The 139,558-nt window shown below is 39.1% G+C and overlaps 13 protein-coding genes, 1 long non-coding RNA gene and 3 pseudogenes across 15 annotated transcripts in view; 9 read left to right on the top strand and 8 right to left on the bottom strand.

Annotated features, from left to right (window-relative positions):
* Positions 1 to 1,737, top strand: part of atp7a (ATPase copper transporting alpha) — a 15,673-nt gene extending 13,936 nt beyond the window's left edge. The window contains exons 22-23 of the mRNA XM_055033987.1: positions 1 to 44; positions 136 to 1,737. The exon at positions 1 to 44 is cut by the window's left edge and continues 59 nt beyond it. Coding sequence (XP_054889962.1) covers positions 1 to 44; positions 136 to 409 — 318 coding nt within the window. The 3' untranslated portion in view covers positions 410 to 1,737. The remainder of the gene's footprint in view (positions 45 to 135) is intronic.
* A 636-nt stretch (positions 1,738 to 2,373) lies between these two features.
* On the bottom strand, positions 2,374 to 13,306 carry sfxn1 (sideroflexin 1). The gene is made up of 11 exons (XM_055033988.1): positions 13,200 to 13,306; positions 9,679 to 9,848; positions 9,440 to 9,610; positions 8,476 to 8,574; positions 8,291 to 8,366; positions 8,045 to 8,130; positions 7,542 to 7,669; positions 7,405 to 7,454; positions 7,171 to 7,220; positions 6,139 to 6,186; positions 2,374 to 6,046 (listed from the first exon to the last, which is right to left on the bottom strand). Exons 2-11 carry the CDS (start codon positions 9,840 to 9,842, stop codon positions 5,950 to 5,952), a joined length of 969 nt encoding a protein of 322 aa, XP_054889963.1. The 5' UTR covers positions 9,843 to 9,848; positions 13,200 to 13,306; the 3' UTR covers positions 2,374 to 5,949.
* Positions 13,307 to 14,722: 1,416 nt separating this feature from the next.
* LOC129362883 (serine/threonine-protein phosphatase 2A catalytic subunit beta isoform-like) lies at positions 14,723 to 18,503 on the bottom strand. Of its 2 annotated transcripts, none has more exons than XM_055034687.1 (8): positions 18,431 to 18,503; positions 18,109 to 18,342; positions 17,289 to 17,498; positions 16,924 to 17,097; positions 16,736 to 16,825; positions 15,943 to 16,104; positions 15,516 to 15,634; positions 14,723 to 15,409 (listed from the first exon to the last, which is right to left on the bottom strand). In XM_055034687.1, exons 2-8 carry the CDS (start codon positions 18,208 to 18,210, stop codon positions 15,337 to 15,339), a joined length of 930 nt encoding a protein of 309 aa, XP_054890662.1. In that variant the 5' UTR covers positions 18,211 to 18,342; positions 18,431 to 18,503; the 3' UTR covers positions 14,723 to 15,336. The 2 variants fall into 2 exon arrangements, with proteins under 2 accessions (XP_054890662.1, XP_054890661.1); XM_055034686.1 differs by having other exon boundaries at positions 18,109 to 18,345; positions 18,431 to 18,493.
* A 595-nt stretch (positions 18,504 to 19,098) lies between these two features.
* On the top strand, positions 19,099 to 22,879 carry atp5po (ATP synthase peripheral stalk subunit OSCP). Its single transcript, XM_055034388.1, has 7 exons — positions 19,099 to 19,183; positions 19,477 to 19,527; positions 19,629 to 19,739; positions 20,782 to 20,911; positions 22,218 to 22,330; positions 22,435 to 22,521; positions 22,640 to 22,879. Exons 1-7 carry the CDS (start codon positions 19,157 to 19,159, stop codon positions 22,748 to 22,750), a joined length of 630 nt encoding a protein of 209 aa, XP_054890363.1. The 5' UTR covers positions 19,099 to 19,156; the 3' UTR covers positions 22,751 to 22,879.
* Positions 22,880 to 24,148: 1,269 nt separating this feature from the next.
* On the top strand, positions 24,149 to 25,514 carry si:ch1073-44g3.1 (uncharacterized protein LOC797133 homolog). Its single transcript, XM_055033891.1, has 2 exons — positions 24,149 to 24,377; positions 24,624 to 25,514. Exons 1-2 carry the CDS (start codon positions 24,373 to 24,375, stop codon positions 25,294 to 25,296), a joined length of 678 nt encoding a protein of 225 aa, XP_054889866.1. The 5' UTR covers positions 24,149 to 24,372; the 3' UTR covers positions 25,297 to 25,514.
* Positions 25,515 to 27,547: 2,033 nt separating this feature from the next.
* nsd1a (nuclear receptor binding SET domain protein 1a) lies at positions 27,548 to 47,182 on the top strand. The gene is made up of 23 exons (XM_055034298.1): positions 27,548 to 28,235; positions 28,673 to 29,685; positions 30,360 to 30,501; positions 31,280 to 31,452; positions 34,789 to 36,601; positions 36,698 to 36,822; positions 37,392 to 37,611; positions 38,881 to 38,984; positions 39,613 to 39,672; positions 39,753 to 39,944; positions 40,047 to 40,139; positions 40,236 to 40,359; positions 40,473 to 40,673; positions 41,732 to 41,911; positions 42,527 to 42,683; positions 42,762 to 42,967; positions 43,046 to 43,158; positions 43,242 to 43,511; positions 43,594 to 43,710; positions 43,816 to 43,957; positions 44,743 to 44,849; positions 44,975 to 45,179; positions 45,936 to 47,182. Exons 2-23 carry the CDS (start codon positions 28,690 to 28,692, stop codon positions 46,682 to 46,684), a joined length of 6,489 nt encoding a protein of 2,162 aa, XP_054890273.1. The 5' UTR covers positions 27,548 to 28,235; positions 28,673 to 28,689; the 3' UTR covers positions 46,685 to 47,182.
* Positions 47,183 to 61,604: 14,422 nt separating this feature from the next.
* irg1l (immunoresponsive gene 1, like) lies at positions 61,605 to 65,064 on the bottom strand. The gene is made up of 6 exons (XM_055034495.1): positions 64,976 to 65,064; positions 64,533 to 64,587; positions 64,219 to 64,406; positions 63,951 to 64,043; positions 63,405 to 63,610; positions 61,605 to 62,938 (listed from the first exon to the last, which is right to left on the bottom strand). Exons 1-6 carry the CDS (start codon positions 64,991 to 64,993, stop codon positions 62,014 to 62,016), a joined length of 1,485 nt encoding a protein of 494 aa, XP_054890470.1. The 5' UTR covers positions 64,994 to 65,064; the 3' UTR covers positions 61,605 to 62,013.
* Positions 65,065 to 65,411: 347 nt separating this feature from the next.
* si:ch211-153b23.3 (uncharacterized) lies at positions 65,412 to 69,963 on the top strand. Its single transcript, XM_055034478.1, has 11 exons — positions 65,412 to 65,435; positions 66,220 to 66,390; positions 66,479 to 67,978; positions 68,063 to 68,155; positions 68,242 to 68,346; positions 68,459 to 68,568; positions 68,657 to 68,848; positions 68,947 to 69,109; positions 69,226 to 69,391; positions 69,515 to 69,609; positions 69,697 to 69,963. Exons 2-11 carry the CDS (start codon positions 66,234 to 66,236, stop codon positions 69,780 to 69,782), a joined length of 2,667 nt encoding a protein of 888 aa, XP_054890453.1. The 5' UTR covers positions 65,412 to 65,435; positions 66,220 to 66,233; the 3' UTR covers positions 69,783 to 69,963.
* Positions 69,964 to 74,534: 4,571 nt separating this feature from the next.
* Positions 74,535 to 79,243, bottom strand: LOC129362760 (uncharacterized; annotated as a pseudogene).
* Positions 79,244 to 79,778: 535 nt separating this feature from the next.
* On the top strand, positions 79,779 to 82,597 carry si:ch211-153b23.5 (uncharacterized protein LOC321177 homolog). The gene is made up of 5 exons (XM_055034460.1): positions 79,779 to 79,855; positions 81,502 to 81,614; positions 81,722 to 81,893; positions 81,988 to 82,189; positions 82,272 to 82,597. The coding sequence occupies exons 2-5, from the start codon at positions 81,507 to 81,509 to the stop codon at positions 82,462 to 82,464; spliced, it is 675 nt and encodes a 224-aa protein (XP_054890435.1). The 5' UTR covers positions 79,779 to 79,855; positions 81,502 to 81,506; the 3' UTR covers positions 82,465 to 82,597.
* Positions 82,598 to 84,053: 1,456 nt separating this feature from the next.
* Positions 84,054 to 87,002, bottom strand: zgc:174917 (uncharacterized protein LOC565650 homolog). The gene is made up of 7 exons (XM_055034479.1): positions 86,975 to 87,002; positions 86,376 to 86,550; positions 84,963 to 85,215; positions 84,787 to 84,878; positions 84,552 to 84,691; positions 84,356 to 84,460; positions 84,054 to 84,260 (listed from the first exon to the last, which is right to left on the bottom strand). Exons 2-7 carry the CDS (start codon positions 86,503 to 86,505, stop codon positions 84,174 to 84,176), a joined length of 807 nt encoding a protein of 268 aa, XP_054890454.1. The 5' UTR covers positions 86,506 to 86,550; positions 86,975 to 87,002; the 3' UTR covers positions 84,054 to 84,173.
* Positions 87,003 to 90,886: 3,884 nt separating this feature from the next.
* On the bottom strand, positions 90,887 to 94,556 carry LOC129362774 (cis-aconitate decarboxylase-like; annotated as a pseudogene).
* Positions 94,557 to 94,790: 234 nt separating this feature from the next.
* Positions 94,791 to 95,781, top strand: LOC129362937 (uncharacterized). The gene is made up of 3 exons (XR_008606282.1): positions 94,791 to 94,845; positions 95,488 to 95,670; positions 95,758 to 95,781. It is a non-coding gene; the product is annotated as an uncharacterized LOC129362937 (long non-coding RNA).
* Positions 95,782 to 96,553: 772 nt separating this feature from the next.
* On the top strand, positions 96,554 to 99,271 carry LOC129362788 (threonylcarbamoyl-AMP synthase-like). The gene is made up of 9 exons (XM_055034519.1): positions 96,554 to 97,247; positions 97,332 to 97,424; positions 97,511 to 97,615; positions 97,728 to 97,837; positions 97,926 to 98,117; positions 98,216 to 98,378; positions 98,497 to 98,662; positions 98,853 to 98,947; positions 99,032 to 99,271. The coding sequence occupies exons 1-9, from the start codon at positions 97,148 to 97,150 to the stop codon at positions 99,115 to 99,117; spliced, it is 1,110 nt and encodes a 369-aa protein (XP_054890494.1). The 5' UTR covers positions 96,554 to 97,147; the 3' UTR covers positions 99,118 to 99,271.
* A 9,755-nt stretch (positions 99,272 to 109,026) lies between these two features.
* On the bottom strand, positions 109,027 to 114,133 carry LOC129362429 (uncharacterized). The gene is made up of 9 exons (XM_055033931.1): positions 114,079 to 114,133; positions 112,837 to 112,950; positions 111,089 to 112,765; positions 110,894 to 110,993; positions 110,663 to 110,811; positions 110,462 to 110,574; positions 110,297 to 110,386; positions 110,086 to 110,208; positions 109,027 to 109,992 (listed from the first exon to the last, which is right to left on the bottom strand). Exons 1-9 carry the CDS (start codon positions 114,131 to 114,133, stop codon positions 109,789 to 109,791), a joined length of 2,625 nt encoding a protein of 874 aa, XP_054889906.1. The 3' UTR covers positions 109,027 to 109,788.
* A 481-nt stretch (positions 114,134 to 114,614) lies between these two features.
* Positions 114,615 to 116,240, top strand: LOC129362757 (glutamine amidotransferase-like class 1 domain-containing protein 3, mitochondrial; annotated as a pseudogene).
* A 1,907-nt stretch (positions 116,241 to 118,147) lies between these two features.
* Positions 118,148 to 123,571, bottom strand: si:ch211-153b23.7 (TNFAIP3-interacting protein 3). The gene is made up of 7 exons (XM_055034483.1): positions 123,294 to 123,571; positions 120,364 to 120,514; positions 119,883 to 120,026; positions 119,588 to 119,716; positions 118,991 to 119,191; positions 118,660 to 118,785; positions 118,148 to 118,435 (listed from the first exon to the last, which is right to left on the bottom strand). Exons 1-7 carry the CDS (start codon positions 123,455 to 123,457, stop codon positions 118,208 to 118,210), a joined length of 1,143 nt encoding a protein of 380 aa, XP_054890458.1. The 5' UTR covers positions 123,458 to 123,571; the 3' UTR covers positions 118,148 to 118,207.
* Positions 123,572 to 139,558: the final 15,987 nt, after the last annotated feature.

The raw sequence follows: 139,558 nt of genomic DNA, 5'->3' as shown, positions 1-139,558 counted from the left end.
CTGTCTTCCGTCTCTGTGGTTTTGTCCTCCCTTCTGCTGAAATGGTAATGAGATGTTTGGATTGTGTTCTCCCGTTTGTTTCGTTGTTGCTGCTTTTTTGTCCCTCACCGCTCTCTTCCGTGTGTCGTCGCTCAGTTACACGAAGCCCAGCGCCGAGAAGCTGGAAGCCAAACTCGGCGGCGGCAGGCAGCAGGACAGCCTGTCTGACGTCAGCGTTCACATCGGCATGGGCGAGCTGCGCCGTCCCTCCCCCAAACTCAGCCTGCTGGACCGCATCGTGAACTACAGCCGAGCCTCCATCAACTCGCTGCGCTCCGACAAGCACTCGCTCAACAGCTTGGTGCTGAGCGAGCCCGACAAACACTCGCTGCTGGTGGGGGGGCCGCTGTGCGAGGAGGAGATCTGCTGAGCGCAGGCATGCATCCCAGGCGACACTGCAGTTATTTTTAAGGCTGAACTGCGTCGAGATCAAGCGGTTTGAAAACCGGTCCAGCCATACTTGAAGTTAGCTTTTTGTTCTTCTTAGCTCAACCAGCTGATCCCATATTCTCTGAGAGACCGTCTGTGGCGGGCCAGAAAGATGATCTTCCTTTTCCTTTACAACCTTCAAGATCGACCCATAGACATGTAAACTGTGGTGCCCCTTGTTCTTGAGTGGACACTACAAAAGGGGAAAATTTGAATTCTGTTGTATGATTATTCTTCTATTTATATTATTTATCAACTTTTTGTCATTGTATCCTCTTATGTGAAGAATGAAGTTGTTGAATCCAAATGCCAATAATCACATGCGTAATGATAACTCTAACTAAACAGCCTTGAAACAAGCAGAGAGTCGATTGTAGTGGAGTGAGCTGTAAATGTTACCCAAGTGCCAGCTGAAACGCTACCTTTGCAAAGTCCAACACATTCCAAAGATAGCAACCTTCACCCGTTTTCTTGGACTTTAGGTCCACGATGTGTGAGCAAAGGTTACATGTTCACAGGCGGCAAGCTGAAGGGTCTGGGATTTTGCACCTTTTCGTCAATGTGAAAGTGAATGTGTTTATACTCGTTTAGAACTGAGCAGAAGTTGTTACACGAGTCGCTTGGATTGCTTTAGTTGCCTGCTGCAGACATGCCTGGCCTCACAAAAGGCCAAACACTAAATGTGTTCACGTCCTGCTTCTGGTTACAACTCATAAAGTACAGTGTTAACTGTTTTCTACTGACTTATGTAATGCCAGTCTGTCACTTTGCTTTTATGATGGATTCATGTTAGTGCACTTGATGAACGACTTGACGTTCGTCCTCCAGCATCAGTGGTTTGCAATCGATTCGGCCAAACAGGTGCTGCTAAATTCACTAAGTAGCTTGTTTTACTGAACCACGTTGTACAATCAAATGAGATTAGAAGGGTCTAAATTTTACAGACCATAAAACTGTCATTGTGTGTTTTTACAGTATTTTATGTGCAGTTATCTGATAAAATCTGTAGAAAGTTGCTCAGCTATACTTTATTTTGTATTGCTTTCTTCCTTCCTAAGCTAAAGATCCACCAGGTTCAAACAGTAATGCTGTTTTCTTCTGCAGACCACTCTTGAATTTATTTGTGGCTCTATTTATGCCAATATGTAGTATTTGTGCAATCTTTTTGTGAAAATGTTCATAAAGTTTGGGTTTTTTTTGAGGTCTGCCCATTATCCTCTGTGGTTCTTCCGAACATTGTGCCTTTGAATAAAACGCTTTTGTAACGCAGCCTTGTTGTGTATCTCAATAAAATAATGATAGAAAAGTTGAGCTATGAAAGTAATTCAAAATAATAGTTTAAAGTTATGTTGTATAAATTTATTACTCTGTGAGAAGTTTATTTCAGTTAGTTTTGACAAAAACAAGGCAAAATCTAGTTTTTCAACATTGTAAAATATTACTTAAGACTAATAAAAGCTGTACGAAAGCATAAATGTACAGAATGTGTATAAACCTAGTGCTTAGTCTAGGTTTTTTTTCCCCATCCACTGACTTTCCTTCATTAAGCAGGAATCACTGCTTGACCAACCAGCTTTTTTACTTTCCAGGACATCAATAGTCTTCCCCTTGACAGTCCAGGACAACACATGATCATAATGTAACATTTCTGCAATTCAAAAATAACATCTTAACTGGTTTAATGAAAGATGCATCTTTCAGGAAATACATTTGGTTTTCAGAATTTTTCAAAAAAGAAACAGAAATAAACTATGCTTCACCAAGTGTAATGTGGATTTTTTTTTTGTTTTTAAGAATTTCTGAAATAAATCAACTTTTTCAGAATATTCCTGCTTTTTTATTATGCTCCTGTGCCTGTGACCAAAAGGTGGAGCCATCTGCTTAAAATGGACAAAACGACACAAAACAGATTAAATTACCTTTATTTCACCCAGATACTGTTAACATCACATCACCCCATGTTACTGCAGAACAATCACAGTTTTTGTCACATGAAACAGAAAATGACTTTTTACCCTCATGTCCATTTGAATCACTTTGGTTGTGATGCTTATTTTGGCTGAAATTTAAGGGTTAAACTTCCAAAACTTAAAAAAAGAGCCATCTGATGAAATGCAGCTTCAATCCATTTCAAATAAAGAAAGTTGTTGTTTCTTTGTTGTTGTTGTTTTTTTTTTTTTAAACTTTGTCATTCATTAATCAAAGATGAACAAGTTTTAAAGAGGTGCTGCATTTTGTTGCTTGTTTGTGCTTTTTTGAACCAACACAGCTGGGACTACATTCAGTTACCTCGGAGAAAAGAATAACCCTCACTTCATGTCAGCCAAGAACAGCTCCTAAAAACACCCACAGTCTAAAGTGAAGTTACTCACACCACAACCTACGCGAGGAGATCACAGAAAACATTAAAACACCATGAAGGGGAAGGGCTGCACAAGGATTGAATCGACGGTCATTTAGGAATGTAAACGTCTGTGGTAAATGGAGCACAATCTCACTGCATGCCTGGTCCTCAGAAATGTAGTTAAAGGTTTATTTTAAAGATTTGTTTGGGTAAATATTGCATGTAAGTTTCCTGGCGTCAAGTTAATCGTATATTCGTCTCTTATCCCTGATTTTAATAATGCTTAGGAATAGATCGCTGATGACAATAGTATTTTTGGGGGAAAAAAAGGAAAGAGAGGTCAAACACCCGGCAGTGTCCAAACACAGCTGTCGACTGAAAACAGGAGAAAAAAATAAATTACAAGACCAGCGAAAAACTGCTTGATCTGACTGAGGTTTGAAGTCAGATATACTATGAGCTCAAGCAACTGTAGAGTTGGTGTTTTATCTGTTAGTCTGGACAAAAGACAAAACGCTGAGCAGGAGACTGCTGCTGCTGCAGAGTTTTCACATTCCTCAGACTCGGCAGGATAAAATGATAAGTTAAAATGTCCACAAAGTCTTGAAAAGAAATCTCAGATTTCATTAATCCTTCTCTCGTGCATCTTTTCTCCAGTTTTATGCCTGAAAGCAGGAGGTATAAGCTCCCGAATGCATGTGCGAAAAGTCACAAGTTTTCAATGAGCTTCAATGTCTTTGATTGAGATTCTGATAGAGCAGCACTGAGTAGAACATAAACATGAAGTGGAAGGAAAGCGATGCACGGCCTTGAACATTTTTAATGAACAAAAACCCTATTTAGCCCTCTTTATTCCGATACCCCTGAATAAAATCTGAAGGAGTCACTTAATTACAAAATAAAGTCCCAATGTTTACCAACAGCATCAGAAGGAACAAAATCACAGCAGACAAGCCACATTTTGGAGATGCTGAAATAAACTTTAAGTTAGAAAACGTCTCCTAAATCCACCATCTGAAAATGAAAATAATATGGGACAACAACAGATCGAGCAGGGACAGCATCAATCACAGAAGAAATTTAATAGGCCAGTTTTTGGAGGAGCTGCGGATCCATAACTGTCGTCAAGGCAACTGTTGAAAGTTCACGTCACTAATCTGGCCTTTAAGAAAAAAATGATAAGAAGAAAGACATAAGAAGTTCTCTGTTGCTTCTTCAATGACACCAAGTGAGACAAGAAACTAGCACTTCTCTCATAGTTGAAGCATAGTGGTGGCAGCATCATGCAGTAGGTAAAGCCTGCATGATGCTGGATTACCCACTGCATCATGGGCAAGCCAGGGAATCTGCTTGCAGGGAATCTGCTTGCAGGGAATCTGCTGCAAGTTCACAGGTGGACAGAGCCTCAAGTCTAGAAAAAAAGATTGAGATGATGTTTTTCTGAGCGTTAAACATTCAGCCAGAGCGACAAAGAAACGATCTGAATCAAAGCCCATTCATTGCGACACAACGGTCCAGTCAAAGTCCAGACCTGTAGCGAACTGAGAATCTATGGCAAGGCTTGAAAATTGATGCTTAGAAAAGTCTCGACCTAATCTGAGTGAGCATGAGCTTTTCAGACTTTCATTTGCAAACGAATTTTAAAAAGCATGCATCATTTCTTTTCTTCCACTTCTCAATCATGTGCTACTTAGAATGAAACACACCAAAAGTTTGTGAGAAGAAACGTTTATCTAACCATCTCTATGCAATTGTTTCGTTTGACTAAGCATCCCCAGATTTGCAGAAAATTCAACAGAAATTATGCAACCCTCAAGAAATGTTAGGATGTGGCTGAGTAGAACCAAAAGATCATCTTCAGGATTTCCACCTGAGCAGTCAGTGGTTTGTTCGTGTGTGTCTGGCAAGCAGAATAAACAATATATTAAACATGAATTATTAAGACAGCAAATAGCACCATGTTGGCCCGTCATTGGCAGCAACCATCGCTACATCACGATTCTACGGGGCAAATCCCTTGAGAATCAGCTTAAGATAAACGATTAGATGTCGAGAGGCTCGTTTCAACGTATCCACTTTCCTAAAGGAACTCAGGTCAAGAGGCTGCAACTGCAGATAGATTTTTAAAAAAGCATCAGTACCAATTTGGCAAAAACAAAAAAAAAAACCTGCATGGTTTGAACCAGTGACAATGTAAGTGGGTTAAAAACGGTCTGCCAACCTGACATACAGCGATTCCTGGGATCAAACGAGCAACGAGTCACCAAACTAAACACTGCACAGAAGAAATGTTCACTTCAAACAAGTTCACACAGGTCACAACAAACCCGCTGGGAGGAACATTAAAGGGGCAGTACTAAGTAAAGTCGGCATGTTCTAGTGTCATTCCCTTCTCTCTCAACAACATACTTTTGAGTGTTCCCTTGATTCTTTCATGCATGTTTGAGAAATCCTTTAATTTCACAAACAGCGGTACAAAACACTTGCTCTCACAGTGATGTCTTTTCCACAAAGCTCCTCCAGCTGCAGTCTGCAAACCGAGCTTCCGGGGTACAAAGTACCCCTTCTCCACGACTTCCACACTCATCCCTTCAGACTAGCAGCAGCAGCAATTAGAAGACACCTGGTGGAACTGTGCATCTACTAAGCTCAACATAAGACCTACTTCTTCAGTGCAATTTTGGTAAGAAATGTTACGAAAGGCTTAATGGGAAAATGTAATGACTTCCTGAAGGCGGAGCAAGAGCAGGAGCTTCTTAAAGAGACACAGGCATGTTGTTGTCATGTCAAATTTCCTTCAAGTCACGTTGGATATAAACAGCATTTCTATAACAATGTAAGGTGACAGTTGCTTGATTATTCTTTGAAATGGCATAATACTGCCCCTTTAAATCATTTTATCAAGAACCTTTTTGCAAAAAAAAAAGAAAAAAAATCACATTGATAAAAGCAAATATTTGGCCCTGATTTATTTATTCTTTTAACAGAGACTGACTGTGACAGTGAGAGCTAAGATCTGGATGTGAATGTTGTAAATAAGACAAGAAAACCTAACGTTGGCACACTGAATGAGGAGAGTAGTCAGAGTGGCGAGGCCCGAGTCTGCAGCTGACCTATGGCAGTGTTTGGATGTGCGCTCATAGCCCTTTGTTGAAGAAGACCCGCTCCACTCCTGGGTGGCTGGCCCGGATTTTCTCCTGCAGCTCTGGCTCCAAGCGGCTGACGGACATGGAGCTGGATCGGACGGGGAGGGAAGAGTTAACGTGGCTCAGATTGAGTTTCGGCGGCGGCGACGCTTATCGGAGCACAGTTATAAACTCACTCACCTCTTCTGGGGGAACAATGCGCAGCACAAAGGAGTGGCAAACACCAGGCTGAACAGGAAACAACAAGACAATAAATGTGGTTGTGCTATCAGAGTGAGCTGTTACACAAGTGTACCATATAGGGCACAAAAGATTTGCCCTTGCAGTCCTGATAAAAAGAAAGTACACCCTCTTTCAATTTAAAAGATTTACAGAAAGATTTATAGTGATGATTTGGTCCAAAACATTCAACTGATTCTACTAAAAATGAAACGAAAAATAAAAAGCGCTGTCAAAAAGTAAGAAGGCCCTTACTGCTTCCATGGGATTTATGAGGAAAGGTAGTGGCCATCATTCTACGGTGAGAAAGATTACTCTCAAGAGGGAAAACAGGTGAGAGTGTCCCCAGGAGTGGCCATCTTAGCACAGGCTCCTTAGATTCTTGTTTCATAGTTTCAAGATGGCGACACAACTTATGATTGCAAAGCTGCATCTGAATGAACCGCAGGACTTCTGGAACAATGTCCTTTGAACAGAGCTTTTGAGCTCTGTTCCGTATTCCGTGCCCCGTATTTACCATATCAATTTTTTGATATGGTAAATATGTTTGACCATAACAATGCCAAACAAAAATGGAAACCTCTGTTCACGCTAACTGTCAAGCACGGTGGTGTCATGATTCGCGTTTGTTTTGAGGTCTGCTGTCTCACAGCGGATGCTTAGAAGAAAGCTCACTTATGTATTTAGTTATTGATACACAGGTTCTCCAGTTTTGTTGTACGTTTTTGTAATTTTTATGTCTTATACTTAAACCCTGGTGCTTAAAATGGGGCGTGCTGGCCGTAGTTTTGACTTGAACCTCTGAAGAGATGTGCAGATGAATAATTTTTCAAAAGAGGAATCAAAGCATTTTATCTAAACTCCTTCTGGTCTCAGTTTACTGCTTCAATCCTGGGATTATGGTGATCCAATGTCTCTGCTGCAAGAAATTAGGTTGATGTTTGAGAGGACTCTGATGAGAGCTTATCAGGTGGGCCATCTCTGACCACTCACCAGAAGCCCACCAGGCCGACTTGAATGGGTGCACTCATCCATGGAAACCTCTGAAAAGACAAGGCAGAAAAATGACCGAGGCACACAAAGGCAGCGGGGAACTCCCATACAAGAGCGGTCTCCGCTCTTTTCATTCCTCTGCCGGGTCGAGGCTGAAAGGGGGCCAACTTCAACCGACTGTTTAGCTTCACGGGAGCGCCGCCGTTTATCTTGAAGAGTGCAGCTCGTGCTTACCTTCAGGAAAGCCTTCTTTTCCAGGTGATTCATTAAAAATGGAGGGATGGCTGGGAAGAGACCAACGAAGCGTGACTTCACAGAGCGTGCAGCTCAGATTGTTAATATAAAATCTGACCAAACAGAGAGGTTCATACCCATTCCTGGAGACGCCATGAGGATCCTGGAGACCACGACCTGAGAGATAGCCTGCTGAGCAGCTTTTGTCGACTCTCCTAACCTGTTGTCATTTTCGTCTGTTATGGGAATCCCATGTTGAAGTTCTCTGCAGACAAATCAACCAATCAAGCTTCGTTTATGCAGCACCTCTCATTAAATGCTGTGATAGAAAATGACTGTCAAGTTGATTAGCTTCTAGACACTTTGATTTCATGTCTGTCTGGTCAGAAATAAATCTGACCAAACACACACAGTGAGGAGGATGGCATCAGACCAATAGAAACATCTTACTTCAGAAATTAGAGCCTTATGTCTACTGAGACATTGTCATTTTCAAAAGCTACTTTAAAGCTACTTTTCAAAAGCCTCATCAGGACACATGCTTCTTCTTTATTGAATACATCCGAACCAGGAGCTCGGAAGTGATGCTGTTCTACAACAAGGCTAAGTCAGCACATTTCCGTTCACCACCCATCCTTACCTTTGTCTCATCAGTGGGATGTTGATGCAGTTAGCAGCTGCAACAGCAGCAAACGGAACGAACCGTCCGATCAGCGGAGACACGTGCTGCAGGAGAGCAAAAAACAGGAGACAGATTCATCCCACCGCTTCGTCTCTGAGGCTGGACTTGAAGCTTTCCCCATCACACAGCAGCATGTCCATCAAAGAGTCAACACAAGAGCTGCCATTATAAAGGGATGTGTTACGGGGTTAGATAAAGTGGTACCTTTGTTAGTGCGTTTAGTCCTAGAGCGGTGGCGACTGCCCCTGTGGTAGCAGAGACATAAGCTGTGCCAAGCTGACTGCAAACAGAAAAGTCGCATTAAAACCAAAGCGGTCCGCACAGGAGCGTCTAAATTAAAGGGTTAATCCATACGTGGCTGAGTCCGAGCTGCAGCTGCTGCCTCCTACCTGACTGTGATTGGAGCGTCACCGCTCCTGTTGGTGTAGTTCACTATTGCATTGAAGGACTGATTGATCCACTGCCAGAACAGCACAGCAGGAGTTGTCCTGTGAGAAGAAGAACACAAGTTGTCAGCGTTTAACTTCAACATAAAATCAGCACTCACTGATGTTCTTGTTGGAAAGTGTTTTGGGGTGTGTTTTTACCAGTTCAAAAAACGATTTTTTAAATTTTTTTTGCAAATACCTCATTTTCAGTCAGAGTGAATGCAGCAGACTCTCAAATGGATTTTGGTCTAAACTTTGACTGGGCCATTCTTAAACAATTAATACGCTTTGATGTAAGGCATGTTATTGTATTTCTGGCTGTACGTTGAGGGCTGTTACCTTGCATGTGCAAGGGGTCAACCTCCACCCTGGCTAGTGGCAAACTCCAAAAGCTCCTTTATAGCTACTTTTCAAAAGCCTCATCAGGACACATGCTTCTTCTTTATTGAATACATCCAAACCAGGAGCTTCTGTCCTCCTTTCAAGAACTGCTTTCTTCATGCCACTCTTCCATGAAAGCCAGACTTGTAGAGAGCACAGAGGATGTTTCTCTTGGTTATCCTACCTGAGTTGTGGATCCATGCTGCTCTTTCAGTCAGTGGACCACTGGTCTACTGTCTGGATTTCTAATCAATGATCTCCTTAGCGTAGATTTTAAGTGTTGCCATAATCTTCTCATATGTAGAAAGTATTCAGAACAGTCCTTACCTAGGTGTTTTATAACTTCTTTATTTATCTCTGATCTGTCTGCTGTATTCCTCTGTCTTTACGATGCTGTTTGTTCACCAAAGTTTTGTAATGTAGCAAAATGTGGGAAAAAAAAAGATAAAGTGGTATGAATAGCTCTGCAAGGCACTGAATAAGCAACAGATCAGAAAACGTCCCAACAATGTTCACCAAGTCATGAGGTGTGTGCAGGTCTTACTTATAAAACGTCATCATACACCCAGTGATCGTCATGTTCATGGGAACCTGAGCCGACATGCGGCCAATCAGAATCATCTTCTCCTCGGTGTCGGGATGAAAGGCCGAGTCGAAAACATATTTGGCCCTCCACAGTTCATCCTCCGTCAGACCCGGCGAGGCGATGCCTTTTCTGCGAGATCGAGAACATGTGAGCAAATCTTCCCAGAGTCGCTCCTTGTTCCTGCTGAACTGCTCTACCTGTAGTCAGTGATGATTGAATGCGCATGTGAGAGTTGTTCGTTGGTCAGGAGAATGTTCCTCGGGTCTGTGACGGTGAAGAAATGTTTGGCTCGACCAATGAACGTGCTCTGGTCCCACCGGGGCTCCTTGATGTTTATGGAGGTTGATAGCTCGGCTGCCATGTTTATCTACAGAGAGAAATGGGGAAAACGATGAAAGGTGTTAGCGGGTGCCGGGCCTCCCTCCAGCAAAAACGACTTCTATTTGGGGGAAAGAAGTCAGGGAAGTAGTACTAGGGAGATACAATGCTCCTTTCAGTTCAGCATAATGTTGCCATGCCAATGGCCAGACTTGGCACAAGGATTGTTAGGCATCCAGCCATGAGTGCAACAAAAGGGCAAATCTCAAACCGACACTCACCAGCAGTTTGCAGAAAGTCTTAAAGGGATTGGAGGATTTACATCAGCAAATCAGACCCTGCTGAGTGTAGAAAGTGTGCTTCTAGTCACGTAACTTTGCATTTTATGAAAGAAAAAGTTCTTTCACAATATGACAGCAAATAAGACTGCAAAGTCAAACAGAGAAGAGAGAATTGTTAGAGATGTGCAAGGCAGGAGGCTCATTATTCCGAGTAAAGGTTGTTATAATCACTAGCGTGATGATTGGGGCCAAAGCGACGACGAGAAACTTTCAAACTCTTCGTAAGCAAAGATACTGAGTAATTCTGATGATGCTGCTGCTTTGCAACACAGCTAGTTGCTACAGGAAGTGAGAAAAGTGTCGGTTTGAAACACCATAGAAGTTTGATTGAGGTGTGCTCTAGATTTGGCAACCAACTAGGCAGAAAGAGTCGCAGGAAAACAAAATGCATCTTTGCTGCTTCCAAGGAACTTAAAGCCAAAATAAGCAGGCAGACATTGACCCATCTGAGTAATATGGATCTATAAAAGCGGGAGGTCGGGAGAACAAAGTGTCACAATGACCAAGTCAAAGCCCAGTCTTGACTGGTGGGACCTTAAGGGAGTTTTGGATAAAACAACATGACGATCTCATTAAATGGACATGATGTTGTAAAGTGACTTAAAGTTCCTACTGCTAAAGATGGTGGTAGTACGAGTCATGAATGACAGGGTGCATTCAGGCATTTCACCACTAGCGTTAGTGCAGTGTCAGCAGTTTTTAGTTTTATATTTGTTGTTAGGTTTCGTGGTGACACACACTGCCAGTGTTAAAATAGCAAAGTTCTAATGATTTGGTATATTTCCCTGCCATTTCTGGGCATTAGTGTGTTTTTTTATTCTTTTCTTTTTTGCTGGTGCATGCTGGTCATGCACCAGCATGAAACCCCGGTGAGATGTTGCATCATTTGGACAAAAGAGGGGAAGAAGCCAGCATCGTGACAGCCAGCTGCAAGAACTTAAGCATTTAACTGCTTCATGAAGTTGCTCCTGTGTGCCATGCTGTGTTGTACAGAAGGAATGCCGACTCTTCATATTGAATTAAAGGTTCAGGACATTAAATAACTGTTCTGGACAGCCGGTTGCAGGACACTTCACTTAAATGTAGAACAAACATTGACTGATATGTTGATGGCATTAATCTGATGCTGAGAGTGACATATTAATGTGACATGAGAGCACTGAACTTTGTTCACCGTTGGTCTTTTAATCTGCAGACCCTGAGCTGCTTCTGCCCTCCCTCTCAGCCAATCACAGGGAGCCTTCGTGGCTACACATTAACCTGAAGTTCACAGCGACTCGAGACGCATTAATCACATAATGAACACAAGCAGCATCACAGGGGATACACAGCATGACAAGTGGCTTTCTGCTGTTTATATGCTGCAGCTTTCTGTCAGTGGTCGCAAGGTGAACAAGTTGGATACACTCATTGCCCAACGATGCTGAAGTTGGCGTCTGATTAGAAGTGTTGGCTTCTACTCGTCGTTAAAGGGCTATTCCGCTACATATAACCTGTCCAGACTGCATTAAACTCATGATAGTTAGAAATATTACATATTGGTGACTTTATTGTGTGTTTATGATGTTTTTATGTTTTTCTGATCTAAAGCACTTTGAACTACACTGTTGCTGAAGTGATATATAAATAACAATTGATTGATCGATTGATTGATTGATCGATTGGTTGATTGATCGATCGATCGATTGATTGATTGATTGAACTTGAATTGCATGGGTCTATAAAACCTACTTTATATTTGATGAAAATCTGTTATTGTTTTTGCAAGTTGCTGTTTTTTTTAATCATTATTATCAAGAATTGTTATATGGAATCTGTTATGTGTGAAACAACTTTTTGTCATTTCCCAATTTGAGTTGGAGTTCTTTTCAAACTTTGCAAAGTGGTCTCAGGACCAAAATGTTACCTCGCAATTTTCTAGAGGGCGATTATGCTAATAACTTTGTCTGGATTTGACCTGGTAAGATTCTGTCAAACTGGACCAATCGTGACATGATCCTGAGATGAATAAGTCATAACTCAAATTGAAGAGTTTTACAAACACAAGCTACATGCTCCTGAATCTGCAATCACTACAAAAGTAATTCTGTGAAATGTCTGATCGAATGTAGTACTTTTAAAACAGCATACCTCAAAATGTGATTAAGAAACAAGAAAGCAAAACAACACTTCCTTGATTCATTACAATTTGAATAAAGGTTGCACAAACTGTACTTTATAGAATTTGTCATTAGTGTAGAAGGTGGTGTACCTTTCAAGCTAGACTTTAAATAAGATAAACTTTTATAGGCACAAAAAAGCCATAACTTTTCTCTTTTGGAGTTTTCATTAATCGAATAACGATTTCCAAAATCAGAAACTATTTTACAAACTCTGCATAGTTTTGATCTCTGTATTTTGTAACTTGTATGACAGAAGATTAACTCCATAAAATCCCGTGAAGACCAAAAAAAAAAAAAAAATCATGAAACTGCTCCTTCTTGAGTATTCACAAATCGAATAACGATTCCAAAAGAATAACAAATGTTTTATAGAATATTTAAAGAGTGCAAAATATTCTATAAAACATTTGTTATTCTTTTGGAATCGTTATTCGATTTGTGAATCCAAATAAATTCAGGTTAAAGTTGACCATTCTGAATAATTCAGATTTAAAACTAGGACCGGACAGGTTAAATTAGCAGAATTGCCCTTTAGTCAAAGTGCCGTATCCGACAGCTGCGAATCGGATGCCTACTTCAGCGTCTTAACCAACCAGACATGGACCAGTCAGATCTGGACTGCAGCTGGAGCTGAGAGAACATCTGGAAGAACAACAAGCACAAAGCCTCTTCTAGTCCACCAGACCCAGAGCGTCCACGTTCCAAGCAAAAAAAAAACAATAAGGAACCACATCTGTCAGAAGCCAGCCATCATCCAGCTGTGAGACGCTCCAGATTCAACTAGTAACCAGCAGGCATGAATGAGGAGCCACGACGTCTGATTTGAGTCCCCTCCGGTCGGAGGAAGCGGGGATCCTCTCTGCGGATCCAAATCAGAGAAATGCACAGGTTACTTACTGCACTGTGGGCTCCGGGAGTCTTTGCGTATCTGTGCGTGTGTGTGTTTGTGTGAGGGAAAGAGAGGGTGGCCCTAACTGGCTGCAGCCAGCTAATTTTACACGCAGCAGCGTCAGTACAGCAGAGAACACGGAAACACTCCACGGGAAAATAAACGTGGAAAACACGCTTTTATATGCTTTCAAAAATAAATAAATAAAACAGGCGTTGAACCTTCCTTTCTTTTAAATGAAATGCGATATTTAGAGAAAACATTATGCGACCGAGAATGCCTCGGATCACTTCGTTTTTGACACCGAGGCTTTTACTTTGTAGACATCAACTTCCGCTAAATCTGTAGCTTCGCTGCGAAATTTATTTTCAAGGCAGCGAATCATTAATGCGTTAAAACTTTACGAAATCCACACACCTGTGCGATTTTATTTTATGGCAGCAATACGCGAACACCAATGCTGAGGTGACAAATCCTAGAATAAAAGCCATTTTAGCTCATAACATAAATAACAGTTGAATTAAAATATATAATGGAAACAGTAAAAGTAATGGCAATAAAAATATCCATGTGGTTTTGTGCAAAGTACAAGAGACAGACAAGATATGTTGTAAAAATCAATTAAATCAACTAGTTTGACTCACTCTGGCCATCACCGCGACGGTGATCAGCGAAATACAATAGGAGCTCTGTCTCCATCTAGTGGTGACTTTGAGATGGTGACTCTAATTTCGACCGAGATTTATCTGGGCCTACGTCAAGAACAACGAGTACAAACAGCAGGTCCACTAACAAATGTAAATATTTTCCTCATTTCGCATATGTCTGATTGCAAATAAACAGTTGTAAAATTTGTTTTGGGATATTTTTGATGTATCATCTTTTATGTAAACGTAAATTAGGAAAAGAATGTCTCAGTTGAATACATTCAACTGGACAGGAGAAAGAACCCAACATCGCAATTTTCCTCTGGCTAAAAAATATTGTTACAAAAATAAGAGCTTGGGAAGAGGAGGATAGTGATGTCTGGATGTTTTTTATAGTTATTACCCTCAAGAAAAATCTACAAACTCTACAATTCTGAAATATTTAGGTATACTTATCAGTCCACACCAACTATACTTGTAGATCAGAGTACCAGAATTAAAATGTTTCCTTAACAAGCATAAAACATCAACATTACACAAAGCTGTACAGGTTCCAATTGCAAGTGGGAAAGCCAGTGAAATTTGCGCCAAGTTGTAGTAAGAAGTTAGGAATATAAAACAATGATTCGTTTATCTCCTTTTCATGTGTTCAAACATCAAAAGAACATGTTCATATTTGGGTGTCGTAAAGTTATATGTCTGTTTTGTCAAGTGGAAAAACATTTTTTGGAAGTCTTCAGAAATCATTACATGTGCAACTTTTATTACATTTTTTACTGTATGTCCAGCAGCTATACTTGATACTGAGACCTCTGTTGTTGAATTTTCCAACTCTGAACTTGAAAAATCTGATCTCCAAGCAGAAAGCGAATGCACCGTCACTGTTGAGGGAGAGAGGGGTTTGCCAAACTCTTTATTTTAGATAGCTTTGGCTGAAAAACATTAAGTTGCACTACACAAGTAAGATTGTTTGCAGCAGTAATGCAGGTTTAAATAAATACATTGTGATAACAGAAGCAAAGCTACTTGAAACAGTATAAAAAGAACATTCTTCCAATGCAATGCAGCAAAAAGAAAAAAAAAAAAAGAAGAAAGAAAGCAAATACAAAAGTGTAAATAGGTCATACACAATTCTGGCTTTTAGCCTTATTATTCTACTTCCAGAATACGCTGTTGTACTTTGGCAACAAAATAATACCCATAATGCTCTCACTGCTTTCTTGTATATGAGGTCATGCCAAATACAGGATGCAGTTTAAAGACCTTATTTGGTCAAACAGTCTAACTCGTCATCAGTAATATTTTTTATTTCCGGATATACCAGCAGGTAGTGTAACAGTACAGTAAAGAGTAGCAATCATTCCAAGCACTTAATTCATGCACAGACAGGTAAAAATCAAGAAGAAGTTGTGTGTGAAAGTCAATATCATGGCACAAGGCCTGTGTACCCCCACAGTCTCCTTTTCTTCCGCCTCTGTGCAGCCTCCCCTCGTGTTGCTTACAGGAAGTAGTCTGGTGTGCGCCTCGTCACATGGGGCTCTCCTCTGCGAGGCGCAGGGTCAAACTGGAGGCTAAAGGATGCATCAGACCTAATCATTATTTATTCATGTATTTTGCATTTGCAAAACAGCAGAGTTCCACTAGAATATTTGGATTTAGAAGAGAAACTGCACTTACAAGGAGTATTTCAGGGTATCATCGAGCTCCATGATTGCTGCCTGGTTTCCACAACGATAACAGTAATTTGGTGCACTGAAAATTGTCACTACGTTGCGGTCGTGGCACCAATTAAAACCCTGGATCAAGAGATAAGCTCAGTGTTACTAACTGCTGGGGCCATAAATGGTGTTTAAGATGCAATCCTGTTTCCATGGCTGTTTAGACATGGGCATGGTTATCTGTAAGAATCTGGAACATGACTAGGAGCTAAGAACTATTCAAACATATTTATGTTTCCCAATAAACTGAATGCAAAGGCCTGCTTAACCAGTTGGGGTTGAATCTCAGATCAATGCGCGTGTTGTTTGAAGAGAATCTCATGGTCTTTATGTCTAAATTTAGGACATGTTTCTTATTGTTCAGTGAGCAGTGAAAGTCACAGTACCTCCATCACCAGCTGGTGGGCTCTTGAAACTAAAGTTAAGCCGTTTGCATGGTTGAAAGTCTCAGATATATCCTGGCCAAATGTGTAGCCGGCACCACGAGGTGAGATTCCCCAGCCACCGCGGTCATCTGGGTCAGACCATAACAGGTCACACATAGGACCCTAAGACATGGAGCAAAGTGTCGATGTTGGTGGAACATCCCTGACTTTATACATCACTCTCTACTCTTTAATAATAGTTTTGAACCTACAGAAACATTACTCCTCTCTACATACTCTGCCCAGCCTCTTTTTGGATGTTTCACGACTTGAATACATTTGATTCAAATTAATTGTTCTTTTATGAAATCTTTGTAGACGTTGATGACATGCTAACAATGTAATTCATCCATTTCAATTTGAAAAACAAGGACTATTAACAACTGGAAGTGGATTTTAGAGCTTCAGATGGACCAGAATGCTGGGTTCTCTCTTTTGCTTTTTCTCCTTCAACTCCTCAGGATTTCTTTGGGATTTAAGTCTGAGGACTGAAATAGCCAAGGAAGACTGATTAGTGGTTGGCAAGGTTTTCCTCTGAGATAACTCAGAGGTAATATGTGTCCAATGCGTACTCCAAAACGAAGTCTAGGATAATTCTGGATCAGCAGAGACGGCCATATCAACATGGCCAAGTGCCAATGCTACATGCACATCTGAATTTGTTTATTTCCTGCCATGTGTCTTTGCAAATACGGCTGATATAGAAAATATGTAATGCCAGCCATTGGTTTAAATTGCTATGGGGTGAGTGTACCTCATGAGGAACCTCCTGTAACCGATCCAGTGCTCTGATGTGCTCCAGAGTGTCTATAGAAGGGGACAATCCTCCATGAAGGCAGAAAATCTTAAAGAGAGGAACGTAAAAATACATGAGTCTTTATTTTTGGTTTTTACTTAACTCTAAGTACTCTCCTCTACAGTACTCCATGTTCACAGCCTTACCTGGTTATCTACTAGTGCAGTGAGGGGCAGATAGTCAAAAAGGTCTGTGAAGTACTTCCAAACATTAGCGTTTCCATACTTCCTCAGGCACTCATCATAGAAACCATACACTTGCGTGATCTGTCTACTCTCATGGTTCCCTCTGAGAATTGTGATTCTTTCAGGAAATCGCACCTTTTCAAACAGAAAACAATGCACTTTCAAAGGGTTCATAGACATTTTTTTTATGACAAGATTAAGTTGCAGACTCATCTTCCCAGCGTTCAGAAACAGTTTCTCCAATAACATTAAGAAAATTGAAGAAGAAAAAAAACAATTTTTATAGCAATTAGGCTTTAAATATGCATTAATGTTAGAAGTTTAACCTTTAAAGAAACCAGCAGTGTTACTGTCTCCACAGAGTAGTAGCCTCTGTCAACATAGTCCCCCATGAAGAGGTAGTTGGTGTCTGGAGACTTCCCTCCGATCTTGAACAGCTCCATGAGGTCATGAAACTGCCCGTGGACATCTCCACAGACAGTCACCGGACATCTCACCTCCTGTACATTGGACTCCCTTGTAAGAATTTCTTTGGCCTGGAACAAAGAGCCGAGAGAAACCCAAGATCGTACTGGTACCTCCACAGAAACCAGTGATCCACTTCACATGCGGAAAGCAAGTAGTGACAAAGAGCAAAAGACATGTAACCGTACTTGAAACATAAGATAAAAGAGAAAGAGAAAATTGGCAGTTTATGCACAGCAGTACCATCTCCCCGCTCATGTATATAAAAGCAATAGAAAACTTGTTCAAGGTGCAACTGATTTCTTATTTTTATTTCTCATCATTTGTTTTCGTCCTCATGCTTCCCCATCTAATGCTGACCTGGGCAATTGTCACGTCAAAAATCCACTGATGGTGGAATCATAGGCGCTATGAACAAGACATGGAGAAACCAATAGCTGTGCTCATCTTCCAGATCGTGCAGCAGGTCATTCCTGAGACTGCCAGAGGCGTTTAGTGAAGGTACCAGCATGCAAAACAAACTGAAGGCACTTCTCCACGTTCGAGTGGCATCGCTCGAACATGGAGGCTGCAGTCAAGTGGTTTTTGTTGTTGCGGAAAAATAAGCCAGATATTGAAGAGACGTGCCAGCTAGCTGCCCGCTAGCCGTCAAGTCAGCCTATAAACATTGGCGCTATTTACCTTCTCGCACAGGAGCTTAACCTGGTTCTCTGTTAGCTGCTTGCACTCGTTCAGCTGTTCGATCCAGCCATCCACCTCCTTGGTGAACGATTTGTCGTCCATGCTTGTCAGCCTGCAAGCCGGCCAGCCTTAAGGAGACCCGGTGGGTGTGTTGTGACCGCTCTGCGTCTCCCAGCAGGTGGTGGAGGAGACGGAGGAGAATCGGGATGGGAGTGGTTCCCCCGGTCCCTGCAGCTGCTTAATACAGATGTTAATACAGACTAATAGTGCTGTTCGTTGTTATCCGAAAAAAATAAAAAATAATAACAACCAAGAAGCTCACCTTTGCTTGCCTTGATCTGAAAGCGACACTGCAGATCGACGCGTGTTGTTTTTTTTAATGATGTCACCGCGCCCAGCGTGGATCGAATCAGCGTCTTAGTTTAATAATAATAATAATAATAATAATAATAATAATAATAATAATAATAATAATAATAATAATAATAATAATAATAATAATAATAATGTTTGGGGAGTGGCATTTCCAGTCTGTCAAAAACTATTTCCCATTGAAATAGTTCAATGGGAAACTATTTTCCGAATGGCAAAATATAGTAAATATACTATAATATATACTGAAGCGATTCAGTATATATATTTTTTTTTTGTAAAACTATTGCTTATAAATCAAAAAGAAGAATGAAAATGAAATTTAAATTTACAACGGATACAATTTCTGGTCTTGACCTCAATAAAATAATAAAGACTTAATTAGACCTTTCGTCACACTACGAAAAGTCTAATGAAGTTATTTTTGAAAAAATACAAACTTAATATAGATTATTTAGTTTATTAATATGAAGTTGAATTATTAAGTTGATTTCACTATTAGTTTTTCTTCCTGTTTATTGCTTGTCCACATTCCGGTTCAGTTGGTGGCGGTAATGCATCATTGACAGTTTCTCTGCCAGCCGCCATAAAACAAAACAAGAAGAAGAAGAAGACAGCTCCTTCTCAGCTACACATGCGCAGTCGCTCGTTCGACTCTGGACAGCAGTAGGAGAAAATGGCAGCACACATACTAGGACAGCAGGTAAGACATTGACACTTTTTTCGTCATCTGCAGGATTTTATCTCAGTCCCAAGCGATATTAACCGAGCTTAACTGTATGACATGTACATTATATATGTTTTGGTTGTTAGAAGGGGTCGCTAAATACTCACTAAATGTTTAGGAGTTTGTGCACTTGAATGACTGCTAATGTGTTAGCTTTGCAGCTAACTGTCTGTAACGTATACGGTGTAAAAAGCTTCAAAATAAGATTCAGCTTGCTTTGTGGTCATTTCATTTTGTTGACGGCTCAGTGATTATTCTTTCCCCACCAGGCTCGCCGGTTCAGCACGTCTGTTATCAGACCTACAGCTAAACTGGTTAAGGTAAGGAGTTGGCGTCGATCGATCCTTGACAAAACTGCCATCATTGTTGTCATCGACGGTCAGCTGCACATTGGATTATCTTATTGTATCGTTATTTCTAGCCTCCCATCCAAGTCTATGGAGTGGAGGGCCGTTATGCCACAGCTCTGTTCTCTGCTGCCAGTAAGCAGAACCAACTGGACCAAGTGGAGCAGGAGCTGGGGAAAGTTTCTGTAAGTTGTGCAGTGCTCATTTCATTCTTTGCTAGAATTAGTTCTAAGCTCAGTTCAAATAGATAAATTATATTTAAACCATATTACTAGTTCACTGCCTAAAATATTCTGATTTAAATTCTGGAATTTAACCTATATTTTTTATTGCCCATAAACAACAAAAACTAGAAGGTGTGCATTTCTTGCGAAAGTGCAAGTGTGAATGCTTTTGTGAAAAATGCCAACACGTTTGAAGTCAACTGCTGAAGACTTGCAGAAATGCAAGAAATAGGCAGAAGCACCAGAACAAGTTATACTCCTGCAAAATGCCTAAATGGGATTATTATAACAGAAAAACTGTTGAAGAGGAGTAACAGCTTTTGAACAATGCAAAAATTCCACCCAAACAGTATTAGAAGCTATATATTCTATGCAATGTAAAAACAAAACAAACAAAAAAAAAAAAAACATCAGGTGAAACCTAAAATTGGAAAAGGACAGAAAAAATTTCACTATTTCTTCTGATGAAGACTGTGGGTGAGTGAAATCTATACCTTTTATGGTTCTATAGATAACAATATAAATAAAAAGGATAAAGACAAACAGGAAAACAAGAGTGTGAATGCCTGTAGCATTCACACTAATTACATCAAAATGAGACAAGTTCTCCCCATGTTCCTGCTTTATAAAGATGTTAAGAATCCTTATAAAGCAGGATTCTTAAAATCACAGCTCTCATAAATGATGTATTTGCTGGTGAGTGCATCTTAATTTATTCATGCCCAAAACCAGAGAGTTTTGTAGTTTTTTTTTTTCTTCTGTTTTTCTGTATGTAAGCAGCAGTAGGTAAAGGTAGCATTACTTCTTAACAATTTCTTTTAAAAATCTGATCAAGTTTTTCTTTTCTTTAAATAGGACCAAAATTACAAAACTTTTGCATAATATCAGTGATTTAGTGTGAAATCACAAAATATAGTACTGCCTGTTTATAATTATTAACTATCTAATATACCGTAACTTAATTTAATTCAACATTATTCTTCTTTCTGCCTGGTTTCCTTAGAACCTGATCAAGGACCCTAAGATGTCTGGTATTGTAATGAATCCTCATGTCAAGCGCAGCATCAAGCAGAAGGCTTTCCACGATGCCCTTGCAAAGGCCAATGTTTCCCCAATCACTGTCAACCTCATCAGTGAGTGCAGAACTCTTGTTTCAATTTCAACCACCATGTTGTCACTGTATTAGTTTAAGTTTTCTCATTAGACCACAGTGATCATTAAAACGTTTAACTGAGCTGCAAGAGAATAAATTTGACAATTGAGAAGAATGTTAGATGTGCAAATGCAAACTTGAGGTTCAGATGATGGCTGCTACTTAACACTGTTTTTTTTTTTAATATAAAAAAAAAGTTCTGTAATTTTTTTTTATATAAAAAAAAGTTCTGTAATTTTATATACATAAATACACACTTGCGCTCGGCAACTTGGAGAAGCACAGTTGCACCCTACCTTAAAAAGTTTAACAAATTTAAATTGAAAAAAATTTGTGCAAACAAAAAAATTGTCATTTATAATTACAGTTTATGTATGTCATCAATGACTTTTAAGAGTCTGTGCAATTTTTTTATCCAACACTTTAATTAGACTAAACAGTAATATGAAAAACCCATGTGCACCTTTAGTAAATGGTATACCAGAAAGGGGTCTTCAAATCCAGGCCTCGACAGCTGGGGTCCTGGTCAGGTCATTAGCAGGACTGTAGGGAACTTGACTGCAAACTGAGGAAATTCAGGTGTGTTGGACCATGGATGCATCTAAAAGTTGCAGAACACCGTCCTATAGGACATTCATTTGAAGACCCTGTGTCTCCTCTGTTGGAGATCAAAAGAGAGGAAAATGTGAAGAACCTACTCTTCAGCATGCAGACTAAATAGATCTCTGCATGCCCATAAAGATTTAGTTTACCAGTATATGCAGTGTCATAGTTAACAGTTAAAAATATATTTATATTGTTTTTTTTATCTTTTGTCTTGAATTGTTGACCTTACAGTTTTTACTTGATGAGAGAAGATGAAAACATTTAACCTCGGACGTCATAACTGATTCAAAATGCTCTTGAAAATCATTTAAGATACATTTGAATCCTCCTCTGTTGTCAATCAGAGGATGAATGTGTTCATTTCGAACCATATAGTGACACCAGTTATTTCTGTGGGTACTTTTTATTGCCTTGCCTGTATTTTTTGTCTTGTGTGTTGAAACATGTTAATGGAATACATGATGGATTTCTTTTGTTAGTCTCCGCATCATATTTTCCGTTGCCTTATCACTCAACCTTTTCTGTTATTAACATAAGAGAACTATAACTGGCTCTTGAACTAAAATACAGAGATGGTTATAAAACATAATAAGCTTAAACTACATGTAATATTGTATGGATTCTATGCATTTTGTTTCTGAGTAAACTTTGAACTTGCATGTTTTGTTTATTTCTTGTAGATGTCCTGGCTGATAATGGTCGTCTCACTCTAACTGGTGACGTTATCGCTGCATTTGGGAAAATGATGAGTGCACACCGTGGAGAGGTCATCTGCTCCGTCACCACTGCTCAGGTAGGAAATGTGTTGTTTCTACAGAGACTTTATTAATCACTGGTACTGTTAGTGTTGTACATGTGGTCTTTGATTAATGATACCATAACTCATTTTTGTTTCAGCCTTTGGATAAATCTAGTCTTGCTGAACTGAAAGTGGCCCTAAATGGCTTTATTCAGAAGGGGGAAACTATCAAGCTGGAAACAAAGGTACAGATTTTCTTATTAAATTTACATTGAAGCAATTAGCCGGGGTGGAAAAAAACATATCGGGCTGCATCAATATTTTTCAGTTGTCTGTAATTTTTAACTCATTTTCTCTTTGCAGTCAGATCCTTCGATCCTGGGTGGCATGATTGTCAGCATTGGAGACAAATATGTGGACATGTCAACTAAGACAAAGATCCAAAAACTGACCCAGGTCATCAGGGAGGCTTAAGTCCTGTGGACTTAATTTTGCAAACCCAGACATAAATATTGCTATTTGTCCTAGCACTGTGGTTACTCCTTAAATCCAGTGTCTGTGCTTAAATTCTTATAGATGTTAATAAAAACTACAAAAAACTGACTTTTGTCTTTGCCTTACTTGGATGGACAGTACCTTGCGAAAGTATTCACCTCGCCTCAGACTTGAAATTTGTTAGAACCATAAACATTAATGTATTTTGATTTTATGTGACAGAAAAATACAGAACAATGCTTGATTATGAGAGTTTTCTAATGGAAATCTGAAAATTGTCTGGCATATTTAATCAATGTCTCTTCAGTCTGAAACAAAAATGTAATACATCAGTAGATACATCCATGTGTAATAAAAATCTACATGTGAATCCAACTTTTCTGTGAACAGGTCAGGGTTAAAGTGACGTTTAACTCACAGTTGAGGAATAAAACAATTTCTCCAAGGTTTTAATATGGCACTGTTCAACCCAAAGACGGTATCATGTCTAAACTGTCGTCAGAGAGGCAAACTAGGGGCTTATGTAACTATGGAGGAGCACTTTTTAGTGAGAGTATGAACACAAACAACTATTAGTTGTGCATTCCACAAATCAGGTTTTGATGAAGTAATATCAAGGAGGGGAAGAGGTCTTTCTTGGGCAAGGGGCACGTCTCCCTGAACACATCGTCCCCATTGTAGAACCTGGTGGTGGCAATGTCATGCTGTGGGGTTGCTGGAGCAACAACAGGAAAGCTGATCAGACTAAAGCGAAAGATGGATTAAGCTAAATGTAGGATAATCTTGAAATATGGTCAATTAGAGTTTTCAAAAGCCTGAATGACTCAGAAGAAGTTCATCTGCCAGCGCAAAACAAGAAACCAGAGCTATCAGAGTGGAGATAAAAGTTATATAAAAGTATTGTTCATAGATGCTTGTCATAAACCTGAACTAGTTTGAAAGAAGCATCGCCCAAAGTTTCTGTCATCACATGTTCAATTTAGTTAATATCAGAACACCAATTATATATATATATATATATATATATATATATATATATATATATATATATATATATATATATATATATATATATATATATATATATATATATATATATGATTTCCGAATATAAACATTTTGGAAACTGTTTAAATTTGCAATAAAATACACCTAACTTTTTTGTTAATATGATGAAATATGAAAATGGCCATGAGTTTAATATCATTTAGACAAAAGCTTCAGAGTAATAGTGATGTAGTTGCTCTGCAACAATTTGAAAGCTTTGTTATATGTGATCTGAGCCTCACTACGTCACTCGGTTCCTCTCGACGTCTTGTAGACCCGCCTTTGCGCATGCGTGCTCGGTTAATGCCGTTTTATTAATTTTTTTTTTTTTTTGGGTCAAAAATGGCTGCCGGTCCCATCTAACCCTCCTCAGCAAGGAATAACCAGGCCGTAAATAAACTGCAGAAAGCGGATTGTTTCCGGTCGGAGCTCTGGTCAGAGCACAGGGGGCGCAGGGGGCGCAGCGCCCGCACAAAGATGATGCTGCTGCTTCCAGAGGGGACAAACCTTTACGAGACACAATCAACGCGTTCCAACACAACACCCAACAATAAATGAGGTACGAGCTGACCCGTTTATGTGTTATGAGTGGCTAAGCTTTGATTGCAATGGTTATCTGGTTTGCAACAAGTTACAGTTTTACAAACTCTGGCTTTGCTTTTTTGTTTTTTTTATCCTTAATGTTTTGTGCTGCAACCTGACAAAAAAAAAAAAAAAAAGGGCCTGTGTGCTTCATCAAAGTAAGCTGCTTCAGTTTGTACTTGCCACATGTTCTCCTTATTTCCACTCCTCTTCACCCCAACAGAAAAATGATGCACCGATTGAGCAGCAGCACCAGTGACTTCTGTATCGGTGGGCTGGCAGAGGACTGCCACCCGGCCAGCCACTTTGATTTATGCAGCACCCACTCCAACAAGTTTTATGCCTCTCCGACAAATCCCAGTTTGCAGCTGTCCCTCGCCACTCTTACCCCCTTGCCACAGGGAATACACAAAGCCATGACATGCCAGCTGCAGGAGACCCAAGGTGACTTCCAACCTCAGGCTGTGAGAATCGGGGCCGGCGAGGCCCTGGCGCCCGATGGCCCCAAGAAAAAGAAAGGTACTGTTAAATCAGGGCGTAGAGGGAGGCCTTCGGGGACTACAAAGTTGGCTGGGTACCGCACAAGTACTGGACGCCCACTTGGGACGACCAGAGCGGCCGGATTCAAAACCAGCCCAGGGAGACCCCTAGGGACCACCAAGGCAGCGGGATATAAAGTCAGCCCAGGCAGGCCGCCCGGCAGCATCAAGAGTCTAGCTCGTCTCAAAAAGCTAGAGTTTGGCTGTGACGCAGCAAAAACACTTGACTTGAGCAACTGCAGCATTCCCAAGAAACTGGACTTCCCTGGCACTGATGTTCCGCCTTTTCCGTACGCCATCATGGAAAGTAGAGATCTCTGTGATGCCAGCAGCAAAGTGGATGAACCCGGCGAATAGCTCAACAGACATCTCTTGTTATTTGGTTGCATGAGCATGCGTCAGAAAACTTTTTAAAAAAAATAAAGAAGCTGTATCACCTTTCACTCACATCTAATAAGTGAATTAAAGTGTAATTACCAATGCATTAATTCATGCATGCAAAAAAAAACAGAAAAAAAAAAAAAACATTATCAGAAAAAGCAAAAAAAGTCATAAGTAGCAATTCAAACTTTATGTCAGAGTTGTTTGTTCCTTCAGTCTGGGCCAGCTCAAGGTATAAATCAAAATTGAATCTTCTTAGGAACCCAAATTAAATTTACACAACTTGGTGACCATGTTAAATTTAAAATTATTTTTTATTTTTTTTAAATGAGCACTCTGTCTGTGTTACAATTTATTTAGTAACGTAAAGTGACTTTTGAAAATGCATGATGTTATAGTCAAACGAATTAATGTTCATTCACTAGTCGACCGAAATACAAGCTAGTTGAAGGCAGAAGGTAAAAACTGTCCAAGCAGCCAAGCATGAACATTATGATGAATTAAAGGTGGGCCCCCAAATTAAATTCTGCTCCAGGCCTCAAGAATCCTTGAGCCGGCCCTGGCTCCAGAACATTTTTTATGTCTTATGTTTTTGTTCTAGTTTTACTTTCTGAAACAGATCAACCAGCTCACTTCCTTGACAGAAAATGTTTTCAAACTAGTCTACTTGTACAGTATGTGTTTTATTTTGTTTTGCAACCCAGCACCAAAGTTAAGCAGTGAGGTTTGACCTACCAGTTTCAGTTTTGACTGATTCTTGCTGAAGACACATTAATCAAGGCAAAAATGGCTCCAGTTTATTTTATAGACAGATTGTCACCTTTTCAGTATCAAAGCATTTGTCCCTAAATGTGTATAATTTTCGTTTAGGCTAAATATTGCATACATGCAGTTGTTTAATACATTTAGAGGCGGAAAATGGTGGGAGTTATTATTTTTGGTTCTACAACAACGGAAAAGAAAATTACCGTCTGTGGCGAATCTCTTTAAACAATTAAATTTTTAACTAGCTTCATCTACTATAACTTACTACGTTTTGAGCACAGTGTTTATTCTTTCTGCAGTTTGTAAATATAGACATCTTTCCTACTTGTTATTGAACTCATCATAAGCACTTCCATTTTTATGTAGTTATACTTGTCACTATTGAAAATCAGAAATGTGCATTGTGGATTATATAATAAATCCTAATGTGCTGTATGTGAAACCATAATAAAAATCTTTTCAAGTATGTGGCTCAAGCTCAGTTCACCCCTTTGCCAATTTGCTGTGCCTTTTGGAACCTATTCGAATTTCGACCACTCTGACCACCATATAGTACTGATCAGTAGTTAGCTCTGTTACCTTGCAGCTTTGCAGCGTGTCCATGTGCATGCATAGCCTTTCTCCATGTGCTTCAGCCTCCTTCTTTAGCCCAAAAACATGCAAGTTAGGCTTATGGTGCTATTGAAACAATCTCATACACAGTTGTGTGTTGTTGTTTTGTCATCCTTAAGGGAATGAAGATTTATTTTCTGACCTAAATTTAAAGTCCTGCTACAGCAATATACTTCAACTCATAAAATTCTAGTTCGGCTTTTATTTATTTTGGTCTGCAACTCCAAGGACATAAAAAAGCCTCTTCTAAGCACCCATTACAAAACATTTAATGCTCCTATGTCGCCACTAGGGGTCTTTTCCCTTCCTGACAATTGCTATTACTTTGTAATAAATCCTCATATTTACAGTTAGTCAAGTTAAATCACGGATGCCATTATGACACTATTAGAGTGCGTTTTTACAGGGATGTATAAAGGAGGAGCCGGTTCATAATAAAACTGGGCCGTGTTGTTATGTGAATCGTGTTTAAATTGATAGATATCAGCCCCTGTAATCTACCGGATATTCCCAGAAACATTTCGGACCTTTAAATGGGGTAAGATATCAAATAAATGCGTGGGTCAGCTGTATGAAGCAATCACGAGGTTTTTGTGTGATCCTTTAAAGAGGACAAGAGCCCACTGTGCGCTCTTTTACATACAGTTGCGCTTTTGAATCCGAATAATTTCAGTCTGCGTAACTACAGGACATGCTTGTGTGACAAATCGCTGCTCGAAAGTCAACAGAAGACAATAACTTTTCACGGCGCAGCGGCTCTCGCCGCTCGTCTCTGTCTTTTTTGTATTTCCCTTTGCGCCTGCCTGCCGGGCCTGCTTCCTCCTGCCAGTCCTCTGTGCGGGAAGACAACATGGCGCACAGAGTGAGGTCTGACCGGGGAGGCCGTGTGTGCGGCTCTGAAAGTGGCGTGGAAACCGCGCAGCTCGGTCGCAAAACAACACACCCGGAGTCTGCTGTCAAACACGCCGAGGCGCCTCGTTCTTTTGCGAACTCCTGGGAGTTTGTCGCTGCTGCTGTTTTGCAGTTTTAGTAACTTCACCTGGATGTCCTGACGCGCGCGCTTTGCGCTTTCGCCCGTATTTACATGAGTGTGTGCGGCAGCGCGCGAGTGTCACGGCCCTCTGCGGAGACGGGGGGTTGGGTAGCTGGGTAGCCGATTGGCTGCTGCTCACCAACACAGTCAGCCTGGGCTTGTTTTAACATAACCGAGGGCACTTCGGCTAGCACGAAGAGAAAACATGTAGTGAATAATCTGCCGTGGCAGAGGGAGACACCGGTTGTGGCTCTCGAGGTGGAGCGGCAGATTTAGTCCTGTTCTTCCCTGTAAAGCTGACAGTTTCTAAAGAGGAGGGCCGTCGCTGCTGCCGTCGCCGCTGCTGCTGATGAGGCGATGAAGTGCCGAGAATGAGAGCTGTGCCTGGGCCTACTATCAGAGCTGCTGCAGCTGGGATTGTGCAGGCAGAGCCGAGGAAAGCAGTCGCTTTGTGTCACTCCAACAAAGATCCGCTGTTGGTTTGACGGTGGCCGACCTACAAATGGTGGGTTTTTCGCCCTTTTTTCCACGTGTTGACAATGTGTGAGTTAATAGTAGCTTCCTCTGATCGGTCGTAGCTTGTTTGTGTTTTTTTTTTTTTTTTTTTTTTTCCTGTGATGGCTCAGTGTCACCACCTTCACCACTGTCTCGGTGATCGCCATGACCCACAATTAGCAGACAAAGCGGCGCTATTTTTTCTAATAACTCGCAGACAGGAACGTGTGGACCGGAGCTCACCGGTGGACGTGTTTAGGGTTTTGTCTTGAGCTGGCCCTTCACAATGGAGGCCATGCTATCACGGTGTGTGTGCGCGCACAGCCTTCGCTTTACAAGTTTCTTTGCAGACTGGATAGGTTGTTGTTTGTCTCGGATTTGTGTTTGTTATGCTGGCATTAAACGTCCCACCTCCCGTGTCTAACAGTGTCTGTTTCTGTTTAACAGGATATAAGGATGACAACATGAATCAGTCATACAGACCGGGTCCTAGGGTCGAATCGGTGTTTGGCCCCAGCCAGCCAGATCTGAGGGCCCGAAACGGCCCTCTGAGCACTTCTTATAGGAACCAGTGTGGCACTGTGACTCGTGGACTGGGCCAGCTGCCACAGCCTGCTTTCCTGGGATACAATCAGCTGGAGCGTTTCCACTGCTACAGTCCACACAGGAGACCACAGCGCCTGAATGCTGACCTCCAGGACAGGAGCAGCTTACGCTGTGCAAGTCCAATCACCGATGATGACGATGATGAGTTTCAGCCGCCAGCAGTCCAACTGCCTCCATCGCCTGGCACTGACAACATGGAGCCATTCGAGACTCTGCATGCGGGTTACAGCCCACAGAGGAGACCACAGCGCATGAACGCCTCACTCAACAGCAAAGACTTTCACTCCAGGAGCAGCTTGCACTGTGCCCGTTCGATCACCGATGAAGATGAGGGGTTTGAGCCACCGCCCATCCAGCTACCTTCATCCCCTGGCACAGACGACATGGACCCCTTTGAAAGTCTGCAGAATGGGAGCAGGAACGGCTTCTCCCCTCGTAGCCCAGACAGCTTCGAGCGCATCCCAGATGCTCCCATCGGGTTTTGGGAGCATCGGGGCTTGCATTTTGGGTCCATGCTGTTTGACAGCGGTGACATCAAGGAAGAGGAGGAGGGGCACGGCGGTGTTCAGGACCTCAAACCTTTTCAGCTCCCCTCAAACACGACCCAGGATAGAAATGTCACTGGGAGCAAAAGCACATGCAACTCAGTGGTAGAGAGACGAGCATACAAACCCACAGTCTTTAATCTGATGTCCAAAACTATTTCTGAACTTAACCCCACACTAAGCCCCAGTGCACTGCCAGAAATCACTATGAGAGACGGGTGGAATGTGGGCGAGGAGTCGGACAGCGAAGTCGAACTCACCTCTCCTGTTGACCCTGGGTTTGTCTCACCAGCTGGCACAAGCTCTAATGTGAGTTGGACACACGTGGGGAATTTCTTTTGCATTGTTTGTGCAATCAAATGAACATTTGCTTGTCTTGGCTATGTATTGGAGTGGAGAAATCTAATCCACGGGGGAAGATTCTGTTAAAAGTATCACTTGAAATATATCTTATAGAGATGCACCAATCAGTCAGCCAAAGATGAGAATCTGCTCTGATTAGTTAATGAATACAGACAAATATGAAGCATTTACCCTTTTAGTAAAACTTAGTAAAACTCAGATACAGTTTAGTGGCATATGTAATGTAAAAATGTAAAAATGTAATGTAAAAATGAGAATAGTCTTATTATTTCTTTGTTTTCTGTTTGAATCAGAAGCTATCTAAGAGCTGTAGTTCTTTCTCTTTTGTAATGTCTAGAATCTTAATCGTAATCGCTCAAAATGAGACTCTAGGTCTTCAAAGAAAATCAGAAGTTGCTTTTGACCAGAAAGAAACTGGATTTTTTTTTCAAATTGGTGAAAATATATGTTGAAATATACACTTTTAGATTAAACATATCTTGATGAAATCTAACACCAGAAGAGGAGCTGCACTTGCTTTCCTATACCGTTCTGTCACTGTTTTGATTTGATTTGAAATAACATGACCTGCCATTTTAGCCTTTGTCTCACATTAAATTGTTTTCCTTGTGCTGATTTAGTCCAACAGCCCAAAGAAAAAACTTCTCCCTGTTGTGAAGTACTTAGAAGGAGACCTGGTGTGGGCAAAATTCAACAGACGACCTTGGTGGCCCTGCCAGGTCGTCTGTGACCCAAAACATGGGAGCCACACAAAGATGAAAGGTGAGTTCTGATGAAGCTTTGATGACTTTTTGTATTTTTATGTTCTGTGGACAGATATGCCGTCAAAATAAAATGTAACAAGTAGTTAATAACCAATCAAGTCTGAAAAGCATCACAAAGTTAACTATAACCATTTTAAGATATAGTTAACTTAAATGGTTAAGGGTTATAGCTGTGTTTGTGCTCCCTTTTACCACATTTATCCTTCTAGTTAACTTTCTATTAATATGTTTGTCTGCAGAAATAACCTTTTGAGGCTTGCCTTCCTTGTGGAGGGAATGAGTGTATCTTTTTAAAAAACAGTCTTCCCTGTGATTGTGTTGGCCACACATGATCATATTTCTGCAATAAAAGTATATATTTTTTACTGGTGTAGTATTATATACATATATGTATATATATATATATATATATATACATATATGTATATATATTTTGACAAACCAAATAAGGAGTTTTTCTTACCTGCAAGTCCTTTTTATAAGGATTAACGCAGGCCGATTCACACAACAGGGAACTATTTATTTATTCTTATTTATTCTACTTTATTTTAAATTTAATACTGTTGGTAGTAATCGATATGATGGAGAGATTTCATTTTTTTCACAAAAGTAAAATCTGATATTCATATTTAATGATATGCAACTTTAACTCTCTATGAAACATTTGATCTCACTGGCTAATTGGCACTCAATCAAATTTATTGTCTGTGTGTAACACAACTAATAACTAATCTGCTGTTCATTTCTCTATCTTTTTTTTTTTTTTACCCCTTCAGTACCAAGTAATCGTCCTTGTCGGATGTATTTCCTGGAGACGGTCGGCGAGGTCACTGAACGCACCTGGGTCCCAGGGAGCGTCATTCTACCATTTGAAGGGGGACATCAGTTCGAGGAGCTGCCTGTTCTTAGACGGAGGGGAAAGCAGAAAGAGAAGGACTACAAGTATACGGTAAATAAGTACATTTACATTCACGGTCAAAAGAAAGTACAACATCTTTGAATTCTAGATTTTTACCTGTCAGGACCTTAAAAAACGAATCTGATCTTTACATGGACGTAGAAGTATTTACGTTTTTAAACTGCTGTGTACAAAAACCCATAACAGATTCCACAGAGTAATGATGTATTGAACAAATCCAAAGCTAACATGGAATAGCGGTGTGTGAAAGGCCCACAGTGACTAAATATGTCTCTGCTATGGACCCACGTGGGGAGAAACAGAGACTTTAGAGCCTGTCTGCCAGGACACAAAGGGAACGTGAAAATGTACAGAGCTTTTCAAAAGTGCTAATAGCTCTTTTTCACATTTGTTAGCTCACAGCCACAAATTCCAACGTAAATGATTTGAATATTAAGCGAGCAGCACAGTAACTCATGGCTGTGAAGTAGAAGAAGAATCCATGGTTTCAAAAATTCTCTACAAAGCAAAATTTAAAAAGTGTGCTATGCATTTGTGTTCAGTCAGTACCTTATAGAATCATTTTACAGCAGCAATTCTGTGATTGACCTCGACCAGCTTCGTACATCTGACTTCTGCAAAATCGATCAATCTTAGTCAAAAAGAGGGCATCTGTGAAAGTCTTTTTTTTTTTTTTTTCAAATCTCACCTCAGAATCTCAATTAAGCTGGTCATTCTAACACCTGAATATGCTTTGATCTCACTATTGCAACATTGCTCTTGTTCAGGTTTGTTGTCCTGCTGGTAGTTGAACCCACTCTCTAGTCTTTTGCAATCTCCAATAGGTTCTTACCCAAGTTTCCACCTGTTTCGAGCTTCATCCATCTACCATCAACTCTGACCAGTTTGCTTGTACATACTGAAAAAGTACATAATTTCCGTATGATCGCCTTGCTTCAACTGGGGAGGGCATATTCACAGTGATGTGCTGTGTTTCAGCCACTGTGCATTATATGACTTCCAAAAAGATAAGATAATTACATTTTTAGACCAGCTACTTAATAGTGGTGGCCCAAATTGCCCTGGTTTCAGCAGCAGCGACTCCTCCCTCTTCTTACAAGTGATGTTCAATACCTTCGATTTTCTTTTCGATCCAATACTTATGTGCAAAACACCTAATTTATTTGGTAAATCTAGAAAAAGTGTATTGATTATAATCTTTGCTTCATAAAGAACGCCAGGCATCACTCTTAATTTATTTATTTTAAATTCCAAACTACATTTAGGTAGGAGCCGTGTTTATTATAGCCAAGCTTTTTTAATCATGCAACATATGTGAAAATAAATAAAAAAGACAAGTAGAAAAGTAATTACCCTACAGAAATAAATCCTTGTTTAATTCATAAATATGAAATGAAAGCTGGTATCCTAATTGACATTACCACAACATGTTCATTTGAAAATCCTGGCGATGTGAATGAAACAGCAACAAAAGCATCCATCTTTGAAACTTTCCCATTCACATGTTTTTGTTTAGGAGCAGAGGCATTTTTACAGTTTTCTCTTTTAGTCTGTTTGGGTTTTTGGTCAGAATTTGTTCTGCCTTCGAAATGACTTTCTCTGCAGACTTATTTTACGATCCGCCATTGTGTCTGTGTCTGAGTGAGTGAGTTAGTGAGAGAGTGAGTTAGTGAGTGAATGAGTGATTGAGCAGGCGCATGCTGCGTTTGAGCATTATGTCTATACACAGCAAGTATCAAGTATTTTTCTTAGTGGTTTTTTGGGTGCTTTCTTTAATCCAACACTATATATTTTACACAACCATTGTTAACTCTGCTTTCTGATCTCAACTTGACTGGAGGAGAAAACGGACTGTAAAAGGCTCCATCAAATGTTTTTTTTTTTTCTTTAAATTATTGTAGAAATATGAGGGGCTGATTCAACACGATCAGAACATTTGAGATTGTTGATTGATCACATAATCAGTCGGTCTTTTTCTTCACTGAAAACAGAAAAAATGTCTGTCATGCATTTTTTTTTTTGTATTTCATTAATTGTCCTGATGCATATTATGACAGCTCTATATGCAGTGATGGCATAGTTACTTTGAAAAAGTAAATTTAATCTGATTACTGATTACTCCTTGAAAAAGTAACATAGTTAGATTACTGATTACTTGATTTGGAAAGAGACTAAGTTACATTAAAAGTAACTTTTTCAGTTACATTCAGCTGCTGCTAAGAACAACGCTTGTGAAAATTATATTGGTCTTTGCCAATACTTAATTACATGTCATTGTAATTAACAATGTATCTCCACTTATAAGGATGAATTCCAGGGGAGATTGTTTAATGGTTATGACAGTACAGAATAAGCTTTAGTAATTTGTGCGTTTTTGTGTGTCTCACTATTGTCTCGAAAACTATAAATGTGATTTTCCAGCAACAAAATGCGCATGTCTCTCTTCCCTCCATTGTTTATGTTTCTGTCGCTCCTGATACTGTCACAGAAACGGTGGCCACCACGCGTAGAGGAAATAGAATTAAATTACAAAAGAAAATAGTAATAATGCACAGTAAGAGAAAGTGATTTCGATAAGCAACTAAAAACTGACCACGACACTAAAGAACGACATCACTGTCTATACATTTAGCAAAGTATTAACACAACTAATGCTGTTGATGCTACCATTTCATTTTAGAGAAAAAAAACTTTCTCATGGCAAATTTTCTTTCATTAACTTTCTCATTTATTATTCTCATGCCTGAATAAAGCTTGAGATGCAATTTCTCTGAGCCCTCTTTGGTCTGAAATTAATGGAATATTCTTTTCTAAAAGACTGGAAAATGTCTGACATTTTCCACTACTTGCTTGGAATAGACATAATAACTCTTCCAGGATTGATTGGCATCAACAGTTGATTGTTTCATGTCATTGCTGAGGTGTTTTTTCGTCTCTGCTTTGTGTAACCTTCACCTGTATGCACCAGGTGAGCTAATTTGTAGACTAGTAACCACAAGTTAGATAAGTAAATCAAGTTCATTTAACTTTCAAAACCTGGCTGCTCCCTTCCCTCTTAAATCTGTTTTTAAGCTGGAGGGGTTGCACTTAGTTTCTCAGACAGTGCTTTTCCAGTTTTGGTTCACATTTGTGTAACCAAAGCAAATGTGAATACAAATGTGCAATCTATTCTATGTTTCAGTACAAATACAGTAAATTTAAATAATATTAAAAGTTGTTAAACCTCCTCCCCCTAATAAAGTCTTTCCTGACTCCAGGTATGTGAAACTTTAGAATTCAAAGAACTGTGTTTCTTTTTCTCAGTGACTGTACCTATTATTCCCTTATTGTGTAAACTTATCTAAGCATAAATTATGATCTGAGCAGATTCCAAAAAGTTTGCTGACTGCGTGGAAAGTCAGTGTGGCTGAAGCTGAGTATCTGCTCCCGGGTCGACAGAGGAACAGTGAGAGTTCACTTTCACTACCTGTCAATGGAGACGAACATCTGACCAGCCTTCCTCCATCTGAAGAGCCGTTGGAGGCCCCCTCCGTCTCCATTGCCCCAAATCGACCCAACTCACCTGGTCCGGCGACCAATGGAAATGGCCACCATCTCTTCAAAAACTCCACAGCACACGGCAATAGGAGCAAAGCTTTGAAAAAGAAGAAGAAATGTTTGTCGGACATATTTGGTCATATTGTTAGTGGAAAGGAAACTGCCAACAAAGCTGGTCAGCTTCATGCAACAACGCGTGCATTGACAGAGGAGCCGAAGGACTCGCCTTATGCCGACTTAGATTCAGTTCCGATGTTGAATCGACCTAAACGCACAGCTCTTTCTCCAATATATGACGCCGATACCACGGACAGAAAAGAGCATGCTTCAGTAAAAGTGAAAAAGACATCTAAAAAACTAAACCTTTGTTTAGATCCGTCTGATTCATCCTGCATATTTCAAAACAAAGCGACCTCTAAAGACCCTGGACACAGGCCAGGCAAATTGTCCCAGGGTTCAAGTGAAAAGCACTCTGGGACTCTTTCTGCCAGCAACCATCTGATGACAAAGGCTCTGAAAGCAGCAGAAGAGACCAATCACAAAGATGGACCAGCCACAAGCCGAATCCCACCTGAAGCTCCTCCTGAAGGCTGCTTCGGCAAAACTCCTACTGATGCTGCCTTCAAAGCTGAACTGTCTCCAAATCGGAAATACCCCAGCAAAACATGTTCGTTTGTTAACCACAGCTCTCCGAAACGTCGCGTAAGGAAGCTGAATAAGAAACCAGTTCACAACGGCTCGGTGGTGAGGTCAAAGTGCGAGGGGATAACTCGGCCTGCGCAGCAGCCGGTTAGGATCAAGGCAGAAAACAGTCCATCAGATCTATCTACCTCCTCCTCTTTGTCTCTGTCTCCAATGGACACCTTTCAGGATAGTAAAGAATTAAGGTTCAAATCACTAGCGATGGAGGACAGCAGTGACTCTGAGCTGAGTGTCTTTCGACCGGACTCCAATTACAAATTTAGTACTATTCTGATGCTGTTAAAGGACATGCATGACACTCGAGAAAAAGAAGGCACACCGCTGGTGCTGCCGCCGTCGGCTACCTTAATAAAGGAGGAACCCCTGGTGATCCCCACCGCAGCAGAAGGTGGTCTGCTGAGAGGCTCCTGCGAAGGTCTACCTCTTCAGATCAAATTAGAAAATGGGCAGTCGGAGAAACCCATGCTGAGCCAAAGCACACCGGTGAAAACCAAGCTCTGCTCTAAAGCGGGCGCCTCAGCCGACACCCATCACTGTGAAGGCTTTCCTCCTCACGCTGAGGTCGGGAGTTCGGAGAAGCAGCGCAGAAAACAAAGGCTTCCATCTAAACTGAAGCTCACGACGCCTGAGCTGTGCTTGGATGTACCTGAGAGAGACTTAATCAGCATCCAGTCTGGCTCGACGGAGCCTGTAGCAGACTCATTTGGCCCCGATTCTTCCGCCAGCTACCTGGAGAAGTCCTCAGAAATCGCTGTGGCTCCAAAGAAGCGCTGGCAGCTGGTCGAGGAAGCTGCTGAGACTGAAGCAGCTGGGAGTGAGAGGTCCGCTGAGACCGAGGCACCTGCCGAGATGAAGGGTTCTCCGACAACGAGAGCATCTCTAGATCTGGAGGCGCACACTGAGAATGACTCACACTCTTCAGATGCTAGCAGCACAGCCGGTAAGACTCGAGCAAAGTGCTTTATAGGTTTTTTGTTCTTTTTTTACTGAGACAAAACTTTTTGAAATATGAAAGTGTTTGTTTTTTTGCACACAGGACAATCTGAGAACAAACGCCTCCGGAAACCAACCAAGAGGCTCTTGGAGTCCACCGAGGGGTATGAACAAATATTTTCCACAAAAAAGAGGTCAAAGAAACACCCGGCAGATTGTTCCAAAATGGTGAGGAACGTTTTTAGGGTTGTGGTTTCCTACAGTACAGATTATAAAAAAGAAACAAAAGTTTGGGGATTTTTCAATAAATAATTAGTTACAGCTATCAAAGAAAAACCCAAAACCATAAAAATAATTATAAAACTGTACAAGACTTGTACAAATATGTAGACGTTTTTCACACTTTGTCCCATTATGATCACAATCTTCAGTGTATGTTATGAGAGACACAGGTAATTGTGAAATAGAATGAAAAGATTACATGGTTTGTAACTTTCGTTTTTTTGAACAAATGAAAACTAAAATGTGAGTAGTGTATTTTATTTTATGTAGCCACACTGGGTTTTGCACTTCATTTCATTTATGTCCGCTCAGAATAATGAGTTTAATTCTGATTTTTTAAGTAAGGCTCCTTACCTGTGAGACTTCGTTTCAGAATTCGGCATTACTTTGTTTTGATCTGTCACATAAAATCACAGCAAGTTTGCTGTTGTACGGTGACTGAATGTGCCAGAGGTGTGAATACCTTTACTACCTTTACTATCCACTTATGGATTGCGTCTTATGTTTCTGCGTAGGAGACTTCAGGGATTATGGCACTCCATGAGCTCAATGCTACAGAAACCATAGATACCTCAACGTCATCTTTTGCGGAGCTAAGAGAGGCTCAGGAAAAGGTGGATCCGAGTCCGTCTCAGGAAGAGTTTTCTCCTCCAGCACCACCTTTATCTCCTGTCACGGCACCACCCCGCTCTGACACAGACGCAGCAGAGGAAACGGATCTGTCTTTTGAGTGTGGTGAGTCTTACTCTCCATCTGCTCTCATCAGAGAGCATCTCCATCTGCTCTCCATCTGCTCTCATCAGGTTTTCACCACTCATCCACATGCAACTCAAGTTTTCTTATCTTTGTATAAGATCTGTTTGGGGCGTTCCCATTTGAACTGGATATCAGGAGATTAGTAGAATCAGAGGTGATCCTGCCCATATGATCATTGAAGCTTTTTGAGCTCAAATCCACAACAGTGGGACCATTTTTATGTTTTTTTCCCACTTTTTTCAATTAACTTTCCAATTTAGAGGAAAAGGTAAACAGTTAAAAAATAAAATGATTATTGAGGAAATTTGATGTTATTGCCACCTACTGGCTTGATTTAGGTATTGCAGTGTTTTTCACTAAATTGACAGAGTATATAGAAACAAATTTTCTAAAATGTCCAAAGAACATAAAGTGGGTATAAAAAAGTCTGCAAAACTCCCTTTTAAAATGCCATTTAATGTAAAACAAATTATCTGATATCCAGTTCCAATGTCCAACCAGCATTTGATTTTCTTGTGCTGCTCACTTACATATTTTAAATAAAGTCAGAGTGGTACAAATAACAACCCAGCTTTTAAAATGTACACAGTTAACCCAGTCATCAACAATTTGAGTAAAAATATAAGCAACAATATTGACACTTCTAAATCTAGATAGTTCTCCACAATTGATGAAAAGACTGAACAAATGCCAGTCATGTTGGCTTCCAAGGAAATGATTTGGAAGAGCTGCAGGAATTTCTAGTTAGGACTGGTCATCTTCTGCGTGTTGCAGTAATTTTCTGTAATCACCAGATATCTAGACTAAGGAGTATAACTGAAGAAAAGTTCCAAATCTGGGAACAATCTGCTAAAGTCTTTTAGCGAGCATGTTGTGGTCGAATGAGATGCAATTCCAAAAGTAAAGTTTGTTACTAAAATGAGACTGCACATCACCAAAAGAACATCATACCAATAGGGAAACATGGTGGTGGAAGCGTCATGAGCTGGGATTACTTTGTATTCTGATGGACCTAGACTTAACAAATAGGATCATGAACAGTTTTAAATGTAAGTCAGTTATTACCCAAAACCTTCAGCTGTCCTTTATCATCATATATGGGACTTAGAAAAAAAATTCAGAAATTATTTATACGATAGTCTCATGTTTTTACACCTCAAAAGCCCATTATTGCCATGTTGTGTCTTTGAATGTCAATTTCTGCATGTGAATCCTTGAGACTTACCTTGATGTTTTTTCCAATGTCAGACTCGGGAACATCTCTTCAAGAAAGAAAGAGGCCCAGGAAGCTCTCACACAAGGCGAAGGAGTGTACCATAGAAGAAGTGTCAGCAGGTTCCTCGAAGAAAAAGGTATGTTTACGAAATCTAAAACTACACTGCCTTGCAAAGGTATTCACACTCTGAACTTCTTCTCTTGTCACTTTAACAACCATAAACCTCAGTATATTTTCCTGGGTTTTTGCATGTGTGCTTAAAATGATTCTTATCACTGGCAGATTTAGGTTTGTGAAGTGAAGAAAGCTAAAGATTAGGGTGATGGCAAGGAGCCCTCAGTAGGCTTGGAGCTCATTGCAAACGATTGTCAAAATACCAGTGAAAACCCAAGAAGGGTTTGATTGCTTAATGCCGATATATTTTTCTTTGGTCATTGAGAAGATTATACATTTCGATTAGATCTTTGATCCTGTTTTTAAAGTGTTTTAGTATCTTTCCAAATAAACAAAAGCTTCTCATTTGAAGAAACATTATTTGTTAGGTGTATGAATAATTTTGGGCCTAACTGGAGTTGTAATTAGGGAAAGATAGGAGCTGAATACAAATGCCAACTTTTTTTTATGTTAATTTTTAAAAAGCCTTTTGATACTTGTGTATAATTTTGTTTCCATTTAAAAATTTTGCACAATTATATGGTGGCTTTTATCATAAAACCCTAATAACTACATTGAGATTTACTGTAACTTCACCAAATTTGTTACAGGAATCTAAGCGGCAACTCGGCATTTCGCCAGACGTAAAAGTGTCAGTCAAGAAAACACAGGTATTCATCAAGGCACCAAATATTTACTATAACTTGCTGAAGTTCTGTTTAGTTATTCTCATCGTTGTTTTGCGGGATAGGTCGCATCCGTGACGAAAGAGAAATCTGCCCCCTGCTCATCATCCGTCCCTGCTGAAGCCGCCAAGCGTCCAGAGAGCAGGTCACCCAGCCCTCAGCGGTGTATGACCCCGAAGCAGGAGGCTGAGACAGAGCCCTGCAGCGCTGAGGAGAAACAGGAGGAGCACACTGGAACACTAACTCCCAAACCTGAGGTGCTCCTGCTGTGTTTTCTCCAACCAAAATGTAGAATAATCTCTAAGTTTCTATCTGTTCTGAGGGCTTCAGTAACATTAGATGGTATTCATCTCCTTTAGGTTATGCCGGTGGGTTTGAATGACAGTCTCTCGTCCCCGGGTGATGTTAAGGGAAAAATAGGAGCTCCATCTTTGAAGGAGAGCGTCTGTCAGGTGAAATGACCTTCACACTGACTGTGATGTGACTATTTTCACCTTCCGTGTTAATGACAGGCCAGTGTGCCTCTTGCTGCGTGTGCGTTTTTATAGGTGTGTGAGAAGACAGGAGACCTTTTGGTATGCGACGGTCCGTGTTTTGGTGCCTTTCACCTGCAGTGCATCAGCCTGTCTGCGGCCCCCAAAGGAAAATTCCTCTGTCAGGAATGTAAAACTGGTGTGTCTCGCTTTGTGACTCACAAAGGACCTAAAACCCAGCGACTGACCGTCAACGGTTTGTCCTAAAACACAACAAGTCTTCAGATTCTCATTGACTTCGTTTTGTTTCAGGTGTTCATAACTGCTTTGTGTGTAAGAAGTCTGATAATGGAGTGAAGCGCTGTATCATCCCCCTTTGCGGGAAGTTTTACCACTCGGACTGCATCATGGCGTATTCGCCCACCCAGCCGCATAACAAGGGCTTCCGCTGCCCTCTGCATGTCTGCCTGTCATGCCACATCACCAACCCTCTCAACGCCTGCAGCACCAAAGGTAGACCCCCCATCATTTCAATCAAACCACATCTGTAGAGGAGCTTTTATTACAGTGGGAATACAACATGGTTAGCCTGCAGAACACTGAAGCACGTGGTTGGCTGGCTGCTTTCACTCAGATAAGACAGAAGCTCTTATTTTTGGCACTAACATCATATTTGATGAATTATCAGGTTTTATGGTTAAAATAGTAAATTAGTTTTATTTTAGATATCTTTCTTAACAGTACAGAGTTGGCTCTAGACATCTGAGCTAGAATAATTCAAAGATTTAAGTTCCTGGCTTGAGAAGTGTTGAAACTGAACAAGTTGTGAAGAGGCTCTTTGACTCTGCTGCCACCTTCTGGTAAACCAACGAATTGCAGGTTTTACATACTAATTATAGACATCTCTAAATTAAAAAATCATCCAAAAAGAAAATACATTTTTTCACCAATTTGAGTAATAAACTGAACTTGACCAGATTGTTTCAGAAATAATGTCAATTAATGAGTTTGGATTTTTCTGCATGACCGGATTGAATTGCAGTGTGTTGTGAATTGGCACTATAAAAATAAGGTTGAGTAAAATTCAATAATTAAAGTTGGGTAAAGGTAGAGACTGCATAATCTTTAAGGTCTTAAATGCATAGTTTTAAAATTCTTCCGATTTTTAAATAAAGTCCTAAAGTATTTGATAACTTTTCTCACTTACCAATAATCACCTTGAGGAAGTACTAGAATTTTTTTTCTTTCTTCTTACAAATTTAACACCCTTTGGGGGAAAAATAAGTGCATAAATAGAGTTCTACAGTGTTTTAGGCAATTTTAGATAATTATGATTTATTAAAAAAAAACAATTTTGTGTCTAAACATCTGTGGTTCTTTTTCAGTTACTTATTCAGTACTTGTTGCTATTATGTCTCCGTGTCCTGACAAATTAATGTCTCTGTAAAATAGTGAATTCACTTAAAGTATTTAATCCCATACAATAGTGTCAACTGTATTAAACTTGAACTTGGGTTATGGTGGCAGTTTCTGCACGTGGATGAAGCTGTTCTGTGTGTTTTGTTTCTCAGGTCGGCTGGCTCGATGCATCCGCTGTCCCGTAGCCTATCACCCCAATGACAACTGCATGGCAGCAGGCAGCCTGGTGTTGTCCAACAACAGCTTCCTGTGTCCCAACCACTTCACTCCTCGCAAAGGCTGCAAGAACCACGAACACATAAACGTTAGCTGGTGCTTTGTCTGCTCTGAAGGTCAGTCTGGGCTTGGGTCTGCCTTATAGCTTTCAGTCATGGTAAACAGAAACTATAAACTCAGTTGTGGGGTTTTATGTGTAACCAGGTCCTAAATTTAAGCTAAATGAAGTCAAATGGAAAATCAACCCTTGTTGTTTCTGTAGCGTTTAAGAGAGCAAGTAGTTGATTTTGTAGCCGTACTGTTTAGGGGATTTCATACTGATCAGCCAACAAATCTTACTGGCTAGGGAAATATTTTAGACCTACTTCGATAAGTGATGATTTAAAGTGATTGTCTTGTTTATACTTACAGTTTTCCCGTAAGAATAAATGTACCAGAACAGGCATCACAACCAGGGTTAACAAGTAATCAACAAGCAGAGGTTTTAACAGTTCTCTGGTCTGGATAGTGTAATGCTTTATTGTTTTGTAAGTTTGCAAAGTTTCATCTAAATCAGCTGCAGATCTTCTGTAAAGATAAGGTGTATATAATTGGGCGTATATACTTTAGCATTTCAGAACAAACAGCTGTTAAGTATGCGGGCAGCGGGGTGATGATTGATGCTGCATCCAAAGGACTTGGACAACATCTCCTGTTTATACTGAAGAACTTGTATTTTCCTGACTGTGCAGGGGGCAGTCTGCTGTGCTGTGAATCCTGTCCTGCTGCTTTCCATCGGGAATGTTTGAACATAGAGATGCCTCAGGGTAGCTGGTTCTGCAACGACTGCAAAGCCGGAAAGAAACCTCGCATGAAGGACATCCTCTGGGTCAAATGGGGGCGATACAGGTAAGGGCGCAACATTTCATCACCACGCAACAGCTCAATGCAACAGGAAAGGTATCTGAAACTCGGCCTTTGCTTCAGGTGGTGGCCCGCTGAAGTGTGTCTGACCAAAGACGTCCCAAACAACATCTTGAGGATGAAACATGAAGTGGGGGAGTTTCCAGTGCAATTCTTTGGCTCCAAAGATTTCGTGTGGACGTACCAAGCCAGAGTCTTCCCCTACATGGAGGGTGACACTCACAACATCGATAAAATGGGAAAAGGTTCTGACGCAGTGTACAAGAAAGGTATGTGTTTTTGCCATTTATCTGTTATTTATCTGCAAATAAACGACATCGGCTGAGATTGTATTTGTGTCCTTAAAGCCTTGTCCGAGGCCGCAGAGCGTTTCAAAGAGCTACAGACCGAGCGAGAAATGAAGCAGCTTCAGGAGGACAGAAAGAACGACAAGAAACCACCTCCATACAAACACATCAAGGTACGCTGAACTGACCCAACGGGACGTAAAACCAGCTGACTGCGATAAACTGAAAACATGGTGAATGGTACTTTGTTTCCTAGGTGAACCGACCCATTGGGAAGGTGCAGATAATCACTGCCGACCTGTCTGAAATCCCCCGCTGCAACTGCAAGGCGTACGATGAAAACCCATGCAGCATGGATTCAGAGTGCATAAATCGCATGCTGATGTATGAGTGCCACCCGCAAGTGTGTGCAGCCGGGGAGCGATGTCAGAACCAGACTTTTACAAAGCGACAGTACACCACTGTGGAGATTTTCAGGACGCTATCCTGTGGATGGGGTTTACGCGCAGTTTCTGATATCAAGAAGGTAAATTGGGAAAAATACACATTGAAAAAGTTTTGAGAGATTTTACCCATTTCTCATTTTGTTCTTTGATTTTTACCTCTAGGGTGCTTTTGTGAGTGAATATGTTGGGGAGGTGATCGACGAGGAAGAATGTCGCGCCAGAATCAGACACGCTCAGGAGAACGACATCTGTAACTTCTACATGCTGACCCTGGACAAGGTGATTCTGAGGCGAATAGCTGTCAGTGGAGCATGGAGACGGGATAAATGATCAAACACACTGAAACAGATCAGAGGACTAAACTTGTTACTTTTGTTCATTTAGGATCGGGTCATTGATGCTGGACCCAAAGGGAACCAGGCACGTTTCATGAACCATAGCTGCCAACCAAACTGTGAGACTCAGAAGTGGACTGTGAACGGAGACACCAGGGTTGGGCTGTTCGCTCTGCAGGACATCCCAAAAGGTTTCGCTGATCGAATGGATTTCTAATTTTTTTATTTTTTGCCTTCTTAAAGTTGATAGTTTTTACAACCTTTCAATTGTGGTTTGACTTGCCGCTCCAAATAATTACATTTATTTAATGCTAAAGATTTGTATGATGATTTGTTCAGTTAAGAGGAGGAAGTCATAAGAAATGTTTCCCTGAAAGTTTATTTCAGGGAAACTTTTGGGTCTTTTGAAAGACCCAACAGATTGGCACCCCAGCCATGGATGTTAATAGTGCTCCATTATGAATTCAGCCTGCCTGTAAAATAAACAATTGTGGCAAAAATGTTAGTCCTGCGAACTAAAATAAAGACAATTTATTATAATTTATTCTTCTTCAGTGAAAGGAAGCAGCTGAAAATCTCAACGTTCTACACATTTTTAGATAGAAGCTTTAGCTTCACTATTAAAATGTTTTGAAAACGGCATTTTCTTAAATTACATGCCCCTTTTCTCTAGAATCAGAGTTTCCTAACTCCAGTCTTTCATGGCTATCGTCCTTAAGTGTTTGTATCTGAATCGAACGTATAAATTGACTTGTCAGAGTCAGGTAATACAGAGACCTGCTGCTGGCCTGGATATTTTATTTAGCTGTGCTGAAACAGAGATCTAAAAGTTCACCGTTACGCTAGGGCATAACGGGTGAAGAATGTTTCATTCTTAGAAGATTTCTAAGTTTTCTGACTGTGATATGTAAATTTTGCTCTTTATGTGTAGAAATTGTTTTTGACAATTAAAGCATCGGCATGATTTTCACTTTAGGGGTTGAGCTGACCTTCAACTACAATCTGGAGTGTCGTGGTAACGGGAAGACTGCTTGTAAATGTGGAGCTCCCAACTGTAGCGGTTTTCTTGGGGTTCGACCAAAGGTAAAACTGTATATTCAATCCGTGGTGCCTCTGATCACAATGTTAGTCAAAAATAACGCTCACCATTGATTAACCTTCACCTGGTTCCTGCTTTGCAAACCGCTCCATTTCCCATCTTTACTTAGAACCAGCCACCAGCTGAGAAAATGAAACTGAAGGAAGGGAGAAGGAAGGGCAACATGAAGAAGAAGACCAAGCAACAAGTAACGAAGGAGAGGGAAGACGAATGCTTCAGCTGTGGCGACGGAGGCCAGATAGTGTCCTGTAAAAAGCCGGGATGTCCCAAAGTCTATCACGCTGACTGCCTCAACTTGGCAAAGCGACCTGCAGGTTAGTAGATCTACAGATGATTACCATTTCAAACTAAAATTTATACTCAAAGTAAGGATGTGTTTCAAACTGAATGTTTGTAAAGGTAAACATGAGAAAAAGACAAAAGGGTAAGAAAAGCTACTAACTGAAGTGGGAAGATCCAAAGTGCTGCCAGAAGATAAAAATTAAAATTTTGTAAACTTAATGTGGTTGAAGATGAGTTTCATTTCATATTTCACTGATCTTTATATTATGATTTAAGAAATAATCTGTTAGTGAAGATGTAACAGAAAAATCCTGATTTGTTTTTGCTGTCTGAAGCACATATGTTAAGTTGGCTATTTAATGAAGAGACTGTTGTAATAACAACATTTATTGTCTTTGTTGTTTGGCAACAAAGACACCTGGCTTGGTATCCATTATAATCAATTTTTTGTTTGGGAATTTGTGTTCATGTTTCATCATGTTTGGGAAGCTTGTTTGGTGGCCATCTTGACATCCTTCTAGACTGATTTGATGTGTTTGTGTCTTGTGAGTCAATGCAGGCTTAACACTCAAATCACATAAAGAATTCAATATTTTTGGAAAACCATGTAGAATTTTCTTTGTATTTCATAATTTTACCCTACATGACATTAAATCCCAAAACAAAACGCTGAAGTTTGTGGTTGTAACATAACGAAATGTAGAAAAGTTAAATATTTAAAACACTTATTGTTTCAGTATTTTTCCATATTTCAACATGGCTGAAGCAATGCATGATCTTGTCTCCAGGGCGATGGGAATGTCCATGGCATCAGTGTGACGTTTGCGGTAAAGAGGCAGCTTCGTTCTGCGTGATGTGCCCCAACTCGTACTGTAAAGAGCACCGAGAAGGCAAGCTCTTCATCTCCAAGCTGGACGGAAAGTTGTCCTGCAGCGACCACGACCCATGTGGACCCGAGCCACTGGAACCTGGGGAGGTACGGGAATACATGCCCAACATGGCCTCCATGAGGCCCGGGAACATGGCCGTGCCCGTCCTTCCCGACACGCTTCCAGCCGCCACCGGAGCAACTCCTCCTTCGTCTTCTTCTCCTGCTTCCCTCTCCTCCACTCCCTCCCAGGCTGCTCCATCCGGCCGAGAGCCTCCTCCTCGCCTCTACATCAACACAAAGACTGCTACTTCCAGCTTCGTCCCCTCCAGCACCTCCTACCTCACTGACAGAACTGAACTGGAAACCGGCTCCGGCCGCGAAGGAGAGGATGGAGAAGTGGAAGACGGTGATGTGTACGGGTTAGACACGGAGGAGGACGACGACGAGGAGGAGGACGACGACGAAGAGGACAATGAGACCGAGGAAATGGAGGTTGTGGAGGAGGAGGAGGAAGAAGAGCCGCTATATGGTAGCGACGCACTAGAAGATGAGGAGGACGACGAAGAAGGAGGGGACGTGTGCGGGACGTGGGGCGGCTACGTGGACGACGATGCTGATGATGAAGAGATGGAGGAATGGGGGAGGCTGGAGGACAATGAGAAGTGACCCCCTCTGTAACGCTGAGCAGGAGCTACCTCCACACGCTGACAGGACTGAAGGAGTTCCATGTTTTGGTACCTACTTGAACGCAGCACTGCCTTCACTGTGGTACAGCATTGCCTTCTCATCTCCAGACTGACAGCGGGGATGTGTCCTGGTGCTAAGGCTGAACTGTTGTCTCACTCAGTCTCTTTATATTCCTGTCCAGACTCTTATTTGTGTTTGGTGCTCTCTTGATTTGTTCTGTCTTTTCACACTGTTTACATAGTTCAACCTTTTTCTTTTTTTTTTCTTTTTTTTAAATGTTTGTAATATAAGAAATGAGTGAGAAGTTTGACCAAACCGTCATCATGAGGCCGCCTTGTCTCGTCGTCCCTGTCTTAACGTCCTCTTTCTGTTTCCAGGAGTCGTTGAATCCCTGTTACAGTTAGGCAGAAACAGTACCTTCTCTGTTTGTGAGGAGTGAAAAATAAACCCACTGGAGTCATTCATTTCAGATAAACATTTTGGGTTTCTCTGTATGACAACAGTTTGAAGAAATGAGAAAAACAGCTACCAGGCAGATGGAGTTACAGGAAGCTCCTGGTGTAATGGCACATCAGACAGGCAGTCTTCTTATTTATTGAAACAAGACATGAAAAAGGGTTTTTGACGGAAAAATAAGAAATTCCATGGTGAGAAACAGTGCTGACCAAAAAGACGATAAAAAAATATGATGATGTTTAAATCTCCCTTATCCTTGCATTTTGTCTGATATTAAGAGTAGCTTTTGACACCTCTTGAAATTTTTAATTCGACATAAAAACATGCATTTCTGAGCAGCAGAAATACCAGAAGGGCATTTTGGGGCATTTTCTGCTCCCAGCTTTGTGGGGTCAGTTTATGGATGGCTCCTTCCTGTCACAATGTAAGTTTGCAGCAGTGTACAAAGCAATCAATGATTATTTTAGTAATTGATTATTTTATCTTGATAATCTGAAAAAGTATCGGCCCATTCCACAATTCTTCATTTAACCATTCGTTTTTATATAACATTAGTCATACATTAAAAAATTAACATTAGCAAGTGATTCCTTTTCTAAATAAGAAAATAAAAACGTTCTTGTGTAAAATGCAATAACAGCATTTCTTTAGTAAATTTGCACCTGGTGATTCTGAAACTCACTTGAGGAGTTTTGGGTAGAAAATATTGATAACAAAGGTCTTATTTCAAGTGCAACATTTTTTGTACGGTTGTGGCTTAATTACTGCTCCAAATAAGTTTTTTTTTTTTCAGCAAATGGCCTTTTTTTGAATCTGTATGCTCCTTTAACGATTAATCGATTACTAAATTAGTTGACAATTATTTCAGTAATCAGTTTGTCACGACTGATCGTGTGAGCCCTACAAGCTTGGTGTAGAAGATCTTCAGTGGTCTAGGCTTCACTCAACCCGTGAGACACGCTCCACATCCAGCTCAGGAGGACACAGTCACAGCCAGTTTTGGGCTGTTCATCAGTGAAATCAAGCCCCAGCATTTGTCCCCGGTTGTCCTCCAGCGCAGTAAAAGGATGGTGCTGGACAACATGGGGGTCGGCCTCATTGGAAACACAACAGATGTCTTTGATCTGGCCCTGCAGCACTGCCAGGTAAATCAAAGACTCTATTAACAATGTCCAAATCGGTAACCCTGTAGAAATACAGAGTCAGGGGAGATTCAGTGTGGGGACAAATGATCAAAGGAGTAAAAGATCTCTGGTTATTACAAATGTTTTGGTCAGAACTAAAATCAATAGATCATTTACTAAAATTTTTTCATTTCAGCATATGTATGCGCCTGATTTCATCAGCTCTGTGTATGGCCGCAGCAACGTCCGGCTTGCTGGCTGCTTTCGTCAATGGAGTGGCGGTAAGTATGAGGAACTGGACCAAGTTTGGTCTCTGGTACAGGAACTGCTTCAACTCACCTGTTTCTGCAGTCTGGCTCCTGAAACAACACAGTTGGTTTACAAAATTCAAAACAAGCCACCTGGCCCTAAATATTTCCATGAGTACATCTGCTGCTGAACATCAAGCTTGTTTCTTTGGGAAGCAGTTTAAGTAATTTTCCTTTTCATTTTATACACACCAGGTACAGACAAACGCGCACTTTACTAAGACTGAAAACAGGTGATCTGAGTCAACTGAGCTATAAATTGCTTTCATATTTACTCTGACTCATCAGCATCTAATGAATAAAGTCTTTTTGCTTCCAGTCTCACTCCTTGAACTTTGATGAACCCTGGCATCCAGCAACGCACCAATCAGGAGCCATTCCTCCTCCATTAGCGCTCAGTGACACGCTGCTATATTCCTGAAATGCCAGTTCCTCAGTTGGAGTCAAGTTACACCAAGATTAAACATCTTTAACAGAACTCTTCTTGTGTGCAGCTTGTTTTGGTTGTAACCTCAAGAGTTTATAGACTTACTGTGCTGATTTTTTAAGTTTTATCATCATGCTCTTATGCTCAGAACGGAACATAGTGGTGTTAATGTGAGAGGCAGTATTAGCACAGTAAGCCATGTGTAGCTGAACGTCTCAAGAAGGGTGTGTGTTTTGTGAACAAACTGCGCTTGTTTTATTTTTAAAAAAGTGAACACTTTCAAAATCAGCTATAGATTTTGTTTTATTGCTTGTTCTGTTATAACCATGAGCATAACACACCAGATATAAAAATATCAAATTAGTCACCGGGACGAACAGATATTGTCTAAAGTGTCAGTGCAAATTTCACTTCTAGCCATTTGTCTATAGAGGCCATATTTGTAAATTTTGCTGCCTGTAGATGTTCTGTAAACAGATTCATCCACCTGAGCTGCGGATCCCTACAGCTCCTCTGTACAGCAATAGTTTTAGTGTCTTGCCACACACACTACCAGTTTCTGTAATCACTGCGGACAGATGAGGGACATTTTTAATTTAACGTGTCAGTGACATGGACAAACAATACGTTTACCATATAACATTCTAACTGACAAAATGCAAACTTAACGTATGACCTAGAACATCAGAAGCACTTGACTGGAAAGCTTAAGTTGTATGTTCTCTGTTGTTCTGCGTTTCATCGATCAAACTATCACTTTAATGTGAGAAGCCTATCAGTGCCAGAAATCTCAGTTGAACCTGGAGGTTATGCCACTCAGATATTTGTGAGTGAAATGTGTCTTGATGTTTTCAGTTGTTTTATTTTAGTCAGCTGAAAAAAAACAAACTTTTAAATTGCTAATATTTACTACAAATGAACTCCCTCTAGTAAAGTATTCTTAGATTTTTATTATGCTTATTTTCTAGGTATCTCCTGCAGACTGGAAGCAGGGAAATCATCCACTAGAGGGCAGGCGTGGATTCTCATTCAACTCACAGCTTCTTTTCGTATCCTGAGGTGTTTTTGGCTCCTGCATGTGAGCTGTAACATCGAGCCTGGATCAATGCTTAACACTTATTTAGCAGAGCCAAGCTTGTCTAATCTCTCTTAAGCAGGTTAGGGTGGCTGAAATTCAAGAGGAACCAGCCAGACTCTTAATTGACTTGGCATGCCATCAAGAAATGACAAATTCCAAGATACATTTCAGAAATGTTAGAAATGTACATTTCATAAACGTTCTTCATTGAAGCATTGCTTACAGCAGGTTTTAATTTCCACTCAGAATAAACACAGCTTATCATAAAATAATTGTTTGAAATGCTGATATTTAAATGTCTACACACTGATCCATGGACTTACATTTTTCCCATACCTTGAGTGAATTTGTTTGTGTACCAATTTATGACAATATTTCCTAATATCAGGTGACATGATGCATATTTTCTCAAAGGCAAATCTTTTCAAGGTGATGCTAGCAATATCTTCCACCAGTAAAACATGATACTTGCTCATTGTGTGTTGTTCTCAGTTTTTAGGCTTTAGACAGACAATAAAAACAAAACAATAATCTGTTGTTGTTTTGTGGAAACTCCAGTGATGCCACAGCTATAGATGCAGAGAGGCTAATATCTGCTTCCCTTTGACAACAAGTCATTTAGTTAAGAAGGAAATTAAACCAGTCATGTCCCTCTTGGTTATTGTTTAGCAGAATAATAGTGGCATCGAGTTCTTGCTATATGGGTTTTTTTTCCCCTTTTCATCAGAAAACTGACTTCCTTATTATAAAACACCAACATTAAAGGAATAGTCAACAGAAAAGTTGTTTAAAATGCATCCTTGTGTTGGATCTTTATGCTAATCTGTGGATAAAACCAATTTCCTTAGCTGTGTGTGAACTTTATTTCATAGATTCCATCTATAGATATCAAAGTCTATAGACTGAAGTTGGTTTTCTCTTGAAGATCATAAAGTAAGACTAGCTCCTACAATATCAGTCTTTACAAAGGTAGATTGAGTCTCACATTCTCATTAAATGTTTTATTGTTAGATACAAAACCACTGGCAGTCACCCAAAACCATCATTCAAAATTACTGGCAGTCACCCAAAACCATTATTTATTCAGGACTTTTTTTCAAGATACTGTAAGAAAAGAAACTAATGAAACTTCCGTCTCATTGTTTTCTAGGAGTTTTCACCCACTCAGAGCCACCCAAAACAGGTGTTTTGTTCATCTGTCAGAATCGAGTCACTTCTTCTTATTCCACCCACTCAGATGCCAAAAGATAATGTTCTTGTTCAGAAATACTAGGGCTCAGGTTTCTGTCTCTCCAAAAGGGAAACCTGTTTCCTGTGACAAGGAAAACCTGTGCAGGTATTGACACATAAAAACCACTTCTGTGTGTCAGAGCGATACAAAGAGACCGGGTGATGTCACTGCGTCACTGCTTTATTGACTGTGTTAAAGAAACTTTTGTTGTGTTAAATGCTTCCTGGTTTGCTGCAATGGGAAATAACACAGATTCACTGAAACTGTTTTATTGTATTGGTGAATTCTTAGCTCAGCATTATTCCATTCTGATGACACTGAAGGAAAATCCAACTTTAAATGTGTGTAAGGTCTCAACCCTCATGCCCAACAGGATGACATTCGGTCTGTCTTTCTTTTATGTTTAAGAGTTGTTATCTCGAGGAGTTGCTCTGTTTTTTGAAGGAGGGATTTATTGTGGCGTTTCACTGTGCCACTGTTTCCTTATCAAATATTTCCTTGAGACTCGGCTCTCCTTTTTACTTGGTAATGTCTCTCCAAAAGGGAAACCAGAATCGAGTCACTTCTTCTTATTCCACCCACTCAGATGCCAATATTAAGCAACACTGATTGTTTCTGGAGAAGTTTATTAAAGTTCCATTGCCAATTCTTTGACTGTTTTTTGTTTAAAATAGTATTAATAGTTAAGATTAAATTCTAATTCTAATTCTAATAATAATAATAATTATTATTATTATTATTTACAAATGTGAATCTGATCAAGTTATGCAAATTCAAACACATCAACAAACATTTAGGATTCAGAGAATGGTGCTACATTTCACTGTTACTAAATTTGAATGTTCTATGATTAACCAAAAGTTAGAAATCTGTTTTTTATTTTTATTATTTATTTATTTTTTTACAATTTTCTTCTTTAAAAAATAAATAAAATCAAAGACAAATAATAAATACAGCATAAAACCAAAGACTTTCCCACTCAGTTGTTGTTGAGTAAGTCTATTTTAAATTAAACTTGTTGCTTAAAATGTTCTGAGTTAAAAAACTGAATAGAGTGAAGCTGAATGAATAAAATGTGATACTTCCTTGATCTAACCTATTGTTTACCCCACTCTGAAACGTGAGTGTCACACAATGCTGTTCCCGGTTTTCTGGCTTCAGACAGAAAATGAAGACAACTTGATATGCCATTGTTTTGTGGAAACTCCATTGCTGTGGAGAAACATACTGTAGATACTAATACATGTTTCTCAGCACATTGGGGGGCGAAGGACAAAATGAGATCATTCATGTCTATGTTATTGTTTAACAAAAATAACAGTTGCTTCAGGTTCTACTATCATTTAAGACATGGTATTTCCTGCTACTCTGTTTTTTTTCTTTTTAGACTTTTTTGTGATAAATCCCCTCATTAAAGGGACAATCAACTGAAAACCTGCTTGAAATAAAGCCTTTATGTTAATCTTTATCAGTCCCATATTAATCTGTGGATAAAACTAATTTCTGTACCACTGTGTGAGCATTTTAAATAAGTTTATTAATTTGCAACCTTTTAGTCCAACAAAATGGCATTCAGTCTATTACACCGGTTTCTCTGTTGAGGAATTAAGCAAAGCTCTTCCCAGATGTTTTCCTAAATGGTGGTGCAGAGTGGTGCCTATTGCACAGGTCTGTTCAGTGTTTAGCTGTGTTCAGCTTTAGTTAAGCATAAGCACGATGTTGCCTAATATTAAGCAACACTGAGTGTTTCTTCTTCAGGCCTCTCTTTGATCTCATTGTATAGTTTGGTGTCAGAACTGGTTGTGAAACGCTGTTCTCTCATTTTAATGCAGTTTTAATGATAAATCTATTTGATGGTGTCTTTTTACATCTATTTTTTACCATGCTGACACACAAACACATGGATAGTAGTGGCCAACGAAGGCCTCAGTAATAAGCCTGCCAGTAACTTTATCTGGACTTGTTTCATTTCCTGATAAATGTCAGGGTAATCTTGAGGGTGTGTTTTATGTTTCAGAGTTGGTATCTAAAGGAGTTGTTCGGTTTTCTAAAGGAGGGATTTGTTGGAGGGCTTCACTTTGTCACAGATTTCTTATTACTTTTCTTTTATTAGTCACATGGGTCATTATTTTCATGACCTCATGGCCATCAATGCTTTCAATTTTGATCCTGTAAGAAGTAAAAACACAGGTTTGCCTGGATGTTGCAGGAAGAAACAACCCTTTCATCGTTAGTGCCCACTGACTCTGTTGGTTTTCCACCCACACAGAAAAAAATGTAAGTAAGAAGTTGTAAAGAAACGCACAGGGGAGGATTTCTGCCTGTGAATGACAAAGACTTTTCTTTAAGTGTTTCAACATAAAACCAATTCCACAGAGGTTTCCAGTCACTTGACAAAGCAAACCTGATCAGGTATTGTTTGGCATATTCAATATTTAGATCAAGCTTATGTTGCACCACTGCTGGATTGTCACGTGTGAGAGAAGCATTAATGAAGTAACTGTTCAGCCCTGTAATGCGCCTTCATGCAATAATGGTACAAAATGAAATAAAACACCAATAAACACATGAAACGTCCACTAGATGGCAGACTTTCATTTGAACTCCGCCGATTAGTTTCTCTCCTTGCACTTGCATGGATGCAGCTGTGGGAAAGGTTTTTCTTCTTCGACTTCTCATTTTTTCTTTTTTTTTTATGTCATCAATGATTTAATTGTTTAACTTTCTGCTTTTTCATTAGAAAATTTATTGATTTTGCAAACCTAAATCAAAGCAAAACACTAATCTGTCAACAGAGGAATCATGAGCAGCTCCAGTAGATGTAGGGTAGATTTTTAAAAAAAAATTTTCACCAGGCTTACACTTTGCACTGTTTAGCCGTTTTTCTTTTCTTTTTGCTGGATGAAAATGAGGCGCAAACTCATTTATTGGAGCACATTTGGATATCCTCGGACTCAGAGGCAACCCATTGGCTATGGTTTCGTTATTTATTCTGCTGTAATGTAAGATAATACCCATTTACATGTAAAGGCTCATCATTCTTAGATGTGGCTATAAGAAATTAGATAAGTCCACACTGATTACACGCTGAATAACAAAACAATTTCACAAATGTTTGTAGAGGTGAGAACCATCATAACCATCAGGAGAATGATCTATCAAGGAAGTCATTGGGGTTATCCACTCCAGTATTTCTAACATTTTAATTTGCACATTAAATGTTTTCATATTTTATATTTTTATTTTAAACCAAACTTTTGCATTCAGATTAAGTTCAAAATGGGCAATAGCTAAACAGCATTTCCCCTCCATTTGAGCATACATCTGATTTAATCATTTATGGTTTCCCTCTGTTAGTCATTTTGACAGACAAATTACTTACAGGCTTTGCCTTGTTCTCTCCTGTAAGCATTTAATAGAATACATTGTTCTGCTTTGCCATTCTTTTCTTTACTTTATGTTCTTTAGCTAAAACACTCAACCTGTTTGACACGTCAATATTCAGGGTACTATACGACAGACTTCCTGTAAAATTCACAGTGAACTACTGGCAACAGGAGTGTCGGCCACTTACTGTAATACTCGCAGTAGCCTTATTGCTGTGTTACCGGTAAAGCTCAAGTTGTTAAGGATTTACTGATGGTTACTGATACGTAAAACTGGATGATGTCAGTTACCAGTTTTTTTGATAACCAACACACCCTTGTACATACGTAGAAGACAAATACCTTTCCTGCCCTTGCCTATCAATAAACAAGTCTGCCGGCATGAGAAGAAAGCTGAATTGGAGCAATCTGTCCACCGTATCTCAGATTTTGGTCTGAGATTAACATTATTTGCTTCCTTACAAGTATAGCACACTTTTGTCTTTATTGTCACAACAACATGCTTCAGATCAATTTTTATTGTCAGACAAAGATGACCTAAACCATTTACAGAAACTCATTTATTTAAATGGTGATTGTTTTCCATTGCAAAAGCTTTGCAAAGCTTTTGTAGGGATATATATCTGAGAATATTTGAAAGAAATAATGAATCTCCTTTCTAAGCAAATTATTACATGTTATCAGCCATTATGCATAATTAATGCTTTGAATAGAATGGAAACATTATAGATAAAGAAAATGTAATAAAATCTAGACATTAAAGAACCAATTTCAGTAAACGTGGAAGACATGGGACAGCGGTGAACCTTTGCAGGAGTGGCCAATATAACAAACATATTTCAAGAGTGTGCCAGTGACTTCTCCATAATATCCCCAAAGAGATATTATGGAGAACCACATCGAAAGCATTGCATTAGTGTTTTATTCACAAAGGGTTAAAGGTCACTACCTCTTACCCAAAGACACCTTGAGTAAGATTTGTGTCACAGCTTCAGGTAAATGGTATATCTAACATGCTGAACAGAAACTCGGGTGTTTGGAAATCTGATGTTATAACATCAGATTTCAACATTATGTTGAGTGGGCGAAACATTTGCATTAACTATGTCACAGTGATGCTCCTGGACTCCCCCTGGGTGAGTGAAATAAAAGTTGCCTTTAGGGCAAAAAAATTGATATTTTTAGAACGTTTAATGATGCTGAAAATGTGCATTAAAGAATTTTTAATCAGTGACACAGAAGAAACTGTTAATGATCAAATTTCTTCCAGGGCTAAAGTAGCAAACAGATCTCCACTTTCCCGTTGTTTCCAAAAAAATGTCTCCAGATTCTGTGAAAGGGAAACATTAAGAAGTTCTCGGTTACAGGGGTTTTTACTGAGTCAATAAAATACTTCCTCATGATCCAAATATCCATTGAAGTGAAGCCTTGTGCAGTCAACAGAACGTTTAGTCAACATACCGATCCTTAGATCAACAGCACTAGCCCAGCGATTTGTGGATTTATTTGATCTATTGAATCTTTTTTTCTTTTTCTACAATTTCTCACCATTAGCCATTTTGTAGCTAGTTTTCTTTCAAAGACAAGTAACTGATTTCCCTGTGGGATTCTGGAAGTGTTTTATAAAGTCCTTGATTTTAGTTAATATGACTTGTCTCAATGTGAATTAGTCTGAAAGATCTCAAAAAGCAGCACATTGTGCTCTAAAGTAAAGATATACAATGGCAAATGAGAAGTAAAGGGTTAGAAACCTACTGCAAAGATGTTGCCACTTGCAAGAATAGTGAACTTCCTTAGCAAAATTTCACTAAGAGCACATTGAAGACTCATCTATTGGGTCATACATTTCTTGATGAAAAGATCTTGATGTGATCAGAAACTCTGGGGAAAATAATCTGTGGTCAGAGGAGACAAAAGTAGAACGAGTTGCAAGATGTGAGCAATGTTCTATGTCCACTTTTGCAGGATTCTCTTAAACAAAAATGAATATTTCAGTGTCCTAGTCAAATTCTGGACTTAAATCTGATGTGACATTATCATTTTAGTATTTATTTATTTATTTATTTGTTTTTTTTAAAGCAGTGACCCTAATCAAGAAGGGTTTATGGTTGGGTATGACAGTGTAAATTGTGCAGATTCATTGGGTATTACAAAAAAAAAGGTGATCCATCAATAGTCGTATTTTAAAAATGTCTTCTTTTTTGTCATTTGACGTCTTAAGGAGTCAGCTTAAGGTGACTGTATGGGTGAGTTCACTTCCCTTATTCTGATTTCTGACTTCTATTGGGTGTTGCAGCAGAAATCCTAAAGGAAACATCACTCTCATTATTAGTAAGAGTTTTCACCCATGTGGAGTGGATCCTCTTTCTTTTTTGATAGTTTTGTTGTTAGTTCTGAGTCATGTTTCAATAATAGACCTGACAAAAGGAATATTATCCATGCTGGATCTTTTTACAGTTATTCTGTGGTAACATCATGAATGTGCCATGTATGCTTTATGTATTAAAGAACCTACATCGAAAGGAGGGTAAAGATATGCCAGGTGAAACCTCTTAATGATAAACCCACTCAGAAACTCCATCTCCAACAAAGAAAAGCAACTTTTTCAGCCTTTGTCGAAAGCTCCGTCTACGTCTGAGATTTAGTTGCAAGGGCATCCACGTTTTTGGTATGTAATTTCACGTTTTCAATTAATTTCTCGTGTTGTGTGTGGGTGAAAAAAACCCCAACAAAATGACAAAAAACCCAACAAGAACCATTCACGTGCGACTCATTACTATCAGGTAATCAATATCGCTCCTTTCCTTTTGTCCCAACAAAAATGGCTCCAGGTTTTGTTACATTAGAACACAGCATATTTCTTACTGGGTTTTCTTTTTTCCATCAAGTATAAATACATCCTCATATTAAAACACTATATTTGAGAACATGGGCACAGCTACTGATAAGCAGCTTTGTGTTAATATTCCAAAGCCTGGCCTCCTGGGCCTCCTGGGCCTCCTGACTAGTGTTTCCATGTTATTGTGTGTGTGCTCCTCATTTTCCTCCATACCCTCTGCCTGTCGTCACGTGATAACTCACACCCAGCCTGGTTCTGCTGGAGGTTTCTTACTGTTAGAAGAAGATGATTTCTTCTTTCAATAGGTGAAATGAATCATTGGGTCATTTTCTAATCGCTGTAATAATCTAAACTTCACGTGTATGATGATGCACTTGAATAGGAAGAAACCCTGTTAGAGATCAGACTGTATTCCATTTTCCTCAATTAAATGATCTGGAAAAAATAAAGGAAAAATTTGTTTCATTTTCTAATCAACATAAGGGAACACAGTGGCAATTCTCCTTCTAGACTACGTTTCATTTGTCTTTGTCTGCCTTTACGCTATTTTACATATTTTATCGCATTTGCAGATGTATGCTACTGCTGACTCTGATTTCTCCAACAGTTAATTGTTATAGACCACATTATACTCTCCCAGCATAGTCAACTCTTCATTCACATAAATTCAGATTATTAAGATGTTTCTCTTCTTTTCTGTCCCACTGTGAGGTTTTTGCAGGTATTTCTGGTTCTGGAAACAGGCTTCTCTGATCACTTCTGTCATTTTAGAAATTCTGCTCATGAAATTGTTCAGGAGTTATAGACGTGCCCCTTACGTTTTTATTTGTATGGATTGTACATTTTTTAATGTCACTTTTTTGCGCTCTCTTGTCTTCCCATATAAGCTCAACGGAACAGAAATCTTCTGTTTCTGTTTTGACACAATTTTACTGTGTAAAATATCTTCCACAGAAAAACCATAACATGAAATGAATCATAGTTTCAGCTGTATAATTTGATAAAATTGATAACATTGATAACACAAACTAAAAATATAAAATGTAGCTAAATGTTTTGCTCACTTTAGAGTTTCTTTCTTTAATCAATAACACCCAAAAGTTAATATTTTCTTCCTTCTTAGTTTTCTTGTTGGTTCTTTTTTTTCCAGAAAACCATGGAGAGGCTTACTTACGTATGTTTGTTCAATAGCGGCCTTTGCAAGGCTAAACTTGGCAAGTGAACGATAAGGACATTAACTACAAAACTCATTAACTTGAGTTTATCACAGACAGGAATTGGGAAGTCCCTTGATTTCTCACAAACACCACTGAAGCCCTTTGTGGGCATTCAAAATGTACACGTTAACAAGTCGGTCAATTCATCGGGCGGCCTGGTGATAAAACCCCAACAAGCTTCTTTTGAAATGATTTACAATAAGTAATTAACCTGCTTGACAGATCAAGGTGGTGCAATTACAAATATCTACGGGAAAATCCGCGCTCTTTGACTTCAACAGGGAAGCTTTTTCTGTATTTACTCAAGTTATCGAAACTTTAAAATGTGTTTGATGATCTGAAACATTTATATGGGCAAAGGGTAGTGAAGAAATAAAACTGAAAGGAGGACATACTTTCCTCACAGCACTTTATCTCATAAAGAATATATTACACATCACTTTTATATTTTGGGTCAACTAAATCCTTTTCTTATATTTTTGGGGAAAATATCTTTAATATTTTTGAAGATTTTAGAGGACACACAACATCAAAGTCTATTTATTCAGTCATGGTCTTTTGACTAAAATAAGACTTTCCAAGCACTAAAATAAAGTCTTTGAGTCATCACTTGTCATTTTTCTTTTGCAGACTAAATTTAGTAGCTGAATGTCATAGAGGAAAATTCTTTTGAGGTAATATTACGTCTTTCAGGAAAATGACTCCCTTATCCTTAGGCAAACTAATGGAGTTAAATTAATGCTTTGACAAACAAATTAAGTTGATTACTTCCAGTTCAGTCTGACACTGCTTACTTCCTTGGAACTGGTGTGGGTTTCTGCTCTGGGTCCAGTCAGCTCTTTTTGCTAGAAGAAGCATCATTAGCCTCAGTTCAATGCTACTCACTCTGAACATGAAGGGGTTGCTAGATGTTTGCATGGACATTCTCCTCTTTGGGATTAAACTGGAAGAGGGTGAATCAAGCTGGTACTATTGAATTTCAAGCAAGCCGATCAAAAATGTTGACTTTACTAGACCCATGTTTTGGTTCTGAATGTCGGCTGGTCTGCCAGTCATTATTTTTAAGCAGAAATCTCACACAGAGGTAGAACAGCATTTTAGGAACTTATCATACAAAGGGAAATTGTTATACCTTCAATAAAATTTTTGTTTTTTTTTCTGGGTGGGGCAATGTTTTAATGTCATATTACGAAAAAGCTATTTCAAAATTCTAGGTCATAGATGAACATCTGTTTAGGTTTATGTGTATTACAGGTGAGAATTTTAGTAACATTTTATTTGACAGGTGTGCATAAGACTCAGATGACACTGTCATAAATAGGGCCGACCCAAGGCATAGCAAAGAAAGCAGCCACTTGGGGGCCCAGGCCCACAAATGGGCCCCCAAGTGGAGTTGATTTTTTCATTTGTCTTTTTTTTTAGTAATAATTTCTGTCATCATAATATCAAAAAAACACACAATTTCACTATAAAGTGATTTGTTTTTACAAATGTAGATATAATTATTTTATGGATAAAAAGAAAAAAAAAAAAAAAGCTCTTGGGGGGCCTCTAGTGGCCATGGTAGGTACCACACGCTTCGCCTGTAACGAGTTGCTGTGGAACCAAACGTCCAAAGCTCAGGTCAGAGGTTAAATTAGCAAAACAATGTCTCAAAAAGGACTTATACTTCAGTGAGGGAGAAAAGAAAGAGAGAATAGAAAAATTATGATATGAATTATTTTTTTTGTCTGAAATGTCACTTCTTTTACCAAGAAAGTCACTGAGTTGGCAACAGTTGGGTGAATATTGTTCACTGCAAATGTGCAGACCTGATGGGCTGGTCTGTCAGTCAAACCTCTCACTGTAGAGCAGAAGAAGTCAGAGACTGATTTATAAATCTTTGCTTACGAAGATAAGATTAGGGGATAAGACGGGCTTCACGTCTAAGTATTGACCGATCACGATCCCCCAAAATGAAGGAAACCGGCGCCCAGAAATCAACTGGCCAATAAATGTATCCTATATTATACATGTATATAATGTAAACAGCACTGCCAGAGATGCAATAATTGTATAGCAGGTGTGTGAATGACCTAATGATTGGACTGCTCAATACAGCCAGTCCATAATGTTAGCAGAACTAGAGGGCCCCAAAATCAAAATGAAGGCTTGGGCCATCCTTGATCATAAACATGACATAACACCTGTTTATTCAGGAGTCCTTATGAATGTCTATGACTGTCATAAAGTATCATTTGGTAAATAAAGACACTTTTAATGCAAAATTACTCTAAAAGTTGCATTGCAAGTCCATTAAAAATGCCAACTTTGCATTCAATTGTCATTATTTACAAAATTATTTACAGAATGGTTTTTATTTCTTGTACAATAGCTTAGGTTTAGTTAACTCAACTATGTTGTGCTGAGAGAAAAACAGTTCAGTGTTTTGCTGAGAAATATTTCACTTTAGTATACGGCAAGATCGCACACCACTCTTTGCCTTCTCATTCCACTCATTCTCATTCTGCATGGAGAAGTATGAGAGGAAGATGAAGTTCCTCACACTGCTCTTATCATCTTCTGCTCTTATCATCTTCATCCGTCCTTCTACCCAGCTGATCATTTTAATCAGATAATCTGTCTGGGATTAACAGGCTAAACATTTTTGAAGCAGACCTTCGACTATTATTGATAAAATGATGAATGAAAGATGTAGCAAAGCGATCACGGGAAAATACACGACTGGAAAGAAGATGAAGTTAATTCTTTACTGAAAAATCACACACCCAAACAGCAGTTTAGGAATTCAGCATGTTTATTAGAATGGAAATACACATACAAATATGCCACTTTTGCCAAGTACAATATGTGAGGCTTTGCCTGAAACAAGTATTTCAATAAACAACTGATTTAGCCATACAGCATATATACATATTAAATAGTTGCACTATGTAACACTAACTAAACACATCCTATTTTGACCCAGTCTGTTCTCCTCTAATGATTTAATTACATTCTTTTTTCAGTCACATTATAGATTTTTTTTCTAGACTAAATATTTTCCCTGTGTTGATTCGAGAAACTCAACCTTACTCAGCAGCAAGCATTTAATGTTCTTTTTAGGTAAAGGAAACTCTTTGTGATGATAAAATATCTTTAATATAAATATAAAGTTCAGTATATTTTTTTTGTCGCATTTTGAGGTTACTTTGCACTAAATAGTCAGACTCTGTTATTTTCAAGTGTAGATTTGAAAATCTTCATTGCAGCTGTGAGAGTAAGTCGTGGCAGTCGTCAAGTCTGTCCAGCCCGTCCACCGCCTCAATTAGCCGCTCAATCTTCGCTGATGGAAGCACCACTTCTGCATTGTTCCTGAACTTCTTCCTCAGGCTCTCGTTGGTCAGCGGGTTGCGCCAGTGGCCGTAGAAGGTATCACAGCGTCCCTTCAGAACGTCTCCTCCCACAAGCGTCACCTGGACCTCCCCGTACATCAAGTTGAAGTTTGCGGGGTTGTCGTGGGGATGCTCCAGCCGAACGCGGCTCAACAGAGCGTGGAGCTCGGGGCGGCTAATGGCGCCTGGCGTGAAGGACTGGACGGTCACCTCACCATCCAGGAGAGCGCTGCAGGCGTTAAACTGGAAGGAGTGGCGAGCTTCATGCTCTGACTCAGGAAAAGGCCTGTTGATGTACTTAGAGAGCGGGACTCTGAGCAAGATGTCCTGGACTTGATCTGGAGAGACCTTTCCAGGACCAACGCCCACTAGAAGCTTATGGACAGAAGCTGCAGCATCTGCCACCCAGTGCATCCCCAGATGGGCGGGGAAGCGCTTGAAGCCCATGTCCTGCTCCTCTAACAGGAATGCATGACCATCATGGGGTGAATCTAAGGGCTGTGGCATGTAATCTTCATAAAAAGCACTAAAGCCTGCTACTCCTGCAACAGCATCCAACACCAGAGGACTGGCCTCGAGGCCTCTGGATGCCAGAAGTGCAGCTTCAAGCCCAAGGCGGGAGGCGTTGCCGATGTGGAGGGGTTTAGACTGAGTGGCAGCGTTAGCCATGGGAGCTCCAGCCAAGGAAGCAGCTATCGCCAAGGCATGACCGCACTGAGAGGAATCCAGAGACAGGAGGCGAGCACAGGCTGCTGCACTTCCCATAGGACCGACCACAGTGGGAGGATGAAACCTGACAAAGGACACACACAGACCTTTTTGTAAATAAACATTCTTGTGACGAAATGAATATTTTTAGATTACATGTGTTAAAAACATTAACAACACAATCAGACCTCTTGCTAATGGATAAGGTGTTTTGTTTATTTGACTTTCTGGTATTTTATGAAGAAAACAAGTGCAGGGTGTGAAGTCATATGAGTGTGCAAATCACACAGTATTTTTCCTAGTCTTGGCTTACTGTGCTAATGCTTCAGAGTCCACGTTGTTCCTGAGATTAAGATCATGATGTTCCATTCTGAGCATAACTACAACTGCATATAGCACCTCAGTGACCATTAGTGCTCTTCTTGTGCTGAGATCAGCACAGGAAGTCCATAAACTCATATGGATAAAAGTAGAATAAGCTACATATAAGGAGGTCTGTGCTGAGTAAGTTTTATCTTGATGTAACTTGACTGCAAGTCTGAGGAACAGACCTTTTAGGAATATTGCGGGCCTCATTGGAAAACCTCATCAGGCGGCCCTGGATCTCAATGCCCACATTAAACGCGAGTAAGAAGTCCAGACCGCTGGGTTTCTTGCTGGCTGGCATCATGTCACTGAGCGCTAACACAGCAGGAAGGACGGCCCCTGATGGGTGCGTTGCTGGATGCCAGGTGTCGTCAAAGTCCATGGAGTGAGTCTGGAAGCAAAAAGACTTTATTCATTAGATGCTGATGAATCAGAGTAAATATGAAAGCAATTTATAGCTCAGTTGACTCAGATCACCTGTTTACACTTGGTAAAGTGTGTATTTGTCTGGACTTGGCGTATTTAGAAAGGTAAAATTACTTAAACTGCTTCCCGAAGAAACAAGCTCGATGTTCAGTAACAGATGTACTCATGGAAATATTTAGGGCCAGGTGGGTTGTTTTGATTTTAGTAAACCAACTGTGTTGTTTCAGGAGCTAGACTGCAGAAACAGGTGAGTTGAAGCAGTTCCTGTACCAGAGACCAAACTTGGTCCAGTTCCTCATACTTACCGCCACTCCATTGACGAAAGCAGCCAGGGTTGGGGAAAGCCGGACGTTGCTGCGGCCGTACACAGAGCTGATGAAATCAGGCGCATACATATGCTGAAATGAAAAGATTTTAGTAAATGATCTATTGATTTTAGTTCTGACCAAAACATTTGTAATAACCAGAGATCTTTTACTCCTTTGATCATTTGTCCCCACACTGAATCTCCCCTGCCTCTGTATTTCTACAGGGTTACCGATTTGCACATTGTTAATAGAGACTTTGATTTACCTGGCAGTGCTGCAGGGCCAGATCAAAGACATCTGTTGTACTTCCAATGAGGCCGACCCCAATGCTGTCCAGCACCATCCTTTTACTGCGCTGGAGGACAACCGGGGACAAATGCTGGGGCTTGATTTCACTGATGAACTGCCCAAAACTGGCTGTGACTGTGTCCTCCTGAGCTGGATGCTTCAGGACTGTAGCAAAGAGGAGGAAAAACAAATGTTGGTTTGCGTGAGCTCAAGAATGTGGTGGAACACCAGCCATATTATTATTATTATAATTTTGCAGCAGAAAATTAGAAAAAAAGCAGAAATTCTTACTCTTCACCGCAGATTGATGTGCTCCTCTGGCAGCCTGAACTGGCCGGATGGTTTTCTGCAGGTGAAAGACAAAACACTTAGTTACACCTGTGTTTTTTTGTTTCTGACATTTAAAGTCTTAAACAAGAAACCGAGACCACTGCTGTCTCTTTTTTTGACCCTATGTGTCTCAGAGTGGACTTCATTCAGGTTGCAACTGTAATGGACATCAATCTGGACCTTTTCCTCCTCAAAGAGCTGCTCTCTCTCAGAGTTGTAACAGGTGTGGGTTAACAAGAACACCTTAAAATACCTTCTTTACCATTTACTCTCACTACAAAGACTTCAAACAATATTATGGCTAAACATGAGACAAGTTTTATCATTTAGTAGATTCATAATCTAAACCAGAAGGTAAAAAAAGTTTCTACACTTCACAAATGTAGAAACAGCTTAATTCTTACCTGTAGCACTGAGAACATGTCTTCAACTTGCTTCTGTCACAGAGATTTCCTTTCTTTTTTTCTTCCAGCAGCTTTTTTCCAAAGGATGCTGATGCTTCTCTGGTGGTAGGTAAACCTGCCTGCCTTATATAGTCCAGGACACACAATGACCACAAAAAAAAAAAAAAAAAACGGGCTGGGCAGGTGTATCTGTGACAAGCTTTCGTCGAATCAAAATGCAGAGTTTCCATAGTAGTCATTGTCCCTCTTTGTCTCAGAGGGGATGATCAACTGGGAGGAGGAAGCAAGAGTCCAAGCTTTGTGCAGGGTGCAAACAGTGATGTCACCTATCCCTGAAGACTGTGTAGTTGAGTTGGGGAATTTTTATGAACTCCTCCTACAAACTGCTGAGTCTTATTTAAAACAAACTTTCACACAGCAGCACAAATCAACACCTCATCTGTCTGAGGCACATCGCCAGGTAAGACTTCACTTACTTGTTCTGATATTAACAAGAGATAAACCTTTGTCACAGCATGACAATAATTTTGAAGTCTAAAATTATTAATAGAACTGGCAGATATAAACTTTAAATTATTTTTATTCAACCAAGAACTTTGTTTTTGTGAGGAAATGAGTTAGTCTCCTTTCGAAATATAATAAAGCAACACAAAAGAGTATAATTTGAAAAAAGTGTAGGTTTTTATTTAGATCATAATTATTTTTTCTTTCTTCAAGTCTTTTCAAGTTTCTCTCCAATTGAATTCAGGACTCTGGTTTGATTATTCCAAAATGGTTATACTACTTAAAGTAAGACAAAACTTGTTGGCAAAATGAAAGAAAAATACTGTAAGCCTACTTTTGCCAGGGATAGGATTATTTTGTATTTCACAGCAGTTTATAACTTGCTACAAGAAGAAAATGAAAGCATTCACAGTAAAAAGGGTAAATGTGTTTGAAAGTAATGTTTTACTTTGGAGTAAATAGTTTTTGTCATTTGTGACTCTGCCCACTCAGACGTGGGCAGGACAAGTAGGTCTCAGATCCGTATGATCATACAGATAAGACAGGAAAGGCTTCAGGACAATAGACTCTTATATTTAGAGAGAATTCCTGGAAGACATAACAGAAAGTGTAAAACTATTCTGTGCTCCAACTAGTGAAACATTCTGATTTCATTTGATGCTTTTTGTGCTCTGGAAGACATTGGTTTATGATATTTATTGTCTGGTATGTGTCATTTTTTATGTTTTATTTGACTGTAGATAAAGGACAAAAAATGGCTGCATCTGATGGGTTTCCTGCCAGTTTCTATGGGGAACCGGGAGTTTTAGGCATGTTGTCAAATGGGATCAGCGCATTCCTTGTACTTCTGCAGAACTTCAACACAGCTCACAGTGGCAACACTCCAGTTGGAGTAGAGAACATTCTCGCAGGTAAAACTGGATGCAAATAACTAAAGTATTTCCAAAACAAAGATGCTCTTTAAGAGAGCTTACCCCCAATTTGCAACGTTTTTTCCAGGTGTACATCTCATCCTGATTGGCGGTGTATGCCAGCTGGTGGCTGGGCTGCTCTCCTTCCGTAAATATGACCACCTGAGCGGCACCGCCTTCATTGGCTACTCTGCTCTTTGGGCTAGTTATGGTGCAACTAGGATCTACTATGGTGCCCTGCCTGAAAGTCCAAATATGACATTAATAATAGATCCAATGATGAGCAATTCATCCATCAACATGATGAGCAACGTGTCTCTTAATAACTCCACGCAGTGCTATTTATGTCTGTCCATGAAGGAGTCAGCAATTGCTGGTCTGGTCCCCTACATCATCCTGTCCTTTCTTCTTGCGTTTTGCTCTGCCACGGTCAACTACATCATGCCTTTTGTCTTTGGAGCCATCACGGCCACCTTGATCTTTGAAGCAGTAGCTTTAGTTGCATATTCCTGGGCTCTGATTGTCTCTGGGGTTCTGGAGTTGCTCATTTTAATCTTTGCTATCTATGGTTCAGCGGCTCTTCTCATCAAAGGTCTGACTCAACGTCTAGCCCTGAAAGGTTTTGGCACCCCACTCTTTAATGTTCTCTTACTAGGGACACCCAACTCAGGAAAAACTCAGAGTGGAGGCCAGGAGAAGAAGAAGAACACAAAATATGCAGAGCCAATGGCTTTGGGTTTCTTCTGCGACTCCATTGCTCCATTCATCTTTGCTTTCTACAGCTTTGGGTACATGAAATCATTTGGTCTAGGTGTTGCCTGGGTATCAATCATCTCAGTTGCTCAGTTGTTCTCCAGCTACTATGCCCACCTGCGTCAAGATTGCTACCACACCACAAAGTTTGGGTTGCATGCCACATATTGGCTGATCAAAGCTTGGGAGGAGTTTGTTGTGTCTGTTTTAATAGTGGAGGACAGTAAAGTTGTCTCTGGAAGGAATGCAATGGTTGGAGACTGGTTCTTTGTGGTGGCAGCCTTGGTGCTCTTTGTAGGGAGCCTGAACATGGACGTCCTAGAATTGATCCATAACTTGTTCTTTGTCCTGGTCACAGTCTCCGCAGTCCCTCAGATACCCCTGCAGGGTTATTACATCTTCTTTGGAGTAGCTTGTTCTCTCTTCACTGCAGTCTCAATCTATGGCACCTTCACCCGTCTCATCAACACCATTGCAGAAAAGTCTCTCATACCTGTAGGACCACAACCAGTGTCTTCTGAGCAGATGATTAGGGCTTTGAGCTGTGGAAGGTCTAAACAGGGAGATCAGGATGTGCTTCCCCCAGGTGATCAGACCTCAGATGCTCTGTTCTATCTTTCAAATGGGGTTGCAGCTTTGTCAGCTCTTCATTCAAGAAGGATGAGTATAAACTCTTCTCTCCTGCACCTGACCATCCCCTGGGTCCTGATCTCTGGAGCTATCATCCAGGCCTATGTCAGCAGGCTGCAAGTCACAGGAGGCGGCCGCTTCGGGTCAGTCATCTCTTCCATCTATGTTGTTGTCTGGGCAACGTGGACATGGTTTAGATTTGCAGGTATGTTAATGCTAATAGATGAACATAATGACAATATCTGCTGCAATTTAGATGGGAGTCTAATCTCCAATCCCTTTTATTCAGGTGACCAGCTTCAGCTCTCAACCGAGGCCAATTATGGTTTTGCTGCAGGAGCCATTGCCTTCCTTGTCATCAATGCTTTTCTTATGCTGATTGGTAAGTTTTATCTTTGCATTTTCTGTTGTCAATACTTCTGTCTGTTTGTTTTGATTATTATGGTAATCTTCTGTTAATTGGTCCAGCTGCTTATAGAAACCTGGTTCTTCTGTTCCTGACAACACTGATGGAGGTGGTTCTTGTTTGCTTCCTTCTCTCCACCCTGAACAAGCTGCCATATGAACTTGAAAGTAAGTTATCAGGAGCCACATATAATAACAAGCACCAGATACTTAAATCTAGATGGATCTTTTCACCTTTTCATCTCAATTGATGCACCTTTGACATTATTTTGTCCCACAGTTGCCATGCTTGCATTGGTGTCTCTCATATGCATATATGGCACTTTGGCGTCACTGATAAACTTTATGTTCTCACAAAGAGTGTTGCCACTGGGCCCTCCTCTCTTTAAGGTAATTACTCTAATGACAAATTGTTTGATCCACTAAGAATTTTCAGATGAATTATGTTGAACATTTCCTGCATCATCTGTGGTTTCAGGAAAAAATGAAGTCAGAAATATCTGAGGAGCTTCCCTGTCCGGTGGCTAACTCTCGCCTCACAAGCGGCCTCTTAAAAATAGCTGAGCTTCTGGAAGAGGGAGGCGTGTGCGGTATTCCCACAGACACTGTCTACGCTCTGGCAGCCTCCTGCAAGAATCCCCAGGCTATAGAGAAAATCTACAACATTAAGGTAAGACACGAATACCTTTCAAGCACAATGTGACATTTAATTTGTATTTAATTTATGGAAAAGACATCAACATAATGTTAAACATGGCTCTCTTCCAGGACCGGCCAGCAGAGAAGCCTATATGCATTTGCATTTCTAGTGTAGAGCAGCTGGTGGCAGCTAAGCCTCCGTTCAGCCCTCTGCTGTGGGAGTTCATGAGGAACGTTTATCCAGGAGGCATCAGCTGCATCGTCAGCAAAGGAGACTGGCTATTCAAACTAGGTAACTATTGTGATGTTGTTTTGTTAATGCTTATATTTGCCTTGTTTTAATGACAGTTTGATCTCAGATAAATAAAATAAAAGCCTCACCTCCAACGTCAACTTCTTCTTCTGCAGGAGTTGGAGCAGCTTATGATCGCGTTGGCACCAGGGACAGCATCATGATCCGTGTTCCTGACCACACGGTGACGTGCCACTTGTGTGACATGACTGGACCCCTCGCTATTACATCTGCCAATCCCAGTGGAGAGCCAGACAGCACCCACCACAGTATGGTCATCAAGTAAGATACTTCAAAAAGTACTTTAAAAAGAACTGTAATAAATGCTGGTCACACATCATGGTACTAAAACCATTGCTTTCTAAACGTGCAATTTTTTTTTCTTCTACTCTCTTTGAATCGCAGTCGACTGGGGCACAAGATACAAGGGGTCCTCTGTGACGGGGACTCCAATGAAGTTGTTGCTTCAACTGTGGTCAACTGTCTGAGGATTGATGAAGGTAAGAGTAATCAATTAACGTCTCTCCCACTCTCTGTCATTTTTACCCCGCACACTCCAACGGATGTCGCTCCCACTTTTCATTTAGGCATCATCACCATTGTAAGAGAAGGCTGTGTCCCTGCGGTTAAAGTTCATCAGATCTTCGAGAGGCTGAAAAACACCATGTTGTGAGCGTCTCCTTCCAGAGGACTTCTTCGTAGCTACATTTGTGGGTCAGCACCAGAGCAAATATTTAATACCACAGCTTTGTTTATATAAGGTATTCTGTCAGTGTAGCTGCCAGTGGAGGTTTTGGAAGTGACTCTTGAGCCTAGAAATGTAATGTTTATTTTGACTCAAAAAGCTTCCCCTGAGATATTCTAACTTATTAAAAATAATGCTTCTCTGTCATGTTATAATGAAACTTCATTTTTTATTATTATTGTTGTTTGTAATAATATCTAAATATATTTAAAAATATTTTGTAAGTATTTATTCATGAATTTAAAATATTGCATCTGCGCACATGGTGGCTTATATAGCTGTAAAGATCAAATGTATGTAATAAGATCCATTGTGCATTGTTGCATTATATTACTCTGTGCAAATAAAGTATTTAACTACTGCAGTAACATTGTTGTGTCATGACTGATCTTGAATATTTGAGGATCAATATTTTGGATATATATCAAAAATAAATAAAGAATAATGGTGGAAATATTGTGGAATCCACATAAAATGAAATCACAAAGCCCTTTTTTTTCTTCAGTCATTGCACTCTTATTATATATTATTACAATATAACATTCATATGAATGGAAAGAGTGTTCTTGGCTTGTACATATTGCTACATGCAGTTACTCTCCTTTCAGGCTCTGGAAAACATTTGCCCTGCTTACAGAGAATACCACTTTGGTTGTATGAAGTTATTTCCAGTGACAAAAAACACAGACATATTGTAGAAATTAAAGGAGTGAACCACTGTCACTATTATTAAGGTCAAACTATTTATAAACTACCATTTGCAAAGCATGAGTGGCATGTCACTGCAGCATGACATTTTGGTTATCAGGGCAAATGTCATGACCACTTAATCAGGTAATATCAACCTGTCACATTCCCAGAGTTAATCTGGGTGGAGCACAACAGTAAAATAGGGGAAACAACATACACAGTTATATCCACACCAGGAGTTTGAATGCTTGCAATTGATAAAATGTTTGTATTTCACCAAAGATTCCCAGATTCTCGTGACACAGATTACATCGATCTACGGCATGTTCCACAAATGGAACGGATCAGCGTTGTCATACTGCTGAAAATATTTATGCAATTAAACCAAAACATTGATCCTGAAATATTCGTATGGTTATGATATACAACGTTGCGCATTTAAATGATATGGCACATGTAAAGTTATCATTTAAAGAGGGTAGTCCGCATCACTGCTGCACATGTCATCACTCGCGTGGTAAATCTTTGTAGTTCACATGCAACACTCCCGCTCACTCCTTGTGCATTTGATTCCCCTCACACAACTTCCTGCTCCTTATTTGGAATTTTTGTGGAGCAGGCACTTTGTGTATTAAATTGTCACTATCCAGTGACACATATCATGTCACTTTTCTCATTGAAGTGACCCAAATTCCAGTGTGGGTGGTTTGTAACATCATTTTTCGTTCCTTGAATAGTGTTTTCCTCATCCTAAAAAAAGCAAGGTCTAAAAAAAGCAAAACAAACATAGATTAAAAAAAATATGTGACTCATTAGATCACATCCCAAAAGATCTCTCATACATTAAAAGGTGTCATGTAGGGATGTAATATATTCATAAAGTCTCAAATTAGCTGTGAGGACTGATGAGAACATTTGATCACTGATTTGATTTTAGCTTCAAAGTCTTGAAATCACACTATTTTTGCATTTGATCAAAAACTCATTATTAGATCAAAATGTTATTTTAACAAACTGTTTCTTTTGAGATTGATCTCATTGTTATTATTTGGATCATTATTGCATGTGTTTGTCAAATGGTTAAGATTTTGAAAGCGTGTTTAAAAGCATTGAAATCATTCAGCAATTATTGAACAACAAAACATTAAAAAACAGACATGTCTCTGTTGATTACTTGCTGAAGTATTAACTTTTTCACATTCACAAACACAAACTTCCATCTGTATTATGCAACATACCAACAAGTAGTGTGTTTTGTATACAAAGGCCGTTTCTTGTTATGATTTCTGGTTTCCAACCAAAAAGTCTAATTTCTAGCTTTTTTCTAAGGCACCTTTTAAATGTATGCTCTTGGATTATGGCAGAGAATTTTTCCCATAATGATGTAGATTTGAGTGTGTATGGTGTGTGTATTAAGGGAATTAAGGGAAATAAGGACTTTAAAAATATATATATATAATCAGAAGAGTAATCTATTTTGGTATAGATATGAGTAGGAGGTTGCAATGAATCAAATTAAAACAAGATGTCTAAATATATTGACGTTGGAAATACCCCAACATGTGAACTTTTAACATCTCATTGTTGAAAGTCCACAATAGGTTGGATATTAAAAATCTACATTCTGAAATACTGCTTTTGGCTAAAACAGATAAGGATTTAAATAAATAAATAAATAAATAAATAAATAAATAAATAAATAAATAAATAAATAATCTACAGATCTTTTGTCCTTGTAATGTGAAGAGCTTTCTGAATGAAGCTGGTCTGGTTTAGGTAACTTGTTGATTAGAAAACATGTGAACACGTTTTTCATATTAATTTAGTTCCTCTTTATGTTCACTCTGTTTAGTCGAATAATGATTGAATGAAAACTTTTCTCAAGTATATCTCTGACTGACTTCCTGAAAGAAATTAAAGCTAAGAACTAAGCTAAGAACAAAAAATCTTCTGTAAAAAGTGGAACTGGAAGAAATAAACCCATTGCTCTCAGATTCTCCAGAACTTATTTGATTGGGTGTGGATCTCTTCATCCTTCTTCTCTGTGCGTAATAAGCAATCATGTGGGTCAGTTTACAAAGCACCTTTCAGTCTGACGTACACATAGCCCTGTGCGGAAGAGGGAAATTTTCTGAAAGTAAACAGCAAAGGTGCCTAATTTCTCAGTCTCCTTCCTGGTAATTACTCACTTATAAGTTAGATGGGACTGCTCCACTGAACCTGAAACTTTAACACTTAGGGAGTGTTTTTCAGATTGATATTTGCACAATCATGAAACATGTTTTATGGTATTGCCTGACTAAAAGTTTAGGTTTCGATTTGGTTAATGCCACCTAAAGCTTGAACTCTGTAAAATTTTACTGCAGCTGAAAAAAACTCTGTGTTTCCATTTGATTCTTTAAAGATCTAAAGGTGCCTCCTCCACCCTGTCGCAGGGTGGAGGCTAAAAGTTTAGGTTTCGATTTGGTTAATGGTTTTGTAGTTTGCCTTTGCAAACTACAAAACCTGTAATCTGTAGGTTTCTCAAGTGATGAAGCATTCCAGCAATGTGAAATAATTATTATCAAAAGGAAACATTTCACTCAAACTGATTGGATGGTTTCAACAATGCTAAAAGAAATAAGGACCATAAGGAGGAGCTGTCGTGTTTGAACCTTGGGCGGAATGTGATGTAGGGCCCATCTTCCAGTAAGGAACATCACCACCACCAACAGGGTTTCTATATAGATTTAATGAAGTCTTGGAGAGGGAACCAGATTTAAATGGTTGAGCTAAAAGGCAATCACTGATAGTTGGTTATTATTTACTGACATGTATAAATACAACTGAGCTCAAATGCAAATATTTCTCATAGCATCTCATAGCAGACTATAATTATGGAAACATAATCAAACTATGAAGATGATTCTTTGCACCTTTACAAAGTAAATTTGCCATTTGAATTTTACATTTAAATATTTTTCATTTAACTATGCTGAAACTATTAAATCAGATTTAATAGCATTGTCTTTATCAAATAATCAATGTTAAAATGTTAGATTGATGGTATGGATCTAGAATTTTATGGGCTAAAACTCCAGCATTTATAGTTCTGTGGGTCTTAAGCAGCTAATAAGTGTAGCTTTACATTGGGCCTGCTTTGCTGTTATCCTTCTTGGAACATAACCTGTCAATCACTGACAATATAAGCAACATTATTACTTGCTTATTTGCAAATAATAGTAAACAGTATTATTTGCAAAGGCAAACTACAAAACCAAAAGTTGCTGCTAAAACATCGAGAAATAAAAATGAAAACCCTCCAGAAAACTGTGGAAACAACCATAAAAATTTGGCTTGGTGGTCCCAGACCTGCTCTCTCCACCAGACATGGTTGCTATTGTTCATTGCAGCTTAGGCGAGGTTAGCATTGATTTATTTTTCTAGCTTTAAAATGTTTTTGTTGTTATGGGTCTCACATATTATTTACGCAGCAATAATAAACTGAGGGGAGGTGAGAATGCTAACGTGAACCCTGCATAGAATTAAAAAAAAAAAATGTTCTATGTTTTAAACTTTAAGCATGGAAGAACAATAATTCTTTTTTATTCTTATAAAAGAATTATTGTTCTTCCTAAACATGGAAGTACAATAATTCTTTTTTATTCTATGCAGGGTTCACAGCATATTATTTGAAGTCTTTTGAAGGACCTGGTTATGTTCTCAAGCACCTGATAATCTAAAGATGGGTGAAGGTTTTCTTTAATAATCTGATGGCTCAAAGCTACAGTCATGAAGAATGTGATATTTTGTCTACATTTATGTACATGTAGACAATGTAGTTGTTTAGTTGGTATAATTTAAATATACCAATTGCTCACTATTGGCTTTTAAATTTGTCTTTTTATAGAAATATGGTGAAAAATTTATTTTAAAAATGAGTTACAGTAAATGATCACCCTAACCCTAACATTACACAATCATTTACTGAAACATTAAATGATCACTCACTCAAACATAAAAAAATTTAATACATGCATTTACAGTGTTACTATTGTGCTTATTTGGGAGCACCGCTGTTTTCTCTTTTTTCTTTTTGCTTAATGTCTTTGCAGTTATTTCAACAACTATAAATCCAATCAGGCATATTCCACAGCATACAAAAATGTTTGGACAATGTTTTCAACAACTGAACAAAGCACATGCTATGAATACCTTGAAGCAATAAAACCTGAATTATATATATTATATAAACACAGACATGTTATCTATACATCACAACAAACAGAGACAAAAATGTCATAAAAAGCATACCAACATACACTAAGTACAAAAAAGATAAATTACTTATGTTGCCTGTTAATATTATACATCATTAGACACTATACAACATTTCTTCAGCTAATTTAGTAGCTATTTCTTTTTATCAGATACTTGATCAATAGCCACTGTTCTAGGCAGTATTAAAGGGGCTATTATGAGGCATTTTATGACCTCTTGACTGACTCTGTGTCAGCATGATCCTCTTTTTGATGCTGCTGTATATGTTGAACTTTGATCTCTTTGCATGTCTTAAAGGGATACATCATATTCAAATGCTGGATTGGTATGCCCTTGTCTGTGCCGATTCCGAACCTCTTCAAATATTTGGAGAACCTTAGGGTTAGAGGAAAATGAAAGACATCAACTTTAGAAAACATTTTAAAATAAAACAATTTCATCTCCATAAAGAGGACAGGAGCAATTGTATATTTATTACCTTGGATTTTGGAATGAGGCCCACTCTGAAGAAACCAATTTGTCCAGTTTCAATCTTGGTGCAGTCAACCACAGTGGATGCAATATTCTCAGGGGAGGGTCCATCACACAGCACTCCTTCAACCTTAACAAAAAGTCCAATATTCATTAGATAAACACAACAATGTTTTCTTTTTTTTTAAACTGAAGTTCTTCTCCATACTAACTCATGATTATTACCTTTTTCCCCAGTTTGGCATAAACCTGGTTATGGTGAGTTGTATCTGCCTCGCCTGTTGGGTTGGCTGAGGTTACTGCGATTGGGCCCACCTTTTAGAAATAGAAGATAGTCAATCAATAACGAGTTTGTAACATTATTTTTAATCACAGTAAAATGGAAATTACCAAACTAATCAGATGTGAGGCTACTGCACAGTCTGGGCTCCTGATGGCAATGCTTTGTGGAGTCCCAATGTGTTTGGCAGCATCTCCCAAACCAAATATGTCCAACCATGGTCCTGTCAAAGGCAGCCAACAAAACCCATTAGATAAACATCATGAACTCAGTTTTCACACAGTTTTCCCTGAAAAATAAGAAATCACTCACCTCTGGGAATAACCATGCTGATAGAGGACGGCCATGCAGCCTCCATGAAGTCCAGGAGCAGGGGACTCAGCAGGTGTCTAACAGGGTCCAGCTGCTTGACAGAAGAGATCCACATGGACATGGGTCGGTCCTCAGCCTGCTTCTTAACTCTGAAGTCACACAGTAATGGTCAGTGACAGAAAACCAAATAAAAAAGATGCTCAGACAAAGTTTTACAACTATGAAGCCTACTTGTAAGCTTTGACGACTGCATCTGGTCTGTTGCAGGCAGCCACCAGCACATAGACAGTGTCAGTCGGCATTCCACATATGCCTCCATTTTTCATGATTTCTACATCATAGAAATGCAGAGTGGAAGAAAAATGTGGATATCAGGTCATACATGTAAACAGAGTACACTAAAAAGTATCGACCCGATCTTCTCACCTGCAATCTGCTGAACTGACGTTGCTTTGCGAGCTGGTACGTGTGGACAGACCCCTTCCCCTCCGCCTACCCCACCCAGATTGACTAAAGGTCTTCCTAAGGGGATTTGAGGAGACTGGAAGGTACTGTTAAAAATGTGCGCCAAGAAACAGTAAAAACTGACAAGACCAAAGATGATTGTGACGCCAATATCATAACCGTAGGGCAGTGCACCAACCGCATCCAATAGGAAGCTGATGAGGATGAGCTGGAAGGTGAATGCGTAGACAAACCAGGCAACATTAAGAAATATTGCTGCAATTGTCAACAGGACGTTAAACATCATGAAACCAATAATCCCAACAGCAACATTGAAGCCTCTGGTCTCACTGTAAAGACCACCGAATCGTGTCAAGCCCCACACCGTCCACATCAAACCATAGAGAATAAAGGCGGTGCTCTCCAGAGTTTTACCCCGAGCAAATGCCACTGAACCACACAGAAGCTGCAACACTCCACCAGCCATCACTGCCCAGGGCAAAACCAACACAGTCAGAGGATTCCTGTCCCCAATCGTGGCTGTGATGGCAAAAGCTGCCAGAACATTGCAGGCATGGCCCAGCACTTCTGCATCTGCATATTTGGAGTATCCAAGGTGAGGTGTATGCCGGTCTTTATCAGGAGCCCTGAGAGTAAGACTGCGAATTCTGGTTATTAAAGCTTTGAAGTGTCCCTGCCCAGTAGGAACTTTGGTACTGGAGACCATGTTGAATGTTGTAACAAAAAGCACTCCAGCAGAAGCTACAAAGATAGCTCCTTGTACACCCTGAGTGCCGCCTTGGTAGAAGCCTTGAGGTTGGGCTGCAATGGAAATACAAATAGGCTACAAAGAATAACTGGTAGAGGCCATCCAACAAGCTCTTCTGACAGCTGAACAGCGAGGACGGAGAAAAGAACAGCAAAGACAACAGGGAAGGGAACCGGGAGAACGGCTGAATGGAGTACAATGATAACAGAGCGCTGTAACCCTCAGCAAATTTTAGCAAAGCTGTAAAACCATAGAAAGTCGCAGCTAATGTGTCCATTGCTCGGTAACAGAGGACACACATGCCAAGCTGGAAGACTCCAGCTGTCCAGAGCCAGGGGACATGGCCAACAGAGAGTTGGGGGACCACACCTACCAGGGGACAGGCTAATACAGAGGCAGATAACAAGTTCATCACCAAACCTACACTAATTACATCACTGCAGCTCTGGTTCTGCTCTGGTTCAGTTCAGATTTCTGTTTCATGATTGTTCCTGGAGGTTTCACTTTGCCCTGTGTGATGGTGTACAGCAAACGCCCAAAGCCAAAATAGGCACACACAAGACAAAACAAGGAGGTAGTTTGCAGCTGTGGCAGACTGACCGAAGCCTGAATCTGACAGACCAGCGATTGATGGGCACAAGCTAAGGAAATGCTGACAGCGATGACCAGGAGAACTGGTGTCTTTACAAAGAGGGCTGCAGTGCCAATGATGAACAGGGCTAAGGTAAATGCTGCCAGTCCAGGAATGAGAGAGGATTTTAGCTCTGTGAGAGGCAACACTCTCTGTCCTATCAGGATGTGGACCAGACCCGACCCACACCACAGCGCAGAGACGGTCAGACACAGAGTGGAAAACAGTCGGGATTGGGACAGACTGTGACGGACACCTAGAAAGATACAGGACAGGGTCAGGAGGCTGGAAAAGGCAGAACATTCTAATCTGTGAGGCGAAACAAACCTGTGTAAGATATCAGGGCAGCAATGATGAGGAGTAAAATCCCCAGTGCAGTGTGGGGGATGAAGTCTTTCTCAGGAGTGCTGGCATAGCTGTTCACCAGCAGCAGGAGAGAACCTGAAAATGAGATCCACAGCTATTATTTGGAACTAATTTAATCAAAGCAGTGCTCCTGGAATAAAGAAGAGAGAGCAAAAGTATTGATGCCCACAAACCAAGCACCAATGGAACATTTTGTCATGAAGCTGAATTTTCCGCATTCGTGGTGACAAAAATCCAAACACAAGAACATTTTTGATTTTCCACATCAAATGTGAACACATTTTTACAAATAAGTAAAGTAATAAAGGCACTTTTATGATTTCATTTATTTATTTCTGGTGGATTGATAGTGCTGCGACGGACTGGAAACCTTTCCTCTCACCCAACGTCAGGATGGATTTATGACAGATGCTTTCCTGTCATATGAAATGTTAAATCAACTCTGTAGAGATATTAAAAAACATGTTTTTAATCACAATGCAATGTCACTTTTGCATTTCAGTTTTATAATCATTTGTGTAACTATATCATATCTTCAAAGATAATTTGAGAAGTGAGACCTCTCACGCCAAAATATAAAGGAAGAAGAAAATAATAAAATAAAGGAAGAAAGAAAGAATAGGAGAAAGAAAGAGAGAAAGAACATCCAGTCAAAGCGTTTCTTTTTTTCCTCCTGAGTCCTGAAAATACTAAGAAGTTCTATTGAAAACAACCAAAAATACAATAAAATTATTTTTTTATATCAATAATATAATCAGTATTATAAGTTTTTACATAATGAATATAAACACCAGTTTCAGTTTTTGAAATGTTTCGGAAAACCAATTAATATGTGCATAGAAATGGCAGACATTCATTCTGATCGTCTTATGTTCATTAAAAGCTCATCGAGTTGAAAAGGGATTTAATCCCCAAGGAAAATGAAAAAAGCCGAAAAGGGAGAAACTGGAAATTCACTTTGCATGGAGAGCAACGAGGCGTCAACTTCCGAATGGATGTTTGCTTGGCGTAAAAAGAAAATACCTCAAATATCAGGAAAAAAAAAGACAGAGAAAAAATACATACAGAACGAACACGGAGAAAGGACGCGACATAAACTTGAAGGCTTACCTCCTAAGATACCAAGGATGCCGACGGACACATAGGCTGAGTTGAACCGAGCCATAGCGGCGGCTGTGCTGCTCTGACGATGTGAGGATGTGACTTTTATACAGGTGAGTCACGTTGACACCCCCGGGGGACAGTAAACAGTGGAGAGCTGCGCCTACCTGGGAAAAACCACAGCGGTGGGACGACAAGAGGACAAGAGGCTGTTCTCCAATCAGATAAGCCGACTGAAAAAATGTGATACTATACAACAACAACAACAACAACTAATAATAATAATAATAATATTTTGAAATCTTTTGTTGATTTCCTCTTGAATGGCAGAACACATGCTCCTAAAATTAGACGTTTGTGGCTCCTGATTCATTTCCTCTTTACTGAAACATATTCCATATAACCACACCCGTGCCGTTAGATGAGTGTTTAATGTCTTTTAATAGTATCTTCACAACTGGGAGCTCATAATGATTCGGCATTTTAGGGCTCAGGATCAACTATTAAACTGGTTTTGGTAACTTGATGCCAGTGACGTCAGAGTCTCGCGCAGCGTGCTGGTTGGTCGGGAAGATCCAGCGAGCAGGAAGGGGATGATAAAAAGCCGCTCGCTCGGAGCTCACCCTTCAGATCAACACCGCTGTTCAACAGGAGACGCACTGCGAGAGCTAAATAAGGTGAGTAATATAGTCTCTTGATCCGTTTGCCTTCGATGTATGTTTAAAAAAAAGTAAACGCAATTGATTACAAGTTTAAGCGAATTAGTTTTTTTTTTTTTTTTTTTTAAACAGCAAACTGAATTAAAAACTGTTAATGTCTAAGTCTGCGGCTTCCTATTAAAATATCACATGAACTGTCAGAAAGTTAATATTTGTATATTTCTAGTTGCTTAATTTAATCAGTGATCAGATAAAAAACAAACAAACAAACACAAAAAAAAAAAAAAAACAAGAAAAAAAGCAGGGTTTTTTGGGTAACAACAACAAAAAACACATTAGTGTTTCCAGACATTTATCCACAAACTGGTTACAGGAATATTTTTTTTTTCTAAGTCTAATAAGTCCCTTTTCTGAGTACTGCCTGCCTACCTGTGACTGCTTGTCCAGGTTAGTATTTGAAAATGCAACATAATTCTGTCAACGCCTCTACTGACTACGAAGGAACAGTAGAAAGTGTATTTCTATTTTAAATTCAACCTGCTTCACCAATGACTTGCTTGTATTTTATTGGTCGCTTTTTCATGATCTGTTGGAGTTTATAAAAGATGCACTTATAGAAGACAGAGTTATGTGCTCCTTTGATTTGATTGGATATTTTTCTAGGCACCGTTTTCTAGAACCCGAGGCTGACTGTGCGATGGCGTGGCCGGAAGAATTGCATAAGCATACAGTAATTAAAAGTAGCTTCCCCATTATATGGTGAATGGGTTACCAAACCTAAAAGCAGGAAGGACATCCTTTATGGTTCTCCTCTGCATTTTGGAGGAAGCAAGTCTGTCACTAAACCTGCTCCTACGATGATCTGTTGTATGTTTTTGTTTCTATATATTTTTTTTCTACATACCTGCACACCACAAATGATGGTGAATCTCACAGGCTGATCATAACATATATGTTACGATCAGCTCAGTCAGATCCTTCTTGCACATGGCCTCGACCTTGGTTGACCACTCCAGCTGATTCTTCAGTTATACTCCTAAATATTTGTATGACTGATGAACATTGTAGAGAGTGGGGAGTTATTTCTTTTGAAATTTATCACCAGAGATTCCCAGATGATCCTCCAAATACCGTCTCACAAAGTAGACTCATCAGATTCCTCCTCCCACATGAAATATGACTTCTCGTCTGTGAATCTGAATCACGCCTCACATCTTTACACCCAGACTCCAAACCAAGTTAAAAGTTTTGGATTTTTGAAGTCCTCATCCCTGAATAAAGACAGAAAAATGTCTCCTCAAACATAAGAGAAAATATATCACATTGATGTTCTCCTCAGAGCATCTTTGGTTTAAACTGCAACACTAAAATAAATGTTGAATTAATATTGCTAAGAAGTATTAATTTGGACAAAAACACATTTATTGCTGCCAGGTTTTGCTGCTACCTGCAAGCAGCAGCTGCACTGCTGAGACTCGTTTCTCACCTGGCTCTGTAAATGTTTCATGTGGACATGCAAAAGTGCCAAGTGGCTGTCACCAGTCTGTCCATACTGCCAATGGGGAAACAGAAATTCAAACCTCACCATGAATGATTAAGAACCAACTTGCCACCTTGAAGAGTCTCCTTTTGACTAGACGAACCTGTCTTTGTGCATTTCTTAGCAATCATGGTGAAGCGTGTTGCAGTTATTCTGTCTGGCTGCGGCGTCTATGACGGCACAGAGATCCACGAGGCCTCTGCCGTCCTGGTCCATCTGAGTCGCGCTGGAGCAAAAGTAAGGACAAAAAAAAAGTGTCTTTATCTGTCAGAAATATTGTGTTGATATAAAACCAGCAGAGGTTAATGTTTCTTTTAGTTACCATATTGGTTGTTTGGTCTCAGGTGCAGATGTTTGCCCCAGACGATGATCAGATGGACGTTGTAAATCACTGCAAGGGGAACGCTACTGAGGAGAAGAGGAACATCCTGCAGGAAAGCGCTCGTATCGCTAGGGGCGACGTGACTGATTTGGCCAAGCTGGATGTCTCAGCGTTTGATGCTGCCATCATTCCAGGTGAGATGATCTTCTATAAACTCAGAGGAAGACGTGTGCAGTTCCTCTAATGTTTAATGTCTGTCTCTGAACAAACGCCTACTTTCTCTATCAGGAGGGTTTGGTGTGGCTAAGAACCTGAGCGACTGGGCTTCAAAGAACAAGAGCTGCACCGTCCAGCCACATCTGGAGAAGATCATCAAGGATTTCCACAAAGCAGGAAAGCCTCTGGGCATGTGCTGCATTTCCCCTGTCCTGGCTGCAAAGCTGCTGCCCGGCTGTGAGCTCACCGTGGGGCAGGACAAAAAGTGTGAAAAGTGTGTAAATCTCTGTTCACGTTCAGTAAATATGTTAGTTCATTGGATTTTGTGTGATCATTCACTTGGTTTTTATCTTCAGGTGGCCGTTTGCTGAGACGGCTGGAGCTCTGAAAGACATGGGCTGCAAACACGTGAACAAAGACGTGGATGAAGCTCACGTTGATGTCAAGAACAAGCTGGTCACCACCTCTGCCTTTATGTGCAACGCTCCCTTTCACAAAGTGTTTGATGGAATCGGCGTCATGGTTCAAGAAATACTGAAACTTGCCTGAGAAGATTGCTATATGTAATCAGTTCTATTTATTTTCACCAGCAAATCAGGAGAGATACTGTAATATTTAATCAGAAACTCCAAGTAAACAAATGTCAGAGTGAAATTCTAAATAAAGTGTTTTCTGGAACTTACAGCTTTGGGCATATTTTTCTTCATACAGTCAGTGACACAACAAATTTGGTCTGAGATGCCAACCTCTTATTGCTCTACAATGTGTGAAGTGAGTGATTTATTCAGATAATTTAGCTTTTCATGATCTTGATTGTTTTTTTTTTTGTTTTTGCATATATAAAAAGAAAAAAAACTTAGCTTTGTTAATAGATGTTTGAGTGTCACTGCAAAGCTTAGTTTTTCTTAAAGTTAATGACTTGTGTCTAAAGAAGATGCAGTTAATATTAAAGTTTAATTTTTGTTTCTTTATTTTTTTGTTTTTGCAAAATCAATGGTGCCAGACCTTTTGAGACCCCCTATAAATTAATAGTTGTGGAAACATTTCTTTACATTGCATCTCAGTGTCTAGGATCTTTAAATCAGTAATTCCTGACTTCCTGTACTAGTCAGGTAGATATCTTCGACCAAGACTTGCAGTCATTGGATTAGCATTAAATGAAAACTTTAAAAAAGCTGGAAATATGACACAAGATTGGATACATTGATGTTGCTACGACATGCAACGTGAGGAAATTAAAAAGTTGTAGAGTGCTCCTTTAGATTCATCAGGTTTCCAAACAACCAATTTTATGACGTCTATATGTCCACTCATAAAATAAAGGATGAATCTGGAAAACATCACGGCCAAAATAAGCCCTTCTCAAAAAAAAAAAAAAAAAAAATAAAAAGAAAGACTTGAGACTCAACAACAGCTATTCAAAGCATGTTGTCAAATTGACCAAGAATTGAGTCAACTTTTCCAAGTTGTAGCATGCAAAATCTTTGAAAAACTGTTGTTGTGAACATTTTCTAATTTTAATATGGATACTTTTACACTTTAGTGGTAAAAGTACACACCAAACATGCAGTTAACTACTGGGACATGCACAGTTGAACATGAGGTGATTCTCTTTTCAATCTGTGAAAAAAAAATGCCCTTTTTCAAAAAATCTTCTTCACAGTGTGTCAAGTGTATTCCACAAAATTTCTGAATTTTAAAGCCTAGATACGCTTCTTTATTAATTTCCTTTAATAAAGAAAACTGTTCAGTCAAAGTGGCGCATATAAATTAAATTGTGTTTCTATGTGAAGAAACTTGATACAATGATGAAGATTATTTTAACATGAAAATAATATATCATAATAGCAACCTGCAGAAGAGTAGATGATTCTTCTTCTGTCTGGATATATTCTGTGCTGCTAGTTTCATTTTGAAGCTACCGGGAGGTTTGAACTCAAATATGTATTTTTTCATCTTCCTTTGTTTTCAAGGCTAGAGTTCTGTAAATTTACTGATTTTTAACCACATGCACATGTGAAGAAACAAATGTGTGATTTAAGAAAAGAAAATGAGATTTCAGCATGTTTTTTTTAATTCTTTTAATAATATTTAAACATGCTTTAGCACCTTCAAAGAATAAGTTTACCAGACAAGGGTTTAATTTAGAGTCAGTGATGTATTGTAGTCCATATACATAATTCCATACAAACACTAAATAGACATTTGATTTATCAATGAGATGTTAAAGCAGTTGTTGTGAAGAGTTCACTAATCCTTCATGTGCTTTTGTTGGAGAAATGGTGGAACTGGTCCACCCCACAGACCAACTTCGTTGCATGAAATTTCCTGGGACGATCAGGATCCTAATATTAAAACAGAAGGGAAAAAAAAGTTATTAGAAATGAAAGGTAAGTTCTCTAAAAGAACCACTGGCTAAGAAAATATGATTGTCTCTCACCTCAGTGGGGTGGGCGTAGGTGGGAACATAACGGATCACAAAGCCACAGCGCCTCCTTTGGGAAGTGTTGGCATCACTTGCATGAACAAGAAGACCATCATGAATCTGGAAGAAAATAAATATTTGATTGACATAAACTTGTTTTTAGAGCAATTTATAGCAGCAAAGATTTATCACAAAAAGCAAATAAACCTACCGACATCTGTCCGGCTTTCAGAGGACAAAGCACAGCTTCGTCCGCCTGCACCAGCTCCTCTGGGATCTCCTGGTTGACTGACAGCAGGTTCCCAGGGCGGGTTGCTTGGCGATGGAGCAACATGCCAGAGCAGTGGCTTCCTATAAGAGACTGATGTTAAATACGTAGAGCACACAGCTGGCCTGGACTGCCAGTGATAACTTAATAATGCAAAAAACTAACAAATTTAACATACCTGGGATGACCTGAAGGGCTCCGTTTTCTTTTTGCGAATCATCAAGAGCAAGCCACACAGACAGAACAGGTCCACCAGCAATACCCCAGTACCTGTGAACACCACGCTCTTAATCATGCAACACAAAAAACAAATCACTTCAAACACTTTATTTTCCTCTGGTAAGTCATATTCACCTCATGTCCTGGTGCCAGGCCACATAAGGGAGCTCATCTTCCCCCTCAGGTTTGCTTTGAGCTGTTTTGCTCTGCTGGAGTTTGGCGGGTTTGACTGTCGGGTATTTGCAGATAAATCGAGAGTCCAGCAGAATGACGTCAGGTCCCAGGATGGCTTGGATCACTTGCAGGATGCGGGGATGTGTGGTCAGATTCATCACCCAGGGGTACTGAAGATGAACATTGTGGAGGCTGTACTGTGTGTACTCTGTACCTGTTTGATATATGAAAATACATTGTTAGAAAAAAAAAGAGAAGGAAATCGGATTCATCTGCTGAAACAAAGTATTGGATATGTCAACAGTTTTCTCAGAGAAATATGTCATCATGACAAAGATGATGACTTTGTCATGAACATTTGATAATGTTCTTTCATCAAAGAAGAACATTAAAATTATGGCTGATGTGCAACAAAATTAAGTTTATTAAATCTACACAGAAAGTATTTATTATATAAGAAAATGTAATGTGAAAGAAAAAAATTATTTAACATTTGTATATGGATAGATGAGTTGTTTATTGAAAAATTGTTTCATTTAATCACTCAAACATCATACTTGATGAATATAGCATGCAGTATTTGCTGGTGTTTTTATCTTGATATTGTTAAATTTTCTTTCTGTGTAATTTTCGAGTAAAAAAAAAATACAAAAATTGTCTTTTGTAGCACTATGGCAACATGCACATTTTCCTATGATCAGTTTGTTACATTTTCGGTTCAACAACACAAGCATCTGGAATAACAGAATAGAAGACTGATCCAGAAATGGTTAGCCCTTTTATCCCAGACAGGTCATACAGTTCGATGGATGAATCATTCTTCAGATGAAAAGAGGAGTGATTTTCAAACAGTCAAGTAAACTTTGACCTGTCAGAGAAATGATGTGAAGCTTACAGGAGAAACGCCCCCCTAAACCTCCAAGGTGTGTGAAGAATGGATAAAAGTCTCATGTTTGCGATGTGTACATTTATTTTCTCCATGTAAGAGATGTCTTGAAATCACCTTTGCCAGTAATGGCTTTTCTACTAAATAATAAATAAATGTTACATCCTCTATGCTATTACAATTTTGTTTCCATTTTTAATATATGAACTTTATGATTTTGGTTTCTTTGCATATGTGAATTACTTGGCACTTGTTGCAAAAGTCATATCTGTCCATCCCATTACAGCTACGTTGACTGAAAAAAGCATTGCTGTGCTTCCATAGAAATAAACCAGTGACTAAACAAAATAGTCAAATGATGCTTTATACATCTTGCACAATCTGATTCTTTTACCTCCCTTTGCATTCTGTCTATTAGATTTTATCTCAGTTCTCTGTATCTTGCTCAATCTCTGAATTTTTCCTTGAATTCCCCCTCCCTTACATACCAAATTCCTCCTCCAGCTTCGCGAAGGCATCCCTGACCTCCCTCAGCTCTGTCTCATCCAGCACAGGCAGCGCTGAGAGGAAGCCCTTCTCGTTGTAGCGCTCCTGTAGTTCAGCTGGAGATGGATTCATCGTTGGGTTTCCCTGCTGATGCTTCCAAGGTTGGTGAGATGTTGACTGAAGGTGAGGTTTAAAAAGCTGAAAAGAGTTTAAGGTCAATAAATGCCATTAAAGGTGTGCCTTCAAACTGACCAGGCTTTGGTAATTTGCTCATTATAAAGAACATGCACTTCAAAATAAGCACACCGCAGCACTTGTGCTGAGTTTATAACTCATTACATGCTTGAATCAAGTTAATTGGACTTATAAATCTAAGAAACTATTTCCATGCGCACTAAAAATGACTCTGAGACTGCAGAGACATAAAACTCCTTAAATCTTTCTGTTGTCTAATTCCTGCAAAAAACCTGAACTAAATATTTTTGATTTACAAATAATAATGGAACATTGTGAAATGGGGCAAAATTTTATGTTTTGTTTAAGTAGAATATAATCCTGCACAGTATGAACTATAACTACAGAAGAAAGTGTCTCTTCCTACCTGTTGTCTGCTCAGTCTCCCAGTAAGTCTGGATGCTGTCTGGCTCTCATCTACCATATATACTCCACAGCTTTGGAAACGCCCACCACTGTGACATCAATCTAAAATTCATAAACTACTCAAACACCCTATGTCACCATGTTCCAGGAAAAACTCACCATACCTGTAAAATACAAAACAATTACATAATTCAGGTGTGTGGTGGCTATTTAGAAACATTTCTTTGATCTACATGACTTCTGTGTTATGTCGTCTCTATCTGTTTACATCCTGTTAACAGAGCATACCTTGTGATTCATACAGTTTCTGTTGAAATCTGAAACAATAGATGTCAAAGCTGTCAAAGTCTGGTAGATCCAGATTGAAGTTCCTCATCATCTTCCTCACCACACCTTCACACCAGACTATCATTTAGTTTCATGTAGAGTGAAAAAAAACACCAATCAGTGACAAATTAACCCCACCAGTACAAAGATGTTTCATTATGAAACTTTGAAGAAAAAAACCATCACAAAATGAAAATAGAAGTTATTAAAAGACTGTGTGGTGACTGCTGGAAATCTGGTGACATCTCATTGTTTGAATGATAAAAACAAAATGGATCCATTACCTCTGTTCTGTGATGACATTTATCATCCTTATAAATGCAAATTTTAATACATCCATTCATTAAATATACATCAAGTTTATGTCTTTTATGTAATTCAGTTTTAAACATTTCCTAAGGGGGAATTGAATCTGTCTTTTTAATAATTTCCTTACTTTTCCTACTTTAAGACTAACGTGAGGAAATCAGTGTCTTCACGAAACCGTTGTCTGATAATATGCAAGCAGTTTCTGACATTAAATTGTATGTTTTTTCACATTTGTATGTAGTTGGTCACACATTCAAGACCACTTTCTAATTAAGACTGGTTCTGATTATTTAGATGTGCTAAAATGATGAAGGCTGAACATTTTCCTTTTTTGCATATGTCTAACAAAATATCCGTTCACACCAAAAACAGTTCTCTTTTTGTTTTTTTCTTGGCATTTACAGATTAATGACGCTGGATCACTTCTCTCAACAAATAAATGACGAAAAATAAATTGTTAACGTTTTAGTTTACAATTTGTTTTATTTGATCAAATACTAAATAAATTGTGAGTGTTGAAAATAAAATCACATAAGTCAGAAATGTAAGAAAATCAAAGAAAACTGGAGACCCATCTTCATTGTGCACACTTGTTTAATAAAACATATGTATGTTTGCCCAGCAAAAGTGTTTCACATGAGAAGTTGAAGGGTGAAACAAACATTGTAGTTGAAATAAACATAAAGTTCTTGACATAGAACAAGAAATAAAAAATAAATGGCTTTAATATGAAAACTAAATTCAAAAGGCAACCAGTGATTACCTTAGTACAAAAAAATAATTTATGAAAATGACTGGTATTTTCACAAGGAAATACTATTGTCCAAAAATGCTCGGTCAAAAGGAAAAGCTATGACATCTTTTACTGTCAGAACCAGTCCCCTTGTAAATATTTTGAGGAAATAGTTTAAAGAAAAAATTCCCCTCACCTCATGCTGTTCAACTTGATTCTTTAGGTCATTGTTTTACATTTTCGTGACCTGCTACCAGGAAACAATTGCAGAAATCTTAACAGAAACAAAGCAAACATTAACAGCCCTTTTCAAAAAGCAATTACTCATCCTTTCCTCTCTGATCTTATCACATTATTCCAAAAATATTTCACAAAAAAACTTTCCATACAATGCTTGCACAAACAGTAATTCTCAACAGAATTATAATTGACTTAAATGCAACAATAGGCCAACTTTGGCTATGAATAATCATTAATGGGTGTCAAAGGTACATAGTTACAAAGTTAGTAATTGTTATCATAATGACCAAGTCAAGGCAATGTCTAATTATCAGAAATTAATAGCCCAAAGGCTCTAAGTTTCAGTAAATTACGGGTTTCTGAATATCTTACTAGGGACGTTTGGTATGAAGTAACAATTGATGACGGATTAAGTTCTGGATTGACATTCCCAAACAGCACACTATGCACACACATACAGAATAATCACACAAAGTATTTGTGTGATGTCAGAATTTATTGACAAAGCCCTTAATCTTGTTTGTTTCAACTCATTGAATGAACAAAAACTAGCCTGGATTGAAGAGCCTCAGATGGAGCACAAGAAACAAAAATGAAGCAATACAGCCTTTTTTCAGCAGCACAGTCTCATATTATACTATAACGACATAGAAATAGTTTTAACAAACAACATTTTTTTAAAGAAGTCGCATTAGGCATCTTGAAGAGGTACAAAAGTGAATAAAATAACTAAAACTGAAAACGTTTTAGTCATAATAAGAGTAATGTACTCATACTTCCTTTTTACAACACTGCAGCATTTGCACACTGTGCAGGCTCCTGATAAACACATCACTAATCCCAAAATAGAACAAGTTACAGTAATCTTGCCGTAAAGTAACAGCTGCTCCATTTACTTTTGTCATGACTGGTTTACTTTTTGTCATAAGGAAAATTATATGTCAGAGTTCAGTGATTTAACACACAAAATTAAATAAAATCAGACACAACCTTTATTTTAAAAACAGATCAGAGGCTCGTCTGAAAACAACAAAAAAAAGAAGCTTAAGTTTCAAGGCGAACTTGAAAGTCCTTCAGAAATTTATACCAAAAGCTCCTGAATTTAATGTTGATTTTTTTGAAATAGATGAATTTGCTTTATTGTTACTCAGATACTTTTAAAGACACCAGCCATGATGATAAATTTAGAGCTGGAATGATTCATAGTGTGTTAAGCCTGATTTTCCACAGTTTTCTGAGAACAAAGAGGTGTGTGTTGCTCTTTCCTGTTGACTTTTTATTCTCTTGCCGCCCCCTAGAAGCTGTGGCTCATTACTGCAATATAAAATATCTGTCAGCACTTCTCTCTACTGTAAAAATAACCCCTGAATTACAATAAGTTCTTATTTAAATATTCTTTTGCAATTATCAACACAATTCAGAGTCTTAAAGAGTTAATACTAGTTTAAAATTAAAAACTTATTTAAAGACACCTAACAAAATTCATCTTGTTGATGGAGACTCACCAGTTTGAGCACAACCTGAACGCAAGCTTCATTCAGTAACAAACAAAAGCAGATTTGAAAAATGTTTTCATTTTGTGATTCCATTGATCTCAGTTTGAGTTGATCCACATTGCCCTTAAGATTTGCTGCTGTGTATATTTGTGGTTTTTGCATAATTTTACTGTCTGGTTTGCAGCTGTGTAAGAAATTGTAATTATATTGAAACTACATTCTGGGAATGAACTGATCTTCCACCTGATGGCGCAGTTCTCCATCTTGTTGAGAGTTGTTTGCAGGCAATTAATATTAATATACCATAAGTAGAAAATTATCCAACCTTTCAGGGTCTTTAATCATTTACCCTTGGGAGAATTGCTAAGATCTAATATTTCATTCACACAGAACAAAGTGAACCTAGTTCAAGGTGTTAGAAAAGATAATTTATGTCACCTAATCTATAATAGCTTGTAAATACATGCAATATTTGCCACTTTTTCAAACAGAGAATGATTCTCTTTCAAGATGTTTTTAAAAGGGGCATTTTTTTACTGATGATCCAGTCATTAATTCATACTCTTTATCCCGTTTCCTTTAAAAGCTTCAAGAGACTGGTGGGTTCATCAAGCTAAAGAAGTTTATAAGATATGATTTACTTGATAATATTCAGAGAAGAGTGATGATCTAAGGCAAAACGAAAGAGACAGCTCCACATACTGCAAAGAATGCAGAAGAAAATATAAATACTATAACAAAGAATTATGACAGCAGTTGTTTGTATATAACTTTATGGTTTATTGATAGATTTTTGTGATGTATTTATTTTTCTAATATTTGAAAACATATAAATATGCAGCAGTATGATGTACACAAACAGATAAATCAGATTACAAGAACTCCAGAAAAAGAAACATTTCTGTGAATGTAACTCTTAAACAGAATAATTTGAATTATCTAGAGAAGTACGAAGATGATAAAATGTACAAATAAGTGTTTATTGATGACAATGAAACTCATCATTTAATGATATATATTAAATATATTTGCAATATATCTTCATTGCAGCTGTGAGAGTAAGTCGTGGCAGTCGTCAAGTCTGTCCAGCCCGTCCACCGCCTCAATTAGCCGCTCAATCTTTGCTGATGGAAGCACCACCTCTGCGTTGTTCCTGAACTTCATCCTCAGGCTCTCGTTGGTCAGCGGGTTGCGCCAGTGGCCGTAGAAGGTATCACAGCGTCCCTTCAGAACGTCTCCTCCCACAAGCGTCACCTGGACCTCCCCGTACATCAAGTGAAGTTTGCGGGTTGTCGTGGGGATGCTCCAGCCGACGCGGCTCAACGAGCGTGGAGCTCGGGGCGGCTAATGGCGCCTGGCGTGAAGGACTGGACGGTCACCTCACCATCCAGGAGAGCGCTGCAGGCGTTAAACTGGAAGGAGTGGCGAGCTTCATGCTCTGACTCAGGAAAAGGCCTGTTGATGTACTTAGAGAGCGGGACTCTGAGCAAGATGTCCTGGACTTGATCTGGAGAGACCTTTCCAGGACCACCCACTAGAAGCTTATGGACAGAAGCTGCAGCATCTGCCCACCCAGTGCATCCCCAGATGGGCGGGGAAGCGTTTGAAGCCCATGTCCTGCTCCTCTAACAGGAATGCTATGACCATCATGGGGTGAATCTAAGGGCTGTGGCATGTATCTTCATAAAAAGCACTAAAGCCTGCTACTCCTGCAACAGCATCCAACACAGAGGACTGGCCTCGAGGCCTCTGGATGCCAGCAGTGCAGCTTCAAGCCCAAGGCGGGAGGCGTTGCCGATGTGGAGGGGTTTAGACTGAGTGGCAGCGTTAGCCATGGGAAGCTCCAGCCAAGGAAGCAGCTATCGCCAAGGCATGACCGCACTGAGAGGAATCCAGAGACAGGAGGCGAGCACAGGCTGCTGCACTTCCCATAGGACCGACCACAGTGGGAGGATGAAACCTGACAAAGGACACACACAGACCTGAATATCTACTGCATAAACATATTAAGTATTTTAAGAGAAAGTCGTATTTCAATATACACCTTGTCAATCAGTTCTGATTGCAGTGTTCAGAGAACCTAAAAATGTGATGATGCGAAGGAAACTTACATATTTAATCATCCCAAAAAAGCCTCCAAGTTAAATATGAAAAGTTGTTTTCTCCACTACTTCAGTGTTTTTATGTACCCAAACTGAAAGGATTGAAACATCGTCATAAATTTTGCTGATGAAAACCACATTTCTGATCTGATTGAACCTGGGATGAGCTTTACCTATTTCAGGAAGGAGCAGTGTCAACAGAAAAAGCTCCAGTTAGCCAAAGACACCCAAAGGTACCACAGTTCAGAGACAAACCCAAGCATATAAGTAAGCAAAACATCTCTGAGTTTCTGCGCTGAGGAGGGGAAAAACACTATGAAGCTATGAAAGGCCTCACACATGTGAAGTGTGTGAGGCCTTTGTTGGGTTTGTGGAAAAAACAAAATCTAGTCTGTAGTAACAGATCAGGCTTGAGACTCTGGCAAATGGCAAAGAGCAAAATATTCATTTCAGTCGTTAACAAAAATACGTATATATTTCAGTTGCAAATAATCTGGACGTTCCAGTGTGAATGCAATCCGACTCTGAGGAACAAACCTTTTAGGAATATTGCGGGCCTCGTTGGAGAACCTCATCAGGCGGCCCTGGATCTCGATGCCCACGTTAAACGCGAGTAAGAAGTCCAGACCGCTGGGTTTCCTGCCGGCTGGCATCATGTCACTGAGCGCTAACACAGCAGGAAGGACGGCCCCTGATGGATGCGTTGCTGGATGCCAGGTGTCGTCAAAGTCCATGGAGTGAGTCTGAGGTGTGTTTGAAACAAAAAAAGTGTTTTAATTATTTTGTAATACCAAAAGCCATCTTTCTTAGTGGAAAAAAAAATCATCTAAAAAGGTTATGAACTATAGTTTTTTTTTTTTTTTGGATTTGGTGATACACTTTAAATAAACAACGTTGGATACTTTTACACAATGATTCATAACTACACTTACTGCCACTCCATTGACAAAAGCTGCCAATGTTGGGGAGAGCCTGATGCCTCTTTTTCCATACACTGAGCAGATGTTATCATGGCCGTACATGTGCTGATGTTTAAAAGAAGACAGTTAGTTTTAATAACAATAAAAATTAACATGAAATAATACATTTACAATATAAAAAAAAAACTTAGCTTTCAGTAAGAGTGGAATTTGAATATTTGAATACATGTGAAATGAAGTTAGCAACAAGTTGGATAATTAAATAAAAGAGACAAGTAGTATAAACCGTATTAACCTATTCTTCTCACAGCTAAGTATAAAATAGAAGTTAATTTATTGAAACTAAAATTACTATTGTAAATGTGGAGTCACACTTACAATATTTTGACATTTTCTATTTCCTACCTTGCAGTGTTGTAGCACCATTTCAAAAACCTCAGTTGTGCTACCAATGAGACCGACTCCAATGCTGTCCAGTACCATTCTTTTACTGCGGTGGAGAACCACCGAGGACAGATGCTGGGGCTTGACCTGACTGATAAACTTCCCAAAACTAGCAGTGACTGTTTCCTCAGGAGTCGGGCTCCTCAACTCTGTGGACAGGAGGAAAAAATTATTTCTCCTTCACCTGAAGGTGAATGAAGATGTAATGAGTAAAGTTTAGAAAGTTTATCTAAAGTAAAATATTAACATGAAATGGTGAAATGAGTTATACATTTACAAGGTACAAACATACATAAAGAATGCTGATTTTAGAATCAAGACCATTAAAAAGAAGTTTAGGATCTAAATATGTTTATGTCCAACACACTGAACTACACTTACAATCAAAAGTATTCAAATACCACACACTGCAAAGACTGAAAAATAAAATTATACGATTATGAGATATGCAAAAGAAACTCTTCCACAATTCAACCACAAAAAGTCTAAGAAAACAACAAAAACAAACACTATAATGAGCCAGAAATTCTCACCTTCCACAGCAGAGCTGTGGAATCTTCTGGCAGCCCAGATTGGTCTGACAGTTTTCTACAAGGGAATAAAATGTACAAATGATCTCATGCAGTCTTAGTTATCTAAGTGAAAGGCTTATCTGATCAGTTTCTGCAGGCGTTCTTTGTCAGGCACGGGTGATGTGAAGCAAGTGACTTTGAAGACAATTCATTGTCTTCTATTTTGTTATTATTAAACTAGTAAACCAGTTTAATAGTAACAAAATGCTCAGTTGACAGCTGCAGTTTCTGTAACAGTTTTTGTCTCAGAAATGAAAAGTGTCTTTTAAAGGTCATTAAAATATTTCAAGCGAAGTCATGATAGAAAACATGTTCATGGATTCTTAAATTACATAATTATTTTTTACCTGCAGCTTGAACATGATGCCTTCTTTATTTTTTCTTGTTGAAAACTTGTTTTCCCCTCAGTGCTTCTCGCGTTTTCTGTGCTGTTTGCGCTGCGTGTCTGAATGATGCTGCTCTAATATTGGGAAGGGTGTGACCTTATATAGTCCAGTTACTAAAACTCACCTCACAGGAACAAGGAACGAGATAGGAAATTCCAGGTTCTTGTGTTATTCATTGTAAAAAAATGTTAAGACATACTATTATGTAATTGCCAAAGTAATGGAAACTAGTGGACAACGTAAGCTTGAAACTCCGCCCACATTCAAAGAGTCTTATACTGGATAAACCTTCATCTGTGCATCAGGAGCACTGAGCATTTCATCTTTGAAGCATCTTGACCAGGTAATGCTTCAGTTTTATTACTAATTGTTTTCAGAACAAACTTATCTATTAATGTCTAAAAACATAAAAAGATACATTTGTCAAAAGATTCATAGGTTTAAAACACTACATTAGACATTTAGATATATCTGCTAATGTGACTAATAATATTTAATTTTGATTAGGAGTGGTTGACTTCAGTTTGTTTAAAACGTAATACTATAAGCAACAATAAAAGCCATTGTAAACTATTTTTTAACTGGGTAAACTATCTTTACTATGATGTTATTTCCCATATTGAAGGACTGACATTACTCAAGAAAAGTTGAATGGCATGGGTTGTGATGAATCACTGCTTCTAAATGCAATTGTTTTAGATTATATATTGCATATTAAAATGTGTGAAAATATTGAAAACATTTCCTCACTTTTGTAATTCATAAAAATGATAGAATCCAGACAGATATAAAACTTAAAATGAATCTAAAATGTATTCAATAAGTGTATGTAAAATAGCTGTGGTAGCTAATTTGTGTATTTTCAGAAATTCATGGAAAGAAACTCAACAGAATTGTACAAACTTAATCAATGATCTTAAACAGTTGGTCAGTGTACTGATTTATAGACTTGGTGAGGTGAATTTTCTGTGATGTTCTTCATCAGAACAAGAGTCTGTCACTGAAACCATCATGGCTGCATCTGATGGGTTTCCTGCCAGTTTCTATGGGGAACCGGGAGTTTTAGGCATGTTGTCAAATGGGATCAGCGCATTCCTTGTACTTCTGCAGAACTTCAACACAGCTCACAGTGGCAACGCTCCAGTTGGAGTAGAGAACATTCTCGCAGGTAAAACTGGATGCAAATAACTAAAGTATTTCCAAAACAAAGATGCTCTTTAAGAGAGCTTACCCCCAATTTGCAACGTTTTTCCAGGTGTACATCTCATCCTGATTGGCGTGTATGCCAGCTGGTGGCTGGCTGCTCTCCTTCCGTAAATATGACCACCTGAGCGGCACCGCCTTCATTGGCTACTCTGCTCTTTGGGCTAGTTATGGTGCAACTAGGATCTACTATGGTGCCCTGCCTGAAAGTCCAAATATGACATTAATAATAGATCCAATGATGAGCAATTCATCCATCAACATGATGAGCAACGTGTCTTAATAACTCCACGCAGTACTATTTATGTCTGTCCATGAAGGAGTCAGCAATTGCCGGTCTGGTCCCCTACATCATCCTGTCCTTTCTTCTTGCGTTTTGCTCTGCCACGGTCAACTACATCATGCCATTTGTCTTTGGAGCCATCACAGCCACCTTGATCTTTGAAGCAGTAGCTTTATTTGCATATTCCTGGGCTCTGATTGTCTCTGGGGTTCTGGAGTTGCTCATTTTAATCTTTGCTATCTATGGTTCAGCGGCTCTTCTCATCAAAGGTCTGACTCAACGTCTAGCCCTGAAAGGTTTTTGGCACCCCACTCTTTAATGTTCTCTTACTAGGGACACCCAACTCAGGAAAAAACTCAGAGTGGAGGCCAGGAGAAGAAGAAGAACACAAAAATATGCAGAGCCAATGGCTTTGGGTTTCTTCTGCGACTCCATTGCTCCATTCATCTTTGCTTTCTACAGCTTTGGGTACATGAAATCATTTGGTCTAGGTGTTGCCTGGGTCAATCTCAGTTGTCAGTTGTCTCCCAGCTACTATGCCCACCTGCGTCAAGATTGCTACCACACCACAAAGTTTGGGTTGCATGCCACATATTGGCTGATCAAAGCTTGGGAGGAGTTTGTTGTGTCTGTTTTAATAGTGGAGGACAGTAAAGTTGTCTCTGGAAGGAATGCAATGGTTGGAGACTGGTTCTTTGTGGTGGCAGCCTTGGTGCTCTTTGTAGGGAGCCTGAACATGGACGTCCTGAATTGATCCATAACTTGTTCTTTGTCCTGGTCACAGTCTCCGCAGTCCCTCAGATCCCCCTGCAGGGTTATTACATCTTCTTTGGAGTAGCTTGTTCTCTCTTCACTGCAGTCTCGATCTATGGCACCTTCACCCGTCTCATCAACACCATTGCAGAAAAGTCTCTCATACCTGTAGGACCACAACCAGTGTCTTCTGAGCAGATGATTAGGGCTTTGAGCTGTGGAAGGTCAAAGCAAGGAGATCAGGATGTGCTTCCCCCAGGTGATCAGACCTCAGATGCTCTGTTCTATCTTTCAAATGGGGTTGCAGCTTTGTCAGCTCTTCATTCAAGAAGGATGAGTATAAACTCTTCTCTCCTGCACCTGACCATCCCCTGGGTCCTGATCTCTGGAGCTATCATCCAGGCCTATGTCAGCAGGCTGCAAGTCACAGGAGGCGGCCGCTTCGGGTCAGTCATCTTCCATCTATGTTGTTGTCTGGGCAACGTGGACATGGTTTAGATTTGCAGGTATGTTAATGCTAATAGATGAACATAATGACAACATCTGCTGCAATTTAGACAGGAGTCTAATCTCCAATCCCTTTTATTCAGGTGACCAGCTTCAGCTCTCAACCGAGGCCAATTATGGTTTTGCTGCAGGAGCCATTGCCTTCCTTGTCATCAATGCTTTTCTTATGCTGATTGGTAAGTTTTATCTTTGCATTTTCTGTTGTCAATACTTCTGTCTGTTTGTTTTGATTATCATGGTAATCTTCTGTTAATTGGTCCAGCTGCTTATAGAAACCTGGTTCTTCTGTTCCTGACAACACTGATGGAGGTGGTTCTTGTTTGCTTCCTTCTCTCCACCCTGAACAAGCTGCCATATGAACTTGAAAGTAAGTTATCAGGAGCCACATATAATAACAAGCACCAGATACTTAAATCTAGATGGATCTTTTCACCTTTTCATCTCAATTGATGCACCTTTGACATTATTTTGTCCCACAGTTGCCATGCTTGCATTGGTGTCTCTCATATGCATATATGGCACTTTGGCGTCACTGATAAACTTTATGTTCTCACAAAGAGTGTTGCCACTGGGCCCTCCTCTCTTTAAGGTAATTACTCTTATGACAAATTGTTTGATCCACTAAGAATTTTCAGATGAATTATGTTGAACATTTCCTGCATCATCTGTGATTTCAGGAAAAAATGAAGTCAGAAATATCTGAGGAGCTTCCCTGTCCGGTGGCTAACTCTCGCCTCACAAGCGGCCTCTTAAAAATAGCTGAGCTTCTGGAAGAGGGAGGCGTGTGCGGTATTCCCACAGACACTGTCTACGCTCTGGCAGCCTCCTGCAAGAATCCCCAGGCTATAGAGAAAATCTACAACATTAAGGTAAGACACGAATACCTTTCAAGCTCAATGTGACATTTAATTTGTATTTAATTTATGGAAAAGACATCAACATAATGTTAAACATGGCTCTCTTCCAGGACCGGCCAGCAGAGAAGCCTATATGCATTTGCATTTCTAGTGTAGAGCAGCTGGTGGCAGCTAAGCCTCCGTTCAGCCCTCTGCTGTGGGAGTTCATGAGGAACGTTTATCCAGGAGGCATCAGCTGCATCGTCAGCAAAGGAGACTGGCTATTTCAACTTGGTAAAATTTCCCCCCAAGCTTGTAATCAATCTCTATAGTTTAGTCTTGGAGCTAAGCTAAAATGAAATGTCACAATGTTATTATTAGCATATAAATATAGCAATTTCTTCTTCTGCAGGAGTTGGAGCAGCTTACGATCGCGTTGGCACCAGGGACAGCATCATGATCCGTGTTCCTGACCACACGGTGACGTGCCACTTGTGTGACATGACTGGACCCCTTGCTATTACATCTGCCAATCCCAGTGGAGAGCCAGACAGCACCCACCACAGTATGGTCATCAAGTAAGATACTCTTTTTAATATAGCAAGTGTGCTTTGCATTTCTAAACAAAATGTGACATTTTGACAAGTTGGAGTTTTTTGGTGATTAGATTATTTATTTCCTCTGTGAATCATGATTATTAGTGTGTAACTGAACGTGTTGGTCCATCAGACCTTTAATTGTGTGAAATATTCTTTTGATGTACTGCAGTCGACTAGGGCACAAGATCCAGGGTGTTCTCTGTGATGGTGACTCAAATGAGGTTGTTGCTTCCACTGTGGTCAACTGTCTGAGGATTGATGAAGGTGAAACTCACAGCAGTTCCTAATTAATTTGTTTCAGATTAACTTCTGACATTTTTTCATGACTAACTCAAACTCTTTCCACAGGAATCATCGGCATTGTCAGGGAGGGCTGCGTTCCTGCAGCAAAGGTTCAGCAGATCTTTGACAGAGTGAAAGGCACTATGTTGTGATTGTCAACTTCTGAAAAGTTTTACTTTACTTTGACAAGTTCAGCTGCTTCATTAGTCATGTGTTTTTTTTCACTTTCTGTGTAAATCTATGTGAGTTTAGAGCATTTTACAATGAAACAGCTGTTCTGCACTGTTGGTCCAAAAGATGTTAAGCTACTGTATGTATAAAATATATTCAAAATAATTAATTAAATAAAAGATGTTTGGCATTTTTCTTGTTTTGTTTTTTTTAATAAAACACAATACAGTTAAAATGTTTGCATACAAGTTCTTAAAAAAAACTCCAAAAAGAAACATACTAGGGTTGCCATCTTTCATGAATGAAAATAAGGGACCGCCAGCATAGGTTCTGTGTCCCAGGACCATCATGACCCGAGTTGCCCAACTCTTGTAGTGTGTTGTGCCCGCAGTGGTGGTATCCTTTATTTTTTCCTGGAGATTTTTTTTGTAAAGGCATGATGAGTATCCAAAGGCAAGAGTATCCAAAAATGTAATCCAGTACTACTTCAACACATCTTTACCAAAGAAGAAGTGGAAAATATTAATCTTAAGAATTTGCCTCAGTAAAAAAATGTTTTTCCTGTGTTTCAACAATGTGAAACAGCCACCTCCAGACCATAGAGGCAAAGTAAGAAATGCAGGATACAGTCCCCCGTACCAATTCTCTATCCTGAAAAATTACTCCAGGCCAGATATAGTAGTCAGATATAGCAGTATACAGATTCTGGACAGGCGTTAGAAATCCACAGAAACACCAGTGAGCTAATATGACCACACGCACCATTGAATCGGTCACAGTGTCTTCTCTCACTATCCTAAACAACATGACCCATCTTTTCTCTCAACTTGAAAAGTTCATCACACATAAACACTATGCAGAAAAAAGCCCAGCAAAGAATGGACTTCCTGCAGCTTCTGGTCAACTTCTACATTATTTGTGTGTCTTTGAGTTTGTCCATCACTGTGTATTGTGGTTTGGCTCATCATCAAAACAGAACAGGTCCAAAACTGCAACAATTAGATCTGAAGAGAAGATCTTCAGGACTGACATTCCATCCATCCAGGACTGAAACAGTCCTAGGGGTCAGGAAAAGGGCAACAAAAATATGTGGTGACTCCACACATCCTGGACACAGACAATTTAAACTTTCTTTATCACGTCGCTGCCACAGAGCACTATTTACAAAAACCTGTCACCACAAAGACAGTTTCTTTCCACAGGCTGCCTCTGTGAGGAATAACTAATACTCTGAGTGCCAAGATCAATATTCATATTTGCACTAACTCAGCCTGCACTAACTTCCTGCACTAACTCAGCCTGCACTAACTTCCTCCTCTGTCAAAACACTGTATATAGACATATTAACAAAGAATATTTATTTCCTCTTTTTTACTTGATTACAGTGGGCTGGTTTGTTTGTGTTCACAAACTTGCAAAAACTTGTTGAATAAAATTGTCACTGATTCAAATATTATTCAATAAACTTAAAGTATTGAAATTGATGACAGAGTAACAACCTGCCTTGGGGTGTAATCAAGCAAAAATCATACACTTTGATGAAAATAAAGAAAATAACTTTAGTGTAAGAGGTAATGCTAAAATTAAATAAATATGCCAAAAGTAAAAAATAAAACAATTCAGTGGAAAGTTGTTTTCTGCCCAAGGAATCAGGAACATCATGAGATTTTAAGAAAAATAACAGCACTTAATCAAATACTCTTCTGGAACTCATAGGGGCTTTGCTGTGATAAATGAGTGACGATTACTCACTGTTTAGCAATGGACAAATGAGCATTGCTGCTTCTGCCATGATCTACCTCAGCCTTCATTTCAAAGTAAATCCAGCCAGAAATGGCCACTATGTTAGAATCTACTAATTATGAAAACGTTCAGTGTGTGTAATGTCACATTTCTACCTCAGCCTAATTAATTTTCCATTATTTATTCTCCTATTTTTTGTTAGATAGTTTATTAGGACCCATTGAAAGACAAAACACAACACATTTTTGTGAACAGCAACACTCTAACATAATTAAATAACACAGATGTCTGTTAAACATTGACAACAAACACACAAAGGAGGAAGAGAACCACAAGAGTCAGAAAATAACCATATATAAACATTAAAAATCCACTATTATGCAAAATTTACTTCTTTTTTTGCATGTTTCTGTTGTTCCTTATTGGTGTCTCCTGCTTCTAGAAACATTCCAAGAGCAAACTAAAACAAGTTATCTGAAAACTACCAACACAAGGCAGGATTTACCAAAATACCTGGACTGAAGGAAGGTTCTGTCCTTACTGACCGTCACAATTTTTCAGACGATGGTGATGTAATTATATAATGATGCTTTGTGCATTTCGTATTGTTGCTCGGCATGTACATGATTTGTCAAGTAGCATAAGCTTATGTTGAACGAAAGCTCTGCTAGTCCTGTGTTGGACATTATGTTACTCACAAAATGTATGCGTTTACTATCACAATAGATGCGACAGTAAAATGGAAGTGATAGTGGAGAAGATGCAGAGATTATGAAAATGTGTCGGACTCTCAACCTTGTCTGAATTTTGCAAATATATAGGTTGCATTTCTGAAAAAATAACAGTTTTGTGCTGAATTACAGTGCTGATGTCAGCTGCTTGAGTTCACATCATGGCACCCAGATCCAGGATCCTCAGAGTTTGAATTAACAACGACCAAAATGTGCGTCAAATCCGCAGCATTCAATCCTTCAGCGGTTGTGGCTTGATGGTTATTTAGGAGGCTCCACTTCTTCTGCTTCTGGGTCAAAGATGTAAAGTTGTACCACTGTGCATCAGCTCATTTGCTAAAACAGTGCATTCCTTAACAATCTCAAAACAGACAGAATTGATGAGGTGAAATCTCAATATCTGAGAATGATTTTGTGTATCAAATGTAGTGAAGATGTTTTATATAGCCCACAGGCCTATTCTGGTTGACTCTGTCCAAGTATAATAATGGAGCTCTAAGTCCCACCATGTAGACATCTCCTACATAGCCCTACACCTCTTTTGTAGGAGGAAGACAGATCTCAAAAATGTTGTTGTATAGATCCTGCAGAAAAACCCTATGCTCGTCAGAACAAAGAAAAAGCAATGAGGAAGAAATTCCTCAAACAAACCGTCACTGTTCAGGGAGAGACAATTTTATATGAAGACCTGCCAGATTGTGTCTTTGCCATGACAGGTTTTACAGTTAATTCATAGACGTTCAGTGAGATTAACATAGATAACAATAATCCTGTTGTTCAACTTGTTCAGCCCGATCACTATTCATCTTATGTTTTGGTATCACTTTATATGTTCAAGTGTCTAGTGAGATATTTTTCATTTGTCATTCGCTCATAGGGTGTTGCAACATATTTAATTCATCTTCTCCATTCCACTCTATCATGTATATTGATTTGTATCTTGAAGACCTGTCACTCAGTTAGCTTTAACTTATGAGGAAAATCCATAGTGTTTCTCACAATGTTAAACCAAAGACAATGAACGAAAGAAGTTATATTTTTATCCACCATCTTCAAATTAAACTCAATTGGCATTTTTAATGAATTTCTCCAAACTCAAATCCAGTAAAATTGGACACCGAGGTCTGGGGACCAAATACATGTTGCAAAAAACGTTATTTTTTTCTTTCTTTTTTTTGTGATACAAAATATGCTTTTAGGAATCTTCAAGGTAATTGTCATGGACACACGAGTAAGTCTTCATGAATATTTATGACTGTTGTCATAAAGTGTCATTTGGTAAATCGTGAAACTTTTCATATAAAGCTGACACTATTCAAAATGTCTTTGTTATGACAACTTGACATTAACCAAGAAATCATGGTCTGACATAAATTTGTTATGTATTATCATTTCATGTCATGTTTATATTGGTGTGATGACAGCCTTATTCACAACTCGTCAAATAAAGTGTTACAGAAAATTGTTAGAATGCTCTTCAATGTGTTCAGTTTCATGTCTTTAGAGTTTCACAAGACTTGTTGTTTTCATGGTGCTTCACCCAGACAAAACCTAAAAGTAGGACACACATTGCTGTCTGCACAGGTCTTTTGTAAAACCTTCAAAACAACGGATCAGCTAGTGGGTTGCAAATGTTAATGCATTGGCTGACCTGGAACTTTTAGATTTAAGTAAGACTACAGTTTTTAAAAGCTCATGAATTTTCTCTCCAATCACACAGTATGAAATGATCAAATGACTGCAAGAAAACTTGAAGTCAGATTTTGTTCTCATCCTAAGTAGAATGAACACTTTCTTTCTCCTCATTTTTTTAAATAGATTTTTTTTCATGAACATTTCCAACATGGCTTCAACTTCACTAAGTGAGAAATTGACATGCCTGATTTCAGTCGCTTACACTGAAATTTAAGTTAATTTTGAATTTGGTAACGATCAGAGCATTTGCAAATCATAATTGTCAGAAAGTGTGCATTCATGATGGTCATTCAAAAGTAAGATAACTGCTCACGAAAGGTAGATCATCTGACACACTAAAGGAAACTTACTGGGCATTTGTTTGTCATGCCGTTGAACCATCATTTCCCTGAAATGCTCTCAAATGTTTGGCCTTTTCTTCCTGATCACTGGTTATGACAAAGGCACAAGTTGTCTCTTTGTTATGTTTTACCATTATTTTCCTTTGAATCACTTGCCATCTGAATTCCAGAAATACTTTTTTGACGTGTCTCTCAGTTGATGTACTTCAGAAAGCACTCAAGTCCACAGGAACTGGGAGTTTAACTTAGTTACAGTTTTAATTTTTTGTTCTTTGTAATGTCATGAGACTATAAAAATGTAATCTATTCATTATCCAAATACTGTCATGATCAGATGTTTATATTTCAAGTGTCTAAAAACAAACAGATTGAACTGCAAATATTTAATAATTTGTATGTGTGCTGTATTCACGTTTTTGGGTTTTGTCTATCAATATACTTAAAAATGTTGATTGGATGTTAAAAGTGCGTATTTTCAGTTGTTTTACACTTTTTTGTTTAGTACATATTTCCACATGTGTTAATTCATAGTTTGATAAAATAAAGGAAACTCATTGAATAAAAAGGTGTGTCCAAACTTTTGGTCTGTACTGTATGTCAAGATTTTATTTTTGGCTGTACTATGTGTCAATTCAGTGATTAAATGTGACTTAGATTAGCTTTTCAAACACAAAAAGAGTATGACAAACATAAGAGAAACCAGAAGCAGAGGTTTAGGATTACTCACTTGGAAGAAGTGATTCACCAAAAGTACTATTGTTGTGTTCTTGCTGTATCGCTCAACATCACAACCTTATTTTTCACTCCATCTTTTATCTTTTATCATTAGAAGTTCTTCACTTTTTGTTCTTCTAATTGTGTTAGTTTATTTTAGTGCTTAGTATTTATAGTCAGTAAATGCCACTTTGATAGAATTTCTAGGTTCTTTTTATTTGCCCCTGCCCCTGAATCTTTTTGAATGTGTAATCACTGTTCATTAATAAATAAAACAAATTCACACTAGATTTTTAAGTAAATTATTTAATTATTCATAAACCGCACAGTGAAACATGAAGATGTCATATTTGAAAGATTGTGAAATGATTTAGAAACTTTTACTTCTATTCAGGTCAACCCTCCCTGGCATCCAGTTTCTACTGGGTAGATGGTTGTTTTCCAGCCACCTCGATCTGATCATCTGCTTGTACTCTAAAATCAATGAGAAGCACAAATTTCGTATTGATGGTCAGGGCAGAGGGATGGAGCAGCTTGCACTATTCCTCAGTCCTGAACGACAGTTGAAGGATCATTTGACAAGGACAGGCCTTGAGTTTGACACATGCGACCTAGACCAACTCTTCCTGTTTGGAGATTCAGAGATGTTGGATGGCTTGGTTGACCTTAGATTGGGCGGTCCACCTGTTGAAGGCCAAAAGGATGAATAGAAGTGGCAGCTGTATCCATAGAGGCCTGTAATAGAAAGGCACAGTGAAATTCCCAGTTGGTTTTTCATTCATTTTACGAGTAGTGGATGAGGACATGTCACTCATTGTCACTGGCCCCGTCAACCTTCTTGTAAAGTGTAAATTGGCAGGACTAGACTTTGAATTTCCCTAAAAATTGGCTTTGGTCAATCATTACCAAGCTTTCTTTTACTGTAGTTCTCCCCGTCTATTTGTCCAAAAGCTTTACTATGTGCTGCCTCCCCAGGTTTGGTGATTGCTAAGAAAATTGTGGGATTTTCTTTCCCCCACAATGAAGATAGTGCTATTGTTTCTGATCCCTCTCCTGATCATCACTCACTGCATCAGCTGTTGTCTTGATGGTGCCTGGATGAAGCTGATAATAAACTCCCTCAGCAGGGATAATCTCTACCCATCAGCAGCTTGAATGGATCAAAATCACTGTTACCATCAATATAGTCCATTATGATAGACCTTGGAGAGTAACAGAAGGAGCTGTTTCAAACTTTGGGACTTTTCTTTTTGATTGGTACTGGTTGTTCACGTTCACAACCGGAAATTAGAGTCTATCAGAATTAGTTTTGAGGCTCCCCAGGGCTCTGGGTGTGGGCCAGATCTATTTTTACTTTGCTTTGCCCGGAAAATATCACAAGGAAATATTTCTATCTTTTCCCTTGTCACATCAATCTTTGCTGTCAATGATTCTGTCAAGCTTTTTTCTAAGCTTTGAATGAAACCCATTGTTTACTCATCATCCTGACTGTGACTCACACAGTGGAAGGATGACTGCAAAATGTTCTGTCAGAAAGAGCACTGATGCAGCACTGATTACAGCAGGTGTTTACTGTCAAGATCTAATGCTCAAGTATTTTGCAGAAATTAAATTTTTAATTCAGTTCAATCAAATTAAGAAATATTTTATTGATTTCAATGGGAAATTAAATGTTGTTGAAACTCATATTATCCAAGTAGCTCCTGAATGTGCTGATGGCTGATTACAAATCATTGACTAGCTTAGAACCAAAATACGTTACAGACTTGTTATTGTTGTATTAAACTTTCAGACTGCCCAGGTATTCTTGTTCAGGTCTGGGCTTCAACTCCAGAACCAAAACAAAATAAACTTCCTGAAAACAGCAAAACAGCCAAAATACTCAGTTCCTTTAAATCAACACTAAAGATTTCCTAAAGATGGCTTTGATTAATACTGTATTGCGGTAAATCTGAAGAAGCCTCTGACTAAAGACAATTTTTGTGTATGACAATGTTATGAAGGGGATGCTCAGAGTTTTCACAATTTTCTTGATTTCATGAACAATCTGTCTCTATCTCATCCTTTCATTTTCACTTCTCCACCTCTGATGGAAATGAGGTTTTCCTTAATCCTAATTCAATAGAAGTCTACAATTATCTCATTTATTTTTTACATTTGAGATGAGACGGTTTCCACGCCACAACATAAAGTTGTCCACCAGCTCTCTGTACTCAACCTCTTGTTTGAAGATTAGAAATCAATCTGGGTATTTCTGCAGATGGCAGGACTCAGACCTGTGTTGGAAGTAAGAGGTGTACAGAGTCAAAAGTAATGGCAAGACTACAGTCGCCATGTGTTGTGTTGACCATCTGGTTCTGGAGAGACTAAGTTACTCTTCAGTCTTGTCTTCAGACTAACTTGTGTTTTTGTCTTGTAATTTTTGTGTCGAACTCCAGTCCTCAAGGGCCGCTGCCCTACAGTTTTTAGATGCGCCACAGGTACAAAACACTGGAATGAAATAGCTTAATTACCTCCTTGTGTAGATAGGTTTTCCAGAGCCTTGCTAATGACCTGATTATTCTATTCAGGTGTGGTGCAGCAGAAGCACATCTAAAAGTTGCAGGACTGGAGTTTGACACCTGTGATCAAGGTGACTGCTGAGGCCTCCATCAGTCTCCTCTGGAGTTTCAGACAAAGCAAATCAGGTTGAAATGTGAAAAAAGGCAATTCAGACTTCTTTCCTTATGCCAATTTTTCTGATTTTAATGGATCTATTATAGATCTAAATGGAAAATATGCAAAATAAGGTAGAACTATAAGAAACAGATACCATGAAAATAAACAATTGATAATTTATCTTTTCTCATGGATACAATTTGTATGTTCAATTTTCATTCAGGTACCACAATTAAGACCTTTGAAATCTAGAGACATTTTGAGATCCTTATCTTGGTTTTATTCTGAATTACTCTTTTCTGAACTGAATTAAATCACATTTCTAGAAACAATTGTTTCTAGAAAACTAATGCTAATAGAGTCAATGTGGACAATGACTCTATTGTACTAAGAGAAACCAACTTCATGTACTTGTTATGTTAGTGTGGATGATACATTGAACAAATATCTTTGTAACTTTGCTGTGTAAATGATGGACAGAAGAGACAAAAGAGACGGAAACTTGTGACAATCATATGAGCAGTGAGATGCCAAGGATTAATGGAAACAATGTGACAGAAACGTCTGGTAAGAGATTTCACATTTCCTTTGTCCTAAGGACAAAATAAATATTTGAACATCACATCATTGTAAAGACAGTTTCCAAGAAAGAGTATTTAAACAACAGGTTTGAATGGATTTCCACACCACAGGATTTAAAGAACAAAATTTATAACTTTACTTGACATTATTTGTGTCATCCTTAACAACGCTCAAAGTAACAAATTTACCTGCATGCACGTTTTGCAGATATTCTTTTACTCTATTACAAGCTTCTCCGTAAAATAATTTAAGGCCAGTATGAAGTATAAAAAGTGATTGTACTGACCCAAGTTGACTCAGCATCATGGAACTGATATATAACTGCTGATTAATTAATCAGTTGTTGTCCTTGATATGTTTCTCTCAAGCAAATTTAAATATCAAAGATAACATGTATGGGTGCTTGGCTTTTGATGTTGTTTCTTTGATTGCACTTTTCACAAGGCACAAGAAATGACTATTTTACATCAGTGTAGAATAATTTTGACATTTTCTTATAATTATTTTAATTCTGTCACCCTGGACGGTTTCTTTTGTGTGTGTTGGGACCTCTTATTTAAGTTTATGCCATGACATTGTAATTAGATTTTATCTGGACTTTGACCACGCTGCTCCAGAATCTTAAGTTGAAGAGGACGGGTTTCTGTTAACCATTCAGTGTTACATAGCTGGTGTGCCTCAGCTCACGATCCCAAAGTTATGACAGGGATGATGACAGTCTAGTGGATCCCAAATCATTTGAGCCGGTCAAAACAACTAAAAATAATTTCTGATTCTGGATCCAATATTTTGCGAGATGGAAAATTTGGCACCGTCTAAGGGACTGGCATGAAAGCAATCTAATAGGCTGCAATGACAGGCAATGGTACACTGAGTGGTGTCTCATGTCATTTTGACTACGAGTGCTGTTGCATTTATCTGTGTGTTTCAGCTGACAGCTGTGTGAAAGCAATCGGGAAACACTGTCATGAATTTTCAGGAATATTTTATTTTTGAACTACTAAAATAGCCAATTACATGCTTTTATTAGAGGTCTCATGTATTCATGGATTTTAACTATAAGTGGCCTGTGTATCCTAAACCCTGTGAATGACCAAATATATAAAGAACTAATTATCCCAAAGTGTCACGTATCATATTTAATAAATATGTGTGGTATTGAAAACATTATTGAAAAGTGTCTTATTTAAGTGTCTGTAAACACACACGCATGCATATATGTGCACTACTCGTATAGTGCATATATGAAGATATAGTATACCTGTTATAAGAGACTGATGGGATTCTAAATTCAGATCTGAATGACAAATTTGCATTTTCCCTTCCTATCAGCGACAATAGTATACTCTGAAAGTATCTCGGATTTTATTTGTTACATAACCTGCTTATGTTTACAGCATTTACTTATATGGAACAACAGACACCGTGGTTTGAAACATTTTAATGCAAGCAATCAATCTACTGCATAGATCAGATTGTATTTATCTGATATCTTTAAGGTGATATCTTTTGCAATATTCTTTAAATACACATAGTGCACATATGTCATTACGAATATTGTTATTCACATCCAGCCCTAAAGAGAATATAATAAGATGACACAGCAGCAGAGATCGTGCTAGACCTTTTTGTTTTCTGTCATTTTGACCAACAACATAAAAAAATAAAAAAATAAAAATTGGCCATGTGCTATTTCTACCTGTCACATTATGCTATTTAGCCGCATTTCTGTGCGGTTTAGTTAATATTCACCCAGTTGAATCCAGATCTCATCACACATAAAGCAGATGAACACCTCTACGGTACCTTTTTCTCCATGAAAAAGACCACTGACTGGGGACCCAATAACTTACAATAAACTCTTTACGGATTTCAAAAATGATTTTTTATGGATTGGTTTTAGTTGCCTCTGCGATAAAGTCTTGGCTTAAAGTATATAATGTCTGCCCATTAAGAAATAACCGGTTAAATACGGAAAATATTCCATTAACGTGACCTCTGCGCAGCAGAAAAAGTAAATATTAATATTCAAAGTTTTGTTTTCTGATATACATGAAATATTGCTCTCAGATAAAACAAAATATACATTTACTACATGAAAGTAAGTTCTTCTTATTACATATCTATATATTTTGTATTTATTTATTAGACAGGAGTACGTATTTTAAAATATCTCCAAAAACAGATACTAGGAGTCGCCATTGAGGTCTGTGCTTTGCTCATGTGTTGTGGAGAGTGCTGAGTCTTCAGTTTCTCTTCCTGAATCTGATGTTTCATCTCGTTCCAAATTCTCCTCAGTTTGTGTCTCTGGTGGAGCCAGATCATGTTCAAAAGCAGGATTTATTTGTCCTTGACTCTGCCGTTTCTTAACTTCCTCAAAAATCTGGAAAACCTAAAAGCAACAAAAACAAAATTCAGGGACCACAAATCAAATAGTCAAAACTTTTATAGACAAATGGGCAAAAAATGGCCTCGCTTGTTTTACCTTGGATTTTGGAATGAGGCCCACCCTGAAGAAACCAATTTGTCCAGTTTCAATCTTGGTGCAGTCAACCACAGTGGATGCAATATTCTCAGGGGAGGGTCCATCACACAGCACTCCTTCAACCTTAACAAAACGTTCAATATTTATTAGATAAACACAAACAATTTTTTTTTAACTGAAGTTCTTCTCCATACTGACTCATGATTATTACCTTTTTCCCCAGTTTGGCATAAACCTGGTTATGGTGAGTTGTATCTGCCTCGCCTGTTGGGTTGGCTGAGGTTACTGCGATTGGACCCACCTTTTAGAAATAGAAGATAGTCAATCAATAAGGAGTTTGTAACATTATTTTTAATCACAGTAAAATGGAAATTACCAAACTAATCAGATGTGTAGCTACTGCACAGTCTGGGCTCCTGATGGCAATGCTTTGTGGAGTCCCAATGTGTTTGGCAGCATCTCCCAAACCAAATATGTCCAACCATGGTCCTGTCAAAGTCAGCCAACAAAACCCATTAGATAAACATCATGAACTCAGTTTTCACACAATTTTCCCTGAAAATAAGAAATCACTCACCTCTGGGAATAACCATGCTGATAGAGGAAGGCCATGCAGCCTCCATGAAGTCCAGGAGCAGGGGACTCAGCAGGTGTCTAACAGGGTCCAGCTGCTTGACAGAAGAGATCCACATGGACATGGGTCGGTCCTCAGCCTGCTTCTTAACTCTGAAGTCACACAGTAATGGTCAGTGACAGAAAACCAAATAAAAAAGATGCTCAGACAAAGTTTTACAACTATGAAGCCTACTTGTAAGCTTTGACGACTGCATCTGGTCTGTTGCAGGCAGCCACCAGCACATAGACAGTGTCAGTCGGCATTCCACATATGCCTCCATTTTTCATGATTTCTACATCATAGAAATGCAGAGCGGAAGAAAAATGTGGATATCAGGTCATACATGTAAACAGAGTACACAAAAAAGTATCGACCCGATCTTCTCACCTGCAATCTGCTGAACTGACGTTGCTTTGCGAGCTGGTACGTGTGGACAGACCCCTTCCCCTCCGCCTACCCCACCCAGATTGACTAAAGGTCTTCCTAAGGGGATTTGAGGAGACTGGAAGGTACTGTTGAAAATGTGCGCCAAGAAACAGTAAAAACTGACAAGACCAAAGATGATTGTGACACCAATATCATAACCGTAGGGCAGTGCACCAACCGCATCCAATAGGAAGCTGATGAGGATGAGCTGGAAGGTGAATGCGTAGACAAACCAGGCAACATTAAGAAATATTGCTGCAATTGTCAACAGGACGTTAAACATCATGAAACCAATAATCCCAACAGCGACATTGAAGCCTCTGGTCTCACTGTAAAGACCACCGAATCGTGTCAAGCCCCACACCGTCCACATCAAACCATAGAGAATAAAGGCGGTGCTCTCCAGAGTTTTACCCCGAGCAAATGCCACTGAACCACACAGAAGCTGCAACACTCCACCAGCCATCACTGCCCAGGGCAAAACCAGCACAGTCAGAGGATTCCTGTCCCCAATCGTGGCTGTGATGGCAAAAGCTGCCAGAACATTGCAGGCATGGCCCAGCACTTCTGCATCTGCATATTTGGAGTATCCAAGGTGAGGTGTATGCCGGTCTTTATCAGGAGCCCTGAGAGTAAGACTGCGGATTCTGGTTGCTAAAGCTTTGAAGTGTCCCTGCCCACTAGGAACTTTGGTACTGGAGACCATGTTGAATGTTGTAACAAAAAGCACTCCAGCAGAAGCTACAAAGATAGCTCCTTGTACACCCTGAGTGCCGCCTTGGTAGAAGCCTTGAGGTTGGGCTGCGATGGAAATACAATAGGCTACAAAGAATAACTGGTAGAGGCCATCCAACAAGCTCTTCTGACAGCTGAACAGCGCGAGGACGGAGAAAAGAACAGCAAAGACAACAGGGAAGGGAACCGGGGAGAACGGCTGAATGGAGTACAATGATAACAGAGCGCTGTAACCCTCAGCAAATTTTAGCAAAGCTGTAAAACCATAGAAAGTCGCAGCTAATGTGTCCATTGCTCGGTAACAGAGGACACACATGCCAAGCTGGAAGACTCCAGCTGTCCAGAGCCAGGGGACATGGCCAACAGAGAGTTGGGGGACCACACCTACCAGGGGACAGGCTAATACAGAGGCAGATAACAAGTTCATCACCAAACCTACACTAATTACATCACTGCAGCTCTGGTTCTGCTCTGGTTTCAGTTCAGATTTCTGTTTCATGATTGTTCCTGGAGGTTTCACTTTGCCCTGTGTGATGGTGTACAGCAAACGCCCAAAGCCAAAATAGGCACACACAAGACAAACAAGGAGGTAGTTTGCAGCTGTGGCAGACTGACCGAAGCCTGAATCTGACAGACCAGCGATTTGATGGGCACAAGCTAAGGAAATGCTGACAGCGATGACCAGGAGAACTGGTGTCTTTACAAAGAGGGCTGCAGTGCCAATGATGAACAGGGCTAAGGTAAATGCTGCCAGTCCAGGAATGAGAGAGAATTTTAGCTCTGTGAGAGGCAACACTCTCTGTCCTATCAGGATGTGGACCAGACCCGACCCACACCACAGCGCAGAGACGGTCAGACACAGAGTGGAAAACAGTCGGGATTGGGACAGACTGTGACGGACACCTAGAAAGATACAGGACAGGGTGAGGAGGCTGGAAAAGGCAGAACATTCTAATCTGTGAGGCGAAACAAACCTGTGTAAGATATCAGGGCAGCAACGATGAGGAGTAAAATCCCCAGTGCAGTGTGGGGGATGAAGTCTTTCTCAGGAGTGCTGGCATAGCTGTTCACCAGCAGCAGGAGAGAACCTGATAGTCAAAAACCTGTTATCCAGTGCTGCCAGTAAAAACCAGCCCTTTCTCACTTTTTCCAGAAAAACATAAGAAACTCTAATAGCAAATTAAGGTAATTGCTCCAAAATCTGTTTGTGTTTTTAAGACCACTGCTTTTGAAAACCTTAACTATTAAATGTACCTGAAACATATTTAGCTACTATGGAAAATTAAGAAGAAAAAGTAAGTATTTTTTTTCTTTTTGGATTGTACTTCAATTTTACGTATATTATGAAAAGTTTGGTTACAGTAGAAAGTTCTACTGATTGTGTACCAGCTCAGCCTGAGGTTACAATAGTCTCCTTTATCCACTGAACTTTGAGTCGAGGAAATACAACTCCTATCTGAAAAACCATTTGAGTGACTACATTGGTCCCAATTTTAACCTGTATCAACCTTTAAATATTACTAATGTTTGGCTGTTATTTAACCTGTAGACACACCTATTATGGGTGAATTTTTTTGCCCCATTTCATATCTCAATAGAGATATGAGCTCAATATACAAATGTGGATAGGTTTTGTTTCACAATCTTGTGGAGGCTTTGCTTGTTATCAATGCTAAAGCATTTCTTTATTGACTTTTTGCTTTCTTATGACTGACCAATAATCTTGATTACAGCATTTGTTTAATTGACAGAAATAGCTTTCCATGGCTTGCACTCGTTGAGCAGGAACTCACAGATTGTTTCCTGAACAACTGTCAATTCATAAGTCGAGAAATGTAACATTTCTGTATTACTAATCATTTGTCATTTTAAAAAAAATGCCATGTTATTTTTCTGGGAACCAGAATTTCGGGTTTTCATTTGCTGCTTAGCTGCACACTATAAAAATAAAAACGTGTAAGAATGTTAAATACAGGCAGTAAATCTTTCTGAGATCTGCTCTGCTGTCTAATATCTATAGTTTACTCTTTCCAGATTCAACATTTGCATAATTTCACAATGAAGGAAAAACTGTAAATTAGATCCTGTTGATTTAACCTTCAGGTTAAATCCTTTAGGATGTCCTTAACAGTATTGTTTAGAATAAATTAGCTGACGATTACTCCAAAAAGCGATTACTTATGTGGTGGAAAAAAAACATAAAATGCATCCTTTACCTGCAGAGATGCTGAGAATGCCGACAGACTCATCCAGTGAGCTGTGCTGAGCCATGACAGCAGTGAGAGTTTGTCAGCTGAATGATTGCTTTATATAGCAGAGTAAGGGAGGGTGTCACCCAGGGGGGAAAATGTTACCTTACAGGAAAGTTACAGGTGAAACTGCAGCTGATTTGGACAGAGGTGCTTATTCTGTTTGATATCAAGTTATATTTGGAAACTAAAGCTGATATTTTTATAAAATACATTCTGGTGAACATAGTTAAAAAAAAAAAGAAGAGGGTTAATTTTTACTTATTTTATTGCACATTGAATTCAAATAAAAATAATGTTCTTCCTTTTCCTTAAACTGTTCTGTAATTAGCGTAATTACAATAAATCTTTTCTATAATCAAGCCGTTTTACTGCAACATTACTTTGCCGCTGACACACATGAGTCAGCAGTTTCACCTCTAATGCAGCAGGTCTTCCTAGTTACCTGGATGTGGATGATGTCACTGACTTAAACAAAGAACAATGGGAGGAGACAGGACTATAAAAGGTGTTGCTCTGCAACACTCCTATCAAACCTGCACCGAGTATCTCCGCTGGTAGCTGTGTACTGTCGCCTACCACACCTACTTAAGGTAAGACATCTAGTCCATGTATTAGCTGCTGATGTTAAGGTTTTTTTAATTTCATAGCTCAAACCTAAGCTTGTTGGCTTTTGGTACTAAAAGGAGACATAGTAATAAAGAAGTTTAAAATAAACGACAGCCTTACAAGTTTTTGAATCAACTTTAGGTGCTTTGTTTATTTAAAGCTCTAATATAATAACAGGCTCTCTGTTAGGTAGATTATGTAAGATTAGGAGTGTTGACAGCAGCAATGCTTCAGTGACTCATTTTTCGACTGGATGTGTAAATGATTATCTAAACTCCTGAAGGCTCTTAGCCACTTATACTGGTTATTCTGCATATTTTGATGGAAAAATGGTGAAGCTTTAAAAAAGATTCAAGTTTCTCTCCATCTTCAAAAACGATCATGTGTGTTTTTCAGTAATCATGGCGAAGCGTGTTGCAGTTATTCTGTCTGGCTGTGGCGTCTATGACGGCACAGAGATCCACGAGGCCTCTGCCGTCCTGGTCCATCTGAGTCGCGCTGGAGCAAAAGTAAGGACAAAAAAAAAGTGTCTTTATCTGTCAGAAATATTGTGTTGATATAAAACCAGCAGAGGTTAATGTTTCTTTTAGTTACCATATTGGTTGTTTGGTCTCAGGTGCAGATGTTTGCCCCAGACGATGATCAGATGGACGTTGTAAATCACTGCAAGGGGAACGCTACTGAGGAGAAGAGGAACATCCTGCAGGAAAGCGCTCGTATCGCTAGGGGCGACGTGACTGATCTGGTCAAGCTGGATGTCTCAGCGTTTGATGCTGCCATCATTCCAGGTGAGATGATCTTCTATAAACTCAGAGGAAGACGTGTGCAGTTCCTCTAATGTTTAATGTCTGTCTCTGAACAAACGCCTACTTTCTCTATCAGGAGGGTTTGGTGTGGCTAAGAACCTGCGACTGGGCTTCAAAGAACAAGAGCTGCACCGTCCAGCCACATCTGGAGAAGATCATCAAGGATTTCCACAAAGCAGGAAAGCCTCTGGGCATGTGCTGCATTTCCCCTGTCCTGGCTGCAAAGCTGCTGCCCGGCTGTGAGCTCACCGTGGGGCAGGACAAAAAGTGTGAAAAGTGTGTAAATCTCTGTTCACGTTCAGAAAATATGTTAGTTCATTGGATTTTGTGTGATCATTCACTTGGTTTTTATCTTCAGGTGGCCGTTTGCTGAGACGGCTGGAGCTCTGAAGGACATGGGCTGCAAACACGTGAACAAAGACGTGGATGAAGCTCACGTTGATGTCAAGAACAAGCTGGTCACCACCTCTGCCTTTATGTGCAACGCTCCCTTTCACAAAGTGTTTGATGGAATCGGCGTCATGGTTCAAGAAATACTGAAACTTGCCTAAAGATTGTTGTTACATATCTGGGTTCATGTACCTGTTTAAAATATGCATCAAATGTGCTCATGTGCATTTTGGCTATTTTTAAAATGCAGTAATTTGCTTTAATGTGATTGTTACAGTGTGGATTGTTTTAAATTTTCAATAAAATTCTTTCTCAATATTGTAATTTTTTATTATGTACATTTATGACATCTTTCACCTGTACACACATGGAAAAGATTCCACACCCTTTTTTTTGATTGAAGAAGTTTTCTAAAAAATATATTCTCTTTTCTTCGGGAGTTATACATTACACAAATATTTGAATTGACTTCATGCAATTGACTTGAAATATGCTATAAAAAGTATTTTATTTTCTCTTGAATGACATAAAACTGCTTTGAAAATTACATAAGTGTGGTGAGTAGTTAAATGTCATTACTTAATATAACCTGAATAACTTATCTTTAGGAAACTCAGACATGAAGCCTAATTTAGGCATTTTAAGTGTGTCTTTATGAGTCACTGCATTTTTTAAGGAATGATGACTATGGCAACATTAGCAATATTTTGCTCCTGGTTGAAGGATCCACAAATAAAATGATCATATTTCTTTGTGATTAGAGTGTAATCCTGAATCAGGATTGAAAGAGAGTAAGGACTATGTTGTAATACAGCAAATATTTTCTTTCAACATTACTGCCTTTTAGTCATTATTGTGTTATAGTTTTGCAGGTGATAAAGAATTATGTTTCTCGAAAACACAATTGTCAGTTTTTACATTTGTAGCTTTTTAAATATAATGTGTAGTGGAGTTAGCATTATCTTATATTTGTTGCTGAATGACCAGATGATGGACAACGTCCTGAAGACACATTAGCTGCTCTTTCTATGTGTAAAATGTGTCGATATTTTGTCTGTTTTAAATAAACAGATTCAATTGGAGAACAAAATAAAAAGGTGTATTAAAATAAGCATATTCCCCCTGTAAATAACTGAGGTTGAGCATTATTGTTAATAAAGAAACAGCAGCGCTCAAGTGCTGACAAAATGCTTCCTAATTAGTCATGCTGCCCCCTACTGTCCATGACCTCCACCTGCATTTACACGTTGACATTACTACGCTTTGTGAATGGTTCTTCTGCCCCCTGCTGGCCACGGCTTGCACCTGCACTCATATCAAGTCAGTATTTTGGAAAAGTATTTGAACCTGCAACGTTTTCAAATTTGCTCACATTGCAACCACACACTGCTGTATATGTTATCTGGATTTTATGTGGCAGACCGACATACAGGTATACTGAAGATCCCAATGAAGTGGAAAGAAATTATATATGATGCAACTCTGTCACATCAATTTATCTTTGGCCTGATTAACTTTGAAGATTTTGAAGAAAATACTTTATAAAGGTTAACTAGATATTTTAGACTGGATGATATTTGTGTGTTAAATGGCCCATTCAAAGTCTAGGCCTAAATCCACTCGAGTACCTGTGACAAGACTTCACAAATGCTCTCTTCAATCTCACTACATTTCAGCAATTTGGAAAGTAGAAAGAGTATTGATCCAGTGGAGCAAAATATAAATGCGCACCGGATTCGAAAAAATTGTGAAACATATGCATCATTTCTTTCAACTCTCCAATCATGCACTACTTTGTAGTGGTCCATCACATAAATTCTAAAAAATAATGTTTCTCGTTTGTGGTTGTGCTAATTAGGGATGCACCAAAAATAGAATATCATCGAATGGATTTAATTTACAACAACTATATTCCCATTACAAAGTATGGTGCCCTCCCACTATACCATGACAGTACTTTGTGGGGGTTTGAAGAAAACTTAAATCACAATGTAAGTAAATAATTTAAATTAGACTTACAGACATTGCTTGGTAGAATATTCTTTCAAAGAGCTATTCTGATAATTAAGAAAGTCAAAATTGTTACAAGACACGTGTTGAAGTACTTCAAAAATATATAAGAAAATAGATGGATGTGTTAAATAAGGTACAAAAATACATTATTTTTCAAAGAAAGTCAATACAAATTCAGATTTTGTTTTGTTGTCGTATTAGACTAAAACGAACACTGGTTATGAAACCAATCAACAGTTTTTATTAACAAGCCCATGACTGTATCTTCTGCTGGTCTTTCAGCTGGACTCTTTGTCCCTGTGGGGATGCTTGGGGCAGAGTGGGTGGTGCTGCTTTTTTTTCTCCCCGCTTTGTGCTCTCTTCTCTCCCTCCGCGAGCTGCTGCTCGTTATTGCAGCGGTGGATGAGCACGGCGTCCTTGTTTTGGGAGGTTTTCTGCGACAACAGTCGCTGCAGCATCTGTTTGTCGGACCGCTCCCGCCTGAAGTCGTCCTCGTAGATCTTGAGCTACAAGGTTTTCACAAAAATGAACGAGATTATTATTTTAAAACAATTTAAAAAAGCAGCTCCTTATTTCTCCTTATTTCTCCTTATTTCTCATCAGTCCGACATATTTTAGAACATACATGTTTGTTTGTAGTTAAAGGTCAGAGTATTCACATTGCCTTTCACAGTGTCTGCATATCTACTCGTGTTACGGCATGCATGTAAAAAGGCAATGAATACACTACCTGTTCCTGCAGTAGTGCAACCTGTTGGCGCATCTCCTCCCTCTTCTTCCTGAGCCTTCGGTTCTCCTGCAGTGTGTGCTTGTGGTCGTTGTGCTCTGTCTGATATTCTGCTTCATAAATTTCAGTCTGCAAATACAAGACAGCAACATGGCAGTGAGCCAGTGTTAGACCTACAACTTGTGACACCACTGGGTGGTGCAGTTGACCCTCTTATTGAAGACTCTGCTTGAACATTAAGTAAAAGTTTACCCAGCAACAGAGATTTGACATCAGCCATGTTTTTCTCCCTCTTGCCCCCCTTTTTCAAGTTGTTCTGAAGAGAGAGACCCACCTGACATCTAAGTGTGTCCAGCTGCTCTTTTAAATCTTTTACTTCTTGCTGTGAGTTTCCCAGAGTTCCCAGTGATGCAATTGTTGGCCCCTTTGCCTTGTATCCCACCTCTGAGAAGGGAGAAGCTAGGAAAGAGCAGGTTGAGGGGATGTATTTGGGAATTTGACCACTGGAGGGACATGACACAGCACTAAAGGCTCCCTACAGTGGAAATAAAAGAGGAGGTAACGGGGACAGATTAGTCAAAAATAAAATCAAATGCAGGGCCTTGCAAAAGTATTTCTGCCCCTTCAACTTTTTCTGATATTATCACATTGCAGCCACAAACCTCAATATATTTTATTGGGATTCTGTGTGTGCCACTCTTTAAAGTTTCACTCATGAAAAAAACAAAACAAAAAAACCCAGAAAAACTATGCATAATGTTTTATTCTCTTGACAACTATGCACATCTTTGTGCTGGTCCATTACATAAAAGCCCAAAATAAATTGACATTTATGGCTGCAACATGACTACATCTAAAAGCTCCGGGAGCATGAATACATTTGCAAGACAGTGAAGAATGAACAAGATTGGCAAACTGATAAAACAAAAACCTGCTTGACAGATGAAATGTCTTTCTCTGGGCGGTGAATTTTGTTCTCCAACAACCTGACATATTCTTGCAACTCCTGGTTTTTCTTCAGCTCTGTCATAAGTGATTGTTCATAATACTCCTTTGCACTCTGCAATCGAAAAGGCAGCTTTAGACATCACACAGGTAAACCACATTTACTGCCATCATTATAAATTCCCTGGTGTACAGCCTTCCGCACCCGCTCCCACTGGAGTGTGAGAGCTGGTGAGATGAGCTAATGGTTGTGTGGGTGCTTGAAGTTTTGCTGTGTTTACTTGTTGTTGTTCAACTTTGAGGAGCAGTTGGCTGTTCAGTTGTTTAATGGCGCCGTTTTCTTGCTCCAAAGCTTCCAGTCTCCGCTGCAGACCCAGTGTGGCGCTCCGGTACACCTGGTCCCAGTCCTCGTTAAGCTTCATCAGCTGTGGGATATTACCATCAACATCATCATCATCATCATCAGCATCCACATACAACCACAACAAAAACCTCCACTGCAGTAATCAAATAACATCATTCATTTCATCGTCACTGCTCTCGTTTCCAGTATGTCACTCCAACAACACAGGGAGCAGGAAATACGGCGAGTATTAAAATTAGGAGGCAAAGACGGCACCACTTTCACTACAGCACTTTCCATCTAGCACCTACATTCCTCCTCCAGCTTTCAGTGGGAACTAGATATAATTGCCAACATCAGTAATAATTTCTTGACCTGCAGAGTTTCCAATCAGCTGCTGTTTTAGGGAGAAGCTTTACCTCTTTGTTCACTCTGCGGAGCTCGGTGTTTTTGTTGAGGAGCAGTAATTTCTCCTGGTCGGTGGAGGTGACTGTCAGACTCTCGGTGATCAAAGTGACCTGTTCGTCTGTGGACAACAGTCTGTCACCCATCGGGGTGGCGTTTTCTGACCTGTATATGAAAAAAAAAACCACACACACAAAATGAAAATATCATAATGTGCCATAAAAAAAAGCAGCAGGATGAACATTAGGAAAGGATTTCTATTATTAAGCAAAAGCATGTATGCACAGAAGAACGTCAGGTACTTTTGAACACCCACTCACACAGAGTGCACTTCCAGAGAATCAAACAGCAGCTATTATGCATACCCACGCAGACACACACACACACACACACACCCACACACCTACACACACACACGTACACACAGTCACATTAGGCACACAAGACACAACTGTGCAAATTGTGATAAATTCCTCTGTATCTGACAATTAAAAGTGTCTGTTTACAGTCACAGATAAAGAATTTGCACATTCATAACATGAGGAAGCAGTGCTTCTTATAATCTCTGGAAAAAAAAGTTGATTTCTAGAGAACCTCTTAGAGAAATAGGGAGAATAGAAAAAAATGCATTCATTAATTAATCCAACAAGCTTCCTTCCCTTGCCAGATCTGTTGTGTGGTTTGCTTTAACATGCTGACAGGGAGGCAGAGGAGATGTACACCCAGAGGAAATCTGTTCATGGAGGAGCTTGAAACACTGCATAAAACTCCCCTCTGGGCTTCTTCACGCAAGCATCCAGTTGGGCTACTGTAACCATCCAGGGCAGAGTACGACAAAGAGTCTTTATCTGAAATCCCCTCTCATCGGCTTTAGGGCAAAACACCTCCACAAATACATGCTTTCATCCACTTATGTACAGTGTCCCGCTGTGCAGAAAACCAAAGTTATGCAATTTCACGGAGCTGCTTTGCAAAGCAAAATAAATGGAGGTAGCAACATGTAGGCTAAGTCTGATTAATGCCAAAATAACACAAAATGCGTTCAGCTAAGTTTTTTTGTACACTGAGCAATCAAAATCTAAATGCCAGGTCGTCGATCATAACACGATACTTTGTCATTTTTGTAAGCAAAGTTTGACTACCTGATAAAAATCTATTCAAGCTGCTGAAGACATTTAGTAAGATGAGCTGAAGCCAAAATCTGAAGGACAGGGCCCCCAAGGTTGAGAACTATTGTTTGTAAAGTTACATGTAGAAAAATTAACAGCAATGATTTAGATTATATCATCTTTCATTTAAAAAACAAATTGGGGTTTATTTTAAAAAATAATATTTTCAGCTTGTTCATTTATTTATATAAATGTCACTGTTTCAAACTAAATATTTTAGTTAAGGTAGCAAAGCAAAAGTCAAGACGAACTGCAAAATGGTTGAGATACACAAACTCAAATTGTCCATTTAATTTCAGTACAATGACAACAAATGGTTAGTACATTGTTATGTGAGGGGAAGTTGAACTATTCACATCATGTTCACTGGTTCATCAACAAACAGATGGCCAGTTTTCCTTTTTTGTTTTTTTAGACCTAGCTTTAAGTGGCAGGCCGAGAAACAAATACTACAGCTGTCATTTCCTTCTTATTGTATATATAGTTGGTGTCAGCCGAGTAAGCTGATATGTTCTCAAAACTGAACAATGACCAGAGAATGCTCATCCCATTGAAACCTCTCACTGATTTGCAGAAGCTGCTGAAACAATGCTGGTTTTGGTCTATTTACTAAAACACTAAGCAACAGTTGGAAGGAAACTTTCGAAAATTGACAGAAACATTAAAGGCCTGCTGTAAACAATAGCACTTCCCCTTTTATATCAAAACCACATAACGTAATACGTGTGATGCTTTTTTTTTTAAGTGATATAACGTGGTTTGTGTAAAAACCCGTATCAGTGAAGTGAAATGTCTGAAAGGAAAACCCAGAAAAATGTTTCTGTAAGTGTACAACGTATTTCCTCTGTCACTCCACTGTATTCAACAAGACAGGTCATGTGAATCATTCAAATCACCAGTTATACAATGTAGGAAATTTAGGGAAAAAGGCAAAGTTAAAATTCAATAGTAAAAAAATGTAGCGAGAATGTCCTAAAATGATGACAAGTGTGAGAATTATTTCTTGTTTCTCTGATTTCCTGACATCCTGTGAGCACTGTGACTCAGTTTTATATAGTTGTTAAACATGTGGATGGAAGAGACAATGCTGCTGTTCTGCAGCCATGTTAAATAAATTACACGTTACAGAAGTAGAGGGAGCGATGGCTTCAGATGAAACCCCTGAAAGGGAACTGAGTTTTGGCGTTTCACTATTTTGCTATGGTTATTTTTAAACAATCGCAGCGCTTCTTCACAGAGTGAAGCTACGTCTTTTACCCAGGGTGATTCCAGAAAGACTCATTTTTATGATGTTTAAGACAAACAGGTTTAAGGGGACAACATCTTCAAAACTTATTCTTGTTTTTACAGCACTGTCAAGTGGGATTTTTGATACAGTGAAGTGAAGCTTTCATTGCTGTGACCTCATGGGAAACTCCAAAGTGCCCAAACATCCCCGCCTCTCACAGAGGTGAACTTTTACACTCAATTGTCTGAGCATCTGTCCTGTTTTTTTTAAACATTCTGTTTGCAAAATAATGTTGATAATAGCAAAGTCTGAAAATGAAAGTCAATTTATAATATTAGACTATTTTACTATTTTAGTTAAATCATAAGTAATAATAATAATAAAAGAAAACACCAACTTCCACAAAATGTTTTCAAAAATCAGCCAAACAGCTTGAAAGGGGAGATTTTATCTCATCCTTTTGAGTAAGTCAGGTTGTTTGTAAGAAATTAAGTTTTCTTGAGTTCCTTTTAATGTGTAGGAAAACACATTAATGTTGTATACAAACCATAGCTCTTTAGTAGATGTGTGTTCTTCTGGGCTCTGAGGAAGACTGCCGTCATCCTTGGCTGAATCATCTCGCTGCGTTCCTGCCACTGCTTCTGCTGAAGAGGTTGGAAATGATGAAGAAGACGACAATGACAACACGTCTCCGTCCATGACCGACGACATTTCTAAAATCCTTGCCCAAGTCTCCGTTGAAGCCCTTCTTTCATCAACTCCTGGCTCGGCATGTAGTGGAAAAGCATAAACACTGCTGTCAGTATTGATGTAAAGCAAAAGAGGAAGCTGCCGCGACCATGAGCCACATGACGCAAGGAAAAGGAAGTGACACGGACTTGCTGTTTCAGCTCAATGTGAAGGAGGGCCTGTCCCTCTGTGGGTACTTATTCAAGTGTTGTACCTCTTCCTCACTATGTGAGCCGACAGTCCTTGAAATGTTAATACAATGGACTGTATATCATTTGGAGAGCATGGGGAAGTCCATTCAGGATGATTTTTTTTTATTATTATTACTTGTCCTCGCTAAGCTCTTGTCTACTGAGTAATTTAAAACACCAAATGGGTTGGAAACATAATTAAATATGTAGAGTTTCTGCAAAAGATGATGATAACAACAACAATAATAATAATAATGCACACATTTATTCATGGCACTTAATGATAGGGTCAGGACTACATTCACGCGTCTGCTTATTACTGGAGGATGGCGAGGAAGGCAACCTGCAGCAGGTTAATTACTGAAGCAGAGCTCCCTTCCAAGGGACAAACAAATGAATTAAAAGATTTTTGTTAATTATGTTCCTCTGTGCCTGGCTAAGCAGTCTTTTACTTACACGAAGGAAATTAAAATGCCAACTTTGCTTGGAGGACACTCTAACCTTCTTTGTCTTACAACTTAAATCTAAAGAGATTCAAGGCCTCTTAGGGTAAGCAGGAGTGTTAAAGAACCACTCAGCCTACTAAACAGTAAAGATACAGTTGATGCAGCGAGGTGTCTAACATAAAAATAGGCTTCTTTATAGCTGACAAAGCTCTCACTAGAACTCCTGTTGCATAAACATGAGATGGATTCCACTTAGGTTCACACACTGATTTATGGAAAATTAAAAATTTGTTTTTTACAATTAGTAAAATTTATCTTGATGAACACACAGTGAGAGATATTATTCCTGGTCAAGGATCAAGCTGATTTTGTAATTAAAGCAATTATTTCCGTTTGAAACTAATGGAGATGATGGCTAGTTAGGAAAAGACCATGCAAGCAGATCCAAATAAAACCCCTAGAATTGAAAAAGGGTGATCTATTTTATTATTTTACAAGTATCTGTTTGTATGAACTATATTCCAAGGTTCAGCTTTTACATATTGCTACATATGCAAATAACTAATGTAAAGGAACCGCTCAGCAGCAACACGTTCTTAAAAGTAGAATAACCAACACAAAGTAATTTTCTAAAGCTGCAGTAATTAATTTAAATGAGTTTCATCAAAGTTATAGTGCTTTTCTGGACACTCGAAGATGCTTTCCAATGAAATCAGACATTTCAATTCATGTGCTGAATCCGTCAAGCTAAAGTATTGTAAGGATGTGTCTAAGTTTTTAAGTATTTCTTATTTGTATAGAGCATGTCTACTAGAATGAAAGGTATACATTTCACTATATTCCGTGAAGTCAGGACAGGATGCACTGAGTCAATATATCACCCTGTTGTTCTGCTGTAATTTCTATACCTAATGATTTCCTTTCTTGTCTTATATGACCAACAGGGCATAAAGAAAAGAATTGAATTGATTAATTAGTACATGATTTGGACTGATGTCATTTGGAGTTTTAGGCATACAGCAGGCCAAAGTGAGTGAATTTTTATCAGTGAAAACTGAACATCTATATAGTACAGCATTATATTAAATACACTTGAATCATTAAGTACTATTCTAGTTTCGTTGTAGGGCTGAATATGTGTTGTATATGAGACATTAAAACTGCAATACTATTTTACAACAAGTCCAAATATTTGTGCCTGTCTAGCTAAGCTGGTGATCGAATTGTATATGCAAATGATTTCCTCCTATGCTAGAAAAAAGTAAGATGTATATATGATATTGTGATGGTGGAATAAGGTCAGAAAATAAAAAGTAATTTACATTTTTCGTCATAAGCTTCCTCTATGTGACATAGAAACAAATCTATTTTAGCTAAAGAATGTAAGCGTGAAACATTGTAGTTTAAAATGTTGGCTGATGTTGTACCTTTCCTGGTGAATAAGGATAGTAAGGCTAGCATATAGAGACTCCTTCACACAAAACCTTGACACCTTAATTAAGTTGACAAGAGATTAATGTTAACTAGGATAGAGTAGAAAGTGAAAAAATACTAGAAAACATTACTCAATCAAAATTGCAGTCGTATTACCATTTGGTGCAACGCCATAATATAAAAGCAGAAGAGGTAACAAAAATATTTCAGTGCTGCCCAGTCTAACTCTGACTTGCTTCAGTGATCCCATTCACATGTCTATGCCATCTATCATGCACGCCTGTCGCAGAATTGCTTTGCCAAGCACAGGCTGTGGTGGGAGGGAGTAGCAATGCACTGCCTTTATTGACCCAAGCCTCTGTCAAAGCCAAGAACAAATGGGCCGCTACTCAATGGAGGGATTGATTTTTGGTCTAACAAGAGATCGCAGAAAGGAATCGTGAGTGTCCCATGGAGTGAGGACGACTGAGTGGCGGACGGTTTGCCTTCTTTACGACTTCTCCCATGTGTCTGAGTGAAATTTTTTATTAGCTGAAAGGGGAAAGGGACTGGGTTTTCGAATGGTCATGGGAATAACAGCAATCACTGTCTTAGCTTTCTATTTCCAGGCAATGTTACTTTGACAGAGTTGTTTTGGGTCAATGACTCAGTACTCAGCATTTACTAACCACATCTCTTTCTGTTGGAAAATAACACAGACCTATTGCGCTTCGTACCGGCATTACTGTGGTTGAGAAGAATTTGTTTAGATGCTCTGATATTTTTGCATAACTCAGTGTATTAGCATGCTCAGTCCTGCAAATGACAAAGAGAAGTCAAGCATGGGGCAGAAAACAGGTCAGCCTGCATCCCCACCCACATGCAGGCTAACACACTCACTCCCTCTCCTTAGAGCACAAAGCAGGTGCTGCTGGTAATTTGGGAACAGCACAGGAGAACTAATGAATATCAAATAAAGAAAGTACTGATATTAAATCCCATAGAACAACAATAAGCAGCTCTGAAGAACAAAAATGGTATTTCATATGCATATAACAGTTTAAATGTGAAATACAGTTTGAACACTTGAAGTTAGTTAATTAGCATACAGATATAAAGACAATAGAGAGCGTTATTAGGAAAACCCTGTGTGCCCTTTAAAAACAATGTAAATATGTAGGACAAAAACAATTTCAGGTAACAGGTGGTGAACAAAATTTCTATCATATTGAAAGCATCATCATCATCAAGCGCACAGCTGGAAAATGTACACACAAGTAAAAGTTCATCTGTTTATATTTTAGCAGATTCATATTTAGATTTTATATACCCTTTGACAAGCACAAGTATTATTTGACACAAGTCAACACAGCGTGGGGGCACGAATGTGTTCAAATAAGTTGGTTTTAATTGGATTTAAGAGCATAGAGAAAATCAAGTAGTAGTCTGTCAATGGCCTTGTGTACAAGCGACTATCTAGAATCTGGAAGTCATGTCTGCAGCGATCGTAGAGTTATCTTAAGAACTAGAGGAGGGAACCCTGTTTCTTCTTAGGGTTCTCGGAGGGTTAAAAATTTCATTTTCCCTCTCTAAACAGAAAACTGTATGTGTGTGTGAACAAGAGGTGGAAAGGAAGCAGAGAATCTAAATTTAGCAAAATATCCATATCACTGTGGATTTTACCTTAAAAGTTTGCCTGTTCCAGCTGACATGATTCCACTGACAGGATTTGCTTCTCAGCATTCCAACAAGTTCTACTGAAACCTGTTAGTAATCCTTTTATTTAAATCAATTGTTTGATCCCAGCCACAGGTCGAGAGCTTACAGGATGATAGACCCTAGGAAACAAGATTGGAGACCTCTGCTATGCACCGTTCAGTGTCTGTTTTGTAATGGACTTTAGGGAGTAGCAGTACAAGAATACAAGATAGAAACTAAAACATAATCATTTGCTGGGGTGCCTCGAGGGAGTATATCAATTTATTTTAGGTGTTTGCATATCCTAATTCTTTTTTGCTCTAATTAAATCTGAAAATAGATTCATTTTGGTGAGGTCAATTGTTATCGGTTCTGGTATGTGGTTTCTTGTTGACTGTTTAAAGACAATAAAATGTAAGATGATGAATATGACCAATTTCTGGGTGACTGTATCAATTCTCTTTTTTTTCATTTCATTTTCTAACTTGTTTTTATGACTTTTTAAAGGATGAAGGTTGGGTAACTTAAGATCTTTGCAGTCAGTAAATGTCATCAAAACAACATTATTCAGCCTTTCCCGTGAAGTTCATTCTAAAACAGTTTATGTTTGTGCTGCCATCTTCCATTTTTTGTTGTCGTATGCAATTAAAAGTATCACTGAACCGTGCCATGGTATTTGCTAATGGGTGTCTTTAGTCTGTTTTAGGTAATTTGCAACTGTTGAAAATCCACTGCTGTGCAATTTCAGTTAAGCACCGACTTTGTAACAACTCCCAGCGAGAAAATAGAAATACTTGAGTTTGTGTTGCAGTCTGTGAAAATTGGCTGAATGAAATACACCTCTTGCGATAACAGGAGGAGTCTGAGAATAGACTTTTGCTTTTGGTCTTTTCATTGATACATATTCTGTTAGATGTTGGAACCTTGCATTTGTTTCTCTGCGTAACTTGTGTTTTAATTTGATTTCAGTTGCTCAGAGCTCCGGAGAGACAGAGACAGAGTTCAGCAATGGTTTAACCTGACACTTATTATTGATTTACCCAGTTAATCACAAATCCTTAGTCTATTCCATGAGCTTTTCATACTCCCATTGAAGACTAAATACCACCCCACTTCACACTTTACCTTGGGTGAGCTAATTACAGACGCACAATCTTTGAAGACAGTTCATTCCTGGCCAGCCATTGCACAATATATCAAAGGTCTTGTTCACTGTCTACATGAGGTTGTTGCAGGCAGTAAACTTAATCTGATTCATTTAATAAAGTTCATCAGTATCCCTCTGGAGGTTTTAATTATACCCATTACTTGCTACTCCTCTTTTTTTCCTCCATTTCTGGGTGTTCATTTTGTTTTTTCTTTAGAGTCAGAAAGAAGATACCGATGTCATCTAGTCATCCGGGCAACACCCTAATGTGGAATTGTTGACAATAGTATGTAGTAGACAGAAGCAACAGAAAGAAAGAACCGTAATGCGGTTCTGCTTTTTAAACTTTGAATCAAAATCACAGTGTGATGGATTTTATGTTGAAATGCCGCTTGAATCCTTTCCAATTAATTAGAAATGGTGCTGAGATGAAATAGCTCTGCCTAGATCACTGCCTTGCGCATGAACATAAAAGGGAGAGAGTGTCTAGTTACGCAAACGTCTATCAGCACAAAAAACTGTCAGGCAAGTTGCTGTAAATAATGAAAATATCCTTTGCAAAAGAGGGTGTGCAGGCACTGAGGCTGTAAGAGCTTGAAATATCACAGAAGGCTGCATCCAGAAGATTTCATTTTCAACCACTTTTCGCAACAATGTCTATGGTCACATGGGGCTGGAGATTTGAATTTAATGAGATAGGGTGAGATTGAAAGGAACATGAAGGGCAGCCCAGTTCCTGGAAGGATGTCAGGAGAAAGAATCAACTAAAAATAACATTTAGCAGCTCAGGCTTTTTCAGACCTGGGGGTATATTTTTTTTTCTCTGGTTTACCATTCAATTACTGAAGAACTGTTTTTCTTTTTGACACACAGATGCAATTTAGCAGATTAGGATATCAAAAATGGTCATTTATCATGAATCATTAAATTAAACTTCCAACAGATTCATTACAAACAGAGTGACATGTTTCAAGTGTTTGTTTCTGTTCTTTTTAAAGATTAAGCCTCGCAGTCAGTGATCAGCTCTAAATAAAAGGGATGTTTTAATACAGAAGAGTAATCTTACTACAAAATATTCTTATGTCCTGTGCAACCACCCTGAGCTCCTTTTGAATGAATCACTGCATAAATGCAGCGTGGCATAGATGTGTTTTTTGCTGAGGTGTCAGAAAAGCCCAGGTTGGTGTAATAGTAGCCTTCATATTTGCACTGTTGGTCTTGTCTCGTCATTCTCTTGATCATAATCCATGTATTCTCTGGGGCTTTTAGGTAAACAGAGCCTGCCTGCCAATGAAGCACTCTGATACCATCGCAATTCGGTATTGGTACTATCCGTATTGTGGTAGGTGCGGACAAAAAGATGACCAATGAATCTCCTTCAGTATTGTCAGCCTTTATCAACCAATGTCAGCCTTTTTTACGAGTTTATCAGGTGTGGCACCTTCATTGTAGCACCCCAAGACTAATAAAACATTGGGAGCACCCTGCTGCAAACACTGAAGGACCTAAGCTTGCGTAGGGAAAGAAAAAAAAAAGTTTGCTCATGCCCTTTTTTTCAGAAGTACCTGTTTGTGGTCAAAACCAAGTCAGGTAATTAGGTCATTAGCAGGACTAGACAGAACATAATAGGAAACTGAGGAACCCATTTGACTAAGCTGTATTGAACCAGGAACACATCTAAATGTCGCAGGAGCCTCAACGCCTGGATTTGAGGAACTCTACTACAAATATTACTGTCTGCAACTTTCACCACAGTTTCCAGAGTACATGTTACTGCAGAATAAGATATATTTGACTGGTTGTGGCCTCTAACTCTCCAGAATACCATGAGGTCCACTGTATAGATAGATAGATAGATAGATAGATAGATAGATAGATAGATAGATAGATAGATAGATAGATAGATAGATAGATAGATAGATAGATAGATAGATAGATAGATAGATAGATAGATAGATAGATAGACAGACAGACAGACAGACAGACAGACAGACAGACAGACAGACAGACAGACAGACAGACAGACAGACAGACAGACAGATAGATAGATAGATAGATAGATAGATAGATTACATTTATTGTCATTGAACAGGATTCAACAAAATTTCCATTGCAACTCCCGTGCAAAAAGTCAAATATATACAATAAATACAATAAACACACAATAATAACAATATATACAATTAAAATTAACTAAAAGGCACTCCAACCACACTAAAGAAGAAGCAGCAGGTCCATTTATGGCAAAGTGCAGATGATGTGACAAGTGCAAAGTGCAGAACAATATGGCTGTGTGGGGGATGTGTATGTGTGACTGCGAGGTTATGATATGCGTGGGAGTAATGGCTCTGACGGCTGTGGGGAAGATATTGATGTATAATAAATATGTGTTTCACTTTTTTTTCTTAATTAACCCCATCATTCACAGTCTAACTTAATCAGATACATGTCTGATTAAGTAAGGCAATCAAGAAAGGTCAACTCATCCAAGCGATTTGACATGAAGACATCAGAGGTGATCAAAAATAGTCAAATCACATATTTGATTTCCAGCTGCCCCTGAACAACAGAGTCAATTGTCTTCCCTCACCTGAAGACTTCAAATTCACTGTGGTAATAAGTCCCTGCTGGTCACTGCAAATTTCTAAAGCAGCTCTCTAACATGCCACACTTCCAGGCCACACCATTATTGCCTGACAATAGCTCACCCATGTGAATGAATAGAGAGAGCTGAAGAGTCTTGCTGATACAACAAGAAATTTCCATTTTAGTAATTTGGGAGCAGCATGCAGTCAATACAGGACAGAAGTAAAGTGAATAGGAATTTCCTGATGTGTGAAATATGTTTGTACACTCAGTCTTGGTTTAACAAAATGCTGTGTGTGTGTGTGTGTGGGGGGTGTGTGTGTGTGTGTGTGTGGGGGTGTGTGTGTGTGTATGCGTACATGGGTGGCCTTGTATTTGATACAAAGCCTGAGCCCCATAACAAGAGGTTATTGGTTAGGTTTAGGACTAAGGTGTGAATTGAGTTTAGGTTAGACTTATGGTTAGGCATGTACAGGTGATGTTTAGGCTTAGAGTAAGGGTCAGGGTTAGGCTATAGAAATGAATGGAGGTCATTGATAAATCCCTTTGAAGATAGAAAGTGTGTGTGTGCTGACTGTAGGGTTTTAACTGAGATATGTGATGGTATGGGGCTGGAGCCAATAAAGGATGTCAGGGGGGCAAATGTGGTAGGTACACTGTGACTGCTCAAAGGCAGACCTAAAATTTATATTCTGTTTTTAAAACCGTACATCCTCTTCCTCGTCTGATCAAGATGACCTTCACAGCAAGGCTTCAAGTTACACTGCTTTATTGATGTCTAGAAGGCTTTTTTTGGTCTATTTTACCCAGTGAATTTTTTATTATATGGGGAAAAAAAGAAAGACAAAAATATTTTGTTTTAGGACTTTCTTTTTTCCAAAGAAAGTTCTACACATCAATGCAAAAAGCATTTAAAATTGAAGTCATCTTGCAGAATATTACTAAATTTAATTAAATAATTTCATAAGATGTATTTATTTTGAGTTTTAGGTTTTCTACCACAGTTATCAGTTTTTTTATGTTAAAGAGACACTCTGTCTCTCTTTTCCTTACATCATTGATAAACAGGTGTGTTATCCAGCTGGAACTCATCATGCCTAATCAGGTAGAGCTTAAAGAGGAGCAGACTTCCTGCTTCTCTTTAAGCAGACACCATATTTTTTTTTATTTTTGCTTTTTTCATCAGCCAGACATACACTCAGCATTTTTTTTCTTAGTATGAACCTGAACCTTTACCTCACTTTCAGCAATGTCAATCTGTTCATCAAATAAATAATTGAAGCTCTTCATGTTTGTTGCCAGCCTTCGGGTCTCAATTACTAACCACTAGATTTCATCAAACATTCAAGTGATCACCTATCACAATCATTCCAGATTTTTCTTGTTTTGTTTTTCCAAGCATATTTCTTCCTCACTATCCTTTCAGATTTTAGTAAAGTGTTTAATAATTCTTAAACTACTTTTGGTGATTTCAGTTGTGATCATAAATGTTTTCTGAGCTTGATGCATGTCAAAGATGTGACTCCTCTGACAGAGCAATGTGTCTTCCCATATGGTCATTTAAGAAATGAGAAGCTGCTCTGTGTTAATTAGGGTCAAATAACTTGTTGCCAGATGAAATATGATAATCCATGTAGTGATTATCTAAATATGGACTCTTAGCTGTTAAATACATTTGACTGTTTTTTTTATTTTAAATGAAATAAACTCAATTCAAAAAACTTATCTCTGTAATTTTCAGAAGTTCCCATTTTGAAAGTATAAAGTTTTATATATTGTTTAAAGTAAAGGGTTTTATGCTGAACTGACCCTCATAATGTCAAGGTTCTGATCAGCCTTAACTTTATAAATTGCTGTCAATTTTAAACAACTCACCAGATTTTGTCACTGCATTGTGACCCAGAAGAGAATAAAACTGATAAGTAATGTGCTTTCTCTTCTGGCTAATGTATGTTCGCTTAAAAATAATTTACTCCTTAAAAGGTGCTGCAAAGTAATGGCTTTTAGATGCAAGTTAGAGTTAAGTATCTTGTGCAAGAACATATTGACCTATAAGCTGCAAAATCAACTAAATTATTTCTTGTAGGGGCAAAAATATACCTGTTAGTGAATAAAGAAGGACGTATAACTTTCACTGAATTATCTATTTGGGGGGGCAAACTCTTCTTATTAGAAGAGATTCAGGCTAATGACTCAGAGACAGATGCCTACTGCAGGTTAAATATATGCAGTTGTTATTTTTACCAACTATCTGGAGGAGAGTCCCACCTTTTCTTTGCTCAGAGCCAATATCCCTGTTTATGATGAGTCAAGAAATGATGAATGACCGGGGATAAACATGAAATCCCCGGATCATTAACTGGATTAGACTGGAGAGAAAATTGCATAATCAACCAAGAGAATCACAGGAGTCGGGTGCTCATCAATAAGATCACATAAGCTAACCAGAGATAGTTAAAGAAACGAGAGGAACATTGGATAGTCTCAAAGGATTAAATCGGTGAGAGACAAATAGCAGTCTAAAGCGATCAAGGAAAATGAGCTGCTATTTAGCATTTAAATAGGATTGTTATTGCTTTGGATAGTTGTCTTGTTTGGTCTTTAACCTTCAAACAGCAAAACTCAAAGGTAAAAAGATAAACTTTTAGTCCCAACAGGATGGCAAAGGGGACTAAGGATATGTGGAGATTAAGATACGGTTGGTGTCCTTGTCTTAGTTTGTCAAATAGTACTAATCGCACCCACCACAAGGATTGCTTTTACCTTTTAGCCTCCAGCAAAGATCACTTGTGAGCTTGAGGAGAAGAGGTGGAACAGACTGCTGTGAAGAGCCATCCCTGCAGCACGCTGACAGGGCTAGTCAATGTGTCTCATCAGCCGAAGACATGCTGTAAAGATACAGGGTCTGAATCAAGGAAGTGCTGATGCCGTGATTCACGGCACCTCGTCTCCAGCCAAACAACCTATGTATTTCACCTGACCCCAGCAGCTCTCTGACCTCTTAAAGATGCAGTCATGTAGCACAGGGACAGTGACGCTCAGCACTCAATCAAAACCGACTTCTTCTGCTCATTATCTCTTATGTTATAACAGAATCCATGTTGCTCCATAAGTCTCATTATTCTCACTAACTCAATTTTCTGTACTGGTTGGAGAGCTTTGAAAGTGGAAGTTCTGGTTGAATACCCATGTCTACATCCCAGGGCCAACAAAAAGACAATCATACTCACTCACATTTAAGGACCACTTAGAGTCACCTATCGACAGGCAGGTGTTATGGATTGAGGACAGAAGTGGAATACCAAGAGAAAATGTACGTATACAAATTATGTCCATGCAGGCTCATCATAGTAAAAGCCACACTATGATTTGAACAGTCAACTGAACTTACTGCCAGATCCTGAACCTATGCATTGTTCATTTGTCTTCTGCTCATCTGAGATCAGGTAACTCATCTGTCACTGCTTCCAAAGAGTTTAATTCAAGGAGGCATCCTGAATAGATGTCACAACATAAAAAAGTGAGCAACATAGCCTGAATTGTTATGTTTAGTAGTGCAGACAGTGGTTTCTGACATGGACAGTATGGACAACTTCCCAGGGTGTTATCTTTTTAGGGATGGCACAAGACCTCAGCAGATTGGCAGAGATGGAAGCAAAGCATCAACAGGTGTTTTTATTGGAATGCGAATCTTTCAGATCAATTTAAGAAGCAATTTTGAACATATTTCACATTTCATTGTGTCATGTAGTGCCACGACACAATAAAATGTGTCATGGCACATTTTATTGCCATTACACATAAAATGTGCTATGGCAATAAAATAAAATGCACTGGTCTTGGTCTCTGACCCTAAAAGTTTTGGTCTTGTCTTAGTCTCGATACACTCTGGTCTTGACTAGCCATTAATTTTATTAAATTCCAGTTCTTGTGTGAGAAGAACTGGAATTTCTTCCCACAAGTTTGAAGAAAGTCAAACTTGCCTCTCTTCAAATATTATAACACACTTTTTCATTTGACATAAGTGAATCACAATAAATACCCAATTCACTTGAAATGTCTTTTTTAAGATGAACCTTCCAGTTACATCATTCTTATCCTTCTGCTCCTTGTCCCTCTACTCCCAGAAAAGAGTTGATGGAAGCACTTTCTAGGCCCTCTTGCTTTTCTTGCTCATGTGACAGACCCTTCCTCAGCATCGTTAGTTCGCTGCAGGTTCACTGCAGGCTTAATTGGGCTGTGTCTAATAACAGCAGTCCCAAGGGTGTGTGCTAATGAAGAGAGAATATAATTAATGCTCGAGTGACGGATTTTGGCTTGCGGCCTTCAGGCAGGACCTGAACACTATTCAGCTTCTACACTAACTTGTCTTCATCCAGTCTGCTGAGTCTGGTCGCTCAGTCCAGCGCTGAATATTCACTTAGGCTTCACCCGGTGGCTTCTCTCATGTTGCACAGTGAAAGCTTCAGATGCATTCGCTTCCTTTTCAGGTACTGCCAGGGTGAAACCCTAAAACAGTCCAGTGCGACAACAGCATCCATCCTGTTTTAAACAATGTTGTGGTCGTCTGCAATGCTGCCTGGTCTTCCCATTACCCTCCAATTCATGGAACATGCTGTGACTTTTAAACAAGATTTTTCACAGATGTGATTAGCCAAGGGTGGCTGAGGGTGATCAAAAGTGTGCGGGATGTCCACGTGAATCCAACACAAAATGGCGGCGTCAATAGCCAGCTGCTCTGCCACTCAGCAGGCACACCTAAAGGCATCCATCTATCTGTCCTGCGCTCTGTCACGCCTCACAGGAAGGGGCTGATGGATTCACCCCCGATCCTGGCCTTTCTCCTCTCTTGCAATGTTTTTCTTCTCTTCCCTCCCTTCTCCATCTGTTCACCATCTGTTTCTTTCTTTGCACCCTTGTTACGTCAAGTGACGTTGGATTTTACACCTCACAGCTTCCTCCTTTACTTTCTCTCAAATATGTAAACGGCCCCTAATGTTTCTACGTGGACATATTTTCTGCTCCCAGTTTAAAAAAATAATAGGTCTATAAGGGCAATGCTTTGTGGCACACCATCGCCCCTTGGTGGTAGCTCCACTTAACTACAATCCAGCTGTCCACCTTGTTTGGCAGCGTCTCAGGCCAGGCATTTGTCCAGGGTAAGCCCTTAATGAGTCTCCAGCAAGGAACAAAATGAGATGGGGTGGTGTTGGGGAGCAGAGAGAGCCAGAGAGGTTGATAGGCTATAGAGCTGTATAAGGTGAGCATGAAAATAAAAAGCAACACTGAAGTGCTGCTGTGTTACTTTATTGTGCCATTTATAAAGCTGGTGTGGTGTATCACGCTTTGGCAAGATTAGATAAACAACATCTGCCACCGAAAGGCTCTGTGCATGAGATGCCTTGATGTTCAACCAAAGAATTACTGCACATGTCCTTGCGTTGTTCTTAGACTGTATGTCTTCATGATGAGGACTGGGTGTCATTGAACAGTCCTGACAGAAGTTTTAAAAAAAAGTCATTGTCATCATGTGTGTCATATTAATTTGAAACATTCAGTGACCTATTTGAGCTTTTTGTAACAGAAGGTACAGCTAAAATATACTATGCTATTCCAATATCAGATGGAGGTCTGGTTCAAAAGAAAGCAAAATTTATCGCAATGAGTATGCTAATGCTCTTAATAGGCTAAAATACAAAAATAACGTTTATCTTTCTCTCTATCAGAATGGTTGGAACAACCATACAGGACACAAACTTTAGGCGTTTTGATGCTGGATCAACAGAAATAAATGGGCTGCATTTACTTCCGGCCCTCCGTCTGCATTGTGTGGCGTCGGTGCTACGTCGTCTGAAACCCAGCAACACTATGCTCTGTTTACTTTATGTGTTTGTTGTATCATTGCAAGAAAGAGATGGGATAAAACAAGAAAATATCACTTTTGATGAGTTTATACAAATTTATGATTATAAGTTAATTTTTTCCAATGTCAGTGTGGTTCCATTATTCCTTGATTGTCCAGTAATTATTGCACTTGTAGACTCAAATATTTATATGTTGGAAATAGTAAAAGCAAATAATTATGTTAAAGCCATTAAGAAGAGGCTCCCATGACAGCTGACTGATACAGCTATAACAGGATTAAATTAAAACATGTGCACATCCTGACTGACAGGGACAAATCGCTGCGTTACAGCTGTGATTTCAAAGAGGCTTTTTGGTCTCAGTGGTGCAGTTCTTTGGAATAATAATTTCTTTATTTTAAAGAAATGAAGAACTTCCCTTTTTCCTGTGTGTGCAACTAGAACATCGAAGAGTCGTGTTCAACGTCCTAACATCACAGCACTTGCCACTGCACTGACCTTGGTTGTAATTGCAACTGGACCTTTTCTTACACGTTGGTCACAAGAATAAAGAAATTAAATGTCAACCAAACCTGTAGGGAAGAGAAAGACACTTGAGACTCAAAACTATCTGAATGTCAGACATTAAAGAGATGGTGTTGTTTATTTTCAAGATGCATAGTCTCATTTTCTAGCACAATCAAATTACTATGTTAGCATGAATTATGTTCTAAATCAAACATGACTTGAAATAAATATAAATATTCAATTTCACTCTCTCTATAAGAAGCTCCTACTCTGTCTGACACTGTAAAAAAAAAGTTTTTGCAATAAGTTACATAGTGCAGCTTCAAGTCTAGTCTCTTCAAACTAAACCTCCTGCCACGCTGTGTACATACACAAGTGCTCTACTTGGAGGGATCTCAGATGGAATAAAATTTTTTGCTAAAACATAGGCTATTGCATTTCTGAGAAAGCCTATTTAATTTTACAGCACACAGACTCACATCCACTCATTCATGCAGAACAGCAGAAATCAGGTAAACAAGTACATAAACCCGCTGAACACTCAGACAAAGCATAACCTGTCACTAAATGATATAGAGGGGGTTATGAAGGGATAGAGTAGATTCACATTTGTAAGCGAAATAGAGCGTGGAGGGACGACAGAGTGGCGAGAGTGACCAGTGGGAGTCTGATGGGCAGCAGAGGAACAGTTCTTAGTCAAGGTTGCCCCGAGTCAGAGAAAGAGGGGGACAATACAAGTATCTACCTCCTCACAGTTAAATCTTTGAACCTTCAATGCAACAGGAAACAAAAATGAAAAAATAAATATAAAAATGTGGTCATACGTACTACATATGATGACGTTTCACAATATAAGATATTTAAAGAATGTGTGGGACATATTTTGTCCTGTCTCACTCTGTCTCACAGAGTGACACAGGAAGTACCGTAATGTACTGATAGTGAGCTGTGCTTAGCCCCATAGCAACAACATCTCCATGTTGCTGGATGGTCTTCCTCAGTCAGAAAAGAACCAATCCAGGCCGACTGCTCCTTGGCGATTATCTCCGCTGAAGCAGCCACACATAAAAAAATTTAGACCGACAATAATTTTTACACCAAGTAGAGGAAATATACACAAAGGAGGATAGGAGAAGAATATAGAGTAGAAATAAAAATAACATCATAGACAGTTTGCCATTTTCATAAAAGACGAGAGAAAATCAGTCCAAAAAATATTTGAAATGAAAATTTTTACTTGCGTGAAATATTTTTTTTTTCATGTTGTATTGTTAAGCCCCTTTAAAAGTCATTAAAACAACAACATGATTCAACTAAAGTCAAAACTGAAACATAAACTACAGATTTGTACATCTAACCCCAGAGGAGTCAGTTCTTCACTGGCATGAACCTCAATGCAGATTGATGATACAACCCGTACCCATGCGTTACTGATACTTCCCACAACTTTTCAATATTCTGTAAAGACAGTTGAGGAAAAAGCAGAAGAGTTTTGGGATCACGGTGAAGGAGTTGAGTCAAGGTGGTATGGTGTGCAGGAGATAAGGCTCAAACAGAGACTGCCGTATAGCTCTATAAGTCAGCTCTGTGCAGAGGTGGTGAGAAAATCTAGACTTCAGAGCCGACATTAACACAAAATTAGCACATATTATCATAATTCTCTCTTCCATTTAATGTTATGTACTGTCTGCCTGGTTCTTGTTCCTTTGGTGTTTAATTCTTTTATTATTGCAATCCTGTGTTTATAATAAAATATTTGCTTCCATAATTCCATATTAGGTGACAGGATTGTGCCGCACAAGCAACGACCTGCTGTATCTGTGATTAAAATGGTAAAACAGCACACGTAATTTCTGCTGAAACTTGGGAATCATTGCAGAGATAAAGCTATTAAGGAAGGAAAGGTTTCCAGGAAAAAGACTAATGCTACTTAGTAAAAGGTGACTCACAAACACTTGAGTAACTGATGGTTTAGCTCATCCAGAAACTCTGAGTCATTGAAAATAATGTCTGAATTACTGATGAGGAAATTGAGGCTATGTTTAACCATGTGCATCCAGGTGGCAACAGAAGCTGTAAACACTTGTCTTCCTGTGTGGAGCTGAAAATCTTTGAGAGCAGGTGCAAACATCAAGCATTTGGAGAAACACTTTTAATCATGTTTGGGTGTCTTTGAATTATCTACTATATACTACAGAATCACTAAATTAAATATTTTGTTAATTAATCTG

Source organism: Poeciliopsis prolifica, unplaced genomic scaffold (genome assembly GCF_027474105.1).
Source record: "Poeciliopsis prolifica strain line A6 unplaced genomic scaffold, Auburn_PproV2 SCAFFOLD009, whole genome shotgun sequence".
Classification (NCBI taxonomy): domain Eukaryota; kingdom Metazoa; phylum Chordata; class Actinopteri; order Cyprinodontiformes; family Poeciliidae; genus Poeciliopsis; species Poeciliopsis prolifica.
This window is presented reverse-complemented; position numbering and strand designations above follow the sequence as displayed.

What these genes read in the sequence shown, in the direction of transcription:
- sfxn1 (XM_055033988.1), bottom strand. Translation starts at nt 9,842, where the DNA reads ATGGCAGCCGAGCTATCAACCTCCATAAACATCAAGGAGCCCCGGTGG. An exon ending in ATCCCACTGATGAGACAAAG is followed by an intron (nt 7,670 to 8,044) that starts GTAAGGATGGGT and finishes ATTTGTCTGCAG; the next exon opens with AGAACTTCAACATGGGATTC. An exon ending in AAAAGAAGGCTTTCCTGAAG is followed by an intron (nt 7,221 to 7,404) that starts GTAAGCACGAGC and finishes TTGTCTTTTCAG; the next exon opens with AGGTTTCCATGGATGAGTGC.
- LOC129362883 (XM_055034687.1), bottom strand. Translation starts at nt 18,210, where the DNA reads ATGGACGACAAATCGTTCACCAAGGAGGTGGATGGCTGGATCGAACAG. An exon ending in CTGCACTAGTAGATAACCAG is followed by an intron (nt 16,826 to 16,923) that starts GTAAGGCTGTGA and finishes CCTCTCTTTAAG; the next exon opens with ATTTTCTGCCTTCATGGAGG. An exon ending in GATACCCTGAAATACTCCTT is followed by an intron (nt 15,410 to 15,515) that starts GTAAGTGCAGTT and finishes TGCATCCTTTAG; the next exon opens with CCTCCAGTTTGACCCTGCGC.
- atp5po (XM_055034388.1), top strand. Translation starts at nt 19,157, where the DNA reads ATGGCAGCACACATACTAGGACAGCAG. An exon ending in AGGAGCTGGGGAAAGTTTCT is followed by an intron (nt 19,740 to 20,781) that starts GTAAGTTGTGCA and finishes TGGTTTCCTTAG; the next exon opens with AACCTGATCAAGGACCCTAA. An exon ending in CTATCAAGCTGGAAACAAAG is followed by an intron (nt 22,522 to 22,639) that starts GTACAGATTTTC and finishes TTCTCTTTGCAG; the next exon opens with TCAGATCCTTCGATCCTGGG.
- nsd1a (XM_055034298.1), top strand. Translation starts at nt 28,690, where the DNA reads ATGAATCAGTCATACAGACCGGGTCCTAGGGTCGAATCGGTGTTTGGC. An exon ending in CAGGTTCCTCGAAGAAAAAG is followed by an intron (nt 38,985 to 39,612) that starts GTATGTTTACGA and finishes AATTTGTTACAG; the next exon opens with GAATCTAAGCGGCAACTCGG. An exon ending in ACATGCTGACCCTGGACAAG is followed by an intron (nt 43,711 to 43,815) that starts GTGATTCTGAGG and finishes TTGTTCATTTAG; the next exon opens with GATCGGGTCATTGATGCTGG.
- irg1l (XM_055034495.1), bottom strand. An exon ending in CTTTCGTCAATGGAGTGGCG is followed by an intron (nt 63,611 to 63,950) that starts GTAAGTATGAGG and finishes TTTTGCTTCCAG; the next exon opens with ACTCACTCCATGGACTTTGA. An exon ending in GCCCGCAATATTCCTAAAAG is followed by an intron (nt 62,939 to 63,404) that starts GTCTGTTCCTCA and finishes GTCCTTTGTCAG; the next exon opens with GTTTCATCCTCCCACTGTGG.
- si:ch211-153b23.3 (XM_055034478.1), top strand. Translation starts at nt 66,234, where the DNA reads ATGGCTGCATCTGATGGGTTTCCTGCCAGTTTCTATGGGGAACCGGGA. An exon ending in AGTAGAGAACATTCTCGCAG is followed by an intron (nt 66,391 to 66,478) that starts GTAAAACTGGAT and finishes CGTTTTTTCCAG; the next exon opens with GTGTACATCTCATCCTGATT. An exon ending in GCTGCCATATGAACTTGAAA is followed by an intron (nt 68,347 to 68,458) that starts GTAAGTTATCAG and finishes TTTGTCCCACAG; the next exon opens with TTGCCATGCTTGCATTGGTG.
- si:ch211-153b23.5 (XM_055034460.1), top strand. Translation starts at nt 81,507, where the DNA reads ATGGTGAAGCGTGTTGCAGTTATTCTGTCTGGCTGCGGCGTCTATGAC. An exon ending in TGAGTCGCGCTGGAGCAAAA is followed by an intron (nt 81,615 to 81,721) that starts GTAAGGACAAAA and finishes GTTTGGTCTCAG; the next exon opens with GTGCAGATGTTTGCCCCAGA. An exon ending in TGATGCTGCCATCATTCCAG is followed by an intron (nt 81,894 to 81,987) that starts GTGAGATGATCT and finishes TTTCTCTATCAG; the next exon opens with GAGGGTTTGGTGTGGCTAAG.
- zgc:174917 (XM_055034479.1), bottom strand. Translation starts at nt 86,505, where the DNA reads ATGAATCCATCTCCAGCTGAACTACAGGAGCGCTACAACGAGAAGGGC. An exon ending in AGCCCTTCAGGTCATCCCAG is followed by an intron (nt 84,692 to 84,786) that starts GTATGTTAAATT and finishes AGTCTCTTATAG; the next exon opens with GAAGCCACTGCTCTGGCATG. An exon ending in CCTACGCCCACCCCACTGAG is followed by an intron (nt 84,261 to 84,355) that starts GTGAGAGACAAT and finishes TTTTAATATTAG; the next exon opens with GATCCTGATCGTCCCAGGAA.
- LOC129362788 (XM_055034519.1), top strand. Translation starts at nt 97,148, where the DNA reads ATGTCAGCAGGCTGCAAGTCACAGGAGGCGGCCGCTTCGGGTCAGTCA. An exon ending in TGGGCCCTCCTCTCTTTAAG is followed by an intron (nt 97,838 to 97,925) that starts GTAATTACTCTT and finishes CTGTGATTTCAG; the next exon opens with GAAAAAATGAAGTCAGAAAT. An exon ending in CACCACAGTATGGTCATCAA is followed by an intron (nt 98,663 to 98,852) that starts GTAAGATACTCT and finishes GATGTACTGCAG; the next exon opens with TCGACTAGGGCACAAGATCC.
- LOC129362429 (XM_055033931.1), bottom strand. Translation starts at nt 114,133, where the DNA reads ATGGCTCAGCACAGCTCACTGGATGAGTCTGTCGGCATTCTCAGCATC. An exon ending in GTCAGTTCAGCAGATTGCAG is followed by an intron (nt 110,994 to 111,088) that starts GTGAGAAGATCG and finishes TCTATGATGTAG; the next exon opens with AAATCATGAAAAATGGAGGC. An exon ending in CAGCATGGTTATTCCCAGAG is followed by an intron (nt 110,575 to 110,662) that starts GTGAGTGATTTC and finishes TGACTTTGACAG; the next exon opens with GACCATGGTTGGACATATTT.
- si:ch211-153b23.7 (XM_055034483.1), bottom strand. Translation starts at nt 123,457, where the DNA reads ATGTCGTCGGTCATGGACGGAGACGTGTTGTCATTGTCGTCTTCTTCA. An exon ending in ACATCTACTAAAGAGCTATG is followed by an intron (nt 120,515 to 123,293) that starts GTTTGTATACAA and finishes TTTCATATACAG; the next exon opens with GTCAGAAAACGCCACCCCGA. An exon ending in TCCGCAGAGTGAACAAAGAG is followed by an intron (nt 120,027 to 120,363) that starts GTAAAGCTTCTC and finishes AATATCCCACAG; the next exon opens with CTGATGAAGCTTAACGAGGA.